This window comes from Hemibagrus wyckioides, linkage group LG11 (genome assembly GCF_019097595.1).
Source record: "Hemibagrus wyckioides isolate EC202008001 linkage group LG11, SWU_Hwy_1.0, whole genome shotgun sequence".
In the NCBI taxonomy this organism is placed as follows: domain Eukaryota; kingdom Metazoa; phylum Chordata; class Actinopteri; order Siluriformes; family Bagridae; genus Hemibagrus; species Hemibagrus wyckioides.
In genome coordinates this window covers 19,123,961-19,236,058 of record NC_080720.1, presented here as the reverse complement: position 1 = coordinate 19,236,058, position 112,098 = coordinate 19,123,961, and the positions used below count along the sequence as shown (strand labels likewise).

At 38.3% G+C, this 112,098-nt stretch overlaps 3 protein-coding genes across 10 annotated transcripts; 1 reads left to right on the top strand and 2 right to left on the bottom strand.

The window, feature by feature from the left end:
• Positions 1-5,700: 5,700 nt before the first annotated feature.
• Positions 5,701-21,101, bottom strand: itcha (itchy E3 ubiquitin protein ligase a). Of its 6 annotated transcripts, none has more exons than XM_058403124.1 (26): positions 20,967-21,089; positions 19,931-19,993; positions 18,357-18,484; positions 16,130-16,194; positions 15,829-15,970; positions 15,583-15,707; positions 14,546-14,677; positions 14,304-14,346; positions 13,960-14,138; positions 13,594-13,771; positions 13,305-13,400; positions 12,987-13,161; positions 12,697-12,766; positions 12,438-12,522; positions 12,102-12,230; positions 11,894-11,966; positions 11,704-11,775; positions 11,502-11,590; positions 10,927-11,086; positions 10,628-10,761; positions 10,126-10,266; positions 9,364-9,484; positions 9,157-9,261; positions 8,951-9,047; positions 8,759-8,831; positions 5,701-8,425 (listed from the first exon to the last, which is right to left on the bottom strand). In XM_058403124.1, the coding sequence occupies exons 4-26, from the start codon at positions 16,152-16,154 to the stop codon at positions 8,326-8,328; spliced, it is 2,544 nt and encodes an 847-aa protein (XP_058259107.1). In that variant the 5' UTR covers positions 16,155-16,194; positions 18,357-18,484; positions 19,931-19,993; positions 20,967-21,089; the 3' UTR covers positions 5,701-8,325. The 6 variants fall into 6 exon arrangements, with proteins under 6 accessions (XP_058259107.1, XP_058259105.1, XP_058259106.1 ...); XM_058403122.1 differs by having other exon boundaries at positions 16,130-16,196; positions 18,372-18,484; XM_058403123.1 differs by lacking the exon at positions 19,931-19,993 and having other exon boundaries at positions 16,130-16,196; positions 18,372-18,484; positions 20,967-21,101.
• Positions 21,102-22,353: 1,252 nt separating this feature from the next.
• Positions 22,354-65,071, top strand: necab3 (N-terminal EF-hand calcium binding protein 3). The gene is made up of 13 exons (XM_058404010.1): positions 22,354-22,627; positions 30,542-30,566; positions 44,443-44,551; positions 46,565-46,590; positions 51,915-52,012; positions 57,307-57,443; positions 58,463-58,584; positions 59,454-59,533; positions 60,270-60,323; positions 60,683-60,795; positions 62,543-62,620; positions 62,907-62,998; positions 64,990-65,071. Exons 1-13 carry the CDS (start codon positions 22,511-22,513, stop codon positions 65,016-65,018), a joined length of 1,080 nt encoding a protein of 359 aa, XP_058259993.1. The 5' UTR covers positions 22,354-22,510; the 3' UTR covers positions 65,019-65,071.
• A 10,381-nt stretch (positions 65,072-75,452) lies between these two features.
• Positions 75,453-96,729, bottom strand: cbfa2t2 (CBFA2/RUNX1 partner transcriptional co-repressor 2). 3 transcript variants are annotated; one of them, XM_058403894.1, is made up of 11 exons: positions 96,584-96,729; positions 83,034-83,177; positions 82,281-82,522; positions 82,109-82,198; positions 80,438-80,619; positions 80,107-80,348; positions 79,254-79,339; positions 78,853-79,060; positions 78,326-78,394; positions 77,913-78,103; positions 75,453-77,786 (listed from the first exon to the last, which is right to left on the bottom strand). In XM_058403894.1, exons 1-11 carry the CDS (start codon positions 96,609-96,611, stop codon positions 77,493-77,495), a joined length of 1,776 nt encoding a protein of 591 aa, XP_058259877.1. In that variant the 5' UTR covers positions 96,612-96,729; the 3' UTR covers positions 75,453-77,492. The 3 variants fall into 3 exon arrangements, with proteins under 3 accessions (XP_058259877.1, XP_058259876.1, XP_058259878.1); XM_058403893.1 differs by lacking the exon at positions 96,584-96,729 and adding an exon at positions 92,675-92,909; XM_058403895.1 differs by lacking the exon at positions 96,584-96,729 and adding an exon at positions 88,068-88,403.
• Between the last annotated feature and the right edge of the window lie 15,369 nt (positions 96,730-112,098).

Sequence of the window (112,098 nt, the reverse complement as noted above, 5' to 3'; positions counted from 1 at the left end):
AAGTCTAGTGAGGAGTGCAAAGCTGATGTGTGCCCCATCTCCCAACAGCTTGCCAATAATGTCTACATCAAGAACCTTGATGACAGCATTGATGACTAGCATCTGCATATGGTGTAATCCCAATCTGGGATTCTAACAAGTGCAAAGATCACTTACAACTAATAATCCCTCCATATTATTTCAGTTAATCTGTATCCACTTCCCATTACTTTTCTCTAGAGAGTGAATAACTTCCACAGTGCTTTCCTCATGGTTCTGCCTCCTACAGGTGATGACAGAGAACAGCCTCTCAAGGGGATTCAGATTTGTGTGCTACGCATCTTCCCAAGATGCCAAGAACAAGATGAACGGCAGTATGTGAGGCAGGAAGTTGCTGTACTTACCTTTCTCATCAAAACATTCAGAAAATCTTGAACCTGCAGTCTAACACCCCACAGAAACTTCAACCTGTGCTGCCTCCCTGCTACATAAAAACACCTAAGCCTTTGAGACTGCTCCCTCAAAGGACACTGTCCCAGCGGGTGAGACAGTTCCATCAACAGATAGTGTCCCAGTCGTCGAGACAGCTCCAGATGTAAATAGAGCTCCAGCTGAAGTTCCAGCTACACATGAGATCCCGGATACAACTAAAGCCACAGACGCAGATGAGGCTCCTTCTACATCTGTGGAAGAAGTGAGGCTGGACAAGAACACAAAAGTAAGAAGAGCCCCTCCCCTAAGCATTAAGCAATATTAATGTATAGTACTAATCTATTTCTTTGATTATAATATTGAATAACAATAATAATTTAAGAAGAAGAATATCCTATGTTCCCAGGATACACCCACATCTCAACCAACTAGGAAACAGCTGACCATGCTGGAGTCTGTGCCAGTAGATGACCAGCTTGAGATGGCTAATGAGTCAAACTCATATAGACACAAACACATACATCTGGCTCGTATACACTCCTACTCTACAGCTCAGCATTTTAATCAACCTTTTTCTGACCATTACAGTGCAGACAGTGCTCTTTTTGCTCTGGATACTCAATGTTAAGAATGTAAGAGTCTGTGAGACAACTGGGACCATTTTCTCTGTGTCTTTTCTCTCTCAAATACTCCAAGAATCCCCTCTACTCTTGACAACAAAATCACCTGGATGCTTTTGGAAGGAGAGAAAAACTCCTGAGTTCCTGTGTGCCAGAGAGAGTGTACATAGTGAGGAAAGAGGAAAAACAAAAGAAGGAATAAACACTGCACACATCACTGCAAATCATTTGGCTTTTTTTTATTTTTAATTATTATTATTTTTTATTTGCTTACTAAAGAATGTTCAAATCTAATAATTAAATAATCTAATAAAAGTTAGGTCATAAAAATAAAATAAAAAAGAAGAAAAAGAATTTAAGAAAAGTATTAACTCATAAGAACAATAATAATAGTAATCATTGCTGGTTTATATGCGTGAAAGAAGGACATATTTTCCAGAAGACAACAATAAATAAATGCTATTGAGTGAAAACTTCATTCTGTTAAGACTGAGTTGTAAATGGCTGAGTGAGATAAAGAACGAAGGTCAAGCTGTTACAGGGATTTTAGCATCAACTGCATTTCTTCATCCAGACATAATCTCACTGGCAATATTTGGTTCATTTGCTACCCATGATTGCTGAGGCTTCAGGGAATATTCTTCACATAATGTTTTGGCAATTTTAGAATAATTTCACCAACAGACCAATCTGAACAGATCTTAAATCCCTAATCCTAGCATGACCTATTTTTCTGTATAAATAAAATCAACAATCTTCAATTAAGTAGCTCATTATTATTTAGCTGGTGGAGTTCCTCTTTAGAACAACACATCTTCCTAAGTGAGGGTTGTTCAAAATCTGAGCCCAGGGCCGAATGCCGAGTTTTTTGTGCTGTTTTGCAAAAAACTTGATTTGGCTCATGATTATTCTTTTGAACCACTACCTGTGAAGACACATATGTGATTCCATTCTGTGATAACTGAACTAGCAGAAAGCGTTGGCTGAATGCGGGTTGTGATGAAGGCATGTCTCTGCCAAAATCTGCAGAAAATCGGTGACCATTTTGAAAAATTGCAAGCTTCAGTTTGCTTGATTTGTGCTCATTAGTGTGATTGCAAAACTGTGAAATCCTGAAGGGACTGTCTTTTAGAACGTGTATGATGGTCAAATGTTTTCTTGGGTCACTATAAATAAGCTAAACACTCTGTGCCTTAGGCAGGACATCATGCTCACCAGATACAGAACTGTCTGGAACTTGCTACTGAAGTTCAGACTAATCACAGGTCTAACTTTAAATCAGAAATTTCAACCAGTTGTATTTAATTACATATACATTCAACCTTCTTGGCGATGTCACTGGTACCTAATATAGCAAAAAAATCCATGCATTTATCCTTATTAAGATTGGTTGTATCACAGCTGCCAGGATGATATGTATACCTCTGAATTTTGAACGTTTATTTTCTCACCAACTTAAGCAACTTAACCCTTGTTACAATAAAAGGGGATGGAGTGGAGATTTTGGACTCTTACAAGTTCCTAGGAGGGCAACAAACTGCAGTGGTCAGACAATACAGAGGCCCTCTATCTGAAACGACAGAGCAGGATGTTCTGTTTAATGTGTGTATTAGGCTGCTACAGATGTTTTCCCACTCTGTAGTGACCAGCGATATCTTCTTTGCTGTGGTGTGCTGGAAAGGTGGCAGGTTGCACTTGTGGTGCCTAGCTGGTGAGAAAGGCCAGTGTGGAGGCAGTGAATAAATTGAGGATGAAAGGGAAGATGAAAGCTAACACAAATAATCTTTCTCTATGCTGAGCAGAGATGTGTTAGGAGCATGAGCACAGGTTCATCCAGCCACGTGCCTCAAAGTGTCTGGGAGGCTCTTTCATTCCATAAGATTCCACAATCCAACTGTACCTAGTGCCTCCTACTGCAGTAACTGTGTCTCACAAACACACACAACAGTTAATTGTCATTCCACAGATATTGTGTATATATTGTGTATAAACTGAATTCTGGCATATATACATACACACTGATTTATTATACTGTTTTTATTATTGTTCATTATTTCTATTTATCTTATACAATTGTTTTTAGTCTTACATTATTTCTTGATGTAAAGATTTTCTTTTTACAACAAATTTCTTTTTGAAAAGTAATAGAGTGATGGCAACATATAAAGATATTATACAATGATGATTTCCTTTCTGTATTTATTAATACTGTAGACAAATCCATTAACATGTAAAATGGTGTGATCTCAGATTTTTAGTCGTCTACAATGATAATTTGTATATATGTATATTACTGATTAATTAATTTGGGTTGCTATTTAAAGGAACACCATATATATCGATAGATGTGAATGCAAACTTTTATTGAAAAGTTATTATCACTATACTAAATGATAAAACTGTTTATAGATATAGAACTATTTACAGATGAGTAACTCTACATAGAGGGATGAGGAATGGGGTGATTTGGGGATGCTACTGAAAAAGGGATTAATTTTCAGGGTGGAAATTCTACACAGGCTACAAATTATTATTATATTCTGTATGTCCTGGGTTTATTCTGCAGACCTGTTAAAGAAAACAAGTAAAGAACTTAATATCCTGTGCTAACTGAAATACTGGAAAATGTATTCATACTTACCTGTGGGGTGCTTGAGCAATGTGGGGCAAATGTAGGTTAGTGATGAAAAAGAAAAAGAAAAACATGAAATGTGATAAAGTATGGAGAGGAAACTGACTTGTTTTGGTGAAAGTAACACATTAAGTATAATTTACACTCACTGTTCAATTTAATAGGCACACCTGCACATTTATGCAGTTATTTAATCAGCCAATCATGTGGCAGAAGTACAACACACACAATCATGCAAATACAGGTCAAGAGCTTCAAACTACTCATCTCCTAGGATTCTCACACACAACAGTCTCGAGAGTTTACAGAGAGAGGTTAAAAAGAAAGAGATCAGAGTTGAATAAGCAGACTGGTTTGAGCTGACAGGAAGACTTTAGTAACTCAAATACGCCCTCTTTACAACTGCAGTAAGCAGAAAAGCATCTGAGTATACACAGAACATCAAACCATGAAGCAGATGGGTTACAAAAGCTGAAAATCACGTCAGGTTTCTGCCTGCCAGGGACAGGAATCCGAAACTATTACAGGCACAGACTCACCCAAAGACTCACTTTGAGACACAAGATGGCCTCAAATTTCTGTTGTTTGCTGACAGGAGTGGAACCTGATGTGGTCTAGTGCTGTTGTAGTTCACCCACCTCAACGTTCAATGATTTGTGCATGTTGAGATCTTGTTGAGAGTTTCTACTCACCACAGATTTACAGAATCATTAGTCATTACTATGTAGTTCCTGGCATCTTAAACCAATCTGGCTATTTTACTTTGACCTCCCTTATTAACAAAGCATTTCCACCCACAGAACTGTTGATTACTCACTTTTTGCACCGTTCTGTGGAAACTCTAAGGATTGTTGTGTGTAAAAAATCCCAGGAGACCAATTGTATCCAAAATACTCAGTTCAACCCAGCTAGTACCTACAACCATGCTATAATCAATGTCACAGAAATCACACTTTTGCCTATTCTAATGAGTAATGTAATCTAAAACTGATTGGCTTTAGTAAATAACTGCCACTTGACTGGCTGATATTATAAATGCAAAAATGAGCAGGTGTACAAGTGTTAGTAAATATTTTGAGGTATTTGTGTATATATGTGTCTGTTTGGGGTGAGATGTGTCAGGGAATGGGGAGGTGCAATAGCTCACAGCTTCTTCAAATCGTCCATCATCATCTTTTTAAATCCAGGACCTTTGTGTAACCTCTGTGTTTTTCCTCACAGGAAACACAGCCAGACTCGGGCTGAAAATGCCTCAAAGGTTTGCGTTCACAATATGTTCATGAAGACAAGTGACTTGTATACAACTGTGAAACATGCTCCTTCTTCTTTCCCTGCCATAGCTCAGAGCCGCTTCAAAGCCCTGATTCCCCAAGATTTCAGCTGCTTGTGAATCGTGACAAAAGCTCGGAGGCACAAAGCCAGACTCCTGAGCACCCATCTGTTTTCTGCATACTTCCCTCTCCTTTTCTCTCCCTTTACCCTTCTTACACACTAGTGCTATATGTACTGCACAAGAACACACTGCAAGAACAGGATTTTTGGAATTATTTTGGAAAAATAATGCTGGCAAGTGGTTAAAAAATACACAGTTAAACACACTCTTGCATAAAATGCACAATAACATATGGCTACATGAATGAAAGAGACGTACAGTAATTTCTAGGTTTACTGTATAGTCAATCACTGAGTTTACATTTAGATATCCTTCATCATAATCAAAAACCCTATATTGTGCATTGCTATAAAACATCTCCATTGCATACAACATCTCCAACACAAAAGTACAGCTAGCAAGCAACCACAGCAAATCCTGAAGATGCTAATCGTAATTAATACACAAATGATTGATTACTGATTAAAGTACCCCCAGGCTAAAATAGCCTCAACCCCTCTACACCCTGAAGCCAACTGAGGTTAAAAGACAAAAAAAATCCAATTTGTAATTGTTTTCCTTTCCAAAACAAATATAACCAGTATTGTCAATTGTCAGTTTTTTTTTAATTACAAAATAACAGTGTGACACATGACCAGGACAAGTAATGCATTATATATTTATTTCTTCAGTTCAGAATATTTTGACAAGAATCAACCAACTGTACACATCCACATAAGAAAAATAAAATTCGTTCAAAATAACATTAAACCCCACTTAGTAAAAGATAAGCTAAATGTTACAAGATTTACAATGTCTTTGTTAGATAAGAAAATAAAGAGATGAAACAGTCTGAAACTTTCTGCTTGCATACAAATGATTTTTTAAGACATGATTACATTAATAAGGGCTTAATGGGCAGCTGAACGACATAATATTAACCTCAGTCAAATAACCACAAATCAGTTAGAGCTGCATTGTCAGTCTATATCACACCACAGCATTTGATCTTAATATTGATATGTGGATTCATTTTGGCTAAAGGGACAAAAAAAATAAATAAATCAAGATCCCCTTAAAGTCAATAGTACATTAGGTTAGGTGTTGCATTGTGCTGCCTGTAAATTTAAAACGTACTCTTAAAACAGTGGTGTACAAAGACTGCCGGACATTGTGGCTCTTTGAAAAATTACTTTTACAAAATAAATAGTTGATTTCACAGAAATAAAAGACAACTTCATTCATTTCAGCACTGGAATCCATTTCACTGTACATCACAAAAGGATATTTGAATTTTGCATAATTTTGACGTCAGACAGGATAATGAAGTAAATAGTCAAGAAATCACAGATTGCTGATCTGTTTGCTTCTTTTTTATTTTACTTTTTTTTTGTGGAGTGCATTTGTCTGCTTTATTACTGTGCTGATGCATGAAAAATTAAAGTCAATAACGTCTGACCTATTCAGGTATATCCATTAGATTTCAAAACAAAGTAATTAAGAAAATATGTACTACAACTCCCAGATTAATAACACAAGCTCACAGTTTAGAGAGGGGAGTTGTTTCACTTATTAAGGAGGTTTTGGAGATGGAGCTCTTTCATTATCTCTATTTGGGTTTTGAGCTAGTTCTATACTAAGCTTGCTATTAATGGTTTATGTCGCTTTTATTTCAAGACACAAAAATGATCTGAAAGCAGACAACTCACTATGGTCTTTCAAACTATGTGGCTAGAATTTGCTTTTGAATTGTATATTAACATAGTAGTTTAAATACACAGCATTGCGTTTTTTTCAGAAGAATTCTAACACCTACAGCAAACACCCTATCAATAATTTTCTTAAAAAGAAAACACCAGTAATGAAAATGAAGCACCTTTTAGCAGTAGAAGACCTGAAATGCCCAAGCAAAATCATTACTGGTGAATTTTTGATTTCTACATTAAAGCATGGCAGGGTCTTTAAAGGGATAGGTGTTCAGGACAGTTCTGGAGAAATCTAAACCTGCTCAGAAAACTAGAAAGTGACAAGTGCATGGTCAGACTCGCATCTAATGAAAATCGGCTCACTTCAGAACATTTCAGGGGCCGAATGCAGTAAATAACGCAGAGAAAAAACAAACTTGTCGTAATGGAACTAATTTTATTTCCTAGATTAAAGCCTAATAGTATCAACCAGAATTAGAAATGATTTTTTTTTTTTTTTTTTACCACAATGACATGTACATCCTAGTATTTAAAAAATGCATTCTTATATCTTACATCTTCTGCCTTGCTCATTTTTGAAAAAAATTCTCAGAAAACTAGATGAGGGATTTGTATATTATTTCAGATATGAGGAAAATAGGCTTGGATCAATTCACCCCAACTCCTTTCACATGTTGGGGTAATTTGGTTCACTAAAAGCAGATGGCTTAACTTGCACTAAAAGCATGCACCCATTTCTAAAATGAGAAGGCTGGTTCTAGTCACCAGAAGACTAAAACTAGATGTTGATCCTCTCCAGGTTTTCTTAAGAAATTAAATAACCCAATGCCTTATATGCTTATCAACTTATATGCTTATCAACCTCTGACATCATTTGTTAGCCATCAAGCTCATATCTCAAAGTGCTTTATCAGTGTGAAAACATTCTGATCTTAATTCTAAAACTCAGCAGACTCAGACAGCTACCCAAATGATAGAGCCTATAAAATAGAACAGAATATTCATGCGGTCGAGCTACTATAAGTGCTGCCAGAAAACAGGTGTCCAACTGTAAATGAGGGGCATGTATAAGGTTAAAACAAAAAACCCCAGAAAAACAGTTTTGTAAAATACTAATCATGAATCCAGCCAAACAGGGTGCATAGCATGGACAAGTGTGTGTGTGTGTGTATATATATATATATATATATATATATATATATATATATATATATATATATATATATATATATATATATATATATATATATATATATACACACACACACACACACACACATAGTATGTGTGTGTGTGCACCTTGAGTGGCGTTTAATTCATTTAAGCCCAGACATTCTGGTGCATAGATGACTAACAAAGACAGTACTACCACAAAAGAGTGAAATTTCAAACAGTGCATTTGAAATTTGAAGGGAAATGTGAGACTAGGTGATGTGATGAAGGAATGGTGATTTCAAGAATTTTTTCTTTTCTCACTACATCTCTCTCTTTCAGTCGTTCAGCAGCATTCTCTCCGATAAGTCTGAATGGTAAACTGCTGCCACGGAGACGTGCAAAGGACATGCAGGGGTGTGAATGTATGCATCACTCTTGGCCAAAGCCTTCTGTCTCCTCGATGGCAAACATCAACTTTTCTTTGAGCTGCTCATAGCTCTTATAGGGAGGCAGATCCAAACGGTTGAAACTGTTATGGTAAACACAAAATAGCCTTATTGTTAAATGGTAGATAGTCTAACATTTACATCAACTGAGTGACAGTTTTATTATAGGTGACAAAGAGTTGAGACAGGATACAACTGCGCAGTTGAGGGTTAAGGGCTTTGCTCAAGGGCACATCAGTGGCAGCTGGGATTTGAATTCATAACCTTACAATCAACTGCCAAGTGGCTCAATGCCTTAATCACTGAGCTATCACTGGCCCATAAGGTTAAGTTAAAGGTTAAACCTCTAAAAGGGACATTTAAAAGCAAAAATATTTCAGCTTAAAATCTCACAAAGTTCTCTGCAGGAAACGTACCATGTGTGGCTCCTGGGAAGCCAGTTCTCTTTTCCCACTTTCTCAATGCAGAACTTCTGTGGTCCATTGCTCCCTATTGAATAAAACAGTATTTTGTATCTTCCTAGTCAAGCTTAATGTTGATTTGTAAAATTAGCCTAGATACAGCTCAATACACATGATGCCTGCAGGATCAGCTCATTACACACTTACCCATGAGGTCAGCAAATCCTCCAACAGGAAGCCTGCAAGTCCCAGTCACGAACTGTAGCAATCGCATCCTCTTCTCATTGTCCATTTCTTTTACGAGCTACAAATAGAGTGAAAGACTCAGACTGCAATTTTCAATCTTCTATCAAGCACCGAGTTTATATCTCAAAATGCTTTATGAGTGTCTGCGAACAAGAGGCCAGACTTGCCTGCCAGAACCACATGATCTGCTTGCTGTTGCGAGCATAATGTCTGTAGATTGTGTTCCTCTGCCAGTCTGAAAGATCAATCTCCTGCATTCCACACAGCATCACCTATGAACACATAGGTATATTCCTTGATATATGGTTTTATGATATCATGTTGAGTGGAGTTAGAAAAGAAATACTTCATTTATAAATATAAAAGGTTTCTACCTCCAGCTCTTTGGCATCAAAATACTGCAGATACTGCTGAGGCAAGACTTCATTAAAACCTTCAAAGAAAGCTTGGGTCTGTTCCTCTACCCCCCTGGATAACCTCCACTCTGCCACCAGTCTGAAAAAAGATTCAGCATATACTCAGGGATATAAGAAAATATTAAAAATACATATTGTAAAAGATGAAGGGTCAGTATATAAAGGTGCAGTTTATAATACTTGAACAGGTTTCAAGGCCTGCACCAACCACATCATTTGAGAAACAATATAAAATCTGGACTGTAATATTGCTAGGCAATTATCTTCTCTTCAGACTTCTGTTTACATTTTCTGGGCCATAAATTTGCCTCACCACAGCTAGAACAGGAATGCTCAGCTATGCCACTTTTCCTTAAAAGACAACTCGCAATGTGTATGGATTTTCATCTGGAGTCAGTAAGATCAATTTGCCATACAGACAGCAGAGGGCTCTAGAAATTAAAAACTAAAAATGTTCTGTCCATGTCATATGGGGCATCTGGTATATTTTATATATGTTATATATTATTCTAGCTACAACTTCCAAATATTGGTCCAGCAGTAAACATTTGAACACTTAGACACAATGAGCATATTGGATCAAGTTCATGAGTTTTGTCTGAAACACTTACTGGTAACAGGTTATTCTTGCAGGTTTGGAAAAAGGAATAAGGAGGCAGCCCATATATAGGGTTAGGAGTCTACTCAGGAGATGTACAATAGGTCTTACAGTACTTATACCTGATGTACTCTTCCTTATTTTCCTCGGTTACAAGAATGTTTCCTCCATCTGGCTTCAGCTCATGAGTAGTGATCTCACCCAAGATCTCCTTATCTACTGAGAAATACATCTCCAGCCCACACTCCTCCAAGTTATTTTCCCTGTGTGTAAATGCCATTGCAAACATTATTCAGTAATAAGATCATCAGAAAAACATCACCAGCCTATAATCTTCCAAATTATTCTCCCTGTCATAAAATAATGTCATCATATTTCTATTGCAAGGATGATAGAGATGACATATCCAACCCACATACATCAAATGCGTAAATACCACTATGAGGGAAATCTCTGAGAAAATTGTTTCACTTTTCTCATCCCTTACTGCAATATCTTCTAATCTTTCAGAAAATAACTTTATTTTGAATGTCTGAAATACATTTTTTTTGCTCATCACATGCCAGTCTTTGGCAGTAATCTGTCATCAATGATTATAACAGACGGCAGAATAGTTTCACTGACTTGATCCAGATTAGGGAGTTGTAGAACTCAGGGTCAATGGATTCCAGGTCTTTCAGTGCCAGAGGCTTGTTCAAGATCCGCTTATAGAAGGGCAGAGAAAAGCCGGTGTCTATGAATTTCCCATGAAACAGAGCCTGGGACAAAATAAGTAATGAAAACAAAAAGGTCAGATTTAGTGAGACACAACCATTACTCAACTAAGGTTACAGTTATTGTCTGACTACACTGATCTCAGCCACTGGTTACTGGTTTACTATTTTATCATTTACGGAATAAAGTGAAAATGTGTATGTGTGTACCATGGCAATAAATCTTCCAATGAACTTGAAATATTTGAGGTGGTCTGGGTTGATGGAGGAGGCAGGGTTGATTTGCAGGCAGTAGTTGTCTTTACCCGCATATTCAAAAAGACAGTACATGGGGTTCAGAACTTCATGAGACAACAGGAAAAACCATTCCCTGTAAAGGACACATACACACAGTTATTCTTAATACAGCTGGCAACTAGTTATTTATTAGTTATTTTTTGTTAACTAATTTGATGTCTGTGAACTTCATGGCTCAGCTATTAATGTAAATTACAAGTAACGTTGGCTGTAGACACAAATGAAGAGAATTATGACCTATTTAAACAAGAAAATGGTGCTTCATTTTAAAACAAAGTTGTATTGTAACTGTGGAATTAAGTATATTTCAGTTTTGGGGTATACACCTTTTCCAAGAATAAATGCAATATACAGTCAAAAAGATGTAGCAATGATCACACAGATACAAGAAGCAAAATAAGTAGCTACAGTTCTAGAAACGCACCCTCCTGAATTATGACAAACCTCTCACAGGTTCAAGATATTTTGTAACCAATTAATAAACACACCTAGCTACTCCTCCATAGTCCAGTCCCTCCTCTCCGGGAAAGATGATCCATAGTCTCCGCCTCAGATCTTGTGGGTGGAAGCTCATGATCTATGAAATAAATGTTTGGACTCTGAAACAATCATCATAATTATCAAGTGTAAATTAGGAAATTTAAAGCAACTAATAAACCAGTTCAGCCACATAAAGCTGTACAAACTGACCTGCTGAAAGGAATCCTCAAAAAGTGTCTTGCGACTAACATGGATTTTGATGTGCTGAGGCATTGACAGTTGCTATAGTAAGAAATAAAATGTGTTCAGGTTACAGGAAAGAATCTAACATAACAAACTGCATGTACATAGCGACTGAATTTTATACAAGCAATAGCATTATTGAAGATTTAAAACATACCTGACACCAGAAGCGGAAATAGTGCACTTTAGCTTTAAAGTCGCGTACATAGGTAATCTGAGGGCCATTCTCACTGTGTTGCATAAAGACAAAGCTGAATTAGCCTTAAAGAAACATATTTTATGCTGATACTGACGCACACATTTAGCCAGCTTTTAATAAATAACAGCAGCTTTTAATTTAAGCTGCACACTCGCATAAGGCTCACAGTGAGGATTTCCCGGTGCGAGGGTCAATGTAGGTGGTCGTTCTCCTGTTGTGGTCAACAAAATATGGAATTCCATCCACTGTGAACCTCATCTCCCAACCTTCTGGCAGGGGCTTTTCATTCAACAACCTGAAACACACACACACACACAAGTTATATATAGTACACAGTACGTTATACCACTAATTAGAACAGAGCTGTTATTTATGTCACCATTAATTGTAATGTTCTTACTTTACTGTATTCTTACTTTAATTCAATTAATTTTTGGGATTAAACTAAGGACAGCTGTACAAATAAATGTATCACTTGTTGTAATGATGAGTATTTTCTTACCCCTGAGTACGAGGATCCTCCCACTGTGTTGAACGAGTAGGATGATGAACAAAGTACATTCTCCCATTTGCATCAGTTCGTTTCTCTGTAAACAGAAATGGCAGACACAGAAGCTCATGCTGAAACACTTTCCACTTTCAATTCCTAGGATTTAGGAATTCATACTTCAGGATACCATATTTCACACAATTAAACAAGTTAGTGAGACTGATGAAAAAGGTAAGGTAATTTGTTGGAAATGTGTTAGTGACTGTCTCACCCCATCCCTGTGGTAAAGGACCTAGTGGATCAAACTCTTTATTAGGAGCTGGCCCTAGCTGATCCTGTAACTAGAGAGAAAGCGAGAGAGAGAGAGAGAGAGAGAGAGAGAGAGGGAGAGAGAGAGAGAGAGAGAGAGAGAGGGAGAGAGAGGGAGAGGGAGGGAGGGTGGGGAGAGACAAAAATCAGAAGGGAAGCAACACTCAGTCGCTTAAGGGAGATAAGAATTTATTTTATCTGAAGCAGTAAATACCGCTAGAAAATAGTTAAGAGAGGTATGTGTGTTCTAACCCCAAAAATAAATCTCTGGTTGAACTGCTGCATGGCTCCCTGTAACTGGCTCCGTTGGTTCTGCCATTCCTCATAATTCCTCACAGACTCTGCAGTGGGCCGCTGCCACGTGGTGCTCCGGCTAATGTGATCCACATAATACACTCGGCCCATTGGGTCCACGCGACGCTCCCAGCTAACCGAAAAAAAGGGAACAGTTTTAATAACCATTCAGGTTGTGCACTCAAGTAGATATGCTATTTTTTTAATAAGCTTTGCTGGCATCTGTGTTAATTTAAAGGACAAATATCATTGCATTTGAAATATCAACTACAGTACCCAGGAGGCAAAGGTTCAGGCCTCTCCCATGTGGTCTTTTTCTCAATGTGATCCACATAGTAGATACGACCATTCTGATCCACCCTCTGTTCCCAGCTACAATATACAAAACACACACAACGACATCAAGTCACAATGTATTGGCGTATCCAAATATAAACAAATTGCTCATTGTTGAATTATAATACCAGAATTTTTTAACCGAGTTTAACTCAGTGTAAAAGTGTAAGAGAGTTATGAATCTAATATAGGATGATTTTTGAATACAGAGATAGAGAGAAAAATATACCCAGGGGGAAGTGGGCCATTGTTGATGGGAGAAACTCTGCGTGGAGTAGGGCTCACTCTCAGCGCTGACCCTGAGGTTGATCCCTGGTTTGCTGCCTCTCCATTCACAAATAAGCGTGGGGATGAGTCTGGACTTGGACCACCACTGCCATGGGTTGGTGTAGAGCCAGTAGAGGATGCTGAACAGGTTGACACATGTTGAATAATTAGGCCAAAAATATCACAGAAATTTTTTATAAAACTATTTATTCAGCATAAATAAAAATATCAACATTTTGCATTTTTTCCATTGTATTCTGCAGTGCATTTTCAGGTTCAATCAATTAATCACACTTCTGAAACAGCAACAATAAAGTGAAAAGGGTACCTGTGGAGGAATTTGGTCTCTGTGGGGAGGGAGGAGGTGGTCTCTGGGGTCTAGGGGGCCTTGGAGGCCGCAGCGCTCCTGTGGATGTTGAGGGAGAGCCTGTGCTTCCCACAGCATGGCCATTGGGCAGAGAAGAATCATCAGCAATGTCACTGGAGGGTGAGGAATCTCGACTCGATCTAAGACACACACATACTGCAAAATCAAGATCTATGCAGGATGAAATTGTGTTAAAATGGTACACTGTTTTTAAGGAAGGAAGAAAATGTCCATCAATTATCTGCTATTCTTTTTTAAGGCACATTGTTTAATTTTTGGATTTGATCATCACAAAACTGCTGTACCTTCCAACTGCCTCTTGCTTGAACTCCCTATTTGATAGACCATCTGAAAAAAAAACCCCTCAAAGTTAATTCAAGCATGAAGCCACAAATCGCATTCAGTTATATAAAAAAAATGGTGGATCAATTTAGCTTTTGACAGAATTCATTCTTAAAATAGCAATGCATGTTTTCACAGGTCTGACACTGAATAGATCAGTGTAAAGGGTAAACCTGAGTAGAGCTCTGGGAAACAGATGTCTTACTGTGCTTCTGTTCCTCAGAAGCAAATGTTTCAGGATCCACCTGCATTCCATCCAGACACACAGACAAATCTCCCACCAAGTCACTGCCATCAGCATCTGCACTTAGAGGCAGAGTCCGTATCACCTCATGGACTAAAAAAAAAGAAAAGAAAAGAGCACCATTACAGGAGGAGTACAAGAAACGTGGTGATAACGGTAAACAATAATCAAACTTAATTCACTTTTAATCGTAGGGTGGTTTTAACAGAAAGAATGGTCAGAAAAGAGAAACGTGGCTGTAGATTTAGATGCCCACTGAGAAAGCCAGAGGTGACAGTGGCAAAAGATATCAGGAATTATTCAAAGTTTAAGTGCTACCAAGAAAATCAATATTGTGTTTAAAAGGTGTTCAGTGTGAGCATCATGATCTGTATATAATTCTAGCAGCAGTTGTTAGGCAAAAATCAACAGCAACCAAGTGAGATAATCCACTGAAGCAAAAATGAGTCTTAGACATAACATTTTTTGGTTATTTTCAATCTTGAACCTATTGATGTGGAAATAGCAAGACCATAGCACAAAGCTAAATGTTCCTCCTACAACAAAAAAAAAAGGGTTTTACACAAAATCATATCACAGCATGAAACACTTTAGGCTTAATCTTACCCATTTAAGATATTTATAAAATCTTACATTATATGACACTCACCATATGCCAATACATAGAGCTGTTATTTTTCACAGACACCACATAGTATTAAAAAGCTTGAAATGTGTACAATGATGCTCAGTATAAATAATTCATTCACCACCACCAGCACTAACACCAGCAGGTACTGCTCCAGTCTTTGCAATTCAAGGCAATATATCATGCTTATCGTTCATGTTCACATGGCCAGTGGGTGTGCAGTTTCTATAAAAGCCTTTGTGAATCATGCACTAATCCAGTTCACCTGCCTTCCTCAAGAGCAAAGCAAAGAAGAAATTCACAAACAAAGGACAAACATCTGACAGTTTACGACGCATAAAAGCCAAATGTGAAAGACAACAGAACTTACTCTTCATGTCATTGGATTTCAGGGTCTCACTGACTTCTAAAGTTGCCATTCCCAACAAAATGTCTGCTTTGAGAGTCTGATGACTCCAGACACGAAAAATTAACTTGCTGAAGGGGGTAACAATTCTACAGGAGATTAAGAAAAGCAAAAGATAAGCAAATTGATAAAGGAAAAAAGAAAACAATATTTCTGTAATTGAGGGGAAATAGTAAGCTTAAACCTGGCATATCATCCTTTCTAACTTACACTGTGAGGGGCTGCTTCCATTTGGGACTGAGAGTGTTGGTGCACTTCTCTGTTTTCTTCGACTGGCCATCTACAGCCACCTCCACATACGGACTAGGCCCAAACCAGTTCTTCTTGTTCTCTTTCAGCTTAGCTGACAAAACTAACAACCAAGAGGTAAAACCATAGTATCAACAAAAACAAAGAAAATGACCTTGAACTGAAATTGAGTAGACAATTAGTTAAAATGTACATATATAATCTGTTTTATCAAATGAAAATTGGCAAAATCAGGCAAATTCGTGTTTCTTGAAATACCCACCTGTTATCTGTAACTGGGCCTTCATTGTGTAGCCATTAACAGTAGCTGCTGTGGTTCAGATACATCTGGTCAGGGAAAGAAAAAAAAAAAAACAATATTAAAATGCATGTGCATTGAGAATGTCATAAAATATGGCTGTATTTTACAGGACAATCAGGTATGGGGCGTTTTCTAACAAACGCTAACAGAGAAAGCACTGAAGAATAATTAAAAGTACAGCTGTAATCCCTAATCAGGTTATACAATAGGCTATGCTGATCACAAGTCCAAGCAAAACTGCAATATGTAGCAATGTAGTTGTAACTTTGTAAAAATTTTAAAGCATTTACTGTCCATTTAGCATTAGTCCTTTTCCTAGTGCCCTTCATGTGCCTCTTAGCCTCCCAGTAAGCTTCCTTCCACAAGTAATGATTTATTTAAACCCACAACAATGATGCAGAAGGCAGTCACAGTGCACTGTGGACAAGACTGTTGCAGCAGAATGTGTTATTGACCCTCACAAAATGGGCATCTGAATTTTCTGAAGCTTTGATATACTTTGCTACAGCGGACTTTACAGGGAATAACATTAGTCAAAAGGTATAAACAGAGTGACTTATCATTTGAAAAGTGAATTTTACATTTGAAAAGTGAATTGTTCTTGTGCACTGCTTTGGATATACTACTTTTATAACTTTTTTTTTTTTTTTTTTAAACAAAATCCTAACATTATTAATATTTTATTAAAGTGGAAGAAATCTCTCCTTAAAGACCCATAGGCTCAGCTGAAATAGAAGACACATTATTTGCTCATATAAAGGAAGTAGATTCACACATCTTATAGAGTACAAACTGTCTTCAGGGAAAGCAGTCTTTGCTCACACACTGCTAAAAATCCCTCTAAAACATCTTAAGAGCCTTCCAAAAGATTAGTTCATGAACATACTTAAAGCAGAACTGACTGTTTAAGACCGTCCTGTCCAGCGTAGGTTTCGCTTTCCCTATGTTTATGTCCTCATGAGCAGGAGTACACTCTAATCATGGAAAGCATCTCTTAAGATTCACACAAAGGCTATGAATTACCGGGTCATACGGATCTACAGTACGCACTGGAATGGCTGAGGAGAGTGTTAAGTGTTAGTAAGAAGTTACTGCTGTGAATGATTAAGTATAAATAACTATAATTGAATACAAAGAGTATGAATATGCTTTGCTATGTTTTCTCTCATGGTTGATATAGCTGTATGAAAAAGAAAGGCAAAAAAGTTTAGCATAAAATAAAAGACAAGAGTTTAATCTTACAAGGACAATTCTTGCAAATCACACACACACACACACACACACCCAACCAACTCAAACTTGTTTCAAGTAACGTGTGTTTCTGTAGATGCAATGAAAACAGTAGGCATTATTTTTCATCCACATAAAAGTATTTCAACATATGATACAAGAGCTTTGCATCTAGTACAATAAATATTTTCTGATAACTTGGACTCTTGTGCAAGGTGTTATAGAGCAGAAATGTGTAGCTAGACAACAGCCCTCTCCAGCTCAGCATTTAATACTTTACATAGTTTTCCTCCAGAAAAGCCCTTGTGAGATGAATGCCATGCATGGGAAGATGAGACAGATAATCCCCCGCACAATCCATGTGGAGATGCAGAGATCTTTACTTCAGTTCGATGATGTGAATGATTTGCTAAAATCATTTCATCTGGATGCAGTGTGGCATGGAAATCACTGTTGTCTAGGTCTTGCTGTGCTTCAACTTCAACCCCTTAGAAATTATAGTGACAGCCCAATGTGCTGTAATTCTAAGAAGTTATATAACACTATGTGACTGTTTGTTGTTGGAAATGGGATGCTACTTCCTGTGACTTCAAGTTTCTGAACTTCTCTGCAAAATGGCATGGCCACAACAACACAGTGTTTATATAGCACACATTGCGGTTTCTGAAAGCCACACTAATTGCATGCAGTTTCAATTGCATGCAGTGTCTAGGTGCATACTAGAAGAAATGTGCTGCAGTTTTGCACCGTCTCTGGCCAGCACAATCCTTATATTAGTTTGTTCAAGGTGTCTTTCAACAGGTGATTAATTTAATGACACCTAGATGTGCACAAACTGCACACTTCTACAGTCACATCAAGATGTTTTACTATCTACTTCACATGCCATTGGTATGCTCTGTGCACCTCTCTCGAAGCCAGTGCTTCTGTTTCTCACTGCATGTTTGCATTAGTATACTTATATCTCTTTCCTCCTTCTCCATGTGTTCCTGGTCTCTATTTGTCTGCTGAGTGAATCATGCTTCTTCATTGCACCACAAATCTTCCAGTCTGAACAGGTCTCTGGTATCTCACATGCTGCTTGTCCTGTCAAGAGAAGATTTATGGATATAAACTATCATGCAATTTTAAAGTGCATTTCAATTTCAAGTCAATAAAGTTGTAAGACCCCATCCCTTGCCCAGGAAGCATCTTGCATATTTACAGTGACTTTTGAGGTGGTTTGGGTACTTTGAGATGTCTCCTCTCATATGCCCACCTGCTGTTTTCATTTATCTTGAGTAACTGTTTTAACCTGCCCAAGAAGGGGAGAGTGTTGGAACCTATCCTGAGGAACACCCTGGATGGTATGCTAGTCCGTCGCAGTGTTTTTAGATACACTATTTTGCCAAAGGTTTTGGGACACCCCTCCAAATCATTGAATTCAGGTGTTGTTTTTCACGGGCTGGGCTTGGCCCCTTAGTTACAGTAAAAGGAATGCAATGAAGCAAGGTCCATAAAGACATGGATGAGCGAGTTTGGTATGGAGGAACTTCACGGAGTCCTGACCTCAACCCAACAGAACACCTTTGGGATGAATTAGAGCAGAGACTGCAAGCCAGGGCTTCTTGTCCAACATCAGTGCCTGACCTCACAAATGTGTTTCTAGAGGAATGGTCAAAAATTCCCTTAAACACACTCCTAAACCTTGTGGAAAGCCTTCCCAGAAGAGTTGAAACTTTTATAGCTGCAAAGTGCGGGCCAACTCCACATTACATTCATGTGCATCTAAAGGCAGACGTCTCAGTTTTGGAATGGCTCAGAGACTCCGTTCTAATTCATCCCAAAGGTGTTCTATCGGGTTGAGGTCAGGACTCTGTACAGACCAGTCAAGTTCCTCCACACCAAACTCACTCATCCATGTCTTTATGGACCTTGCTTTGTGCACTGGTGTACAGTCATGTTGGAAGAGGAAGGGGTCATCCCCAAACTGTTCCCACAAAGTTGGGAGCATGAAATTGTCCAAAATGTCTTGGTATGCTGAAGCATTAAGAGTTCCTTTCACTGGAACCCCTGAAAAACAACACCTGAATTCAATGATTTGAAGGAGTGTCCCAAAACTTTTAGCAATATAGTGTATGTATAAGCGATTTACTTGTTCTCATAGCTCTGCCAGAATAAGCTAATAACAAGCCAAAAAAATCTTTTGCAAAACAGCGCTTTAATACTGTTTACATAAACTGTATGACTACTTTTAAATATTACAACCACATCTTCTTTGCAACAGCCCCAGGAGGTCAGCAGTTATACTAATACTCAAACTGTACCTGCATGATTTTATGCATTGCACTGATGCCACATGATTGGCTGATTAGGTAACTGCATGAAGCTGTAGGTGTCCTGGGTTGAGTGAGTGAATATGTGGATACTAAGGCTTGAATAGGTAAAACGAGGGGAAACTTTTGTTTTGTTCTGGCATTAACATCATGCGGTCATGTTCTTTGGCCTGGTTCTGAATTGATATTTTGGCAACACACACTCAAACACACTTACCGAATGAAAATGCAGAAAACGTTCAGGCCATGTGTCACCTTTTCATCACTTCTTCTGTTTCTTCTTTTTTTTATCCCAGGTAGGAAAAGTAAAAAAACAGATCCTGTTGGTTTTTCCTGGAGGATTTGTGCAATCTTCTGTGGCAGGTGTGCATTGCCAAACTTCACGACACACCCACTTCACAGACACAGGTGACAAGATCACCTCACCACACACACACACACACACACACCATACACAGTTTCTGACCAACACGAGGGTTTGCACCGACATGCAACGCGGCGTGACGTCACCGTTACTATTTCTAGAACCAAATATCAATAGTCCACAGTAAATCCCATAGTTACATAACACACAGGAGATCTCGTTTCCCGTTAGGTTCAAAGAAAAAAAAAAGGAAAAAGCAGCAAAGCAGAAGTGTATTAAACCCCAGAGATTAGCGTGTGTTTGTTATTTGTATCAGATTAACGCTTGACACTTAAAGGAAACTGCTAATAACGTTGCACTGACAGGAATTAAACAGTTATAGCTATCTAGTATGCTAGCTTTATTGACGGACATTGTGACACGCCTTTAATTTTCCAGTATGTTGAACAGTACAGTAAAACCAAGTGCTAACGCTGGCTAAAACATTCGAAGCTAAGTTAGCCAGCAAGTTAGACAGTAGTGCCATAACCAGCTAGCATTAATTTAAACAGCAAGCTTCAAAATAAATAATTTATTTTGAAATTAGACATTCCTATAGCTTCTATCACAAGTGTGCGCTTATAGTGGCAATGATAAATACTCATGTTAACGGACAGAGGCAGCTAAGGGAAGAGTCATGGAGTAAGTTCCCTGACTTTCAAGCGCATCGTTACTGAACTAGCTAGCCTTAGCTCGCTATCAACAGACAGCTAGCAGAGATAAACGAGCTAGCGCTACTCTCCGCGGCTGTCAGACGGAAACTGCTAGTTAACGAGCTAACGGTAGTAGAAAACAAGCCTGTATTTTCGGCGTGTCGCTATTTGTTTTTTTAGTCACAGCGAGGCATTACCTGGTTTTAATGAAGGTATGTGGGTCCTGAAGTTCAGAAGCTGTAGAGAAAACAGACTTCCACGTTTTGTTTCAGTTGATACATTTTATTCCATTGACCAAAGGTCCTCCACACGGCCTCCTTTGCCGGTCACGTGACTCCCTAAACCGTGACGTGGGATGGGCTTGGGTCTAAACACTCCACATAGGAACCGCGTAAAAACATACATAAATAAATAAATAAATAGACATAATAATAATAATAATAATAATAATAATAATAATAATAATAATAATAGAGAATATGCCGAGAACGATAAATTAATGTTACTTTCGTTAAAGACCACCAGATAGCACTGTTGATTTCTTGTTTTTGGACTCGTTAATAAATTATTTTGCCAAATGTTTTGGGACACCCTTCCAAATCATTGAATTCAGGTGTTGTTTTTCAGTTTTCAGTGAAAGGAACTCTTAATGCTTCAGCATACCAAGACACTATGGACAATTTCATGCTCCCAACTTTGTGGGAACAGTTTGGGGATGACCCATTCCTGTTCCAACATGACTGCACACCAGTGCACAAAGCAAGGTCCATAAAGACATGGATGAGTGAGTTTGGTGTGGAGGAACTTGACTGTCCTGCACAGAATCCTGACCTTAACCCGATAGAACACCTTTGGGATGAATTAGAGTGGAGACAGCAAGCCATTCCAAAACTGGGACATCTGCCTTTACATGCACATGAATGTAATGTTGGAGTTGGCCCACCCTTTGCAGGTATAACAGCTTCAACTCTTCTGGGAAGCCTTTCCACAAGGGTTAGGAGTGTGTTTATGGGAAGTTTTGACCATTCCACTAGAAGTGCATTTGTGAGGTCAGGCATTGATGTAGAACGAAAAGGGCTTGCTTGCAGGTCCAGTGAAATATAGTGTAAGTCAGTTTTATCTCCCAAATATTGTGAGACATCAACAACAACAATTCAGTTTAACAAAACACTACTACTACTACTACTACTACTATTATTATTATTATTATTATTATTATTATTATTATTATTATTAATAATATTATTATTTTTATTATTATAGCAGTTTACTCTCGAAGGCATCTGAGCTCATTAACAAAGGCTTCTATTGGTGCCTAGAATGGAAATTATTGGTGAATAACCTAAATAGTTTGTATAATGCAATACTACTAATATTAATAACAATAATAGCAATTGCTATAATAATAATATTAAGAAGAATAAGCAGATAAGCTCTCAGTTTTTATAAATACTCTAATACTCTTCTAATAGTCTAACTTTATCAGTTCAAATCACAGGTTCAGTCTCTTTCCGGAAGAGTCTGAAATAAGATGCAAGCCAATCAGCGTACTGGTGGGCGGGGCTTCGAGTCAGCGAAAGTTCTTTAGCATCATTGGTTGAGGAGGACCGCTAGCTGGAGCAGGTTACTGTACCGCAGCACTGTTAAGCGAACCTCCTCAAATCTGTTTCAGATCTTACAAGCAAAAGGATTCAGTCTAATTGTGCACTTCATCTTAGTCGTTTAGATAGCACAGGAAAAGATGCTGGCATGCACGGAGATGATCACAATGTGTCTTCAGTCAGCGAAGCGAGAATATCTTCGCTCCGAGCAAGAGCAGCAGCTGCAGCACAACCACGGACTTTCCATTTTTCACGACGTAAGTGCAGCCTTAACAAATCGCGTATTTCTATAAAGCGTATTAATATCGCACAGTCATTCATTTGCTATTACATGGAAAACAGCTTGTCAGATATCAGATGTCTCTGCTTCTCTGAAAACACGACCCTGTATAATGACCTACACGCTGAGGACTTCTGCATTTGCTGCATAGACATGAACATAAACACGTAAATGACATGTGTGGGAATTATGCACAAAAAATGTTTTGGATGACCTATTTGAGGTCAGTAACTTGGGATTTAAAGGTTATCAAAATCTCAAACCATAGTTAGATAACATGTTACATATTTGTATTGATAATAAGATTAGACCTTAGACCATAGATCACATTTCTGGACCACAGTGAGAAAAAAAATGTTGTTACATATTTGTTTTTGTTCATAAAAATATTAGATATTAGATCACATTTCTGGACCAAAGTGAGAAAAAATGTTGTTATATATTTGTTTTTGTTCATAAAAAAATCTTAGCTCACATTTCTGGACCACAGTGAGTGTGCGGTTATTGAGCTGAGGAATAAAAAAAGCAGCGCACAATATCCTGAGTGTTTAAATCACAGAGCCAAGTAGGAGGCTGTCAATGCAGGACAAGATTGTGTGTGTGTGTGTGTTGAAGTAGAAATTTCAATATATTACCAATTTCACCTCGTTTGTTTTCCCATTATATGCAAAATGATACACAGTGTTGACGGTGATGAAGCCTCATGCAGGAAAAAGGTGCAGATGTTCTCTCTGCATGGTTAAGTAAGCTCCTGTAGAGGGGTCTGAAAGCTGAACACCTCTGTGCATGTGTATGTGTGTGTGTGTGTGTGTGTCACACACTGGCAGATTTGGGAAGAGATGATCTGGGGGATGAGGTTGCAAACAGACACACACACACAAAGCACAAAATCCAGTTTCTCCTCTGCAGTTGCAATCCTTTAATTTCCCTCTCATCCATTCTGTCTTAAACAGAAGAGCATTCCAAGCTCATGCAGGCAGTTGAATTAGATTTATGTTAACGTAATGAAATATATGATGAGTCAGGGTGGTTCTAAGATGTATGTCGTGACATGGTGCAAAGTGGATGATATACATTTTTAGCCCTCTGTCATTTATTTCTTGTAGCAGTGAGAATTGTATTGCTACTCAAACATGCTTATAACCGTTAAGCTTTAACAGATTTATTATGTTTGTACAGTGGGCTCCAAAAGAATTCAGAGAATTAAATTCATACAATTTTCTTTACCCATTATATTATTGACAACTTCAATGGAAAGTAAAATATTTCCCTTTTTGCTTTAAAGACACTGGCAATGACTCCACAAGTTTGTGCAAATCCTGATCGTCCATTTTAGATCAAATCCATCTGAGTGTTGTCTGTAATACAGGAGTGTCGAACTCATTTTAGGTTGAGGTTCAGATCAGAAAGAATTAAGCTACACTTTTGTCAATCCTTAGTGTACTGCCAATTACAATAATATTAACCATACAATATAATACTAGATATAAGAAAACTAGAAAAAAAAACACACTTTTCTTAAGTGAAATACAAATATGTCACCTGAAATTGAACTTTAATGCAGTTATACCCTATGAAAAAATATCATTTGCAATGTCCAATAAATACATTTTAATAGAAGAGATTAGAAATGAGTAAAATCTGACCTTTTGTACAAAGCAGATAACATGATCATTATCGCAAATTTGCTTGCTTTTAAATAATGACCTAGAAATATTGCAGAATCTTGAAACTAAATATAAAAACATAAAAACTAAATATAAACATTTACATTGTTTATTTTTTTAAAACTCTAGATTTTCAATATGATCTGCACTGTTTATTTGTCTTCCAAAAAAATCTACACTATTTTGTTCATTTCAGTCTTGTGGAGTCAATACCCCAGAAGGTAATAAATTACTTAGAGTATTTATTAGACTGCGGGTTTGAAAGAATGCTTGAAGAGGCATTTCTAAATTGCATAGGAATCCTAGTGGCCCCATGCCTGAAAACAAGCACAGGTCAAATCAGTTTATTTCTTATTTATACCACTGTCATGAATAGATGGGATTATACATGATTTCACAACCCAGTGAGGCTTTTCCCATCCTCCATATTCAGTCTGTACAAACCTGCAAATCATGCCATGCAATCATCCCCATCAAAACACAACCAAATTAAGTTAAGCAATGGGCAATAAAATCAGAAATACAATACAAAAAGAAAATTTCCTCCAAATGACAGACAGACAAACCCTATACAGGGAAATGAAAAACGGTCTGATAATGAAATATAAATAATTCAATTAGACAAAGAGCTCACAAATTCAGTGAGATCTTATTGCTCCCGTTAAATGGTACGAGCCTTTGCAGCGTAATGGTACTGAAGTATTCACCAGAATTATTACTTTGAGCCCACTTTCACTCCTTGGGGCTAATAACAGTCTGCTTCTGGAGTCTTCAATTTCAAATCTCTAAAGGTAGCTGATGGAAAAAGAGATACCCAGATCTGGGCTTTGTAGCTATTTTCAGAAGGGCTGCTCCAATACAGACCAAATATTACATATTCTATCCTCTATATATATGTTTGTTATTGTAAACATTTTGTATTTAGACAAATAATGTACAAGGCTGAGAGAAGTACAAAACATTTAATAATAGACTGTGCAGGAAATAAAACACGCCTTGGGCCTATTGTTATTGGTGTGTAGGAAAATAATCAATGAAGGAGCACTGGGATTTAAAATCTTTCTTTTCACACTCATACTAAAGTGTTTTGTTCCTCTTGTACCACAGCAACTGTGTCAGTGGATGACACATCGTACATATTAACTGAGTATAGTTATGTCTAATGTTATGGAATGTCTGTGAAACTAGCCGATTCACTTATATTCTAGCAGATATAATGTCATTTTCTCCCAATATGGTTATCTTGCCCATCCCCACACATTAGCAGCTCTCTCCATCACATGTCTGTATTTCTTGTGCTACACATGAAGCGAGACATTACTTCTTGCTACTTGCTGCGTCACATGACAACTAAATGCATTTGCTGCAAAGTCTACCACAGACATGAGCTCACAGACACCCATGTCTGTGACATGGTTGGTTAATGGCGCTGTGATTGACAGCAGACAGAGTAAGGCCATCCCTCTAAAGCAGACAGAAGAGACAGCTTTACTGTCTTGGTCTCCTGGCTACGGATAGTTGCAGCATTGTCAGGATTCTAACTCGCAATCTGTTGATGACTGTGTGGATGCTTCTCTGTGGTTCCACTCTGGAATTGTCATGCTACTGAGAAATCGCACAATGTACTAGGATGTATTAAAAGGAACAGCTTCACCTCTGAGTGTTAAGCTCTGACACTGGAGACTCCTTCCATGAATGTTACGTCAATATCTCCTATCAGAAAACGTCACCACAAAACAAATGATATATTTGTCTCTGTTAAACAACAATTTGTTTCTTATTAGATTAGATCAGATTCGATCTGGTGGAACATCTGCTGTATAAGTCCCTTAAACGATGATAGACATGATAACCTATAAGAACAAATGCATAATAAGCCTTTCAGTCAGCATTACAGCTATAGCTGCTGTTGTAGAACATGAACGAACCCTTTCCGACCGTTTAAAATCGAAAAATCGGCAGCGCTGTGGTATAATAGTCTATAGGTTATGAGGATAGAATGAAATGCGCTTTGTTCAAGGCTCTTTCCAAGGTTCTTTCTCTTTTCATGCTCTATCTCTATCTTCCTCTCTGTGTCTCAGAGGAAAACAGACAGTGGGAACAGAGTTTCCCTACGGTCTCAACACCTGCCAAAGAGCTACCAGATGCAAAATCTCTCTCTAGGAGGCTTGGATTGACCTTTAAAATGAATACTTAATGATGTTTTACCCTGCGCTTAGGGGCTTGCAGTCAGTTACAGCAAACTAGCAGGCACAGGAAATAAAGTTTACATGAGTAGGACTGATGGCTTGTTGTTGGTCGATGGTGATGACTCAGTTTTATTAGACTGTGACAAAAGGCCATAGAAAGCTGGATCCAGGTTTATTTAAATGATAATCCTGAGTCATTGCTGTCGTTTCATTATCAGCGACCTGGAAAAAAAACAACTATGGTGCTTTAGCTTACATGTATCTCTTTGAGTCTGTAATTTTGAAGGTGTTTGTACAAGGCCATTTGCCGTGCCTTTGCAGTTGGCCCGTACATGTTCACGCACAGTGCTGTGTGAGCAGGACACACAGAAGATATTTACTCAGCAGCTGTAGCATGGCTACAGGCTCCATCTGTCCTTGAGAATGTGGCTATCAGTTTCCCCAGGCATAGGGAGCATCAGATGTGTGATTATGTGCTTGCGTCAAAATGTGCACACGTGTGTGAATGTGTGTGTATCTGTGTGTGTGTGTTTGTTGTTTGTGCATACTAATGTAATTTAGGTTCATTTCATCAGGGTGAAACACATGATGTGTTTTATTTTTGTGATTATAGCACAAAATCAAGAAAAAATAATAATGCATAAGATTGAAGAATTGCATATTTTTTCTATGTGCTTTGGTGTAGAGGGTCACATGATGCAGAATGTTAGAGAAGGACAAAGTGGTTAGGTTTGAATGAATACAAAATGAAGAGTTGTGGCTGATACAATAATATCAGCTATTTTCCTTCCCTTTAACAATGACCACTGATTGTTAACAGACATTTTCTGACTTTTTTTTGCACTATATTTTTGGTTGATATTTCAACACACACAAGATACAAGGATACAAGGTAAATGATGGCTATAGATAGAATGACACACAGTCATGCACAGAGCACATTTTTGCCTTTGGCAATGTTTCCAGATATATAAAAATGTCATGTCTAAATGGTGCAGTCCAGACCAGCAAATAAAACACTACCTTATTTATATTTAATTCTGTTTGTTTAGGATGATTAATGCCAAATTTGTGTTATTATCAATGGAACTGAATGGTATTTATGTCTGATTACATTACAAGCAAACACACGTTAAGAGAAGATAGAACTCGATCCCGAAGAAAATTATGTCGCCAGAGACTGCTTCAAGAGTACACAAGAGATAAATTAATATAAATGAAATAGGCTACATATATAAAATGTACAAAAAAGTGCACGTGGTATATTAACGAATACATCGATCAGACATAACATTATGACCACTTGTCTAGTATTCTGTTGGCCCCCCCTTTGCTGCCAAAACAGCCCTGACCTGTCATGCACTGTGTACTCTGACACCTTTCTATCAGAACCAGCATTAACTTCTTCAGCAATTTGAGCAACAGTAGTTTGTAGTAGTTCTATTGGATCTGATCACACGGGCCCGCCTTCGCTCCCAACGTGTATCAACGAGCCTTGGCTGTCCATGACCCTGTCACCGGTTCACCACTGTCCCTTCCGTGGACCACTTTTGATAGATACTGACCACTGCAGACCGGGAACACCCCACAAGAGCTGCAGTTTTGGAGATGCTCTGATCCAGTCGTCTAGCTATCACAATTTGGCTCTTCATCAAACTTGCTCAAATCCTTCTGCTTGTCCATTTTTCCTGCCTCTAACACATCAACTTCGAGGAAAAAATGTTCACTTGCTGTCAAATATACCCCCCCACTAACAGGTGCCATGATGAGGAGATAATCAGCGTTATTCATTTCACCTCTCAGTGGTCATAATGTTATGCCTGATCGGTGTAGATTGTAAGTAAATTGTAATTGTAAATTGGGATGGTACACCTAATAATACAGTGTTCCAGTCAGTGTTGATTGTGGCAGTGTTCAATGTTGGTAAATGAGTTTATTTCAACCATAAAACTTTTTTTTTTTTCTAAAATTTATTACATTTCATTTTTTAATACAAATAACTACATAAGACAAGAGAATTAAAACCATAATTCAGCCTTTTTTTGTTTCTTTTACAAATACCTACATATGACAAGAGAATTAAAGCTCTGGGAGCTTTATCTAGATCAGGGGTGTCAAATCTTATCTGTAAAAGACCCGGTGTCGCTGCAGGTTCTCATTTCAACCCAAGCAGAAGTCATGCTGAAAGCCAAGATCCACTGATTAAACAGGTTGAATCCAGTTTGGCTCCTGCTTGATTGGAATGAAAACCTGCACTCACACCGGAGCATTGTGGATAAGATGAACACACCTTATCTATACTATACTATACTATACTATACTATACTATACTATACTATACTATACTATACTATATTCTTATGAGCTGTAGTGGTTTTACATTTTCGGAGGTTTATATAAACAGCAGCACTGATCATTTTAGCCTGTGATAAGCTGAGGTAGGAGGTAAGCACATAAAATCAACATGGTGTTTATTAGGAGCACTGTACTGATCTTTATCGTAATTCCAGGGAGTTCGTGGGATGATTCGCAGGCAGATAGTATGAGAAGAGAATACACCATAATAGACTTGTGCAGTATAAAGATAGTATCATCTCTACAAGTTATTGCGCTGCACCTAAAAATTCATCATCCACCGGAGTCTTCATGATTGCAGCAGACGGCACAGCTGATAATATTATTACATGCACATGCACTCTCCTTAAACCTGAAATGGCTGGAATAGTTATTTTTAAGCCCCTGCTGCGAGATAATTCCATCGCAATATTTTAAAATGAGAAAAATCACGTTCAATATTTGCACTAGTTTCTAAGTCTAATCTGTAATCGTAAACACAAAAACATGCACAGGTCAAAACCAGAGACTAGGAAGAATGAAACACAGCAAAACGAGTCAGAAACACGTGATAACATCACCAAGACAGGCACGGCGGGGTATAAATAGACAAACTGATTAAACCCAGAAGATCACACCAGTGACAGGACAGGGGAGGAGACGAGACCAGTGTTTTAATGGCCAGACATAAGCACTTAAACATAAAACCCAAAACAAACCATGTGCTTTGAACTGCGCCATGGCCCTTAGAGGATGATGATTATCCGTGATGATAATTCTGTTGGTGTTCTAGCAGCACTGAATAATATGCAAATAGACTGGATATTATAATACAGTAATATTAATGTCTATTTAAAATGTTTTTTATCATCATATATGGGCATGTGTGCACATAAAAAATCTAGCAGTACAACTGTATGCGTGTTCTTTTATAGTGCACCCATAAAGCTCATCTACTTAAAGCAGAAACTGTGTATAAATAAAAGAGGCTTCATTAAAGTTTTCAGTGTAGCCTTCAGTAATCAGATCTACATTCTTACAAATATCATAATTAAGTTGTTGTATTTGGTGTTTTTATTAGTATTTGGGTGACACCTATTTATATAGATGTAGAGTGAAGAATAAATTGTAAACATTCATGAAATCAGGTGATAAAATATGGGACAAATGTGACAAATGTCAGCTGAGATCATTCATTTCTGACTAGAACAAGACTGTAAAACATTTCAAAATGGTTAAATTTAGAAACAAAAGTTCACCTGCAGCCTTAAAATTGTGAGTAAACTCGACTTGAAGATAAGCTTTGATTCAAGACTTTAAGTTTCCTGTTTGAAAACTCATAAAGTTGAGTTCCAAAACTTGTCATGACAATTGGAGTTAAAGAGAAGAAATCAGATAAGTTTTACAGTCAGCAGCAATAGAGCACAAAGCTGAAACGAACCAGCTATATGCCAGCATTAACTAGCATCGGTTCTTTCTCTAAATGTCTTTTCCTAAAGAAAAATTTATATAAAAATCTTTATGGAAGATGGGTTTTTTTTTTTTCAACTGTGGCGAAGAGAATATATGCACAGCCTCATTTAAGCCTCCTGCTTTCAACATCTGGATTCTCTTCGAGTCTAAACCTTGCTCTGAATTGTGTTTACATCATAAGCACTTTGCACTGATCGCCTTTACCCTCTTTTCTGTCTCCCCCTCCAGATTTTCCGCCGTGCAGACAAAAACGGTAGGTCTGACTTTATTCCTATATTCGTCGAAAATCATTTGATATTTTCTTTGACGTTGCATAATGACATTTCAGGAACTTTGCTTTTTACAGTTTATTTCAGTGTCACTTTCTCACAGTGGGTTTGAAAGGGAAAAAACACACAATTTAGATGAGAAATTGTACGAGAAAGCAAAACCGTAATGGATTTTGGTTGTTTTCATGTTCTCTTTTGTTTAGCTGTAATGAGTGAGTGATTTGCATAAATGTATTTTGCAGAGACGGGCTGATTCACCACTGCAGAGCATCTCAGCGAGTTTACATGTCAGTGTCTGCATTCAATAGTTTGATTAATTAGCTAACTAGTAATTAATAAAGGGAACGTTTCTGTGCTGAAATGTAATAGTAAGCCTTTTTTTTTGGAGTGTGTGTGAAGAAAAAAACAGCGAAAGGAGTACACAAGAAAATACACAACAAGCACTGATCTAGTTTGTAAGCTCACTTGAGAATTAGAATATGCAATGCTTTGTAAATGGATGTTCTCTAAATTTCTTTACTGTATGAGAAGCAAAAAAAGAAAAAGAAAACGGAAGAAAGATTCACTGGAAGGCAGTCGCGAGGACTTTTTCATTGTAAAGACAAGAATGTGTAGAACGGACGAGAGAGATGGAAGAAATTACATGCTGTCCAAACAAATCAGAAAGGAGTGGAGTCTCTGAGCTGAGCCGAGCCGAGCCGTCATCGCAGAAATGATAATCGCTGTTCCCAAAATGACAATTACCTCTCCACTTCAATCATCCCTCCATCGGCGCAAACCATAGAGGAGGAAGAGAGAACGTGTGAGTCAGACAGAGGGTGTAAGAAAGATTTTAACTCACTGCTTTAACACCTTTCATTAGACGTAGACGAGTAAGAAGTGGCTGATTGGTTACTGATTAATGCTTCTAAAAATAGTCCTCCAAGCAGCTTAGACGCTTCAAGATCTTGCTGTATTGTGTGTTTTGTGTGTGTTGTATGAGCGGGTGGCTGCCGGTTGGAGAACCACTGGTCTAGAGAATGTGGAACTAGAGCACGGTTCATAAAAATGTAACATTTAGTGAAAAAAGAGAGTGAAATGTGGATTGCATTTTCCCCATGAAAATAAGAACAATTTGAACCTTTTTGATCTTAGAGATTTATTCCCTGATTTGATTGCTGGAGGCTGGGATAACTTAGGCTGTGTATATTTAAGGCCAGCTTTTGCTAGAATTTCTCATCTAGCTTTACATAACAACAGAATCTCAATTTAAGGGTGGTTTCACACATGCACAGAGATTTTATTCAATGCAATTCAATTTTATGTCTAGAGCACATTTCAAACTGACCAAAGTGCTAAACAGCTAAGAGTAATTAAGATTAAAAATGGTACATCGACATTATAAGAGTAACATAAAACAAAAGCACACACTAAAAGATAATGAATTATACAAAGTATAAATCAAGTTAATAAAGTGACCAATGAAGTGGACATGTGATGTAAAATACAAAGTGTGAGATGCCAAGTCATATTACCAAGATGAAAAAAAAGGTCTTAAGGCAAGATTTTTTTACATTTACACTGACCAGGCATAACATTATGACCTCCTGCCTAATATTGTGTTGGTCTGTCTTTTGCTGCCAAAACAGTCCTGACCCATCATGCACTGTGTATTCTGACACCTTTCTATCAGAACCAGAATTAACGTCTTCAGCAATTTGAGCAACAGTAACTTGTCTGTTGCATCGGATCACATGGGCCAGCCGTCGCTCCCCAAAGTGCATCAATGAGTCTTTCCTGCACATGACCCTGTCGCTGGATCAACACTGTTCCTTCCTTTGACCACTTTTGATAGATACTGACCACCGCAGACCGGGAACACCCCACAAGAGCCGCAGTTTTGGAGATGCTCTGATCCAGTCGTCTAGCCATCACAATTAAACTTGTCAAACTCAAATCCTTACGCTTGTCCATTTTTCCTGCTTCTAACACATCAACTTTGAGGACAAAATGTTCACTTGCTGTCTAATATATCCCACCCACTAACAGGTGCCATGATACTGAGATAAATCAGTCTTATTCACTTCATCTGTCAGTGCTCATAATGTTATGGCTGATTGGTGTACATTTTGGACAGCCGCCCTGATCCGGACGAACTAACAATTTCATCTCATTTTATGCAACTGAGCAATTGAGAATTCAGGGCCTTGCTCAGGGGCCCAGCAGTAGCAGTGTGATAATTTGAGCTCACAACCTTCCAATCAGTTGTCCAACACCTTGATTTGTCGATAGGTGAAGCAGATCTTGCTCTAGAAGGAGGCATATTCCATGTCTAGAGAGAACATGTTATCATTGAGTTTTAATCATGAGGATGTTTAGCAGAAACGTATTAGTAGATGGAAGTCTGAATTATAAGGACTAATCATATCACTGTGGAGTCAGACTGTATAGTGCCTTAAAGACAACCAGTAACATTTTAAAATCAATTCTATCCCTCATAAAAGCTAGTGTAGAGATGCCATGACTGGTGGAATCCTGTCTCTTATTCTTGTAGCAGTAAGAAGACTAGAAATGGCATTTTGGACAAGTTGCAGCTAGGAAAGGAAAGACCGACTAATCCCCATGTAAAGGGACCTGCAGTAATCGAGACCTGATATAATAAAAGCGTGCAGTATGTTTGGTTTTTTGATCAAGTGTGGAAACTTTTGTTTAAACCAGGAACAGCCCTGAGATCAAATTGCTGGTTTATCTAAAAGAAACAGCAAAACAAACAAAAAACAAACAAACAAAAACAGTAGGCTGTAATTAGCTACAATTACACACGAGTGTGTACTGCTTGGTGCTGTGAGTGAAAGAGATCTACTCCAGGGACCAAGTGTCAAATAACATGATTGGCTATTTCTTTATATTTCATTTGTCTGAGAGTGACGGGGAAAATAATCCGGTTGCAAAATTAAAAATGCAAGAGCAACTGCAGAAACACTAAAGCAAAGTCCAAACTTTGCTGTGTGTTGTTCCTGTAATTTTGTTTCTTATTGGGTTTTTATGATTTGCTGATATTTTTTTAATATTGTTTTGGCCCGTAAAAAAATCTATTTAAAAAATGAAAACTAGTAAAATAATTGAAAAGTAAACAGAAATTAGTAATCAGATTAAATGACACAGGAGTAATGAAGAATAATGCATGACAGACCGGTCTGTTAGGTAAGGTACTTTATTGTCCTTGCAAACAATACAACTAAATTTAGTTGGCAGCTCCCAGACAGCAATAAGGGCATCTAAACATAAAACAATAAAGGAATTTATATGTTAAAAAAAGTGGATTAAGGATAAATAGAGTACATCATAAAAATTATACGAGATTGCAAATAAGTGTAATGCCTTGGTGATCTTAATGTATTACTGAGCTGTGTATATTGCACATAGTATATAGAGATATGTTGTACAGTTATAAAGTGACAAGGTGCACTGTAGTGTGTGTCACAGCAAAAATAGGTTTGATATAAATTAAAGAATAGCAGCTAAGGATAGGTCCTTAGTCCTTATCGAATGTAGGGGGAAGGAGTAGTAGCTAGTACTCATAAAAAGAATGTACAGTATATGTTGGGGGGAGTTGTGATGCTGTACGTTGTGCAAGCAGCATGTTCTGAAGTGTGTTACTCTTCTTATACTGTAGCAATTTGCCATCGATTACAATGTACTGTATAGTCATAAACCACACATCATGCATTAGATGTAATGTGGAACATTCAGGAGATAAGTTATTTCCTGTTCTCGCCTGCTTTATAGCTGAGATAAACAGTCATTTCCTTATCAGCCTCTCTCTCTCTCTCTCTCTCTCTCTCTCACTCACACACACACACACACACACACATATGTTAAATAGTATCTTAATATATGAAGAAAAAAAAATCCAGAAGTTATAAGAAGAAACAAACTTTTTAGGAAGACTAACTGCCCAAAATGAGCCTGGGTACAGACTCCAGTATTCAGGCCAAACCTGGCCAAGAAAAATGAATGTGTTAAAAATGTAACACCCTGTACTTCTATATTAGATGTATTAGGTGTGCTTTGGATTATGTAAGAACTTTCATGTACTATAAAAATGTACACCCTTGTTTTTAGATTATGGATGAAACTGGGTGTCTATGAAGCCTTGACAAGCATTTAATTAGGTAGATTAAAAAAATCCATCTTCATACGGTCTTAAACTTGTAAGTTAGTGTTAGTTAGTTAGTGACCTATTGAACCAAGCACTTTTGTACGTCGCTCTGGATAAGGGTGTCTGCCAAATGCCAGAAATGTGTTTGATTTGATGCTTCAGTGACACAAGCAATCAGTTAAAACAACAAAACTGGACCTAAATTAACATCCATTGCAGATACCTGGGGTTCGACTGCGACTGACATCAATTCCAAATACAGACACGCCTCATGGTGTACTCCCCCCCTCTATACTGATTGACATTGTGCCTGGCATTAGAAATGCAAAAGCAATCGGAATTGCGATTCCATTTGAATTATAGAAGGATGAATATGACAGGTTCATAAGACATCTCAGAAGACATGGGGAATACAACTTCAGATGGACTTTGCGTTTTAATCTGAAATGTGGCAGACGTTATACGTTCGTGTAAATCTAAATGAAAACAGTAATCTGCATGTCCATTTCAATTAGGTCACAGTTTATGCCTTCACATATAGAAAACTCAATTGCAAATACAATTTGGAAGCTCACAAGCTTTTTAGCCATTTTATTATTGTGAAAGCGATTTGGATTCTTCCTCTGAGTGCCATTAATTTCTTAAAAAAACGTTTACATTAAATTAGCCCAAACTTACAGAAACCCTGTGGAAAGAATGGAATATAAAATATCAGTATGAAATATGGTTATAAGAGTTACCCACATGGGGTTAACTCTTAAAGTAAGTCTGGCTTTCCTGTGTGAAAATGCTCTGTGTCACTCTCTTTGATTGCGATCAGTTATTTAACTGAGATGCGCTATATAAAAAAGTAGGTTAGCTTCATCCTCAGAGCATCAGCACAGCCCTGCTGGCCTATCAAACGATAAACATCAAACATGTCTGATGGCTTCCTGGACATGTTATATTTCTGTTAGGAAGGCTAGAGAGAGAGAGAGAGAGAAGAGAGAAATGAAAAAGAGAGAAAGTAGTTTGCAGCAGTTTGGGTGTGTTTCTTACATACGTGTGTGATTTTGTTTATGTGTTCCGACATACACGTGTGTGATTTTGTTTGCCTTTCAAAACTCACCTGCTCTGAGCTTTTGAAGCAGTCTTCCCAGGTGCCTGGTTTCACTACAGAATCCGATTATATTTGAAATGTCATTGCAAGTTGTAGTTTTTTTTAGTTACTGTCTAAAGATATTTTTAAAACGGCAAAAATTCAACACCATTTAGGACCGTGGTGAAAACTATCTAAGTCTTGGGAAACTACATCTTTGACCATTCATTTGTCCATTCACATCTCTAAAACATAACAGCAAACCCCATAATGCAGTATCCTTTTCTGTATTTTTGTCATTTTAGCTTTCTTTTTGTTTTTTTTTTCTGATTTGCTGTTGCATTTTTCTTCGGTTTATATGCACTTACACTCCAAAACAAACAAACAGAAAAAGAAAAATTAAAATCAATTAGTAATCAAATGTCATTAAATTAGGAAGAACGGATGACAGATTGCATTGTGGTTGTTGGGTGTGTGTGATCCGGCATGGTCTGGAGTGTGTTAATCTGCTTAGACCATAGCAATGTACCATCATTTATAATGTTTATTTTGTTAATGAACACATCATGCATTATGAAGGTTTGCGGTAAGATTTAATGTTGTGAAACATTCGAGAAGTTATTTCCTGTTCTGGTCTACGTTATACTTAAGATAAACTGTAATTTCCTCCTCCTCATCATTCTCTCTCTCTTTCTCTCTTTCTCTTTCTGTCTCAGAACACAGTGAAACCATTTCAGCAAGAATCAAGAAAGCATAAAGACTTTCCTGTACCTCAAAACAATAACTTCACACTTACAACAATAAAGATTCTCTCCATAAATGTTAAATGAATGTCTCTAAATAAATAAATAAATAATTTAAATAAATGAATAAACAAACAAACAAACAAATGAATGAATGAATGAATGAATGAATAAATCAATCAATCAATCAATCAATCAATCAATCAATCAATCACCACATCTATGATATTAGGTTTTACTTTGTTGGGCAACACATTTAAAAAAATAACTGTTTTTATTAGTTTTAAATTATGTTAAGTGTCGGTCCATGCGTACGAGCCGTTACTATAGAAACAATAACGTATTAGAACCAGCACATTAATATTAATCTATTCAATGACCATTCATGTTAAAGCCACAGCTACCTGTCCTGTTGTACAGAAATAATTTTCTGACCAATCCGATTCCAGCATTCAGCCATTATGCTGTGTTGTAATGGTGTGTTAATGTCTTCCCAATCTATTTACTTATTTGGAGTCTTTATCTAATGAGTGCCTAATTATCTTATAATTGTAATTCTATTCTAATAATTGATTGTCTTTGTTACTGAACTTGTATTACTTCTTCAGTCCTGAGTTTTTTCTTGAGACTGGTGAAGTGTCTGCTCAGTCGTTGGCCCAGTTTAACCAGACATCTTAGGAGGTCAGTTTTACTGATCATTCTATATACATATATATGTACTATATACATATGTCTATATACATATACTATATGTATGTCTATATATACATATGTCTATATACATATAATATATTCTATATACATAACAAACTTGCTTGCTATAGCCTTTTATGCAAGAAACTTTTTTTATAAATACAGGCTTGTTACAAAGTTTAGTCTGTATCAAACTTTGTAATGTTAAGCAAATTCTAATGGTTAGTGACAGTTTAATATAGCCGAGCGTACGTTAGTTTCTGCACCGTGCCTTGTTTATTCGCATAAAGTGGTAATAAAAGACTGTACTACTAACAATGACAACATAATAATCGGGTTAAGTCGCAGCAAAATTACTTCCAGTTTGTACACACAGCTGAGAAGATCAGTAGCTCTAGTAGCTCACAGTCTAGCTGAGGGATGAGTAATTAGTTGAGTGCAGAAAAAAACCTTAAAATCAGATCTTTGGTGATACAGTTGCAACATTCTTATTATAAAGCAATAATCATCAAGACAAAGAATAAGCCCAGGACACACAAGTTCATTCTCAGATTATTTCTAAACTTAGTAAATTAGATCACCCCCAAACTTAGCAAATTGAGAATTTAGATAGAACTATGAGCTAATTTGAGAGGGATGAGTAGAGAAAGATGAGGAGAGGAAGAGAAGAGGAAGAGGAGAGGAAGAAGAAGTGGAGAGGAGGGGAGAGGAAGAAGAGAGGAGAGGAGAGGAGAGAAAGGGAGAGGAGAGGAGAGGAAGAAGAGATGAAATGAAGAAGAAGAAGAGAGAAAAAGGAAATGAAGAGGAAGAAGAGAGAAAGAGGAAGAAGAGAGGAGAGGGAGAGAAAAAGGAGATGAAGAAGAGAGGAGAGAAAGAGGAAGAGCAGAGGAATAAGAGAGGAGAGAAAGAGGAAGAGGAGAGGAGATGACTGGTGATGCAAGAGTACAGCAGAAAGAATCTGTAAGCAGGCAGAGTGAACAGAAGAAGGGATAAAGACCAGGCAGTTGACAGATGGGAAGGATGGACAGATCAGATTTGAGATTTCAAAGCTCCATATCCTCTCTAATTATGAATGCTTCAGGCTTATATCTCAGTGTCAGGGATTATAAAAGATGCAGATGAAAGTATTAAGTAAAGTGCAGACAGGTGACCAAAAACATGAACAGAGGACAGCAGGCAAGAACATCCGAATTATATGTGAGACTATGACACATACAACAATACACAAACACTACAACAACACAAAAAGCTTGCCAAAGAAACAAAGAAACCAGAAGTGAAATAGGGCTGCTAATGGAGAGTAGCATGAAACAGGTGTGTGATCAGTGAGACGTGTGACAGGGTTATGTGAAAAGCTGGGGCTGAGGAGGAATTTAATTCATCACTTTTTAATCATCATCATTCATGATTTTGGCATAACCATCACACTGAGGAAGTTTATTCTGATGTTCACTGATATTTTCTTTACAGACCTTAAATATCTTCAGTAAAAATAGATAAAGGGAAAATATTTACTGGTAAATTGACAAATTTCTTCAACACAGTTTATGTAATTCTAGCCTACGTGCCTTTTCCTTAAATATTCAAAATGTTACAGTAAACAAACCGTTTAAACCGTTTAGAAATATATAGTAATATGAACTCATATATATGAACCTGGTTTAACACACTTCACTTAATATTATGCCAATTTCTCAAAACCTAAAACAATCACAAGACTCAAATTTCCATCCTAAAAGCAAGATTAAACATTAAACCTAAAACTGTTCACTCTTACATTTAATCCACACACACACACACACAGAATCTACACACTACTACACTAAAAAAAATTAATACATGTTTGGTCAGGGGCTCACATGACCTCATCCACATCACACAAGATGTTTGTCCTGTCAAAGCAGCAGGGTTAATATGCTGAATTTCTGATAGGTGAATAATGTTTATGGGGCAGCATGGTGACTTAGTGGTTAGAAGAAGCAAGAAGGTCCTGGGTTTGAATCCTGGGTTCGAACAGGCAGGGGTGTTTTTGTGTGGAGTTTGCATGTTCTTCCCGTGCTTGCATGGGTTTACTCCCATGGTGCAAAAACATGTACATTATTGTTTGGTTATTCTAAATTTCCCATAGGAGTGAGCATGTGTGGTCCAGGATGTACCCCTGCCTTTCGCCCAATGTGTGCTGGGATAGGCTCCAGCAGATCCCCATGACCCTAATTAGGAATAAAGCGGGTATAGAAAATAGATGAATGGATAAATAATGTTTATATGACCATGTACACAGGTGTTTCTTTTCTAAAGACCAGTACTGTGCTTAGTGGTTAAGATGTTGGACTAGTGGTCAGAAGTCATCCTTTCTTAGCAGCTACTATAGATTACTCATCATTTTATGATAATGTGATACAGTAAGTATGCTCACTACATAATAATAACACAATCCTAACTGTTTCTCCATGAAGTAGATTGAAGTGCAGATCTACAAGTACTGATCTTCTCTAATTGTGAGTTCATGAACAAGTACATGGCCTAAATTTCATTTGAGATATCTTTTCTTCTGCTTGTGCCTCTTCTTCTTCTTCTTCTTCTTGTCTTCTGTTATTGTTTTGGTCACTTTTTTTTCTAAAGAAACCAAATATCTGTCTCTTTTTATTCATCGTGGTGTGCTGCTTAGTGTTTGTACTTGTAAATAAACGCATGATGGGATTTGTGTGTAATTCTGCTCAAACACTGAAGCTGATCAGTAATACGAATGAATACACACTGTTTATAGTTCTCATAAATGTGTCATCCTTTTGAGAACAGATTTGAAGCTTATGGAAATCTTCTTGTTTATTCCAGTTCTAGTGTCTGCGTGATTGAGAATGGAAGTATAAACTCAGTCTAGTGGTGAATCAGTCTAAGATCTGTTCTTACTTTAAATAACCCATATTGGATTTCTAGCCTATTGATCATTCAAAACAGAGGGCAGGCTCGATTGCAGGGGCATGTGAACAAACCCCAGCATGAGCTGGAGAAAGTATGATTTATTTAACAAGACGTTGCTGATGGTGAACAAGAATGACAGCAGTGCTGTTCTAACATGTTGTGGTTACAAGTCAAGGGTGCTTTTTAGTACATACTTGTTGACTATGTGAACTGATCTCCCATTGGGGGAATCCCACTTGCGCCTTGTGGCTGATTAACTCAAGTGGAATTTGTTAGCTGAGCCCTGAGGGATCAAATTAAACAGCAAGTGGAGACTTTAAGAGCTGGACTTGTGATCTTATTCCTGTCAGATCAAGGTTTATGTAGCCAACTGCTTTACTGAGACATGCGATCTGACATAACTTCTCTACTAGATTCTCATAAATAGTTTACAAGCTAAGTGGTGCAACATCATAGCTTCAGGGTCCATGGTTCAGCCCCGGGCTCAGCTATCTGTCTGAGTCCGAGTTTTATATGCTGTCACCATTTCTGTGTGGGTTCTCTGGGTTCTTCCCACCTTCGAAAAATATACCAGGAGGTGGACTTTCTAGACGAAAGTGCCCAAGGTGGGAACGACCATATGAATTGACCAAGTGAAATGTCTGTCACCATCTGAGGCTCTACACTGATCAAGATGAAGTGGTTAAAAGAACGAGCTAACTAACTGAAAAGCTACCACTTTTGTGGCACAGTTGTTGGATAGAAATTTGGCAGATTTGGGAGGATTTCTGGAACACAAGTTTGAGGTCTTCTGACATGTTTCCAACATGGTTTATTTCAGCACAATGAACAGTGTTGTAAGTTTGAGTGACAGTCATAGTCACTCAAAATAGGGTAATGGAGAGTAGGTACTAGAAACTTAAAGTAATTTCAGGTCTTCTAGTACAGTTCCCTTCTGTACATTATTTTTTCAAGATTTGTAATCGTCAAAGAAAGTGTTTTGTACAGGGGTATGAAAGTACTTATTAAAACGACCCATTAAATAAATGTTTTCCAGTGATGAAATTAAGTAGGTTATTTGGAGATAATGAATCTACATGATTTTTCGTGCTTGTTTTTCTACATTTAATTGGATGCTTTGAACTGAAAATGGCTTTAAAAAATGAAACACATGAGTCATTGGGTGGATGAGGGAAGAAGAGACGTTTGAGATTTATAGAAGTCCTTTGATGAATGAAAATGTATGTAAATGAGTAAAAGATATACATTTTTCTTGGAAATTTAATTAAGAATATTCACTTTCAGTAACACTCGGGTAAAGGATAAATACCCCTAAAATAATACCACAGTACAGAATACAATTACTGAAGGATTTTTCACCATGGTTTAATTGTGGCTCTGACAGTAAGACAAAGCAACCCATTAGATTAAGCCTGAGTAAGACAGTTGCAGAATAGTAGATGAAATCTCTGGGGAATTAAATTCACTCTCAGGGTGTACATCAAACACTGTGCTAGAGACTGAAGTGTGCGAAGTGAAGCTCTTACACCGCACTAGAATTTGGCTTGACAGCACACCTCCCCTGCTGAGACCTCTTATGGCTGACCTTGCAATTATAATCCATGAGACTGTGTCCTTGCAGGTAAACACTTTCCTGTTTAGGTGCTTACCTTTTGCACCTCTGCATGAGATTCTGCCCTAACACTGTCAAAGTCATCCCCATAGCATGGCCAACCCATGCACAAGCAACAATATAGCAGGAGACTTCCTTCTTTGATATCAGATTTTTCCAAAGCCTGCAGTGATGCTACAGGCACATCAAGTGAGAAAAATGAACCTGGTATGCTCTTTTATTCTACATAAGCAGATTTCCGGGGGGGGAATGCATACCAGTTCTTTCTCTTTCTCTCAGATTGCATATTGTAATGTGTCTGCTTTCCTGTTTCCTGATCGCATCAAAGATTGAAAAAGACAAAGTCCTTGACTTTTAAAAGAAATAAGTCAGACAGAGAGCTGATTAAAGATGCTGATCAGGGATGTTTTCAAGCTGCTTGGGACCAGATGGCTGCCAAGTTTGTCCTTGAAATAACCAAGCAGAGGCCGATGTTCTTGGATGTTGTTCTGACAGACCATAATATGGACCTTTTCACCTTCCAGGGTAATTATAAGTCTGGTCATTTAGCCAGCATGTCAGTCTCCTGGATTGTCTTTAGAGGATTTCTTCTGTTTGTTTTTTTTTTTTGTTTTTTTTTTTAGATTATGTCGTAGTTAGCTCTTGTCATTTTCATTCTTAGGTGTTCGTTTTGTTTACCTTTTTCTGTACTAGGGAACAATTTTCTACTAAACAGATTAGATGCATAAATCATTGTAACACACAAGACTCAGGAGAAGTTTGAGTTTGAAATCTATGGGCAGAAGGCTTACTTACAAAATCCCAGACAATTCACATTCAGAGGCAAAACTGTTCACAAACAGACCAGACAAATAGCAAATTCAAAGACTCGTTGATCAACAAAGAAATGATCACACCACAGGAATAGCAATTGCAGAATGCTAGGCTCAGAACTAAAGTTGGTGAGTCTGATTGAATCAACTGATTGCAACTCTTTTCAGAGAAAAATAGTTAACACATGCTCAGAAAAGTAGCTAGAAGACATTAGATGGCATCATGAACTAACTAGCTGTGATCATTAATTGGCCTTTGGTACTGTGTTGTTTAGTGATTGATCATTGGGAAACAATGGTGATCTGAGATTGGTCATTTGAAATGATGGTGATCAGTGATTGGTCGTTGGGGAAAATGGTGTTTAGTGATTCATCATTGGGAAGAATGGTGATCAGTGAATGGTGAAAAGCTCAGTCAGGCTTTTTGCATAATGCTGGTGAATTAACCAAACCTGGACTCTCAACTCATATAACCAGCAGCCATTGATGCTGTATTGAGTGCTGGATAGTCACTAACTTGCACTTGAAAAAGTCATTAGATTTGTTGCTAGCTACAAACAGGAAGTATTGAATGTGTGATAAAGGAGTTAGCATTCAGCAGAGGGAACTTCTGCTGCTGTAAAAGTGTTATGTCCTGCCTGGGTTTAACAATTATCTTACTGACTACAAAGTTATTTTCTGTTTTAGAATCATGCTACGTCAGGAAGCAACCATACAAGCTACAACTGGAATTTGAAAATACTAAGTAACCTTAAGCAAACTGATTATGAGCATCTGATGATCAAATGATTTCTCTTCAGTGCAAAATTGAGTCACATTCAGTAAAATGTCATTTTTTTCTGGACCTTTCCTAGTAACTATATTGCAATAAATGTCATTCTCGCATACAAAGTCATCCTTCACTCACACTCTTTTTTGATTATATCCCTCTTTTTAAGCAGGGTTACAGTTAGATAACTGAGCTGAGATAAATCAGATTTCCTCTGCTCTGGCTCTGCATGTTGATTCAATCTTCCCTCTTCCTTGGAGTCTGTCTCTCAGCTGTCTTATCTAATTTACAACTGAAACTTTTTGAAGCTTAAATAAGCCAGAAGGCCCAAGCCCAAGCCCAGGCAAGAAAATTCGTACATCACCAGAGACCCTGCAGCTCACGAAGCATGTGCCTCAAATCATTGAGGTGTGAACTTTGATTTTTTTTTTTTTCCAAAGCTAAATTTGTGTTGTAATATTCAAGTGCAAAATGTAATTGATGTTGGGTCATCATGATTGAGCAGCCCAGTGCATCTCTTAAAAATAAATTTAAAAAGTGGAAAAATGATTGAAAGTGCTAAGAGGAGAGAGATGCTCAGTGTTCAGGCCTGCGGTGATTTAGGTCACATATGGCACCATCAAGCTGTGCACTAAGGGCTCAAACTGGTGATTTGATATTTGAGTTCTTCCAGCATGCGTGCTCTGTTAGGCTCCCTATCAGCGTGATTGATGAAGGATACTGTCACAATCAGAGATTCAAGGGCACAGAAGCCAGATGCTACTTCATGTATAAGGACTGATGATTCCAGTCATCTATGTGATAAATCCTTGTGTGAGCGGTGATCTGTTTGACTCATGTTACTCATTCGAGAACTGAACTGATGAGGAAAACTTGTCACATCCAAGTACTCCGAGTCACATTTTTTTAAAGAAATAAAATGTACATGATTGGCATAGTTATTATAGTTATTTTAAAAAATGAATCATTTGTGTTACAATCACATTCGTTCAATATAACCACATACTTTCTTTGAAATATTTGTGGAAAAGCATCTTTGTTAAAAAAAATTATAATCTTCAAAATTGTTTTCTTTTTCTCTTTGTGGTAGATGATGGTAAGCTCTCCTTTGAGGAATTCAAGGCTTACTTTTCTGATGGGATTCTCACTACTGAAGAGCTTCAGGAGCTGTTCTACTCAATCGATGGGCGACAGACCAAGTTTGTACCAGAATTTTGTGATTTTTAATATAAGCCTATATATATATAGGCTCTTACTGTTTCTCCTTAATTGGTGTTCCCTGTGACAGTGAACACAGCCTGGCTTTAAAGACCTTTGAACAAGAAATAAATAACAAAAAGAAAAAAAAAAAAGGTTGAAAGCTGTCATGGAAAAAAAACCCATCAAGGCAACAGTGAAAATTCCAAAAGAGGCATTTCTTTCTTTAGCTCAAAGCTTTGGGTTCGAAAAAGAACATATGAAATACTTGGTTTTAAGGCTTTAAAAAAGCACTGCAGTGTAGGACCACATGAGACTGGTTTCAATTTAGTTTTTTCATTGTATGATCAAAACACTTCACAGACTCTTTTTAAAAGGGGGCACAATCTGCAATCATGACAACCAATTGCTTAGTAATTACTGTATTCAGAAATCTTCAGTAAATTAGAGTTTCCAAGGTCCTGAAATAAAGATCTATTCCATGCTCAGCATGCATCTGGTTCTCTAAAGCAGAGACGCAACTCGCCTATCCTCATTAAGGCGTTAAGCCAGCAGTTAGATGTGGTGCATTTTTTACCCTGCTGAATAGTCCTCCTTTGCCACAGACTATAGGATCAGAATAAACTCTGAATATCTACTCATCAGAAAAACTTCCTACTTCCTAATGGACATACCATATATCTGTATAGACAGAAATATAGGACATATCTAAATGTTCTACACCATGTCCATAAAGATCAATTAGCCCTAACCACAATTGTGATCTAGGGGTCATTTAATATGAAGAGAAAAAACAGAGGTATCTCACTAGAGTTCATGGTCAGTGACAAATCACCATTAGTTTGTGCAAACAAGGTCAAACAGGTGCCATTTCATACCATAGTGTTTTTCCCACAACGTGTGTGTGTGTGTATGTGTGTGTGTGTGTGTGTGTGTGCGTGTGTATCTGTGTGTGTGTGTGTGTGTGCATGCTATTTAATTGCTTAAATCATTAAAAAGCCCTAGTTTTGCTTTTAATTTAGCCCACTGAGTCTCACCTCTATTAAAATTCCATTATTGTCTCCAGGGAGCACTTGAGACAAGTCCAAGCAATTATTTAGTCCAAGCTTCTTTGCTCAAGATTACATTTTGTTTTGATCTGTAATACGACGTGGCATTTCACACCTAGAGCCAGCCACATTTTAGATTAATTTTAGAATATGATAAAGACTATCATCTTGTTTCTAAATGGAGTTCATTTGCTAATTACAAACAGATACTTGTACAGCTATAAAGATATATTACAGTTATATACATGATTTAAATGATATATAGTGCACCATATACTGTGTTGTTTCTTTTCTGATTACTGCTGTATTGTGAAAAATACAATTTTGTCCATATGTATTTTGTCTCCTTACACCACCACATTGTATTTGAAATGAAGCAATAATTCTGTGACTGAAGTGGAGACTTTTAGCTTTAGTTCTAGGGCAATAACAAAAAAAAACCAAAACATTGCATTAACCGTTTTTGCTTCTTTATTATTTTATAACAAATTAAACCTTACCTTATGCATCCTCCGCTCATCTAAAGTGTCAAAAATGACCAACCTTAAATAAAGTAGAAAAACATGAATAAAACACATTTTTCATACAATTTATCACGAATATTTGTCAATATCTAGGTTTTCCCTCTTCAAAATGCAGAAAGACTGCATTTTGTAGTCTGTGGACACCACTTGTTTTCTCTACTGTTCAATATAGTGGCAGGTCATTTTCCAACCTTAAGACAGCACAAGGCTTAAGGAGACAAAAGGGAAGAAAAGATAAGATCAGATAACATAACATAAGATAAGATAAGATTTATAATTATATAATAATTAATATAACAATGATTTATAATTATAACAGTGAGTAATTATAGTCCAACCCTACAAATCTGTTTAAACTACCAGGATCTGTAAAAAAACAAATCACTCTCCTTGCATTAAAGTGACTCTTTACCTTCTTTCATTTTCTGCTTCTCCTTTACAGTAACCTCGACACCGACAAGTTATCAGGTGGGTTTAGCTCCTTCTTTTCTGTTTATTTCACAAAATATTACCCCATAAACCACTGATAAGGTTGCTAAACTGCGTATTGACTGTTAACTCAAGAGCTTTATGATAAACACATGAAAGTGTTGAAAGAGGATGTGGTAGCTTAGTGGTTAAGGTGTTGTACTGATTGGAAGGTTGTGAGTTTGAATCCCACGTCCACCAAGCTGCCACCACTGGGCCTTTGAGCAAGGCCCTTATCCCGCAGTTGTATAAAAAGGGTTAAGTTGCTCCAGATAAGGGTGTCTGCTAAATGCCTGAAATGTAAAGTGAATTCTATTAAAATTCTTCTCTTTGTCCTTGCTTCCTGTAGTTCCTTCACCAGTTTATAGTGGGATTTCTCAGAGGTGTTAATGCCTTGTGGAGGCAGTAAGGTGGAACCTGGTGGAGGTAGAAATTGTTTTTGGGTGAGCCTGTGGTGTTAGCAGAGTTTGAGTGTTAAAATAAAGTTGCAGCAATACAGATGTTTCATGAGTCATCTGCACAGGGCAACAGATTGGTGTCACACGTAGCTGTCAGCCTCCAGAAGTCATTTTAGGCTCTGCTTGAGACTCCTGCTGGCTATGTAAAATTTGCAGTAGTAAACCAATTCACTGTTTGAAAATCATTTATTCTGATAATGTTGGAGATATGTTCTGATAAAACTGGCTTTATTTAAAAAAAAAAGTATTTAAAAAAAAATATTCAAGTCTGTTTGGTGATATGCATCCATATATGAAGTGTTAGTTACTTAAAATCTGCCATGGTATAAGCTTAGGTATAAATAATCTACTGTCGATGTAAATAACATGAAGCTGAAATTCTAATCTGCTCAGATTCCTCTTTTGATTTCGAACCCTAATGTCTTCAGTGTCTTTGTCAGTCTTTGGAGGGGACTGAATGATGCCTTTCTGCCAGAAACTGGCTCGCATAAGTGTGCAAGAAGACACTTTCTCCTAACACCCTACTCTCTTAGGAACTCATGCGAAGTACACCTTCCCTAGAGTCGCAGACGTCTTCTCACTTTTTTGTCAGTAGCAGTAGTTCAAGCTGCAACATGAAAACCTCTCATCTTTGTCTCAGTTTCTCCTTAACATAATCAAGTTCTGAAACATTGCTCCACTGTGCGTCACATCTCATAAACATGTGCATTTTTTTCTTTTGTCGACTTTTGAACATCCCCAGCATTTATGATTTAATGGGCTTTTGAGTTCTGATACATTCAGCTCGGTTCTTCTGTGATAATATATTTCACTATACATTTATGGTATAGAGCAGTGCACAGGGTACAAAATGCCACTGTGTTATTCCTTACATAGTGTGGGTAAGTAAACAATAGGTAGTCATTTGGAAATTGGCTTAACCGGATGTCGGCGGTGCTTAAATAAATAAAATATTCCTTTGTGAAATCGTGTTGATGATGGAGCATGTTGAGCTTTAATATATTTGTGAAAGCAAATTTTGCATGTTTGTTTATTTTTTAAAAAAAGCCAGTGATCCTGGCCAAAAAATCCTTACAATACAAAATGTTTGCAGTTGTTTGCAATGTGCCACAGCAGTATGCTACAAAGGGTTGCAATATACCACAGTCATTTGCCAACAATGTTTAATTTATTTAATGAATGTCACACCATGCATTTCAACAGTTTATAGTTAGATTTTGTGGCAGTATATCATTAAAGCGATGAACACTCCCTCTCTCTCTCTCTCTCTCTCTCTCTCAGCACAGCCTGTCATTTTACTGAGAAAACAGGAAACAGAAAGCAGTTTAGAGACAGCGAGTGCTTACAAACTAAGACTCTTACCAAGAAACTAAAATTGTTATTAGTCTTGGATTAGTCTTGGATTATGTGGAACGTATGGGTCCGTGTGTAGGATGTTACTATGGAAACACTAACATGTTAATATTAATGTAGGTTAATATTAATGTTCATGTTACCTGTAAACACATTTTGGCCAATTAGATGCAAGTGTGTGGTATAAGCATCTATAAGTATTTATCCTTTTTTTTAATATATATTATTAAGTCAACCTGACTGTCATTTTTCAGTTCTGTATCACATCCATTCAGATATAATTTATCCCACTTTATCACATCTCACATTTGTTTCTATATCACAAATTCCTATGTGGCAGTGACTACAGATTCATGACTGCCATTTTGTGGGGCGGAAGAAAAATTTGTTGCCTTCAAATTACACAAGATTAGAAGACAAGCTGTGCAAAAGAGCGGTTATATCACTTAAATGTTCAAAGAAGTTGATAAAAATGAAACCTCATGCCATAGCAACGCCCCTCTCCATCATCAGAGACTGTCATTTCCTGAATATACACACTGATTTAGAGCAAATTCCAGCTTCCTCTACCAACTCATTCCATATATGGACTCCTGAAACACCCAGACGTCTTGCCAACTATGCCGATTGTGTCGGTTCTGCTTCCCTCATTGCTCTGTTGATTATTCTGACCTGTATCTTCTTCATCGTTAACAACTTTGGATTGACCCTCTGATTATATTGACCAGGATTCTTTGTGTACTGACCACTGCCTGCAAGACTACATTTATTCTGTGGATAAAGCTGTTCTCCTCTTAAATCAATCTAAGTCATTTTCTGTAGACCCATGTTTCAAAGAAAGAAATACATCTGAGATTCAACAAAGAAGGCAGAAATAGTACTGTTAGAAGCAAAAACACTTTGTATGGGCCTAGAATATGTTAGGAGAACTTTTTTAGGAGAAGCATTTTTAATGTTGTTTTAATGTTGTTTCCTGTGGAATACCCCTTCAGTTAAATGATCTAATGTGAGTGACTAATGAAGGTTGAGATTAATGTGACAGCAGGTTTGGAGTGGGAGAAACTATATTACACACCTCATTGGATCAAGCAATGGAGCGATAGTCTGCTCAATTTAAGTGCAATTTCCAGTCTACATTTTAAACTTGGTAAGATTTCACTCCAGAATTGTGTCTGGAATGTTAAACTTGGATAGTTCAGGATATAGTAAACTAAACATTCAGCATCGATTATTCTGCATCAATATTCTTCAAAATATCACATGCACCAATGAGTGCAAGAATACCCGAAGAAATCAGTTTTGGTGGATGACAGAAGCATTCTTCCCTGGTAAAGAAAAATGCATTCAAAAGAGCTGTCCAGATCAATAACATCCTCCAGGAGTTAGATATATCTGACTCAATGTCAACAATCAAGAGAAACCTTCATCAAAGTAAATGTAGAGGGTTTACCACAACATGTAAACAATCTGTAAAGATCAAAATCAAGAAGACCAGATTAGAAAAGACCTCAGAAAGGTCCATATAGTTGTAGAACAACATCCTATGGACAGATGAGACAAGCATCAACTATCATACTGCTGGGAAGAGAAGAGTATGGAGTAGAGAAAGAACTACGAAGCACACCACATAATTTTATGGATATGGGCATGTGTTGTTGCCAAATGCAACTGATTCCTTTATACTGATGATGTGACTGCTAGATGAATTCTGAAGAACATATGGCATATTATTTGCTTAGATTCAGCCAAATGCTTCAAAACACACTGGAGGACACTTCACAGTGCAGATGCACAGTGACCGGAGGCATACTTAGAAAGCAATCCAAGACTTTTTGGAAGCAAAAAAATCAAATGTTCTTCAAAGGTCAGATCATTCACCTAAGCTAAATGAGCAAAGCTAAATTTCACCTACTGAAGGCAAAACTAAAGGGAGAGCACCCCAAAAACAATCAGGAATTAACAACAAATGCAGTAAAGGACTGGAACAGCATCACTGGGGAACAGTCTGTCGGCAGAAGTTGACTTTGAAGGATTTGCAAACAAGCATGAACTTTAGCTAGCCCAATTACTTTTACTAAATTAGCACATACTAGAATTGTTGTGTATATAACTGTATATTTAGGGTCCTGGGCACCCATAGTTGCATGTGGGGCATGAAGGCTAGCTTATCTGGTCCCACAGAAGAGCTACTGTAGCACAAAATGCTGAAAGATGTAATGCTGGTTATGATAGAAAGGTGTCCAAAAAACACAGTGCATCACAGCTTGCTGTGTTTGAGGCTGCTATGCCACCCAGAGTGTCCATTCTGACGTCTGTCTGATTCCATTGCTGAAAGCACCTACAATGGGCACATAAGCATCAGAACCAATGTAAGAAGGTGGCCTGGTCTGATGAATCATGTTTTCTTTTTCATCATGTAGGTAGCAGGGAGCATGTGTGTCACTTACCTGTGGAACATATGACACCAGGATGCAGAATGTGAACAAAGCAAAGTCAGTGGAGTAAGTGGGCAGTGTTCTGTTGGGAAACCTTGGGTCCTGCCATTCATGTGGCTGTTACTTTGACACCTACCTTAACAGTGTTGTAGGCCAGGTACACACCTTTTTGGCAACAGTATTTACTTATGGCAGTGGCCATATAATCCACCCTGAAACACTGCAAAATTGTTCCGAAATGTTTTGAGGAAAATGACAAAGAATTCAAGGTGCTGGTCTTCAAAATTCCTCCGATCTCCATCCCATAGATCCTCTAAGCTGGATGTGCTGGACAGACAAATCCAATCCATGGAGGCCCCACCTCACAACTTCCAGGACTTTAAGGATCTGCTGATAACATCTTGGTGCCAGATACCACAGCACACCTTCAGAGGTCTTGTGAAGTCTATGCCTTAATGTGTCAAGCCAGTTTTGGTGACACATGGGGATCTACGCGATATCAATATTAATCTACATAACAATATATATGCATTTTCCATAAAACCACATAATACAAAACTCAGTATTTATTACATTGTCAAAAGAGAGAGTGGCTGCAAGGAAAGGTGGGGCCTTGGAAAAAAAAAATCTCACTTAATGCGGCAGTGTGCAGCACTCTGTCTAAAAATAGATGGGTGTTTTGTTCATTTCTGGACAGTAATGGCATGTTCTTCTGTGTTTTTCTGTGCATAGTTGTTGTCTATGATAAACTTATGAACATGCAGAAGAGCTTGCAATGTAACGTTTATAACAGTAGCGGATTTTGTAGCCAGTGTGGTGTTTTCAGTGCTGTCGCTTCCCCTGTGCAAAGAAAAAGAAGTTGCTGGAGTATGATTAAGGGGAGTGCAGAGAGAATAAGGGTTTTGGGAAGTCGCAGCTGGATATGAAAGAGAGAGAGAGAGAGAGAGAGCAGCTTTGTCATTGTCCAAACATGAAACATTTATACACCATTTTCTAGTCTTTTCCTACACACTACACATGCTGATCTGAACAAATTCCAAATGCTTTACTGTTCCTCTGCCTCCTTTCCTCCTTTCAGATTATTTTTCTGAACATCTTGGGGAGTATCTGAATGTCCTCTCAGCTCTAGAGAAGCTCAACGTTGCCATCCTAAAAGCAATGGACAAGACTAAAGAGGTAACCCTATTTTTTAATAAATAGAAATAGAAAAATATGATGTTTTAATGTTATGAAAATGCAGGATGCACATATAAGCGAGCACTGATGATCCTCTGAAGGTGTGTGTCATTCTGCCCAGAAACAAGCAGAAAGAGCCAGTTCACAGATGGAGACTTTCAGTCTTTTTACATAATGTGTTCAGTGTATTATACATAATGTCTGTTTTAAGCAGTGAAAATACCAGGCTGCTTGTTTGCATGAATTAGCATGTTAAAGTGCTTCTGCGCTGCTGGGTTGTTATTCTGGAGAAGTGGAACAGCACTTTGGAGGAGTTTCTCTGTCGAGATGCGAGTCTGAGCATCTGCAGCAGTTTGTCGACATATTAGGAGAGGCTGCGTTGAGAGACACCAGCTGTGAGTGACTGGAAAATTTACCGAACTTTAATGCTACTTTACTTACAGAACTGTTACTCTAGGCCATGTCTAATGAGCCGGGCTGGCAGTACAAGGAAAAAAACTAAATATGATACAGTTCTGTGGTGTTAAAACAATATAGCATTAACATTACTGATTTAACATTACATTAAATAGTCATCCATCCATCTTGTATTCAGTCTAACACTACATTAGGTTTTCTTACCTTACATTAGTTACAGCATGAATTAACAGCCTGAATATACCACAGAAATTGGTCCATGAGAATTTCACTTTGGTAGTTTGGTCTAAAACTTAGTAATGTGAAAGCTGTGATGTTGACCAGGAAGTGCAGTATGGTACTGAACCCAAAACTACCTGTAGGAGGTGGTGTGAGTTCGGCTGCACTGGAATTGTGCCATGATTCCCACAAACGTGAATGCAACTTGTACTTGGGTCTGCAGTTGTTCAGGAAGCAAAGTAACCAGCACATGTGTTTTAGCTGATGATGACATCATAGGTTTTTATAACACAAGTGTACCAGGAGTGGCAGGGAAATGTTGTGGGGGAGATGCCTAACTATGCATAATAACTCCAAAAAATATTATAAATCATGTGTTCTGCATGTGCATTTGTGATGATGTAGGATGAACCCAAATTTGTTGGGGTTCAATAGAATCAAGTGAGTCTGACCAACGCCGCAGGGAGACTGAGTACAATCACACTCACATCTGGAGTGGTAGCTCAGTGGTGAAGGCAGTGGAATACTGATGAGAAGGTTGTGAGGTCAAATCCCAGGACCACCAAGATGCCACTGTTGGGCCCTTGAGCCAGGCCCTTAACCCTCATTTGCTCAATTGTATACATGAGATAAATATAAGTCCTTCTGGATAAGGGTGTCTCTCAAATGTCGTAAATGAAATGAATGATTAAATTAAAAGCACCTAAGAGAGCTTAACCATTGCTTCTCTGTTGAATGGATTCTCAAGTTCTCAAGTGAATGGATTGCATTACTCCCTCCCCTGTTGATTAAGGTAACACTAATCAATCACATGTTTCTTCGAGCGCTTGTATTTGGAATAGAGTAGCTAACGTTTGTTCACACATAGGAAGTCCGGGTTCATCCTCTCTGTCAGTCAATAAGAGGAAACCATGAACTTCAGCAGTAATACACCATCAGTAATGTCTACAAAGTACCTAATGCTTGTATTAATTGGTATTTTATATAACTGCAAATTAGAATGATGTATTACATACACCGATCAGCCATAACATTATGACCAATAATGTGTTGGTCCCCTTTTTGCTGCCAAAACAGCCCTAACCCATCAAGGCATGGACTCCACTAGATCCCTGAAGGTGTGCTGTAGTATCTGGCACTAAGATGTTAGTAGCAGATGCATTAGGTCCACACCTTGCAACTTACTAATGGACGGATAATTACCGGACTTACAGGATTTAAAGGATACTCTTCATAGATACTGACCACTGCAGACCAGGAACACCCCACAAGAGCTGCAGTTTTGGAGATGCTCTGATCCAGTCATCTAGCCATCACAATTTGGCCCTTGTCAAACTCTCTCAAATCCTTACGCTTGCCCATGTTTCCTGCTTCTAACACATCAACTTTGAGGACCAAATGTTGACACTTGTTCACTGCCTAATATATCCCACCCACTAACAGGTGCCAGGATGAGGAGATAATCAGTGTTATTCACTTCACCTGTCAGTGCTCATAATGTTATGCCTGATCGGTGTATATGTATTAGGTATAGTTATGTACTGTGTAACTAAAAAATCATTAATGTCTACAATGACAATTACAAACTGGTTAATTAGCGAAATTCATAAGGAAAAATGAAAGGTTGGCTTCAGTATTTGCCTTTAATAGTTTAGTAACATCACTGTAGTTGAATTTATGCTAATTCTGTAGAGCTATTGATTATACATTTTAGTCTTTAAATGTATCTTTCTCTACAAGCTTACTTTGTTCCTTTGTTATCGTATGTTATGGAACATAAATGCTGACATTTAACGTTTCTTGACATCGACAAAGGAAGTAAAAAAGGTTAGTTAAGCAAAGCATCCATCCATATTCGTCTGGATTCATCTAGCGGTTTAATGTAAACGCTGTTGAAAGATTTACTGCGCATTTATTCATCATTTATGACATTTGATCTTAGACTATGATTGATGTCTCAATACAGATGTAGGAAATTTGAACCTTTTATTATGAATGTCTTCCTGCACTATCAGAATGATATGGATTCCAAAACATGAGGAATAACTTGGACACATTAAATCATTGTAAGAGCGGATTAGTATTAATAAAAAACCATGACAGGTTCCTTGTGTGTGTAAAGAGCTAGATGGATATAACAGCACTACTACTACACATAGTCGTAGGTATGAGCATGCATATTTTAAAATCTGTTTTTCACTTGCTTTATCTCTTCACAAAAAGAAATACATTTAAGTTAAATTATTTACCATAGTGTTAGAAATGGAAACGTGATAAATATTTGAAGCTGAACAGCTGTAAACGAAAACACCATGAAAAGATCCTGTGTATCAAATCCGACAACGAAACACTGCTGCAGCTTTTTGCAGAATTATCTGATGCCATCAAATGATTTAAAAATGTTACAGTAGTGCAGCTGGAGAAAAGGGTAGTGCTTTATATTTTACTGTTTTATTCATTCATTTGTTTACTCGTATTCTGTGTAAATAATCCACATACAGGTACAGTCGAAATGTCAGTTCATATGATGTGGTCTGACATAAAGAGCTCAGACTGTGCTGATATGTAGCTTAATAAACTATAATCAAGAACCTTTTCTGCTCCGATTGTTATGTTAGTTTTTTTTTTTTGCAGCTGGTAGATGTTGAAAGACTCAATGACTAAGACTTCACAGTAAGATTCAGCACAGTAGGCGAAGGCAATTATTCATGTTGAATTTCTAGCCACAGGCTCTCAGTCGATTACTGAGCAGTTTTTCTCCTAATTAGTAAAAAAAGCACTTTCCCTAGTGCTGTTAAACACCTGAGATGTTCGGTTTAACCTGATGGTGCTAGCCAAAATGAACCTCTTTACCAACCAGTACGTGAAGTGTGAACACTGCATGATACTCATAAATATTGTTAAAAAAAAATGTTTTAATAAATACATAAATTAATTAATTAATTAATTCTGTGAACAGTATACACATTCAAAAATGCTGTAAAAACAATAAAAACAAATTTATAATCTTTAAATCTGCATTTAAAGAGTATTCTTTACTATTATTAGACTACCTTTCTATCTGACCTGTCCATCCATCCATCCATTCATCCCAAATCCTCTCCAAACAGCCACATTTAATTCCTGTGCATATCACTGCTGATCATATACACCTGGGTTTTGGGTGACATTTCTACAAAATACTGCTTGTAAACATCTCCTTCAGCTGCTTGAAGGCAGACGGTGTGAAGGTGTGGTGTGGGGTTACATCGGGGGAACAGCAGGAGGTAAATAGCTCGGTTCTTTCTAGAGAACAAGCAGCCAAAGCAAAAAATCTCATGTCCGTTGTTGTGTTAAATCAGACACTAAAAACACAAACAGATATACATTAACAACTGTATTTTCAGTGGACTGAATCTAAATCGAAGGTTTTTCACAATACAGTCCTGTTGGCCAGAACAATTATGCAATAATGTACATGGCAGTGTTGGGGGAGGTAACAGCTACAAGAGGGGGAGATGAAGCTACGAGAGCTACTGAAGGCTGAAAATTAGATCTCAATGTCTTCTAGGTCATTGTAGATCATGCCAAATCATATAGCACGAGCAAATAGATAATAATAATAATAGTAATAGTGAGTGTTATTACCATTCCCTGTTCAAGCTGGAATTAGTTGTACAGTTATACAGCTGAAGACCTCAATACAAGCTAAATACAAGTAACCACTAAATCTGAATGCTCTGATTTTTCTACAAAGTATTATGTTTAATATATTTCATCATTTGTGTTTGCTAATCTTTGTAATAGCAGCCTGTTTTCCAGTTTTTAGTTCATTTGATTGTGGTTGCTTTGACAACGTGTGATTTGAGCTGATAACAAAAATGAAAGTTCTAGCAAAATAAATACAAGATATTTAAATTGAGCTAATATTCCAGGTGGTGTGTGTGTTTGAGAGAGAGAGAGAGAGAGAGAGAGAGAGAGAGAGAGAGCGAGCAGCTGTCATTGTCCAAACATGAAACATTTATACACCATTTTCTAGTCTTTTCCTATACACTACACATGCTGATCTGAACATTACATTCCAAATGCTTTACTGTTCCTTCTCCTCTGCCTCCTTTCCTCCTTTCAGGTTATTTTTCTGAACATCTTGGGGAGTATCTGAATGTCTCTTGAAACTCTATGAAACTTTGTTTACAGCAAGTAAAGTTATTACCTAAAAATGACAATGCTTCAGGGATTGCATCAGTTTTAATTCTATCATATAACAAAACAAGTTTGTCTAATTAGAAATCTGATGATGGCATCTAAACCACTATAGGGGAAATGAGAGGATGCTACCAGCTCTCTTCAGTTCAGTGTATTGTTTAGTGGAAAATTCAAGGACTTTGGAGTGAGTCAGATGTTCCTGGTTTGGTTCCCTAGTTTGCTGTTAGAAACATTACTTGGGAGCAGATTCACATGTCTTCAATCTCAGTCTGATTTCAGTTTTGGTGCAGTGGTTGAGTCGCGTTGTCTTTGTGTGAGATGTAGTACTTTACTGTGTTTCTTTCGTCCAAACAATTGTGCACACAGCCAACACAAACTTATGCCTATATACCCATGGACTGCACCATGATGTCACTTTCTACTTCCATTAAAGAGCTCCTACCTAGCTAACCTGACTCCCTCTGTCTCTGCAGGAGTATCAGGGCTCGTCCGTGTTGGGGCAGTTTGTGACACGCTTTATGTTGAGGGAGACGTCCAGCCAGCTGCTCTCTCTTCAGATGTCTCTGCAGTGTGCCATGGAGGCTGTGGAGGAGCAGAGCAGCCCTGCACCGTGAGACACACACACACACACATCACGAATTTTGAAGCAGTGCCAGAACTGCTTTCTAACCGCAACCCTGAAATTGAACCCGTATTCATCTCAGTTGCATTCAGAATGAATCTCAGCATCGTTGACAATTAAACAGATGTGGGTTTGTTTTTGACCATATTGTAATATGGAGAAATTATATTTTATCTTAGAAAATGAGAATTACCCTACATCCAGTATTTCTATTGCTGGAGTTTCATCTACATTTCCCTTGGCTCAGACTGTACCTATGTGGATTTGGAAAATACCCAATCCTCATTATTTAATCCTGGTTCTCACCATAGTTATAAACATTACTTTCTTTGTGTGTTTTCTTACAATGAACAGGACTATTCAAAAAAAAAAAAAAGGATTATGGCCTGATACAATTATTACATAAGCACCTAATTAATAATTCTACTCTATAGTCATATTTGTATGTATGAAGTGAGTTTATTCTGAAGAACTTCACAGCACCATCATATCTGTAATCATTATTCTCTTTGAACTATGAGCTATTAGTAACTGTTTTATTATGGATCACAGCCATGTTCTGTGGAATTGGAACAAATTAGTACATTACAAATAGTACATTATTTATTTACATAGTTGTTGCTGCATTCTTTATTAGACAGTACCCAATTGTTGTATTTCAGTATTGTGTTATTTCATAAATGGATGTGCTAATGATATATTTAGCAGTGGCTTAGTTAACTGAAATGCTAAATCACATTTATTCATGTCACAGCCAATATTTTATAACCCTGACAGGACTAGTGTCCTTCTTATTCATCTTTCCTTTTAGAATTTTTTTTTTTTTTTTCAACTTGGAATTCATTGCCTTTGGCATGAGCATTTTTCCTACACTGTTGCCAGAGCAACTGAGCATGGCGGTAATGACCATAAAAATAATGCTTTTAAGAAGAATAACAATCAATTTTGTTCTTTATCTGTTTTACTGCTTTTCCTCTCCCATCCCACCCCCTCTCTCTTCTCTCCAGGGTTGAGGTGAAGGTACCAGAGCATCTCTCTTTACAGAAGAATAACAAGAGGTGTGGCCGCAGAGTGCAGAAAAATATGTGTCTCTCTCCTACAGACCCATACTCTGGCATTCTTACCACAGGTGATGCACATATAAGCAAGCAAACAAGCACACACACACTCACACATACCAATACACACACTCACACACATACCAACACACACACACACACACATTATCTGGGCCTTAGCCTTGAATGTCATGTTGTTTCCGCCACTGGTCCTCGTGAGTGGTGCTGCAATTAGTGTCAAAGTAGCTCTGGACTGTATGTTATGGCACTTGTCTGGGTGTCACTTTGATATGATGAAATTGGTTAGAGTGTTAGACCTCGTCCTCGAGTCAGACATGAGTGTTTATGGCTGGCTCTAAAGTGGTATGGCCTTGATCTTTTATACATATACACATTAATGATGTTTATAACTTATGATTGTTGATAGTCAGCCACATTGTATAATTAAAGTATAATAAAGCCACTTGTCAGTAAAAGGGTATATTTATGCAATTAAGCCTGAAAGACAATCAGTTACAGAATCTTTTTGGAGTTCTGTATTTTATGCATTTACTCTCTGATATTTTTCTGTGATTTTCTCTTATAAAAGAAGGTAGTGTTTAACAAATTATCTGGAAAAAGTTTTTTTTAGTGTTCTTCACTGTGTAATGCAGTCAGATAACTTGTTCATTTAAGTGATTTTCTGGTGATTATCAACTCTTTCTGCAATTCAGAAGCATTTCATCAGACTAACCATTTGCTTTTTAATAATAACTGGTAAAGAAGAATGAAGGGCCTTCTGCAGTGCTAAGCTGAAACCTGAATGGCTGGTGCATTGCTAGCAAACAGATAGAAGAGTCATCACTGTGCCTCCCACTGACAGGCCTTGAGCTTTTTCACTGAGCCTGATGAAGACAAAGGCTTCACTGGTTAGTGACAGATGGTGTCTATTATGCCTCAGGTGTTACTGTGGATACAGATGACCACTGGTCCTCCCAGATCAACAGACTGCAACAGCTTATTGACAAACTGGAGTGCCAGGTGAACACCTGTGTCCACATACTTCTGACACACTTCATTGTTCATTTCTTCATTTGTCTTTCTCTATCATGTATCCATTATTCCATCAGACTGTGCAATAATCAGCTAGTTATTCAGCTACCTTGCATAGATTTTTTTCCTAATTAAGCTGTCAGTGTGTGTTCCATCATCCAATCCCATCCATCCATTCATCCATCCGTCCATACAATCCTACCAATCGACCCAATGGCATTCTTCCATCCAGAGATGTTTAATATGACCCTTCTTTCAATAAATCCAATAAATCTATTCATCTGATCCTGTCAATGTATCTAATGGCATCCATCTATCCATAGACCTATAAAGTGATGCAAGATGAATCCATCCATCCAGTCCTATCCATCTTCCCATCAGATCCCATCTATTAAACCACCCATTCATCCACCCATTCGATCCTACCCATCAATCTAATCATATCCTGCTAACCAATCAAATCCTCCACCCACCCTAAGTAAATATCCTCCACCCACCCTAAGTAAATATCTGTTAGTTTGTATTATTTTCCTATACATCCTATACATATTTATTCATATAGTTAGTATATTCATTTCCACATCAAGCCACTTCCATATACATCCACTCATTCTCAAAATTATTTCAATCATTAATAACAATAACACAATATAGTTTGCAGTGATCCATTGGAAGGTTTGCTCTTTCGTGATGCTGTTTTCTAAACAGCCTCTCCTTTTTCCAGAGTCCAAAGCTGGAGCCGCTGAAAGAGGACCCACTGGCCAGTACATATAAATCAGTGAGTGTTTGCATCTGTTACAGAGCTCCCTGCACCATCAAGTATTGCCAAGTAGCACTAACAGCTCTGACATGCTGGCCAGCACTACATTTTATGCTGAGGAGATATGTAATCTGAGAATCCAGGTCCATCAGATCAATAGGCTTTAAAGTCTGATTTTGTTTTTAAGCTTCATATTATGTTTCTCAGTACTTTCTCTCTGCCTCTCATATCGACTTTATCCTTATCCCTTTTTCCCCTGTGCACTGAACCCCTATATTTCCTCCTCTATTTCACTCTGTTCTATATCTAGCATCCTGTTTCTCACTATGTGGTTCTTGCTTTCTCTTTCTCATCCCTGCTCCCTCTCTTTTATCTAGAACATTCTGTTGGTGCAGAGGCAGATGGAAGTGACAGAGGACAATCTTGAGGAGTTTCAAAAGGCCCTGAAAAGCTACGCTGACTCCACCACCAACCAAAGTGACAACCTACAGTGAGAATTTACATCTCCACATGTGAAAATTACCCCCCTAAATCTCAAAATGAATAACCCACTGGAATGATATTCTGAGCCTAAGCATATGCTGATGCTGAGATATATATATATATATATATATATATATATATATATATATATATATATATATATATATATATATATATATATTATATTATGCAATGTTTTTTTTATATACAAAGAAATAAAGTGTTCTTTTATGTGTACTGTTTACTGGTTTAAAATAATCAGCATCCCTACAGTTCATATTTAGAAGGCTCACATACTCTCTGGTTTGATTGGCTATGGTAAATTGCACTGTCAGTGTATTCCTGGGATAGGTTCTGCACCTACCCTGAGCAGGATAAAGTGGTTCCTGAAGAGGAATGAATAAATTAGATTTCACTTCACTCGAACTACAAGGCCAAAACATCTTCCATCTCAAAGCAACAGCCATAAAGACATGCTTGGACTGGCAAGGTTAGACTGGAACAATTCTATTGGTCTGCACAGAGTCCTCACCTCAACCCCAATGAACACCTTTGGGATGAACTGGAACATTGACTGCACACAAGGACTCACCCAACATCAATGCCTGACTTCACTGATGCTTTCATGGCTGAATAAGCTCAAATCTCCACAGCCACAATCCACAATCTAGTTTAAAGCCTTCCCAGAATAGTGCAACAATGGCAGATAAATCAGTTCTAGACTAAATGTTCAACAAAAACACTGTGATTGAAATGGTTAGGTGATGTACCTTTGGCCATATAGTGTATGCAAACAGATATTTTATATTATACAACAGTTAGTTCTGGTCGACTAATTTGATTGGTTGAACAGCGTTCCAATCTACAAAGCGAGTGTGGCTTATTTGGGATCTACTTCCACTATTAGAGCAAAAATAAACAGGATATATGGCCACACTGGATCTGAACTGTTAGTTACTTGATATTAGTTTCTTGTTTATAGAGCTGTTGTATAAAAGCAATATCACAATAGCAATCATGTGGCTGTACTGAATATCTGTTAGCTTTTTAATGTTTAAGCAAAATCACTTGAGCAAGAGTGTGCTAATACTGAGTATCCTGAAAATAATATGAATATGGAACAGAGCCCTAGAGGCCACATACTCTTCAAATATTACCAGAAGTGGACAACATCAACAAACTTTGATCAAGTTGCACTCCAAAAGATCAAATTGCACTACTACAGATTCCCCAAGGTAACTTGATAATAACCAGTAGATTATGGTTTATTTAAAGGACCTTTGCCCAGTGGAGAGCAAGAACAGATCAATAATAATTAATCACATTTTTAAAATCGACATGGGGACAGCATGGTGGCACAGCTCCAGGGTCCCCAGTTCGATCCTGTGCTTGGGCTACTGTGTCGAGTTTTGTATATTCTCCAAAAATTTCTTAAAAACAAAAAACTAAAAAACACCCTGGCAGCAAGATTGTATAGGGTGAACTGCCCCGATCTGTGAATGAGTATTTGAATGTGCATGAGCATGTTGTACTCCACTGGGCTGGGTAATATTCCTGCTTCACACTACAATCCTGATCCACTGTGACCCTGACCAGGATGAAGCAGTTGGAGAAATGAATGAATGAATGAAATCCCCGTGTTACACCAGACATACACAGAAACGGCGTATACAGAATGTGTTGCAGTGTTCTAAATCCAACCACAACATACTGATTAGAAACTCAATCATTTTACACCTTGTTTTATTTTTCAGTGTGTCCATCCAGAAGCTGCCTGAAAAGAGCTGCTACATAATATACGAGTTTTGGCAAGATCGTATAGCCTGGATGAGGTAGGTGTGTGTGCGTGCGTGTGTGTGTATGTGTGTGTGTGTGTGTGTGTGTGCATAACGTATGTGTGTACTCATTTTGCAAGAAATGAGGTCAGTGTGAGTCAGCTGTGTTCCTGTTTGTTTAAAAGGCACACTTAACTGATGAGCAGATGGCAGATCTTCTAGGAGATGCTGCTCCATCCTCTACACACATAGACCTCTCTTCTTACTGAATCCTTTCGGATAACAGTTGTGGCAAGTAGTATTTTTCAAATATGAAGTCTGTCTCTTGCTCTCTTTCTCTCAGTTATCTGCAGTCTGAGGCAAGTAAAACTTTTCAGCGCTGTATCATAGATATGCTGGAGGATCCTGAACTCGTCTCCACCATGCTTTTGCCCGGTACGTGACTGTGTGTGGGTTAGAGTTTTATAGTGAGAGGATGGCTATGTATGGGGATGTGTTTGTTGGGATTGTAAGTGATGTCTTGGCAAGCTATTAACTTGCCCTCACTTCTGACATAGTCCCGGACATTTTGGTATTGCTTCATGTGGGAGTTGGACAGGTTTTGTGTGGTAAAAAAAAACTACTATTCACTTGTCCGTAGTATACTACTTGCTTTTGGCGATTCAGTCAACTTGAGCTAACAGACACCTGCAAAATATATAGGTGGAAAGCAATATCAAAAAAGGAAAGCTATGTGGTCAGCCTTATATATATATATATATATATATATATATATATATATATATATATATATATATATATATATATATATATATATATACATCATATATATATATATACACTATATTGCCAAAAGTATTCGCTCACCCATCCAAATAATCAGAATCAGGTGTTCCAATCACTTCCATGGCCACAGGTGTATAAAATCAAGCACCTAGGCATGCAGACTGTTTTTACAAACATTTGTGAAAGAATGGGTCGCTCTCAGGAGCTCAGTGAATTCCAGCGTGGAACTGTGATAGGATGCCACCTGTGCAACAAATCCAGTCGTGAAATTTCCTCGCTCCTAAATATTCCACAGTCAACTGTCAGCTGTATTATAAGAACGTGGAAGTGTTTGGGAACGACAGCAACTCAGCCACGAAGTGGTAGGCCACGTAAACTGACGGAGCGGGGTCAGCGGATGCTGAGGCGCATAGTGCGAAGAGGTCGCCAACTTTCTGCAGAGTCAATCGCTACAGACCTCCAAACTTCATGTGGCCTTCAGATTAGCTCAAGAACAGTGCGCAGAGAGCTTCATGGAATGGGTTTCCATGGCCGAGCAGCTGCATCCAAGCCATACATCACCAAGTGCAATGCAAAGCGTCGGATGCAGTGGTGTAAAGCACGCCGCCACTGGACTCTAGAGCAGTGGAGACGCGTTCTCTGGAGTGACGAATCGAGCTTCTCCATCTGGCAATCTGATGGACGAGTCTGGGTTTGGCGGTTGCCAGGAGAACGGTACTTGTCTGACTGCATTGTGCCAAGTGTAAAGTTTGGTGGAGGGGGGATTATGGTGTGGGGTTGTTTTTCAGGAGCTGGGCTTGGCCCCTTAGTTCCAGTGAAAGGAACTCTGAATGCTTCAGCATACCAAGACATTTTGGACAATTCCATGCTCCCAACTTTGTGGGAACAGTTTGGAGCTGGCCCCTTCCTCTTCCAACATGACTGTGCAACAGTGCACAAAGCAAGGTCCATAAAGACATGGATGACAGAGTCTGGTGTGGATGAACTTGACTGGCCTGCACAGAGTCCTGACCTCAACCCGATAGAACACCTTTGGGATGAATTAGAGCGGAGACTGAGAGCCAGGCCTTCTCGTCCAACATCAGTGTGTGACCTCACAAATGCGCTTCTGGAAGAATGGTCAAAAATTCCCATAAACACACTCCTAAACCTTGTGGACAGCCTTCCCAGAAGAGTTGAGGCTGTTATAGCTGCAAAGGGTGGACCAACGTCATATTGAACCCTATGGATTAGGAATGGGACTTCACTTAAGTTCATATGCGAGTCAAGGCAGGTGAGCGAATACTTTTGGCAATATAGTGTATATATATATATATATATATATATGCAGCCTTCGGAAATATATATATATATATATATATATATATATATATATATATATATATATATATATATAATTGTAATTCAATGATACAATGTAATTCAATGTAAAGACACAAGTTTGATTTCATGATGTTTGATTTGAGGAAGTGACGTGTCACATGATAATGGACTTAACTGTACAGCGTTTAATTAGCGTCTCTTTTTTCAGCATGTGGTACCACATAGGCCACACTGCCTTTGTTAAATTTGATGAAAATGACATTGGATATGCTAAAAGTAACACAAAGTCTCTCTCTTTCTCTCACTCTCTCTCTCAGCATCCTGGTGGATTATGACAAACAATTAACCTCCACAATACGCAGTATGCAGCCTTCGGAAATGAGGAAAAAAAAAGAAAAATGAGTCCATAATCTCAAAATGACCCTGTCTGTATGTGTGTTGCTGCTCCCTAGCTCTGACAAAAAATATTGTCTTCCTTCCACCTCATGGCTTTGTTTGTGTTCCTTTATCATTCCATCTGTATGAAAATGATCAAACAAATCCAGGCATGGTTCTAATCTCTCTAGCATGTATAGAAAATCAAAGTGACTTTTGCTTCATGCAGAGGCTGTTGCCAGAGCTTTGAGAGCTTACATGGCTTTGAGGTGGAATCTTTGTACAGATTATGAAAGGCACTTTTTGTCTCATTTAAAACAATTCGATGTGTAAATGGAAAGAAGCAAATCACTGTTTGCTTTCACAAACTTTAGACTCAATGTTTACTTTCTTGGGTACCATAGAACAAAAATAGCTGTTCGAGATTGCATGCTTATGTGGATGACTTAAACCATTGTTCATGCTTGCTTAAGGTTTCTTAAGATAACACTGAACTGTGTGATTGTGTGAATAGAGTAGCCCATATTTGGAAACTTTGGCTGTTCTGCCTTGTGGTTTCTCAGTCGTTTCGCAAATCGTACAATTAGGATAAGCTCTTATTTTATGTATTTATATTAAGTGTTTCAGTTAAAGTAGTATTCTCATTTAACTGAGTCTATTTTCTTTATTTCTTTGATGAATAAGCCAATCTCTATATGTTGATATAAACTGTATGTTAATTGCTTGAACTAAGGTTTGCTTATATTTATTTATTTATGTATTGACTTATTACTTAGTTATATCTATTTAAGGATATGCAAAATAATAAAACTAAAAACATGATTTGAGTACCTTTCTAGTTCCTCTAATTTTCTTGTCATTTCCGTCACAGAATTTTATTTCTAAGCTTTTGGTCAAATTTGTTTACATTGTGATTTTATTAATAAGTTCATGCCAAACGTTTCAAGTGATAGAGCTGAGCTTTCGGAAAGTTAATGCAATGCATGGCATTTCTTAACAGTATGAGGCACCTTTGCTAAAACTCTGTGTTATATACAGACACGTCGTTCAGTTATATACAGTGTTGCACATATAGCACATAAAAATCAATAATAATGAAGTCCCAGAGATCTGTAGTGGCAAATTCATTAAGACTGAACAGCATCATTAACAAGCTTTTTCAGTAAGGCTATTGGTGGGAAACTATCTGAAGCAAGTAAAAGCTGCTAGTTATTTCAACTGAATCTACCAATTTGTCAGTTATATTATTATATCCCATTATTCATTCCCCTGAGGTCAGCAGCGAAAATATTCAACTCTGTCAGTCACCGCGTAGATGTGAACTGAACTGGGGCTAATGGGTACAGCTGCATATTCACCTGGGAGAAAGAAACACTCTCGTCCTTCTCTTACTTACAAAAGGTTTAATTTTAGAGAAAGTGTCATTGCAGCTTAATAATGAGAAGAACTAAATCTGTTCTGTAGTGTGAACATCCAAAACACCCCCTAATTTTCACTTAGCTATACTTTCTCTGTAAAAGAATATAGAAATCAGACAAATTATAATAATAATATCCTCCTAAGACCTGAGCTTGCATTTTAGATTTCTTCTACCTATTTGGGGTTAGGAGGAACCAATAAATGTAATAACCAGATATTATCTTTGAACATGAAGCCACTTCTTTTGTGTACAACAGGTTCCAGTTACAAAGAATTAAGTATTATGGTGCACACAACCAAAAATGTGATGTCCACGTATGTGGACGCCAGGCTGTAGGAGGATAATTGTTAAATTTTTGCTAAGAAGCAGTTGAAGATTTTAATACAGAAAATGAGGGTAAGTTGCTACTGATTAGAAGAAAAAGCCTTTATTATTGTCACATATGCATTACAGCACAGCAGTGGGACAACAGTGGCAGCTTGGCAGTGATGGGGCTTGAGACCTGATCTTCTAATCAAAAACTCAGAGCCTTAATTACTTCAGCTACCACCGCCCCCATCAGCTAAGTCTGTAAGAATGTACAAAAAACCTGCTTTCTGGGGTCATATGTATATGACATACAATATACTTCAATTCAGTTGTATTCTATTTGAATAGAGAAGCAGATATAAATTCATGATCTACATTTTAAATCTACATTTGTGTGTTTTAGTGGTTTTATGTGTTAGAATTATTAAGCCAGAATGAACGGATTTAAAGCTTTGTATTAAACAGGCTGTCAGTATGTGGTGTGTGTTTGTGTGTGTGTGTGTGTTGTGCATGTTGTGTGCTGTGGGTGTTTGGGTGGGTGGCTCTACATTAATCAGGCTGCAAGCTTCGCTGAAGGACTGCATACATTTCAAATGATCCAGCTGGGTTTGTCAGTAACACGCAAACACAAACAGAGTTCAATCTGATCAACATTTCCATTTGGATGTTTGATTTAAAGATTGAAGCTTTGTGTCATGTTATGCTTAGTCCCTCTTAACAGCTCCCATGTGCAGGGTTTAACCCTGAGCTTCCTGAATTTCAAGTGTTCTCCCTGTGCCCCTGTGGTTCAGATCACCCATGGCACTAGTATTAAAATGTTACTCTTAAGTAAAATAATAAGGAAAAATCTTCTCTAGATTACTAGCTCTGTTATACTGTGTGGGCATTTTACTGATGAGGTTATGATCCACTTATAGGGAAAGATTATTGACGATCAGTATAAATTCTTTTGACAACCACCATCATCAAAACAACATTTGAGGAAATATCACAATATCCTCCAGTAGAGTTTCAGACACTTGTAGAATCTATACCAGACTCATGGCAGCTCAACATCTTACTAAAGTGCCTTGTGTTGATGTTTGGGTATTTTTATTCTTTTATAGTAGGAACTTATTATACATTCCTGCCTAATCCCTGCTGGTTATCTATTCATTGGGATGCCTTTTAATCACAATTGTAACTGCATTTGAAAATGTAATTGTTTGAAAATATATTACTCAAACCATCTAAAAGTCCATCCATCTATTTTCCATACCGTTTGCCATACAAAGGCTCATCCCAGTGATCAGGTGCCAGCCTATCACAGGGTGCAATTACAGACAATTTAGAGATAATTTTATTAGTGTCACATATATACTGTATATACATTACAGCACAGTGAAATTCTTTCTTCACATATCCCAACTTTGGAGGTTGTGGTGAGAGCACAGGGTCAGCCATGATGCAGTGCCCCTATAGAATGGGGGCGGTTAAGGGCCAGGCTCAGCGACCCAACAGTGGCAGCTTGGCAGTGAAAGGCTTGAACCCCTTGAACTATTGAGCTACCACTGCCCCAGTCAGTCACCAATTTATTTCTTTAGACTGGGGAGGTAACCTCCAAAGAACTCCACTCTCCACATGCACAGGGTAGATACAAGAATTGAGTCCCAAGCCTCAGACATGTGAGGCAAACGTACAACCCACTAAGCCATTGTGCCCCCAAACATAGTGCTTACTTGTTAATGTGTTCCTGTGAATTCTTCCACTTTTGTTGAGTCATTAGTCATGCTGGAGTAGCTGATATTAATATGTCTAGTTGAAAGATCTGCACAAAAGTTCATTCTATTAGTCACTCCTTTTTTACTTGTTTTTTTCTTATCTGTTTTCTATCCACTACCCAGTGCATACTGGACCGAAAACACTGCAACCACTCATGCTTTTTCTAACTTACACACTCACTCTTTCTTTTCATTTCTCTCGTCCTCTCACTATCTCTGTGCAACAGCCGTTAAGAGTGAGCACATACTGTTCCTGTTTTCTTGCCGAGTTGAGCTTGTTGAAATTATGCATAACACCATGACTGACTGTTCTACTCCAGTGGCTTCATACTGCTTCGCAAAAAATGATGTTGCTGCAGATGAAGTAAAAATGGCAATGGCCCCAGTCCTGCTGTTAGCACTGATCTGATAGATAGATGACTGACTATTACTTGCTTCCTACACATTCGATTTTCAGTAGCATACATCCATCATCCACTTTATTAGGAACACCTGCACATTCAAGCAGTTATCTAATCAGCCAATCATGTTGCAGTAGTGCATAAAATCATATCACACAGATATAGGTCAAGAGCTTCACTTTCACATCAAACCTCAGAATGGGGGAAAATGTGATCTCAGTTACTGTAACTGTGGCATGTTTGTTGCCACATGATTTGATGAATAGGTAGGTGACTGCATGAATTTGCTGTTATATAGATGTTCCTAATAAAGTGAACAATGAGTGTGCTAAAAAAAAAAGACACACACTCAAACCTTTATCAGATCCCAGACTTTGCTTTTGGTCTATGGGTCTTTGAGGCACTGAGTGTGTTTTTCCATGATTAAAAGCTAAAAACAGGGCTTTTCTAAAATGCACACACTTGAATGCAGGATCAGAAGATGCAGAAATATCAAAGAGGCTGACACGAGCTGCGTTTTCATTATAGTGTCCCGTATTCATTCTGTACATGCTCAGTGGCCTCAGCATTGAAAATGCATGCGGTTTCCCGAATTTGCTGAATGAATCACCTCTTCTACTGCTGTGCCAAAAAGCATGTGAAGTGTCAGATAGATTGTGTGCATTTAAATGAAGGCATACACGATGTGACTGGGATGATGAGCAATGTGTGGGCCAATGTCTCTGCCTGGAAAATTGTGATTGGTTAACAGCAGCACGATCTGTTTCATAACCCAATCAAATAACAGAATATGCCAAATAAATCTGGCTGAAAGCGTGTGTTGCAGGAAAAAGTTGTTTATTGCAGGACCACAGGCTTTTACAGAACTTGCTTAGAGAGAAAACTCCCAGTAATAAGACAAAGCAAGAAATCCTAGCCTCAGAAACTTTCTTCTATAGCACTACACTTTTGGCATTTTTTACACTTTGTACAGGCATTCATTTCTTGGAAACCAAGAGAAAGGAAGCAAATTTTAGTTCATTTTAATGGTAGATATCAACAACAAATAATAATAATAATAATAATAATAATAATAATAATAATAATAGTAATAATAATAATACAAAAAGTGCCCATGCAGAGTAGCTCTTGATAACTTTTGGAGAAAGAAGATGAAGGGAAGATATCATGGAACTTTACAAAAATACTGATGATGTCTAATTCAGTTCGATCCAGATTTGGAGCATATTAGTTGTATAATCATTCTGCTGTATTGATTGAATCTTTTTTTTTAATTTATTGATTTTTATGTGTTTTTTTTATTGAACTTTATGTGCTTGCCACAACTTCTCTAATAAAACTATTTTTTTTATTTAACATTAAAAAAAAAATCAGCATTATTCTGCTGGAATTATGATTTGAAGGTATCGTATACGTCTACTTCTACAACCTTCAAAACATGTGAAGGGTTGCTGTATTGTTTATGAAATTGTGATAAAGATGTATAAAAAAAATTGCAAGTATTCATCTTCAAAAGTAAGTGCTTTAACCTAGTCAGGGTCTTGGTGGATCCAGAGTCAAGCTCAGGTGCATACACACACACACACACACACCTAGGGCAACTGAGCCTAGCCAATCCACTTCCAGACAGTAACCTGAGCTCAGGAAGGAACCAGGGACCCTGAAGCTGTGCAGCAGCAACACTATCTACTGCACCAGCCCATTTGTAATCTTGTCATTAAATAAAAAAATAAAGATAGCCTAGCTACAACAATACACTCACGAATATGGAATTTGATCAGTTCCAAAGCATCAGTCTCATAATATCCACATAGATAATCATTATTTGTATATATTTTTTTAAATCAAATTCTTTATGATTGTATTTCCTTAAATTTATTTGTTCCATAGGGCAGAGTTAATCCCTTTGTTCACATGGATTCCTGCAAGGTTCTCTGGATTTCCTGAAACATATGGTGTCCAAAAACATATAGGTAGATGGGTTGCCTAAACTAAACTGCAGGAGTGTATGTGTGGTAAATTTTCCTGCCTTGAGCCCAGAGTCGAGTTGGCTCCAGGTCTGCCGCAATCCTAATGAGGACCCTGAGGATGAACGAGTGAATAAATTAGTTCCATAATTTCTGCACAATATTTAAAAAAATAAAATGCCTTTTTACTCATTATTATTCATTACCCAGATTGACTTTTATAAATGTGCTGCATTAGAAAACCATAGTGGATGAAGTTTACATGTAGAAGTTTGTTTGGAGCTCTTAGTCGTGATCCAGTTTGAGGTGATTACACAATCAGAGTGACCCTGAAAGTCTTGCCAGTGTTTGTGGACCGAAAAAGTTGCCTTTTCTTTTTTTATTAAAAGTACTGTAGGATTTTTAAAGACATGTTCATGTGCCCTTGCCTTTGCTTTTACCTTGAGACTGTTGTAAATGACAGCAGATCTGACTGATTAAAGTGTCCGTGGGTGGACGTTTAGCTGAACCCTAAAGAAAATGTACTGAGTCATTATGCTGTATGTGTAATAGGAGACTCTAGGAGTGAACATTGCCTCATTGTCATACGTATCTGGGATCAGATCAAGTTTTTAATTTTGTCTAGCTGCAAATGAAATGATCTGGTGTCATCTGAATAATTATTGCCAATTTAATTTCTGCATCATTAGAGAATGTATCAGCCCATTGGGAACTTTTTTTCAGGCATGTAAACCGACTGTAAAATGAAATTAATTAATTGGACCCTCTCATTAAAGAATTATTTTATAAACACACTCAAGTGTTAGGCTTTTAATGTGTGTAATAATATTTTGGTTATTTAATTTGGGCATAATGAGCTTTTTATTCCTCAACTTTTCGTCAGAAGAGGTTCAATTTGAACTTATATATAGATTAAAATCAAGGTCACTTGGATTAAATAGGCTACTAACTGTAAAAACAAACAAAAAAAATATACATAGGCTATAACTAATTTGATTACAATGGCTGTAAAAATAAAAAACCCAATTTGAGAACCACTGGCTAAAGCCATATACATATATATGGATATATGGATGCTCGGATTAGACTTGAAGGTATATTTTGGAAAAAATCATCCTTCATCCTTGCATCCTTCATCCTTGCATAAGCAGCATAGTTTTTTTCATATATAGTTCAAATATGTCTTAGATTTACCAGATATTTCAGCATTTAGAAGAATTCTGCAATACCTTCTTAACACTCAAGAACCCAGTCTGTTTTAATTTGGAAACCCAATGTGTAACCCAGTAAGGCAGGATGATGATCTCAAATAAAATGACTACAGTGTGGGCTGCAGAGGCCAAGGTGTTATGTTTATAGTGTTTTGCATTGCGTTACCCCTGAGGTAATCTTTTAGCTAGCTAGAAGTTGCATTAATAATTATGTAGCAGTACAAAATTGCATAACTTAATCTTAACTGTAAAATGTAATTGTGTAAGAATGTTTGTAATCTAATCTTTTATATTATATTAGAAAAATGACTAATTTCTCTGTATCACAAGAAGCCAAATTTAACAATATGCTCCCCTGAAATACATTATATTGCCAAATGTTTTGGGACACCCCTCTAAATCATTGAATTCAGGTGTTGTTTTTCAGGGGTTGGGCTTGGCCCCTTAGTTCCAGTGAAAGGAACTCTTAGTGCTTCAGCATGCCAAGACATTTTGGACAATTTCATGGTCCTAACTTTGTGGGAACAGTTTGGGGATGATCCCTTCCTGTTCCAACATGACTGTACACCAGTGCACAAAACAAGGTCCATAAAGACATGGATGAGGGAGTTTGGTGTGGAGGAACTTGACTGGCCTGTACAGAGTCCTGACCTCAACCTGATAGAACACCTTGGGGATGAATTAGAGTGGAGACTGCAAGCCAGGTCTTTTCAATCCATCATCAATGCCTGACGTCGCAAATGCATTTCTAGAGGAATGGTCAAAAATTCCCATAAACTCATTCCTAAACCTTGTGGAAAGCATTCCTAGAAATCTTGAAGCAGTTATAAGGGTGGGCCAACTCCATATTACATTCATGTGCATTGAATGGCTCACAGTCTCCGCTCTAATTCATCCCAAAGGTGTTCTATCAGGTTGATATGTAGGCCAGTCAAGTTCCTCCACACCAAACTCACTCATCCATGTCTTTATGGACCTTGCTTTGTGCACTGGTGTACAGTCATGTTGGAACAGGAAGGGGTCATCCCCAAACTGTTCCCACGAAGCTGGGAGCTTGAAAATGTCTTGGTAGGCTGAAGCATTAGGAAACCAAGCCCAACCCCTGAATTCAATGATTTAGAGGAGTGTCCCAAAACTTTTGGCAATATAGTGTATATTCAACCGGCTAACACCTGCTAACTACACGTTTAAAAAAGCCCCCGTAATCTCTTCAGAAATATAATTTCCAAAGGTTTGACTTAAGAAATTAAGATAAATGTGAACAAATATGTATATTTCTTGTATTTGTGTCTGACTAGATCACTTTTTGACCAGTTCTGGTTTCTCCATAAACTCAGTGGAAAAATATCTTCACGCGATGTGCCTGTTCCCTTTCAGGTCCGCCTCCTTCACTATCCACGCACCTACACAACCCCGACTGAGGCGCACAAAATAATCCAGCATATACTTTAAGTTAAACTTTGTTATTTAGTGCTTTTATGTCATTATTCATATTTTACTAGCTCAGCAAGAATGAAAATCACGATAATATCTACAGATATAAAATATCGGTATAGATATGGGTTGAGTGTGTGTGGTACACAGCTGAGTGCTGCCCTCTTGCGGTTAGATCTGGTAACTGTCTGTCTGGCTCTAAGGCAAACAATCCTTAAGGCCATTTGAAATGCTCACGATTACTGTTTATAACGTCGTTATAAACACAAAAGATGAACAACACTAGATGCTCAGTTTTAAGTAAAATATTGCATCAAGTACTATACAGTAAGTTCACATGAATATAATACAGTACTGTACAGCCACCTTTTTTGTACAAATTTTGTTAAAGATAAAATTATTATCCTCATTATTGACTCCGTACAACATTTATATTTGTTAATATAACAAAAAATAAACAAATGTATGTCAATAAAGAAAGCAGCACATAATAAAAGAGACCACCTTCCAGACAAAAACTAATGAAGGCTGCAGGTTTTCCTTGCAAAACAAAACCAATGGGAAAAAAGGAATATACCGACTTTGTTTTTTTATTTTTTATTTTATTTAATTACTGTTTTACTTTATTACTTTTATAGTACTAAAAAAAATCATACTTTTTGCAGCAAACCGTCCTGCATTTGTGGGTGGAGATTCATTTTGAAAAAAAAAAAAAAAAGAATAAAAAAAAGGGAATGTAAAAACATAAATAACTAAACAAAAATAAACAGAAAAAAATGACAATACAAATTTTGAAAGGCATGAGTTTGGACCACAAATATTTTATAGTCTAATAGGTTTAATATTGTATTTCAGGATGTACATCATTTTATCCTATTTTCAAGATAACAAGGTGTTGAATGTTTTGCAAAAAATAATAATAATAATAATAATATTTTTTTCTGTTTGTTTCCCATTGCTTGTACATGTAATTCTATTTCTAGTAACTATTTTTACTCTATTTTATGAAATAGAGGAAAAGTATTTCACTGTATGTAATGTTATGTATTTGACCATTTAAATTTGAAAAAGCTGCATTGTGTAATGCTTGCACTCGTGGGAAAATACTGGCATGCATCTCACTAAGCCAAGTGATAACTGGACTGCACAGATCTGCTTTACACCGATCAGGCATAACATTATGACCTCCAGTCTAATATTGTGTTGTTCCCCCTTTTGCTGCACAGTATATTCTGACACCTTTCTATCAGAACCAGCATCATCATCTTCAGCAATTTGAGCAACAGTAGCTCGTCTGTTGGATCTGATCACACGGGCCAGCCTTCACTCCCACATGCATCAGTGAGTCTTGAACACACATGACCCTGTCACCGGTTCACCACTGTTTCTTCCTTGGACAACTTTTGATAGATACTGACCACTGCAGACCGGGAACACCCCACAAGAGCTGCAGTTTTGGAGATGCTCTGATCCAGTCATCTAGCCATCACAATTTGGCCCTTGTCAAACTCGCTCAAATCCTTATGCTTGTCCATTTTTCCTGCTTCTAACACATCAACTTTGAGGACCAAATGTTCACTTGCTGCCTAATATATCCCACCCACTAACAGGTGCCATGATGAGATCATCAGTCTTATTCACCTGACCTATCACTGCTCATAATGTTATGTCTGATCGATGTAGGTTGATCACACCTGATACACTTTTTGGAGAGTAGCCCAAAATGGGAGGAGAACCCGGTGTCTTTTTTTGATTAAAAAGCAGCTTTATAGCCCCTTAAATGAATCATGAAGTCATTATCATATTTTATTGCAAAAATGCATTTTGTCTATAAATAAAGAAAAGCAGCCATAAATGTCTTGAACCTAAGCTAACGGTTTATAAATAACAAATGTAATCAAACTTTATTGCATTTATTTTTTAATCACTACTTCATATCAAGGTTCTCTTCGTGTCTTGTGAGAAAACAAACATTTTAGTGACACATGGTTCACAAAATACAGATCTTTTTGTTTATAATCATATTTTACAAGGAAGCCATTTCATAATGAAAAAATAATGGAATTTATTTTGTTACATAGAATGAATGTGAAAAGAATGTTGACACTAATCTGGCAAAAAACAAAAACAAAAAAAATCCTGAAGGTTTAACTCGACCCTCTCTAATCATGAACATGGGAATATACTTATTTACATATAATGTACTCCTGAGATTTAAATAGATTCAGTTGCAACACTTACAGGCAACACCAGAAAACAATGTCAATTTCACAGAGCTCTACACCCAGCACTGAAGGAACATATTACACAAAATTAATTATGCAGTTAATCAAATAGGACACAATGACATAACATTTCTCTATCGGGATCAAATCACCCGAAGAGGGTTAATGCTACCCATCACAGATCTGTAAGCCACAGTACAAAACCACATCAATTTGACAAGCTTAGTAGTATAGGGTTCCGTCTCCAATTCCTTCTACACCTTGACAGAACCTCATAATAATATGGTCATGATATTTTTTGGATTTTCTATCAAAAACATGTTGAGTATTTCTTAGTGAAATGCTTGGGACAGAATAAATTGTAAACTTTAATAGATAACTTTAACTCTCAAAAGCTTAACTGTCTGAATAAAACCTAGCCCTAACCAATTGAAATGCTTGTATCAGATTTCTAACTTTTGAAATTTCCATTTTTTAATTTTCACATTTAAATCAACAAGACTATGAAAATAAAACCTGAGTCGTCGCCTGCTAACACATAATTGACAACCTTTGCTGGGAACATACTGCTATTTTATAATGTGGCTACAAGATCTGTGTCCTGAGGACTAATTTTTGCACCAGATGTGTACGATTATACACTGCTCATTACTGCAGCCTGGACCCTCTAGACCAGGGGGAGTATTGCACAAAGTGAGCTAAGGTGATACATCAGGTTTACTTCAAAAAGACTTGTCGGTTTCTGCAATAATCTTAAACCCCACACAGTTACTCTGTCGATAGTCTGCTTTTGGACAGTTACTGGTGAAGTTTATCTGAACTTAGGTAACGCTGGGCTAAAACATTCTGCCATGATGTCCAAATAATTGCCACAAGCCTAATTTATCTTCTTTTCCACGATACATTGTAAAAGACGCTTTATTAGGGATATATATACACAAATTACAATAAATCCATCTCACAGCTAAGGTGGTCCATAGCTGATGCTCGCTAATGGAATGCACTTAAGCCTGACTATTTTGATAAGCCTGGATTTTTTGAAACTCACTTTGTGGAATACTCCCCAAGGTTTTCGTAGCCATGCTCAAAATACAGAAAAATGAATTCATGCAAGTTAGTTGTTGTACTATTGTATTGACTGCTGTCTGTTGAGTTGTTAATATATTACTTTCAGACAGCAAAAGCAGACGTATATCAAAAAAAAAAAAAAAAAAAAAAAAAAATGCTGACATGTAAGCTCTATGGATCACAACTGTATTGATGCATGGCCAGCAATGGTGTTCCTGCGTTTAGACACTGCTCTACAGGCAATCAAATTGTCCAACACATGCAGTTCATTATTTTTGTACACATGTGTACATACACAAACATGCACACATACTCACACTCACAACAATAACTGACATGTTTTGTGCAAGAAGAATCATTAAACACCAGTACAATGGTCAGTAACAAGATACAGCCATCATCCGATGAGTTTTTCTTTATATTCCTGGAACAGGGAACATTGCTCATTGCTATACTTTGCTTGAAAGTTAGAAATCCAAATGGTCTTTTTGTCCAACCGAAAACAATAAGCCCTTCCTCCAATCATTTGTGTGAAATGTCCAATTACTGTGCTTATTAATTTGGCTCCTTTTGCATGGTTTTCTGATGTCTATAGCCTTTTTTATGTCACTGAGATGTAAAATGTCCAGATCTCTTCTTTAGTGTTTCCTCTAATGTGTATTAGTGTCAGGGGTGGAGGCTGAAGAAGGGCTTGGGGGGGTAGAGGCTCGTGAGGTGTTGGAGTTTTTTTCCAGGCTGGGGCTCTGGGCTGGGCCACTCTCAGGGGCTTTGGTCAGGACGCGTGTGTTAAGGGTGGACAATGCTTTGGGTTGAGCCTGCAGGCCCGGGCTGCAGATCAGGTGGTGACGCTCCCAGTCCTTGTGCTGGCAGAAGGAGCCGCAATAGCGAGCAGCATTACACCCACTACACGTTTCACTTGCCTTCCGGCCACAGTTCCAGCAGCACTGAGAGAAAGCAAGACCAAGAGTTTGTGTGGGTGGGAGTGAATGCATGCTTAGTTCAACAGATGAACAAACAGACAGACTGGGATACATGCTTATAGATGGACAAATTAATTAATAGATGCTTACCTCACTGGAGTCCTCTTGTTCGTTGATGACCTGAATTGCATCTTCTGTGGCTTTCCTTTTGGCCTCAGCTAGGGTTTTTTCCATCTTGGCTCTCTCAGCTGCAATCATTTCAAAAGCCTTCTGCTCTGCCTCTGCCACCGCCTTTTGTACCTCATCCATTGCCTGCCGCTTCACCTCATTGACCGCTTCCTCTACAATAGCCACATAGAATCAAAAGGTTACACTCGGCACCAATGATTAGAATATAAAGAGATCAAATCTTATTTATTCTTCTCCATATATAAGTGCTTATGCAGGACATTTCTAAGGATTAGACAGGTTGTATAATTCTTAAAAATGTCAGATAAGGCAGAAACTAAGGAACAGGTGCTTGTGGGGGTAGTAAACAGGTTTCCTAGGGTTGCCACCCTTACCAGCTTTCCTCCAGATCTCATCAGGCACATAGCCAGGGCCAGCATGCAGAGAGAGCTCCCGCTGAGTATCTGAAAGATGAAGAGAACGTTCACATTAAAACACAGCACTCAACACCAGAAGAGGCCAATGCAGAGAGAGAGAGAGAGAGAGAGAGAGAGCAGTCGTATAGAAAGCAACTTGGTTTTGGGCAGGGACTGATCACAGATGGTAGAAATGAGTGAATGCCAGAAAGCAGACCTCAAACAACACACTCTCCTAATGTAGCAGCCTGGACACAAGCATGCAACACCTGCTCACTCAGCAGGCAGGCAGGCAGGCACACACACACACACACACACAGTCAGAACACAAAATCAGTTGGAGCATAGTGCCTCAGATCACCACAAGAGGGCACAAATAATTCACTCACACTTCAAATTTCCATGAATGGTTACACCAAACATTTTCACAGTAATAATTAATTTTTTTTCCCCCTCACACATGTTCTAAACCAGTTCAGTAATAGTATACTAGAGAACTGACTCACCGGGGGTGACTGCATCAGCAGAAAGAGGACTGTGCGATTTGGAGAAGGACACAGTGCTGGGAGTTGCAACACTCTTGCGTGCACCATCGAGCTGACTGGACCGCCGTCGCCAGTAGTTGAGCTCCTCACGGTCTGATTCCTGACAGCGCCTCAGGACACTCACTGAACGCCTTGTCTTCTCCACCATGTCCACGATGCAGTTCAGCACCTATAATTGTGTAATTATTTTTTTTAGATCATTTGCCATTCTGCCTGTTCCTCTGTAGACATTCAAATTCATATAGACTCAACACGGTTGCAAATAAAACAAATTTGTGATGCACATGCAATATTATAAAATATACCCCAAGATGTTTTGTTGTTTATTATTTGATCTATCCTTAGAATAACTGAGTTCTTACATGGTCTAGATGTCTCCATTCATCAGCCCACTCTCTCTCAGTCAGTCTGTGGTCAACTGGCTCCTCATGGTAGCCCCCATTAGTACCTGATTACAACATAAAAGAACATTCAGATCTGAGACATATCATACATAAATCATTTGCCATCAATCTTTTTAGATATATATGATATATATAAAAAAAAATTGCAAAAGACAGAAAGAACAATAAAAAACAGAAATAATTGAAAAAATACAGGAATAAAAAAACTTTAGCTCAGAAAGATACAATGATGAAAAACAGACTGCAAAAAGACCACATCACTCACAACCCACATCTGGAACTCAGCTGTCAGAATGCATTCTCCACCCCATAGTGCACACACACACACACACACACTCACATTCCTTCAGGGAGCCGCTCTGGCTGAGTGGAGCAGGCCACTTCTAAACAAATCAAGGCTTGGATATGAGGCTCTAACAACACACTTGCACGCGTGCACTCACACAGAGCCCACCATCAGTGGGATGTTTCTACTCCTATTGCAGTTCAAACGCTCTTTAATGAAGATTGAGTATAGTCCAGGGGGAACTGGCAGAAGCTCAAGACAAGCATGAGGGGAATAAGCTCATGCCGATATCAATTTACTTAAATGACCCCCTCTTTCCTCTTTACTTTCCTCTCTACCACTGTCCTTTTGAAGTTCAGGGACTGCCTTCTAGAATGGACTTCAACTATTAAAATTTCCATCCGTTCAATCATGGATACAGCCCTCTCTCATTATTCATCAAATTAATTTGCGTAATTGTATTTGCTTGGACTACTGCCATTGCTTGAATGTGTATTGCTGCAGAAGCACAAGTACAGTAATTACCTGGGAGTCGTGGCCTGTCCTTCAGTTCTCTGAGCTCTAGGATGCGATGTGGCTCTCTGTACAGGTGTGGGGTGTTGATGTCATCCAGGGCATAGTGCTGGAGAGGGGGTGGGGTTGGATGAATCTGGAGAGGAACAGGGTGGGCAGGGCTATGTCTAGGGGCAGGGCTAATCGTGCAGATTCGCTTGGCTGGAGGCTCCAACGGTGCTGGGGGTCGCTCATGGAAACCATTTTCTTTGGCTCTAATTAAAGGTGGGTAATAAATAAAAAGTATGGGTCATAGTGTGGTCAAACAGAGGGAACAACTTTGTCCAGTATGTTATGTGGGTACCTGCTAGGGCTGTGTCGCTTGTTGCTGTCGCTTGGCTCTAGCAGTAGCTCGGTGGAGTCTGCAGGAGAAGGTGCAGCTGTGCTGAGCAGCAAGTGCTCATGCTGGGAGAGATACTGTGCTGGAGTCTGCTTAGCTGCACGTGCACAATGCAGCAGCTCTCTCTGCAGCAATGGTAGGTTTGCCTGCAATGGAAAAAATGGAAAAAATTATGCAAACATCCTGGTAAGCAAACACAAATACAGCATATACAAGAAAATGTGTCCGGTGTCTTAGTTTCTATTTTTTAGAATCTTTGACATAGAAGTGTAGGAGCTCATTTTACATTATAAGTTTTCTGCACTGCACAAAGTTTTTACAGCCTGCAGTTTCATCTTTTCCCTTAAGATGGTTCAAATTAGCCGCCCCCACACACTGGTCCTGAATCAGGGCTTAGAATCAATCTGTGCAAAAACCTCAAAGCAGCCTCCGTGTCTGGGACTGTGGCGTCTACATGCAGTCTTTGATTGATGGAGGCCCTGTTCAGCATTACTAAACACTCCCTTAGCATTACGTCCACCTCCAGACTACTGTTGGCATTAACGTCTCCAGACAAAATACACACTAAATCTGTCGTGAAAACCCCAGAGATGAGGGGAGGAGAAAAGATTTGCAAAGTTGTCAAAATGACACAAAACAGATCTATAGCATTCTTTGCACAGGACTGGTATATGGACCATGTTATTAGAGCAGACATGCTGATTACTGAAAAGCTGGTTTCTGTCAATGCTGATACATTTATTCAATAAAGAAAAACAGAACCTTTTTGAGCTGATTTAACTGCATATAAAATATAATGTAAATGGCTAACCCAAGTTTCACCCCTGCCTACAGTTACTGGTTAAGGCAGGTTTAACCCTGACCTGGCCTTAACCACACCAGATAAACATCCTTCAAGTAGTTTAACATTTCAAGATGGACTTCCTCGCTCTCTTTTTTCTTTAATTAAGACCATACATTGAATAATTACCATTCCCTTCCTCTTTCTCAGTCTCTTGCCAGTACATATGCTGCCCATCATTCAGGCAAGATGTTTCCAGGATTGGCCAATCCTCTGGATGCCTGTGTTAATCTAAGCTGGAGTCCATATGTCGCTCAGCCCCCATAAAAAGTGCTGGGACACTTTACAGCCATGTTTCACACTTCCGAATGTTCTGGATATGTCTTAGATCAGTGCTCCAGGGGAGGAGAACAGTCTCAGAAACCCAGAGGCATAAATCAGAGAAATTCTAGTTCTCAGAGAATTGCTGCTCTGAGAGAAACTTATACTTCGTTTGGAATTTCTCATGGTATATTTGTATCAGAACGGTGAAACCATACACAAATGGAATTAGGCACAGTGTAACATCCTGTTCTTTCACTACAATCATTGTGAACCTTTCTTAAAAATCCTAATAGTCTGAGGTTTCTACTAGTTGCATTTAGACACCAAGCAGAGGGTAACAAAAAGGTTTCAAATAGAATGACTTAGATTTGCATTCATCAGACACGTATTGTGCTTTTAATGCTTAATCAACAGGTCAGAAATCCTGGGTGGCAAGGCATACTCCAGAAACATAGTATGAAGACATAGTCTACACATTTACTCACATCACTCGACACACTGAAGTGTAAAACAGAGAAAAGTGTATAAACCTTCAAGAAAGGGATCACGAATGGTCTTAAGGGGAAATTAGTGGCCTCCTGTAGTCTGGAATGAAACTCCTCAATAGTGACTGTGGAATTCTGTTAGAAGGAGAGAGTTTTGTTAAGTTTAACAAAATACACAACACAATACAACACAACACAACACTCCAAGTGTACGTACCACCAAGGCAAGTACCAAACTCCGCACACTCTCTCCGATCTCAGGTGAGATGTCGTTGCCAAACTGTTGCAATGTAGTGAGGAACCGCTTCAGTTTACTAAGCTGCCTAGCACCACATGTGGCTGGAAGTTGCTGATTGGCCAGTGAAGAGGAAGAGGATGAGGATGGCCCATTGCTGTATCGCTGAGGTGGGGAGGGGACAGCGTTGAGGGTTGGTGGAGAATGGTTCATCCCATTGGTCACTAGAAAATGGCAGAATTTAAAAGGTTAACTGGCAGAATGACCAACTGAATTAAATGAAATTAAGTATAAAAATTGATGAATGTAGAAAATTTGTTTTTACAAACTATACAGGATTAATAAAAGTTTCCTTACAGGTGTGAACAACTACACTCCAAAAACAATTCTGACCAATTCTACCTGCTCCTGCAGTTATATATGCTGGTATCTACAATCATTTGCAATGAATTTGGCTTTATATCTCAAAATGTAAAAAATAATTTAAGGCACAAAATCCCTGCAGTCTTTAAATAAACATGTGCCTTTACTATCAACAAAATAAACATGAAGCGAAGGGTGTTTTGAGCACCATGATATTGAGAATATACTCCCAGCTTAATCAACACAGTCTTTTATTTTGGTCATGCCAGCTACATATTTGACCTCCGACACCTAACACTTTTTTGGAACTACAATGCACATCTGTAACAGAGGTTTTAGTAGGGAAATTGTACATTTGTGTGGAGAACATACATGCCGTAGAAGAAAAGGCAGCGGGCCGGGGCCCACTAGGGTTGACTGAGGGAAGAGGGGGCATGGCGGATACTGCCGGTCTGGAATGAGACTTTACATCCACTGGAGAACCGGGCATGGCAGGAACCTTCTTCTCTCCACTGTCTAAAAAAATAAGAGAAAAAAAAGAGGGTTAATTTTAAATGATATCTTCGTTATAATCTCAAATGAAATATTTCCTCATGCACTGGGAGCAAAGACACTCTCTACCCTGAATAAATGAGGAACTAACAGATACATTTTAGAGTTTCAAACAAAATTTGAGTAACAAGGTACAAAGCTCATATACCCATTTTGAGTCAAGAGAATATTTGTATTTGCACAACAGTAAAATGGGATGAATAGTGAAACTGATCACCTCACTATTAGTAGTATATAAATACCATAATTTTCTGGCTATTAATAAGTGAAAGGCAGTGAGGATCACAGCACCAACACAAAACAAAACAAACGAGCTCTGGCCCAACACGGGTCCTCTCTCCCATGGTTGGAGGATGCCAGATGTCTTCTGCTTATTAACCGTGGAGGCCCCACAGCTGAGGTGCAAATGAACCAAGCTTTGTCCTTGGGAAGAATAGTCCATCATTGAGCCCCCAGTTAGAAAAGAGTGGCTTGGCTATTTCACGCTTGCTAACTAGCGTTCACAAAGGCCATTCACTGCATACTTTCTGCCTTTGAATGGACCACCAAGCTCAACAGTCATAGATCAGAGAAACTATTGTCCTTAAAAGAACCATGAGCAGAGCCATTAGCTCCATTCCGAGTATATCTGATGCTTGAAAATGCTTTTAGAATAGTGGCTAATAGACAAGTGTAGCTTGGGCTGTCAAAGGTCATGAGATGCTTCTTATGAGACGTTTCATAGATTTATGGCCGCTTCTTTGTGACCAGGAAAATTTTTGTTCTGTGTTTATTCATTGGGACTAATAGGATGAATTGGTGTCTATGGAAGGGAATTATAGTATAGTTTTAAAAGAAGACGTCTCTCTTAAAAGTGCAGGCTAAAGCGATTTTCAAGCTCATGCATATCTTTTACTGTTTTACTCCAACAAACAAAGAACTGAATGAATCAAGGCTGCATGAACAAACAAACAAAAAAAAAAAAAAACCTATACACTTCCAGAAATTGGTCCGACACCTATGTTTAACACACATACACACAACTCCATTCTGCACGGCAAAAGCCTCCCATCTGTCTATTTAGCTCTTTAAAGCTTTAAATATTTATTCCTTATTGTACATAATGTGCTTTTTCCCTTCTGTGTGACCACCTGTTTTTCACCCAGGAGGCAGGAAGAAAAGACAGAACAAATGATGGGGATGGAGGCAGATAAGGCCAAGTGGATTGGCTCTGTGCCATAAAATAAATACTTTTTTCCTTTTTCTACTTAAGAAAATCACACCAACACCACCTGAAATTCACTGGTAAAAGTTTTAGGACTAAGAAGTGGGGTTGTTCAATACATTTCAACAAAATTGTGCCCTTTTACTGTTTAGGTAATGATTAAGATGTCACTGGTCTCAACTTCTCTTTTATAGACAAAGACGACCTCATATGTTAGGACAAATAAACCACGTGTGACTAATGGTAGCTCTTGGAATACATTTGGACTTGGATCTGTGCTATGTTGCAATTGGGAAATGATCATGCTATATTAAACACATATGTGCATGAATACACACAAGGCAGCTGGAGTATGGGACTTTCGGGGGATATACTGATCACCTGGCAAGAACACTTTGCTGTTAACACAGCCCATCTTTATCAGCTCAGCTAAATATTGATTCAACAACAACAAACAGTAAATGTGCTGCTTCCCCTGAGCACCAACTGTTAGTATAGGGCATAAAAATAATACAAACTACTGTGTATAAAAGGAGTGGGAGAGCAACAGAGCACACCAAGGTGTGTGTGTGGGGGGGAGAAGGGGTATGTAAGAACTGAGGAAAAATTGAAAGAAATAAAAATGCTTCAGACAAGAAGGCTTGGACAGAGACCTAGTTTTATATGTGCAGGTGTACACTTTTGTTAAGCAAATAAAACACTGCTTTCACCTGTCTTTTGTTATTTAAATCTTGAAGTTTAGCTTTGTCATTATTCTGAGGGAGGTTGAACATCAGCACACATCTGTGCATTAAGCTATGCATGCTGTGGCAGTGTATTTACTTGGCACTTTAACACACTTACTTTAACACAATTATCCAGGCATACAGCTATGCAACCGCAAAGCTAAACACACTGCATTTACAGGTCTGTCTTACTGAGAAGTCAAAAAGTAAAAAAAAAAATAGTAGTGTTATGTTAAATAGTGATGTAATAAAAAATATTTGCTAAATGTCTATGAGAATTGAGAGAAAATGAAAATATATATGAGCATGAAATTTAAGCATGAATTCCACTGCTGTACAATGGCCAGAAAAAGGACCCCCAGTAAAGTACACAAAGCATCAACGGCTTCATTGAAATTAGTGTTTCAAAGACATGTATCTAAACCAGCATCCATCCAAGCTCAAATGCACATATAATCCCAGCATCATGCACAGTGCACTGCAGAGCGTAACCAAGTCCATTAGCATGAATAAGTAGAGATATTTACTCCCCCCACCACTGGCTAAAACGCTTAACATTGGAGCAACTTGCACAAAGAGCTTATTTAAAAGCCCCGCTCTGCCTTTGTTTAAAACGATATACAACTTTCCATTAAAAGCACTTGAGTGCGTCCAGACTGGAAAATCATTTAAACACAGTGCAACAAAAGACTGAAAGGCTCATACCACCTTCAGGCACCCAGCAGCCACATAAACCCCCCTCAAGCCATGGATACAAAGGGTTAAGCTATCAAATCTTCAGCAGAGAGTGGGGGGGGGTGTTAGAGGCAGCCGCCTCAGAGCATCTCTACCATATGGACCTAATGGGGCAGCATGCTGGCAGCTGGAGGCTCCAACAGTCACCTGTGTCTCAGCAGAAGGGGGGGGGGGGCATGGAGACGAAGAGGATAGAAGACATGGCTGCTGATGGGAAGTGTGTGTGTGTGTGTGTGTTGGGGGGTGGGGGGGCTGCAGCTGGGGGTTGGGCAAAGGCAAGCAAAACAAAGGCTGCACCTGGTGCTTGTCAGTCCTCACATACTAACAATACACACACATCTGTTCCTCTCCAGCAATGTAGGCGTGTGTGCGCGTGTGTGTCTGTGCTCAGCAACAGGTTGCACAACTGTGTGTGTGTGCATTTGTTGTATATAGAACTACTGTGGCCCTACTAATTGCAACAAAGCAAATCCCCTCTTGACCCTCACTCATCAACCGTATTCAAATCAACTTCATTTATGGCTTTCCTTTCTGTGAAAGGACAAGCCTGGGGCTTTTATTAAGTTCCTCTATAACAAATCACAAGAGCAATTCAAAGATCTCCCACATGGGTTTTAAATAAACAGAGCCTGTGTGTGTATGTGTCTCCCCATTAGCAGTGACAAGCTATATATGAATACATACATACATACATACACACACACACACACATATATATATATATATAAATAAAACGTGTATATACATACATATATATATGTATATATATTCCTATTACCAAACTTAACAGCTTACACAGCCAGCTATAACAGAAAGCTATATTCAAGCTACTTCTATAAAAAAAAGGAATGTCTTTACTTTTCCCTCTCACACTCCCACACAGAGCCTGTGAACATTAGGTCAAGCCTGAGTCCTGTCTCTCTAATTGTGGGGCCCATGAGGAGATTAACTTACGGCTGTGTCCCCAGGGAAAGCTGGTGGACAGTGTAGGTTAAAGTTTGGGGTCAGTGAATACAGCTCGGACAAAGAAGCTGTGCCACTGTGGCTACTGATAGTGCACTTACACGGCGAGCACATCCGATGTCCTGCAGGGCCCCTTCTCAACTCGATCCTGAGAAAAGCAGGGTCATAACGACATGCTTATTAAGCATGACACTTTTACATGCAGAGTAAATCAGATGTATTAATAGATTGTTTCATGACATGTCAACAGTTATTACAGGTTAGTACTAATTGGTACTTCCTGTTGGCTGTTCCGGTTGCTGACCCGTGTGCGTGTGTACACGCAAATTACTGTAACTTTTAATGTCTAACCAAATAAAGAAAACAAAATTGTCCTCCAAATCTCTCATCTCTCTCTTTCTCATGAGGCCTGAATAATTGAGTGTGATTAGTTACATATCCCCAAACTCTCCATTTACGACAGAGCAGACAGCCAGTCTGCAGGGCAGATCTCTCTCTCTCTCACACTCACTCACACACACACACACACCCAGGACTGTCAGGCTGACAGTGTGCAGCGTGCTCTGGTGTGTGTCTGTCAGGGCTTGCCAGGAGATTGTGTTTGCTAAGATTATGCAGGCCTGCAGTGACGAGCAGTCTACAACAAACACTGCCCTGGAGCCCTTTTCCAGTCTGAAGCAGCACAGCTTCGAGCAAGTCTGCAAAATTTGCTGTTACTAAACAGACAGTTTTTGGCAAAGCCTCAAATTCCACCTTCTATCTGAATGTATTTATTACACAGTTCACCAATGTATACCATTCAGATGATCATCCAATACCTCACAGACAAACACAGACCATTTATGAATTGAAGTCACTACTTTTTTTAAAGACAGGGAAGTAAAGTAAGGATTATGTGAAAGTGATGCTGACACAGAAAGATCCAGGAAAGGAGCAGTTGATGAAGAATCCCTCTCAGACTTCCCCAGTATGGCATTCTCCTGTCTGTGGTTAAAGTATGTCCCATGTGGAATAGTCATTGACTACCTTTATCCAAAGCCAACAAAATTCAGTGCTGCACCATAACACCAGTCTTAATATTCAGAACAGTCTGTATTTACAATGATTATATTGTGTTCCAAGCAGAAGCAATTTTGTCTCATAAAAGAAATATAAATTTTGAAAATGTCTTAAAAGTGAAGACATACATTGACATAATGCACACACAGACACACACCCACCCCTCACCTCTCTGTGGACGGTCCTTTTTTCCTTCCGTCTTATTCAAAAAACAAGGGAGTCCCTTGGTTTAGCTTGTTTACAGCTCCTTTTTGCTCCCCTTTTCTCTCCTTCATATGTGGGGCATGTGTCTAAGCCCCCTGCATATGTGAGCTGCAGTCCAAGCTCCTCTTGCAGCCAGAGAAACACAGATGGAGTCCAGATGGGCGAAGAGATTCAGAAAGACTTCTTTATTTCTCTCTTGCTTCCTTTCCCACTTGGGTTGTAGCTCTATTTGCCTCTCCACTTTTCTCTTCACGTTCTTTCGCTGCTCAGCTATTCAACCCTTTCACCTCTCTTAACAATCTCACTTTGTTTTTCTCTCCATCTTTGTCTCACACGCACACACACACAGACACACACACACACACACTTCCCCCCACTTCACGATGCTCACTTCAAGCATAGCCGGCTGGGCCAACGACACGCCCATTCTGTGGCTCCTGGCCAATCAGCTGATAATCTATTTAATGTATTTAGTGAGGCGGGTTTGCTGATTAACATAACTAATTGTTCTGGCACTAAAAGGTCAAACAAAGTATGTGCCAGGAAAAGGGGGAAAGATGGGTCACTTAATAAAACATCCCGAATAATGAGACCTGATAATACACAATAGTGTCGTGCATTTAAAAGCAACCTACATTTAAGAACATAGCTGAAATGAATCATTAATCCACCTAAGATAAAGGAAAGGCAAAACCATTTGATTTGAAATTTTAAACATTGGAAAACATAATTTAGTAATTATTAACATAATTACAGTGTATATTATAACTATAGCATAAAAGCATTTTGCAGCCAGAAGAACTAAATAAACATAGTGGATGTGTCAAAGAAACACAAGCAGTCCATTATAAGGTATTGGATGTCTCTCTTTCACAGACTTGGTTTCAAGAGTCACAGTGGAGCAATGAGGCACAAAACAACTGCTAAATACTCAAAGTGTACTTGTGAAGAGTGTGTACAGAGTGAGCACATAACAGTGTCTGTGACTCTCTTTGAGGATATTCCCTGACCCTGCACTCCCAAAGTGTGTTTTGGCACACATTTTATGACCATGACATCCGAATATTGATCGGCATATGCAATATTTTGTGGATGCATGTTCCTTATTATAAAAAAACTAAAAGCCAAAAGATCTTTCTTTTTTGATTAAGATCAGTGTTCTGCTACAGTACTGCAGAACTTAATGTAAACTCCCCACTTAAAAACTAAATAAATAAATTCTGCATTCTTACTATCAGCGAAATATAACAAATATCTCCATGCACAGAGAGGGGGCTGACCACAGTTCTCAACTCACTGTCTATATTTCCAGCATGACCACGTTAAGATGCTTGTGCATAGAGCTTAAATATGGTGGAAACAGCTGTGCAGCCAATCTTCACACAGCTGCACATGGGAAGTGTTCCTCTTCCCAGCCTGAGAGGCAGCACAATGAAACGCATGTGAGGACACAGACTCCCACATGTGAAAACCTCTGCCACCTACAAATCCCATCTACTTCTTATTGACGTCTGTAGCCGTGATTAGCTACTCAATATTTTACTTATTATGTACATGAGATTTCAATCTGCTGACATCTATTCATGTTTTAAAAACCAAACCAGCCTAGGTTACGTCAGTCCATTTGAACAAAGCTAAATTCATTCAAATAAGTCCAACAGAATGGGTGCAAGTAACTCAAACTCAAACAAGTGGGGTCAGTGCTCGTAGCCCCGAGTTAATCCGAGTTTACGCCAACTGATTTCATTTACATGCTAATAAAGAGCTATAGGCCTCACCCCTGAAAAGTTCAGGACCCGTAAAAGTGAGTTGATGTGTGCTTGTGGGTGCACATGTGATGGTACACAATGTATGGGGGTGGGGCTATAGGATTTGCATACAAAATGTAAGACAGCATAATACACGAGTGTGAGAAACAGAAGACAAAAGTATCTGAATTGACACATTAGGTCGGAATTACTTTCAAGACTGCTCAAGTTGTCATAGGTAGGTGTGATTATGTGAAGTTCCTCATAGCAGGTTGGAAAAATAAATGGATGTTCCCTTCTGAACAATGCTATGTTTGTTAATTTAATCAGACTTCAGTTTGCTCATCATTCAGCCAGCAGTATGGTCTGTTTATCTGCACTGCACTCTTCAAAGCAACCCAGCTATTGATAGATAAGCTGAGCAGGGTATTCAGACTGATTGCCTATTAAACAGTGTTTAGTTTTCCTAAAAAGTCTCATCTCTTTTAAAAAAAATTATATATATATATAAAAAATTTTTCCCCCCTATTAGCTATGGCAGTGATCTTGGGTTCGAAACTGTTACTTGAAGTTGAGAGAGAAAACGTAGAACTCCTGCTGGATTCCACTGTGAAAGAACAATAAACATCTACTCATCCAATTAGCAGAAAAAAAATCCATTTTATAGTATCTATGTTGATCCTCCACTCTGTTTTAATACGGGATGCGACTTGATACAAAGTGGTTTACACAGATGTGCAACACATAGGGGGGAGGAACTGAAAGGTGGGCAGACATTCCAGTCTTACCTACCCAAAACCGCTGTCCTCCCTGCCAACAAAATTCTTCACAGCCTTCTTCCAGCCACGCACTCCCCACTACCTCCCTCCCTTTCTCCCTCTATCTCTCCCCTCTCACGCTGGGTTTTGGAGTGGCATTCCTTCTCTCTGCTCTCGGCTCCAGTATGTCTGGCCATGCTGCACGCCTGGGAGCCATTAGTTCAAGTAAAGTCTGACGCACCCTGCCTACCCCCATTATAGGCACATGAGCGTGTGCGCACACACACAGGCTTTACTTCACACACACAAAGTTTGTGGTGAGAGACTGTATACATAGAGAGAACATTTTAGAGAGAAAGAAAAAGGACAAGCAGAGAAAAGTGCTGTGTGATGGTGAATGAATGTCTATGATCGAGAATGGAGAGAGTCCAAAAGACAAATAAATGGATAATTGTGTGCGTGTGAGAGAGAGAGAAAGAGAGAGTAAGCGAGAGACTGAGTAACGAGCTCGTGTTTGTATGTGCATGAGTCTGCACTAAAATTTATGAGAGGTGGGTCACACGCTCACTTGGCTACAGCACCCCAGAGTTTCCACAGCTTGCAGCCAAGAGCATAGATGCAACACACACATGCGTGCGCGTGCACACAATCAAGCTGTAAAGTCATAAATGCCCTTAGAAATCAGTATACTGCTTCACAGTTTGTCCCTCTGAGCTAACCAAAAAAATACCCAGCACTCTACCATATAGACTGTACATAAACAATATATAATGCTGTGAAATGTTTAGGAAAATGGTTGTGTGTGTGTGTTTTAAACCAGGGTAGAGAAACTAAATTATAAATAAATAGGTTCTCCAATCTCAACACAGCATTTGTAAACAAGTTAGAACAAAATGAAAAATTATGTTTCATTTTTAAAAATCTGCATGTAGTCCTGAATAAAATTAAACAGTACGTTTAGAAAGCTGTTAGTTCCGGCAGCTGTATTTGTATTGGACCCGTGTTGTTTATGCAGCAACATATAGCTACAAAACAGCCTGTAATTATTTACTGGATGGTGTCAAAATATGTCAAATGTCTTACATATTGTCCACATAGTTTAAAAAGTAAAAACGACAAATATGCTTGATGGCTAAACGCCCATCCCAGGCCAGCGTTAGCTAGCTAAACTGTTTCTTTCATGTTCACAAGTGCAGCACAACCACCAACAGTCCAGGCTATGTCTAATCCAAGCCTGAGCATAATACGGTTTAGGTTTAGCGAATGCTTATAGCAAGTTTCATTTACTTTGTTTCTTCATCCATGAGCTGAAGCCATGTAATATTATATCTTTGCTGCACAGTGTGTGTAAAATTATACACTGAATGAAATTATGCAAGATGCTGATACGGATTCAAAAGACATTTATGTCTTCCAGTGTAAACAGCAAGCTAATGGGCTACATGAGGAACTGGTTTAAAAACAAACTGTTCAGGACGGTCATGTTTTCAGTTGTTTTTCTTCTTTGAAGCAACTTAGAGACCTGTTTCTTACTGTAGTTCAACAATTTAACATTTTTTTCAGTGACATTTAAATTGTTGTTTCATTCATATAAACTCTTCAATCTTCACTAGGATCCACTAAGTGAAAGTGAATATTAGATGGCCAACAAACCAGCTATAAATAAATAAATAAAAACATTTTTGGGTAAACAAAGGTACTACTTTCTTTACGACAAAAAATTAATCTTGTGAAGTATGACTGAAAAAGAAAGGAATATATTTGCCAATAAGTAAGATTAATAACAAATGCAGCGTTTGTAATCAAGTCTCCTTTCCAGAACAAGAAGATGCAAGGCACAGAGTGTGCTAATATGATGGAAAGTAAGGCTATACCTTAAAAGTGAAAGTGTCCCAAAACTGGTTGTTTTGCTTAAACCCTTTTCTAAAGGGTATGGTTGTGTGTGTCCCTCACCTGAAATTTATCCTTTAATTCGTCTTTCTACCTCTTGCTGGCCTCTAGGCAAGAGACACAGCTGTGTTATTACCACACACACACACCCACCCAGACACACATGTACACACACCTGTGCTTTGCAGGTGGCTCAGCTGTGGTGTGCTGGGAACACCTGGCAGTAAGAAGAGACTGCGTGGGAGCATGCCTTTCCTCAGGTTGGATTGCAGGACCTGTTCACACTTGTCAAGGGCACCCTCTGCATCTCTTTCCAAGGCTGGTTATAATCATAATACAGAGAAAATCTTCTGGAGGTGTGTAAAAATGTTTGCTGCACAAAATAACAGAGGTTAGAGCACCAACTGTTTTCAGGCTTTCTAATTTACCATCTCTACATGCTACAGTTCCAAAGAATGAAGCATTATTGACTTAATTCAATATAAAAGTACTTTTCAACCAATTTTCTAATTTTTCGAACTAATTTTCTCCTCCTATATACATCTACATTTTAAATAAAATTCTTGGGAAGACAAGAGCAGGCAGACAGATATGGGAAACTATACTCCTAAGCTTACTTCGACCATACTGTTTATATAATCAGATATTTGTAATGCATATCTAAAAAAACCACTCCCTCTGAAAAAAACAAAACAAAACAAAAAAAAAAAAAGTCTGCTTGTGATGTTCTCCATGACAAACTTCAGTATGACAGACCGGTGAATATGGATGAAGCCGAACTTGCACACAGAGAGGGGTGTGTATGTACACACACTCCCACTTAGGCATGCACATACAGTCTGTCAACACACAGTAAGAGTTCTCACAGTCTAAATTGAGGGAACTTTTCCTTTTTTCCCCCTTCAATAATCCATTGACCGCTGACAGCCATGGAACAGCTGGTTTTCCTATTGAAAGTGGGAGGACAGAGGGACTGGGGGGTGTGGAAAACAGAGGCAGACAGCAGGACAGAGACAGTAAGGGTGTGCGAGTGTGTGTGTTTAAGACGGAGAAGCTTAATGTGGTGATAAGCCTCTTTCACAAGGTTTTGAACACTCTCCCTATGATGGTCTGCTGACTGACTGGTGGCTTTGTCCCATCAAGCACACAAAACTGGAGAGAAATAGAGAGAGAGAGGGAGGGGGTCTGACCCCAATCAGAGAGAGAAACCCAAACCTCTCACTAGTGCGAGGGCTTTTCAAAGCTCATTTGTACCACTGAAAGTGAGCTACTGAATGAACTGCTGGTAGATGATGTGCATGTTGTAGAACGACACTCAAAGGCAACCAAAGAGAGCCACTGTTAACATAGCGTAGAACTTCAGATAATTCAAAACATACTCTGACAAAACAAATGCTGGTTAAGAAGTCATTTTTTGCCATGTCAGTTAATGAAATTTGTCACTTCTCAGTTTGAATCAACGTGAAAATAACCAGTCCACTCCAGAATAGAGCCCAAGCCAGTTCAGTGTTATCAGCTTGGAATCAAGACTTGGTAAGCACTGGACAACTTGAGAAAGACAGAAGGCAGCAATCAGCATTAAAGTCAAGCTCATATCCGCAGTTCTAAACTCAGGGCAGAGGCCTGACTCCAGGAGGTCCGGTCCCACTAATAACCCCGTCTCCAGTGGAGCGCCATTCTGGGCAACAGGCGCTGGTGGAGGGAGCCGAGACATCTGGATCCCATCTTTCCCAGCCTGTCCGCACAGCGCCATGCAACAAGAAACATCTGGTGAAGCTGATGTCAATTACTTCATCACATTTCCCTTCATGGATAATCTGTTTTTAAACACTCTCCCTCTCTCTTTCTCTATCACACACAGAGCAACAAAATGATATCAGGAACATCTACAGCTGTTAGACCAAAGATTTACTGCACCAGACATCCCGTCCTGAACACGTACACAGGTATTATACATGATGTTCTCACCAGGCATGTTCTTTGTTTGGCAGCTGTTGCATACATAACCAAATCAATTTGCTGACAATTAGATATAAAATACATTACGTGTTCTATTATAAATTCATGGACATAAATGTTTCCATTTTCAACTTATAAAATGAACGTGAATAAACCATCAGCTGATTTATTTTCTCTGAAAAAACACTGAGAAACTTGCCTCTAGTAGTGCAAACAACATGCCTGATGGGTCACAGGAGGTCAACACATTTGAGGAGGTTCTAAGTCAAAAAAAAAAAACCCAACCTGAGACTATCCTAGCCTAGGGCTTCTTTAAACAGATACAGCTGCTAAGGCTGGAGGGGAGATCCAAACTCCAGCCTCTCCTCTCTCCTGCTTCCTCTCTGACATTCACAAACTCTCCCCTGCGACCAAAGCACTGGACTGCCAGCACTGGAGCCCCACAGGAGCAAGAGCCAAAACCAATTAGAGCTCCTACAAACCTGAAAAGCCTCATTGTCCACGGTTCCATTGCTTCAAGTGAGAGCAAAGGAACAGTACTTGGCAATAAAGGTGATTCTGATTTTGATGATTCACATATGTGCTTGCACACACAGACACACACACACACACACACACACACACACACACACACACACACACACACACACAGCCGGACTGGAAGTAGAGCACTAATCTACTACCTGAGTGGGCACACGTCTTTAAAACAAGGCTAAAACAATAAAAACAAACAAAAAGAGTAAAGCAACATATACAGTAAGTAGGATTCAGTTGTACCAGGTAATAAACTCCACCCTGTTCACCAATCACTCATTAACAGTCTGTTTGGAAGCGTTATGCATTTCATTGTTTAAGATGGTTCAGAACCAGCATGATGTCAGAGCTGCCTCACAGCACCACTGTCCCCGATTCAATTGGTGGATTTGTGGCTTTAAACTGCGAATAAGCATGAATCAGTACGCAAATGTGTGCGCGTGTGCATGTTGCTCTGCGATTAACTTGTGTCCCACCCAGGGTATATTCCTGCCTCATGCTTAGTGTTCCCAGGATAGCCTCTAGATCCAAAGCGACCCTGTGTAGGATAAACAGCCTACTGAAGAGCAAATGAAGACAGATCAATCACAATTACCACCTGAGAGTTTGAGCACTGCCCTCTTGTGGTGCAAGCATTCACAACAATTTCATCATCATCATCCACAGCAGCATCCGTGCAATCATCACCAAGTCTGGTTATTTATACCTCCTCTACACCCCAACGATCCAGCAACAGCCGGCATCATCTCTGGGTTGTTGGCACCGATGCGCCTCAAGACAGACAGACGCACCGGCACGGCGAGGCCTCCTGCAGTTCTGTTCTTTAGCAGCACTAAGGTCCAGATGGTGTGAAACTTCCCTGAGTGGATTAGCTCCAAATCCTCCAGTATGAGGAATAGATGGGGGAAAAGGGAGGGAGGGAGGGAGGAAGGGGGGAACTAAAGTGTTCCTCTTGAGCATTTCTCACATAAACAAGACTTGATTCAAGGAAGCTTTGGTCTCCATAAATCTGACAGTCTTCCTGCAGGTTGAAGCTGTATTTAAAGCAGCAGTGAACCTACTCTTAGGGTTTATTTGATGCAATGCAGTGTCAAGTAAGGAGAAATAGACAGTATAAAAACTTTAAATACAGAAAAACAGACCTTTCACTGGAGTAGCAGCAGCATCAAACGTTTTAACCTTTACTTAGGAAGGTGCATGTCGTGTGTTAGTCAAAAAAAGCTATATTACAATGTGCGATAGCGTTAATGAACAATTCTGCACATTAATGCTACACAAACCTTCACATTACAATATACAAACAAATATACACACTAAAGGTACAAAATACCATACCAGTGATAAGGAAAGGTATGATTTTGTACCAGGTTTTATTCCGGAAAACGTATATTTATACGAAGACTCGTTATAAATAATGTTATTTTTCTTATGGAAAGTAGCTGAACCGGAGAACCAGATTGAACTGGAACCCATAACCACTGTTATCAGTTATGACCTATTTATTATCGGAAAAACAACTTAACGTTTAAGTTGACCGGAGTTTTAAAAGCGTTACGAAATTTATACCCAAGTTTTAAAAAAAATGACTTACATTGGAAAGTGCCCGAAATTCCGACCATTACTCCTCCGCGGCGGATTTCGTGTCGGCGCTGTGTCCGTTAATAGAGTGAATTTTGTAACGTGCGCGAGACTCGGAGCTCCACACACGCAACTCTGAAGTGAAGCGCGCGCGTTCAACAACTGACAGAAAAGCGGAATAAGAGGCGGCAGAGGGGTGGGGCTAACACTGAGGAGGCACACGAGCGCGTTCTCTGCCTCGTCACGTGTCTCACCACGTGCGACAAATCATTTGTAATTGATAAGCGCCCTATTAACACCTGCTTTCAGTTAGCTACATGATCAGTCCAATAGCCACGCGAACAAACGTTCATTGCTACTATAATTAACTCTAGTTAACGGAACACAAACCTTAATTAACTAAGTGTGGTGGACATTGGATTGGCTACACAGTATAAGCATGATTCATCAGAAAAAAAAAAAACAAGGACTTGAAAAAAGACCTGGTCATAACACGAATAGAGTGCTAGCATACAATACTAGCCATATGCATACAAAGAGTGTATCCAGTTCATTCATTCATTTATGCTTTACCCTGGGAATAACGAAGGTGAGAATATTTAACCTGATAGTTAACATGATCAGAATTGGATTTGAGTATGATAATTGTGTAATCCATCAGGTCCAAGAGAGAATATTTGAATCAATCGAAGAACTGAGAACGACTGAATCATGGCACATGTCTGAATCAAGATCTAAGAATGACCTTGTGGTTGTCTAAATGATCATGAAGGTCTAAGAATGACCTTGCAGGTGTCTGAATCATGAAGCAGGTGTTGATGCTTTCGGTGAAAAAGATTAAGAATGAAACAATGGTATTTAAACATGTGATAAAGTATGATGAAGACAAACTTAATTGATAATCAGCATTTAGGAATAAACATTTTAATAAACAAGTTGACTGAGCTCTCGCCCAATTACAAACAAGATGAGAAGAGAGAAATAATTGTGGCAGGAGGCTGAGGTGTGACTAGAAGAAAAAATGGGTTGTCTTTTAGAATTGTATAAAAGCCTGGGTCATAACCTTATTGATTGTTGCAGACATCTCGACTTGCATATTCAATAAAGACTGATTTTTGGCATCTTCAGCAGGATTAACAAGCTAATTCACAAGTCTGGATCTATCACTGGACACAAACTGGAGACATCTGAGTCAATGAGGAACAGGAGGTCACTGAACACTGAACAAATTGCTCTCCATCATGGACAATCGGTCTCACCCACTCTACAATACAATACAGAGTCAGCGGAGCTCATTCTCCAAAAGACTCATTCATTGTCACAGAGAATGTTACAGAGATCATTTGTACCAGTCGCAATAATATCGTACAATAGTTCACCTGTGTGTGAGACCGGTGATAACACTCTCACACTCACGACTATTAACACTTTTCTTCTAGACTCACAAGGCACTTCATATTTATTATCTATTTCCAGTTTGCACATGTGTACTGTATTGTAAATACTGATGTAAATATTATCTATCTATCTATCTATCTATCTATCTATCTATCTATCTATCTATCTATCTGTCTGTCTGTCTGTCTGTCTGTCTGTCTGTCTGTCTGTCTATCTATCTATCTATCTATCTATCTATCTATCTATCTATCTATCTATCTATCTATCTATCTGTCTATCTATCTTAACTCCCTGTAAAAAATGGAAAATTTGAAAATATGGATTTTTCGATTGACAAACTTTTGAGTGACAGAGACTATAGCCAATATATTCTATATGAACAATGTCTAATATTTTTAATGACTATACACACACACACACACACACACACACACACACACATATATATATATATATTATACATACACATATATATATACACTATATTGCCAAAAGTATTCGCTCACCCATCCAAATAATCAGAATCAGGTGTTCCAATCACTTCCATGGCCACAGGTGTATAAAATCAAGCACCTAGGCATGCAGACTGTTTTTACAAACATTTGTGAAAGAATGGGTCGCTCTCAGGAGCTCAGTGAATTCCAGCGTGGAACTGTGATAGGATGCCACCTGTGCAACAAATCCAGTCGTGAAATTTCCTCGCTCCTAAATATTCCACAGTCAACTGTCAGCTGTATTATAAGAACGTGGAAGTGTTTGGGAACGGCAGCAACTCAGCCACGAAGTGGTAGGCCACGTAAACTGACGGAGCGGGGTCAGCGGATGCTGAGGCGCATAGTGCGAAGAGGTCGCCAACTTTCTGCAGAGTCAATCGCTACAGACCTCCAAACTTCATGTGGCCTTCAGATTAGCTCAAGAACAGTGCTCAGAGAGCTTCATGGAATGGGTTTCCATGGCCGAGCAGCTGCATCCAAGCCATACATCACCAAGTGCAATGCAAAGCGTCGGATGCAGTGGTGTAAAGCACGCCGCCACTGGACTCTAGAGCAGTGGAGACGCGTTCTCTGGAGTGACAAATCGAGCTTCTCCATCTGGCAATCTGATGGACGAGTCTGGGTTTGGCGGTTGCCAGGAGAACGGTACTTGTCTGACTGCATTGTGCCAAGTGTAAAGTTTGGTGGAGGGGGGATTATGGTGTGGGGTTGTTTTTCAGGATCTGGGCTTGGCCTCTTAGTTCCAGTGAAAGGAACTCTGAATGCTTCAGCATACCAAGACATTTTGGACAATTCCATGCTCCCAACTTTGTGGGAACAGTTTGGAGCTGGTCCCTTCCTCTTCCAACATGACTGTGCACCAGTGCACAAAGCAAGGTCCATAAAGACATGGATGACAGAGTCTGGTGTGAACTTGACTGGTCTGCACAGAGTCCTGACCTCAACCCGATAGAACACCTTTGGGATGAATTAGAGCGGAGACTGAGAGCCAGGCCTTCTCGTCCAACATCAGTGTGTGACCTCACAAATGCGCTTCTGGAAGAATGGTCAAAAATTCCCATAAACACACTCCTAAACCTTGTGGACAGCCTTCCCAGAAGAGTTGTAGCTGTTATAGCTGCAGAGGGTGGACCGACGTCATATTGAACCCTGAATGGGATGTCACTTAAGTTCATATGCGAGTCAAGGCAGGTGAGCGAATACTTTTGGCAATATAGTGTATATATATATATATATATATATATATATATATATATATATATATATATAGTATAAAATAGCCTTTTCCCATCATCAAGTGTTGAGGATGCAGAAAATAGGGATAGGTGGAGAGAGATGATTCGCTGTGGTATTTCAAAATATATTTTAAAAGTACTTTAAACTAAAAGTTTTTTAAAAACTCAATGGCCTAGGTAAAGCCCTAAATGCTCACGTTAATCAATGTGGCTTTCTTTGTACCACAAGCTTCATATCTGACCAACCCACTCTGAGTCATACACATAGTTAAGGAATAAAAAACACATTCTCTAGCCCCACACACAGGATCCCCATCCAGATGTACACTTCTAGTGGAATACAAACAAAACATTATGGCTACAAATTAAAAGGCATTATGGGATTATGTTTAGGTTTTATTTTTCATGATGGTTAACCAGTGTCTTATAGTCACCTGCTCTGACTCACACGTCCCTGGGTAACTGGCCTTCAAAATAATGTCACATTCTACATTTCACACACCACCTGGAAATAATATGTAGCACAGTAACACCAAGGGAAATCAACTGAGCAACACATGGCTGTCAGATAAGCTAAATCTGTCTGTTATACTGGCAATATCTGAAAATATTCTGTGCACTGCAGCTCTGCAATTTCCAACAGTTTCGTCTTTGGAAGCCAGGTTTACACTTTACATATATCAACTCAATTTTCCTGAACATAAAAAGATAAAAGGTCAAAAACAATAAAAGTAATAAAATAAATGAAAGATTTATTTGCTCACAGGTTAAGATTGGCTGTCTTGAAGTGACATGCTCACTGACACTGTGAGGAAAGACAGTTGGTATTGAAATGTTTATATTAAAATCTCAGTGTGACCATTGCTTACTTAAAAGCAACCAACAGGAGGACACTAGAAAAGGGACAGCCACAAATATGGTAGCAAAATGTAAATGAAGTGTAATGAACAGAAAAAAAATGTAATGAACAGAAAAATACACTAATTACCTCAAGCTCACTTTGAAAGCTGTCATTCAGATCACGCTGTTTTAGACAGAATATACTGATGTTTTTAAACCCAGGTCTATTGTTAGAGGATCTGTATAAGCTGACATGGAGAACATGTTATTGCACATTCTGTTATAGAATAGAATTATATATAATAGTCTTGAAAGACTGCTGGAGTTTCACAGTGCAAAATTGGCTTCCTGCATATTTTTTTCAGCAACCTTTTCAGGGCACAGTAAATATTTATTAACCTAGTACATGTGGCACTTACTGTTTTCTCCTACAAAGTATGAATCTAATGTTCGCCTGTGTGCCATTGGAAAGACTTCTTTAAAGTTTGGGGTTACTTTGTTAACTCAATTAATACGATTCATCCTCCAATCATAGGGTGTGAGACCGAGAATACACCCTGGATGGGATTCCAGTCCATTGCATTTCTTTTAATATTGATATTCAGTATTAGGCCTAAAGAACCACCCTCCAGGAATCAAATGATCTGTAACCAGTTTTATTCACATTAGGATGAATCAGTACAGTTCAACAATCAACAGATAAATGAATGAAGATCTAAATATTATTCACTCCTTTTAAAGAACTCTAACTGCATGCTCAACAAGTGGTTCTTTAACTGTCAGGATCAGTGTACGTTAGTTACATGGCTAGTCTGATGATGCTTTATGGGCAGTAATGACAGCTGAACACTCATAGATTGTTCCCATCTCAAAACAGGATATATGGATGCTGAGACTTGTCTTCGTCCCCACCCTCCCTCAATCCACCGCCTACGCAAACACATGCCGCTCATTTTTTCCCTGTCCACCCTGCGAGCCGGCCACCTGCTCTAGAACATGCTGCACAGCTGCCAGCCTGCAACAACAAATGAACACAAGCATGAACGAGGATGAGAGAGAGAGAGAGAGAGAGGTGAAAGCAAATGAGATGTCTTCCTTATGACTTCTGTCTCTTCTGTCTTTTCCAAAATCCAACCACAATGATTCAGACTCAGTGCAGAGCAAGACATTTTAATTCTGAAAATCATTACATAATGTTTAAAACTCTTTTAACCCACATACCAAGGTTACATTTTTACATTCTAACCCTAACCCCAGCTTGCTAATATTACCCACGTGGCATTACTAATATTCTTCTTTGTCACCTCTTCATCTTCTTAGCATAAAATCCTAGCTCTGAATACACTAATAGCTTAGCTGAATAATAGCTTAGCTAATGTAACCTGTCCTGCAAGTGTTTGACATTAGTATCTAACCAAGTTCACTAGAAAACATTAAACTAGTTATATTTTGTAACAGAAATAGTTTATATAATAATAGCTGGTATAATTATTAGACTATTAGGTAATACAAGATTGTAATGTTTTAGATTTATTCGTGATATATATTTTTAACCATTTTCAATCCAGCCATGTTTTATGTGCCTGATTATGTTTTACCAAAGAAATCGATCATCCAAACTCCAGTTGTCATTTATTTTCTCAGAAGTGAGAATTAAAATTCGTCATATAACTAGATTTTGGGGGAAGTCGTTGGTCATTCTGCCTATGAATATAACGTCTATGTCACTTGGGATGCCTTTTGTGATGATAATTTTTAACCGACAAATTAAAAAGAAGGCTTGCCAGTGTCTGTGTGTGTGTCTGTTGGGGAGGGTGTATTATATTAACAAAGATGGCCATAAATTAGACAGCGTGGCATAAGTCACCCTGGCGATGTGACTCGTGGCAGTGTGTGTGTGTGTGCACATGCACGTGTTTATTTGACAGCTGGGATTGCCTCTTTGAATGCGTGTCTTTTGTCATTGGCCTTTGTAGAGTACCAGCAGGTCTGTCACTGAGCAACAGCTTGAGTGTGACCCAGGCATGCGCCACACACACTCGCACATTCTCAGTGACCTGACTGTGCCTGTACTGTTCCTCCACGATAACAATGCCAAAGGCCTCCATCCTTCCTCCCCCACTCCTCTTGCTCTCCTGCTGTTCATTATACCCGAAGCTCATCAGTGCGTGTCTGTTTGTGTGTCCATGTGTGTGTGTTATATATGTACCTGCTGTTCGTTCATCCACTTCACTCTGAAGCAAAAGGCCCGGGGTCAGCGAGGTCAGCTGGCAGACGCCTGGTTAAACCTCCAGAGTAAAACCATCTACATATATGCACACGCCATGTTGCCATGTCCAGACAGACAAACAGAAAGATTATATATGGCCAGATGGAAGCTGAAAATTGCTTATCATCTGTTAGCATAATGCAGGCCACAGCCCCATCAATCAAACACAGACATATATTTACATTTATATTAAAGCCATCTATATATGAAAAGTAAAGCAGTATTCAGATGCTTATCTTTTTAACAATGGAATAAAAGTGTTCAAACAGCTTGGATTAAAAAAACCTAACAGCTCTTGTAACTGAACAAGTGATGTATTTGATCACAGTAATTAATAAAGTTGAAGGTTGAACTATATTCTAAATATGCATCATTAACACAAAAGTTAATATAGCAATGATAAAAGGTAGTGCAAAGAATCATCTTGGTAAGATATGACCAGAATTAGCTGAAAAAAGGGGGGAAACATTTGTAGTTTTCCTTCCTGCAAAAGAATAATTTTGCTAGATGACCAGATATATATACCTATGTGGTAACAAATTGTATCATAAAAAGTTGTATCATAGCTTTATAGACATTTCTGCTTGGAAAGGAGATGAGACATGAACTAATTTAATAAATAAAGGATACAAAAATGTATAATTTTAGTTCTTATTAATACCTGCTCTATAAAGTTAGTACTGTTTATCTATGTTGCACGTTAATCTCACGTCATTTTGTGTGTGTGTGTGTGTGTGTGTGTGTGTGCGTGTGTGTAAATGTCAGACAGACACATTATACAGGATCCCCATAGTTCCTGTTCCATATGGGCACTCAGTAGAAGTCAGGATTAGGTACAACACTAGACCAACTGGCTTTTGTTTTGAGGAGATAAGCTCTCGGTATGTGTTTCAACAACCATTTAAGACTTTCACAGACTTTATAGTGACATCTACAGGACTCCAGAGCAAAGCAACGATATAGTACATGAGTACAGTAGGGATTGTTTTTATTTTTAGAGATTTGGCTTTTATCACCTTAGTATTAAATGGTTCTATCTTATTTGCTTTTTAATCCTGTTTGAACAATACAAACATGACATCTTAAAATATCTTGAATACAGTCAAAATGACCTACTATTTCTTATTATACGATAACAACACATAACAATAAGATTATTAAGGCTATTTTAAGGCTTTTATGTTCTATTGCCAGATTAATTGGGTAATTTTAAACATTAAATTCTAGACAGAAGCAAAATTATCTGCCAATAGAATAAAAAATTCAAGCTTAAAAATAGATGAATATGCTTAGAAAATGGCTTAATAATGTTATATGTTGGTTTATTGTACTGTTATAATACTAAGCAGTATTTTAGGGTTTGAATAAAATTAGGTAAAGTCTGTAAGGACTCTTAATAAACCAAATTAATAATAATAATAATAATAATAATAATAATAATAATATAGCACTGATTATCTCCTCATCATGGCACCTGTTAGTGGGTGGGATATATTAGGCAGCAAGTGAACATGTGTTAGAAGAGGAAAAATGGACAAACGTAAGGATTTGAGCGAGTTTGACAAGGGCCAAATTGTGATGTCCAGACGACTGGATCAGAGCATCTCCAAAACTGCAGCTCTTGTGGGGTGTTCCCGGTCATGGGTGGCCAAGGCTTATTGATGCATGTGGGGAGTGAAGGCTGGCCCGTGTGATCTGATCCAACAGACAAGCTACTGTTGCGCAAATTGCTGAAGAAGGTAATGCTGGTTCTGATAGAAAGGTGTCAGAATACACAGTCCTCAAAACAAGACTATACACAGGAAAGGTGTGCTAATGATTCAAGGCTCATAACTGCACAATGTGCAAACAGAGACTTCACGATGAGTGTTATCTAACAGTTTAAATTCGGTAGAATAGAAACTTTTAGATATAAATAAATAGAATTTAAATAAAGAGAATTGTAATCAGGTCTGCAGGTCTTTTTACACCCTGGAGAAAAACCTTTTGTGGTCTTTAGGAGAAGTGCAAGAAGAGGCTGTTACAAAGCATTTGGTTGTAGCTTGTTTCATCTTTTCCTACACTGTACTGTATACTTCCACTGTTAAAGTTTTCATCATCATCATAGTCATCATCTTTATTTATTTGGTTTGATACTGTTTATCTTAGGGAAGTGTTTGTCCTGAAAAGGTTCTCATAGTCTGAATTTGGAAGGCCAAAGCACTTCAAGATTTCTTTTTTTTGCTCCAAATTCCTAATGAATCTCATCAGGATAGTGTCAGCTTGCATGAAGGAGAGCACTGGCAAGCACCTAGTCAGATAACTAAGAGCCAACACATAAACATCTAAAACTGCAGCAATATTATGTAGACAGGAATTATATCTTGCTCAGGAAGGTTCATAGTTAGCACTGTTTACAGACCACACAAGTGCTTGCTAATGGTGAGTGCTAGAATTTGGCTTGATAAACATCACTAAAATAATATAAACCTACCTTCTATTTTCATCATCTGTTGAAATAGAGCATATTAGCTTTTTGTTCTTGAAAAATATGGAATATTGCTTATATAAATTCAGCATGATTATGCATACTTAAGTTAAATTTTGCTGCATCATCCCCTAGTGATGAACTGGTGTCCCATTCAGTGTGCATTCATATCATGTGCACAGTAATTCCCAGGGTCAGGATCCACCTTGAGTAGAATGAAGTAGTTACTGACGATACATGAAATGTTTAGCTGTTTTTACGTCGTTAGAGAAAAGGAAAATATCTACTGATCAAATCTTTTGATAGATTTTTCTCTTTTTCTCTTTTCTCTTCTGTTAGATCTATTTTCTATTCAGTGCCTTGTACTTGGCTTCTTTATACTCTGCAGTCAACATATATTAAGTAGTTAAATTCAAGCCTGAGGGATTTACAGTAATCTGGATAAAAAGCATGTTACTTGTAATTTGTGCCCAAAGAAAACACTCCCTCAGGTTGGAGGTAGGGAAGGTGTTCTCAAAAGTGAGCTCAACATATGACAAAATGTCAACATGACCACTCACACACCTCACACTACACACTAATTTGATGAATCTATATAAGTTTTGCAATGTCTGCCTTTACATACACATGAATTTTAATGACATCCCATTTGTAATTAATTTGTAGGGTTTAATATAGAGTTGGCCCACCCTTTGCAGCTATAACAGCTTCAACTCTTCTGGGAAGGCTTTCCACAAAGTTTAGGAGTGTGTTTATGGGAATTTTTGACCATTCCTCTAGAAGCACATTTGTCTAGCTCTCAGTCTCCATCCTAATTCATCTCAAAGGTGTTTTATCAGGTTGATATGTAGGCCAGTCATGTTCCTCCACACCAAACTCCCTCATCCATGTCTTTATGGACCTTGCTTTGTGCACTGGTGCACAGTCCTGTTGGAACAGGAAGGGGTCATCCCCAAACTGTTCCCACAAAGTTGGGAGCATAAAATTGTCCAAAATGTTTTGATATGCTGAAGCATTAAGCGTTCCTTTCACTGGAACTAACCAGCCAAGCACAACCCCTGAAAAACAACCCCACAACATAATCCCCCCTCCACCAAACTTTACACTTGGCACAATGCAGTCAGGCAAGTAGTCTCTTGGCCAGACTCGTCCATCAGATTGCCAGACAGAGAAGCGTGATGCAGCTGCTTGGCCATGAAAACCCATTCCATGAAGCTCTCTACACACTGTTCTTGAGCTAATCTGAAGGCCACACGAAGTTTGGAGGTCTGTAGCTATTGACTCTGCAGAAATCTGCACACAGGGCACCTCAGCATGTGCTGACCTCGCTCTGTGATTTTACGTGGCCTTCCACTTTGTGGCTGAGTTGCTGTTGTTCCCAACTGCTTCCACATTGTTATAATACCGCTAACAGTTGACCGTAGAATATTTAGTAGTGAGGGACTTCATGAATGGACTTATTGCACAGGTAGCAACCTATCACAGTACCACACTTAAATTGTGAATTGTGGCAATATAGTGTATAACAAGGGCAATACAGTACACTGTTTTGAGAAAATAAATATATCAAATCGCTGTTTAATAGCTTGCTGTTTATAAAACACAGACTTTCAGGTAAGTGTCCATGTTTTTGTCTGCTCAAATATGTAAATGTTTTCAAGATATTTTTATAGCAATTTTAACACTGGGCATTGTCTTAAAGCTGATTTACATGAATGTAAAAATCATTTTACAGAATAAAAATGAAAAAGTTTAAATTTGTAATATTATTTTATTATTATTAAATATTGATATATTTATTCTTAATGAGAAAACCAGAGGTAAAGAAAAACTCCCTGAGAAAATATGAGGAAGAAACCTTGAGAGGAACCAGACTCAAAACCTACCCTCATCTGGGAAACACCAGAGAGTGTGATAATAAATTATTTCCTTTCTATAACTGTATATAGTTAAACAGAATTGTGCAACCAGGAGCTTTTAAACAACTTTTCATGTTTAATGATGGAGAGTAGAGCACAAAACTGACCATGGCAAATGCAGTTCAAAGCCACTGCCATGGTCTCCAAGGGGTATTCTCCACAGCAGTCCCATAGATCTCCATACTGTCCATGTGTGGCCATCCTCAGCAGCCATGAGCACCACCTCAGGGTAGATCAGGCAGAGCAGAAGGGGTCAGGAACACTGGGAGCGTAGGAGTAGTTTGTATAACCTGACATGAGAGGTGAAACTCTATCTGGAGTTAAAGCTTAAAGATGAAAACAAAAATTTACTTTTTACCAATTAATGTCACCATTGTATGTTTAGGGATTTTTTTTTACTGTAGGCAAAAGATTGGGATCTGTTACTTTAGTGTCACATAACACATTTATGCTCAGCTGAGATCTTTTTACTTGTCTCTTGAATCTTTAAAAACTCAGGATGGTCATGATCTCTCATTACACTCCTCTTCACTGTAAGAAGGAGATGAAGAAAGAGGAGGAGACAGATGCTTTGATAGACCTACATTACTGTATGCAGAAAAACAATTTGTTCTATACAGAATTCAAAATCCTCTACAGAAAGCAACGGACAATTTACCAGATTAGATCTCATTAAAATAACTAATAATAAAATGTAGCATAGTGTGAGAACTGTGATTTAAAGCTAGATCAAGGACATCAAGCAGAATATGCAGCCACATTTCCTCAAAGTTTAGACCCAGTCTTATGCTACAACTAACTTATGCTCTGATTGTTTGTAAAGCTGCTCTAAGTTGTCCTCGGTCTGTGAAATGGCTGTGAAAGCACAGTTCTAATAAGTTTCCATATTTTGAGACAATTTAGATCAGATAATCTGGGGGACTCAGTGTTAGCACTCCTTAAAGCAGCTGCATAATGTTCAACTATTTTGTCATCCCATGAAAGAAAAAAAATGTTGCATTCAAAGTGACAGCTAGAGGCGGAATAAAATATAACTGAAGGCCTCCATATTGTTGTGGATGTTAATTTTCCTTCCAAAAATTTCTTATAGGATACATTGATTATGTTATGATGGCGCCTCCAATGAGTAAGCATTTGTCAGGTGCTGAAAAATACAAATTAAACAAATGTGGTCTGAAAGAGCTGCAGGTACACTGTCATCCGTGTTATATTGTTATAAAATTAGAACTTTTGATTTAATGGTGAAATCTGAACTGAGCCGAGTTGTAAAAAGTTGTTTGGATGTGAATAGCTCCCCCTTGTGGATAAAATACAACTTGGATCATTTCAGTGAGTGAATTATAAGGCCTTTTAAACAATATACTGTATTCCACAATATAATCTGTGAAAATGAATTTCCTCTCTGAGAAAATTATCTATCTATCTATCTATCTATCTATCTATCTATCTATCTATCTATCTATCTATCTATCTATCTATCTATCTATCTATCAAACAAAAAACCTTTGTATAATACAGAATATACAGTGGATATGAAAAACACATGGATCCCTAGTTAAAATTGCAGGTTCTCTCTGTTATTCTTCACATGTCTTGGCTATGGAGTATTGTGGCTAGACAGAAGAAAAAAAAAATATCGTGTGTTATGATCTGAGGAGACCAAAGTTTGGGGCATAATTCTGAAGGATACAACGTGTTTGGCACAGAAATAAAGACAGCTTATCAACCAAACAAACACCAGATCCATTGTGAAGCATGGATATGGTGGGGGCAGCATTACAGGGCTGCTTCTCTACAGCTGTGACTGTGACTCTATAAAGAGAAAAAGAGAAACATGGAAATACCAATCAAACCATATATATATATATATATATATATATATATATATATATATATGGATATGGTGTTCTTTTGTTTGAAAAGCTGTTTTTTTTTTTTTTTCTGTGCCAAACACAAAATTTTATTTAGTTTTCACTTAAATTTTGTTGGTTGCTATATCACATTAAACTGATGTGGTCTTCTGCTGTTGAAAAACGTTACACAATCTCAATGTCTGGATTTATTTCCGAATTGCTGTTAGTTGTATAACTAATGTCTATTTTTATGTCGAGTTATATCTTCCTGTTAACATGCATCTGCAGAGAGAGGTTTTGCAAAACTGGACCAAGTGAATACTTAAACCTTGCTCTATGATTGGACATGAATGACTCAAAAGTCGTTCTCTAATAAGCATCAACAGAGATCTCTCCCAGAAGGCACAGTTTTTGATGAAGTTGCATTAAAAAAGCAGGAAGATGATCATAACATCTATTCCTATGTCCTCTTGTAGCCTAAAGTTAGCTTTGATTCATAAAGCATTCAGGTGTTCAGTAACTGGTAACAAGGACGAGAAACAAATGCTGTCACCAAACCAGGTATTTTGTGCTTCAATGATGTAGGACACACATTTGTACAGTAAAATTTGTGCCTAGTCTGAACCAACAGCTTCAATAGCTATTTTAGGCTTTCTAGGGTAACTTACAGTAGCTTTTCCTGTACTGATTTAAAAATGTAAAAAGGCCAGGCTTTGAGGCCAGAGCACATTTTTCTGAAAAGTTCACAAAAACGTCCATAAAGAAATATAAAATCATTTTTGACATAATGTTCAAATAAGGTAGAAAGAGAAATATAGAACATTAATTAGGTCTACTGCAGAGATTTTTTCCTTCGTGTACTTTTTTTTTTTTTTTTAATCTTGTGTTGGTTTGCTCTTACAAATAAGAAATGACAAACTTTTCCTAGCCTTTCAGTTGGGTTTTCTTTCTTTTTTATTTTTAATAAAGTGTTTTTACTTAATCTATTCATACCGAAGTTTAAAAACGATTGGTTAGAAATTTATTGGAAAATATTGAAGATTTTGTAAATCCTATTATTGTTGTAATTGTTGAATCATAGACTAGTCAGTCACTGCCTGAAGTTTCATTGGGTAAGGCATGCTTCATTAGTCTATGACATCCATTCATCATCTTAAGAAATGTAAACAGCAACACCTCAAGGACTTCGTCATTTTATAATATTTCATAGAGAGGGTTAATTATAGTGAAGATACTGGCAATTCAAAAACGACCACCAAATTCGTGAATTCAGACAATATTCACCCAATAGTCATGACAAATGCATAAATTTATAATAAAAAAAAAGTCCTAATTCCCACAAAGTGTGTTTATTTAGGTACACTATATTGACAAAGGCTTTGGGACACCCCTTGTTTTTTCAGGGGTTGGGCTGGGACCCTTCGTTCTAGTGAAATAAACTCTTAATGTTTCAGCATACCAAGACATTTTGGACAATTTCATGCTCCCAACTTTGTGGGAACAGTTTGTGGATGAGCCCTTCCTGTTCCAACATGACTGCACATCAGTGCACAAAGCAAGGTTCCTAAAGACATGGATGAGCGAGTTTGGTGTGGAGGAACTTCACAGAGTCCTGACCTGAACCTGACAGAACACCTTTGTGATGAATTAGAGCAGAGACTGTGAGCCAGACCTTCTTTTCCAACATCAGTGCCTGACCTCACAAATGCACGTCTAGAGGAATGGTCAAAAATTCCCATAAACACACTCCAAAACCTTGTGGAAAGCCTTCCCAAAAGAATTGTAGCTTTTATAGCTATAAAGAGCGTGCCAACTCCATATTACATTCATGTGCATGTAAAGGCAGACGTCCCAGTTTTGGCCTGGCTCACAGTCTCCACTCTAATTCATCCCAAAGGTGTTCTGTCGGGTTGAAGTCAAGAGCATGAAATTGTCCAAAATGTCTTGATATGCTGAAGCATTAAGAGATCCTTTCACTGGTACTAAGGGGCTAAGCCCAACCCCTGAAAAACAACACCTGAATTCAATGATTTGGAGGGGTGTCTCAAAACTTTTGCAAATATAGTGTATTATCGTTCTTCGCAGCTATTACATTCTACCACCAGAGGGAGACAAATCTGTAATTACAAAACAGTAAATTTGATCAAAAATATTTAAACATCACAAACTCCATGCAGCTGATACACAAATTTTCACAATTAGCGCCAAATGTTCCAGAAAGTTTTAATATCTCTGAACAATACAGTAAAAATTTTCCTGTTGTGGCTCATGATGGATAAGGATAGTTTAACTTCTGACTAAAGTGTGTTATATCAGGAAACCAGTTAAACCAATTACAGGATAAAGTAGGCTGGTAAATTACACAGTAAGGCTGAATTTCAGCATACATAGCTACTTTCAAAATATTTTCCCACTACTTGCCTTCAAAGTCATAAAATTAAACTTATTTTTATTTATCCTTTTTAACTCATTGTTAATAATTTATTTACAGTCTAAAATGAATAACCTCATAATATTCTTGTGTCTAATACAAGTCAAGAGTAGTAACATGAAATGCACGTATCACATGCTGGAAGATCACTAACTAAAACAGTAAGTAAATTCTATAATAAATATAGAAAAGAAAGAAAGAAAGAAAGAAAGAAAGAAAGAAAGAAAGAAAGAAAGAAAGAAAGAAAGGAAGGAAGGAAGGAAGGAAGACAGACAGACAGACAGACAGACAGACAGATAGATAGATAGATAGATAGAAATACAGAAAGAAAGAAAGAAAGAAAGAAAGAAAGGAAGGAAGGAAGGAAGGAAGGAAGACAGACAGACAGACAGACAGACAGACAGACAGACAGACAGACAGACAGACAGACAGAAAGAAAGAAAGAAAGAAAGAAAGAAAGAAAGAAAGAAAGAAAGAAAGAAAGAAAGAAAGTCCCATACAGTCATGTTCAAGCTAACACAATGAGGGAAAAATGTGTAAAGTGGACGAGAGAGAGAGAGAGAGAGAGAGATGCAGTTGAAGGAGGTGGAGTGGGGGTTGTTCGCTCCTGCTCTCTCTCTCT

Excerpts from the sequence above, each read along its gene's own strand:
- itcha (XM_058403123.1), bottom strand. The coding sequence starts at position 16,154 with ATGAAGGCCCAGTTACAGATAACAG. Across the intron at positions 12,767-12,986 it reads ACCAGAGATTTATTTTTGGG|TTACAGGATCAGCTAGGGCC; the intron begins GTTAGAACACAC and ends CTTTCTCTCTAG. Across the intron at positions 10,762-10,926 it reads TTGGAAGATTTATTGCCATG|GCTCTGTTTCATGGGAAATT; the intron begins GTACACACATAC and ends ATTTTGTCCCAG.
- cbfa2t2 (XM_058403893.1), bottom strand. The coding sequence starts at position 92,747 with ATGCTCCCACGCAGTCTCTTCTTACTGCCAGGTGTTCCCAGCACACCA. Across the intron at positions 80,349-80,437 it reads AAGCGACACAGCCCTAGCAG|AGCCAAAGAAAATGGTTTCC; the intron begins GTACCCACATAA and ends ACCTTTAATTAG. Across the intron at positions 77,787-77,912 it reads AACAAGAGGACTCCAGTGAG|TGCTGCTGGAACTGTGGCCG; the intron begins GTAAGCATCTAT and ends GCTTTCTCTCAG.
- necab3 (XM_058404010.1), top strand. The coding sequence starts at position 22,511 with ATGCTGGCATGCACGGAGATGATCACAATGTGTCTTCAGTCAGCGAAG. Across the intron at positions 62,621-62,906 it reads GATCGTATAGCCTGGATGAG|TTATCTGCAGTCTGAGGCAA; the intron begins GTAGGTGTGTGT and ends TCTTTCTCTCAG. Across the intron at positions 62,999-64,989 it reads CTCCACCATGCTTTTGCCCG|CATCCTGGTGGATTATGACA; the intron begins GTACGTGACTGT and ends TCTCTCTCTCAG.